General features: G+C 39.3%; 7 protein-coding genes, 1 long non-coding RNA gene and 2 other non-coding genes across 18 annotated transcripts; 7 read left to right on the top strand and 3 right to left on the bottom strand.

The window, feature by feature from the left end:
* The first annotated feature begins 5,290 nt into the window (after nt 1-5,290).
* Nucleotides 5,291-18,016, top strand: IPP (intracisternal A particle-promoted polypeptide). Of its 3 annotated transcripts, none has more exons than XM_088153392.1 (9): nt 5,291-5,551; nt 6,291-6,644; nt 7,515-7,946; nt 9,688-9,843; nt 9,937-10,104; nt 11,093-11,230; nt 11,792-11,914; nt 12,643-12,863; nt 13,334-13,836. In XM_088153392.1, the coding sequence occupies exons 2-9, from the start codon at nt 6,353-6,355 to the stop codon at nt 13,487-13,489; spliced, it is 1,686 nt and encodes a 561-aa protein (XP_088009518.1). In that variant the 5' UTR covers nt 5,291-5,551; nt 6,291-6,352; the 3' UTR covers nt 13,490-13,836. The 3 variants fall into 3 exon arrangements, with proteins under 3 accessions (XP_088009518.1, XP_007420295.1, XP_088009517.1); XM_007420233.4 differs by having other exon boundaries at nt 5,293-5,551; nt 13,701-18,016; XM_088153391.1 differs by having other exon boundaries at nt 5,293-5,551; nt 6,296-6,644; nt 13,701-18,016.
* A 14-nt stretch (nt 18,017-18,030) lies between these two features.
* On the bottom strand, nt 18,031-24,254 carry TMEM69 (transmembrane protein 69). The gene is made up of 3 exons (XM_007420232.4): nt 23,911-24,254; nt 21,997-22,051; nt 18,031-21,141 (listed from the first exon to the last, which is right to left on the bottom strand). Exons 2-3 carry the CDS (start codon nt 22,039-22,041, stop codon nt 20,431-20,433), a joined length of 756 nt encoding a protein of 251 aa, XP_007420294.1. The 5' UTR covers nt 22,042-22,051; nt 23,911-24,254; the 3' UTR covers nt 18,031-20,430.
* A 2,930-nt stretch (nt 24,255-27,184) lies between these two features.
* On the top strand, nt 27,185-60,569 carry GPBP1L1 (GC-rich promoter binding protein 1 like 1). Of its 3 annotated transcripts, XM_088128523.1 has the most exons (13): nt 27,185-27,382; nt 33,576-33,697; nt 37,343-38,170; nt 38,639-38,753; nt 43,536-43,665; nt 46,314-46,591; nt 48,344-48,416; nt 53,047-53,255; nt 55,143-55,283; nt 55,411-55,569; nt 57,760-57,881; nt 59,368-59,470; nt 59,680-60,569. In XM_088128523.1, exons 4-13 carry the CDS (start codon nt 38,694-38,696, stop codon nt 59,827-59,829), a joined length of 1,425 nt encoding a protein of 474 aa, XP_087984649.1. In that variant the 5' UTR covers nt 27,185-27,382; nt 33,576-33,697; nt 37,343-38,170; nt 38,639-38,693; the 3' UTR covers nt 59,830-60,569. The 3 variants fall into 3 exon arrangements, with proteins under 3 accessions (XP_087984649.1, XP_015742869.1, XP_007420292.1); XM_015887383.3 differs by lacking the exon at nt 33,576-33,697; XM_007420230.4 differs by lacking the exon at nt 33,576-33,697 and having other exon boundaries at nt 27,186-27,382; nt 53,047-53,240.
* A 3,280-nt stretch (nt 60,570-63,849) lies between these two features.
* RPS8 (ribosomal protein S8) lies at nt 63,850-68,896 on the top strand. The gene is made up of 6 exons (XM_007420229.4): nt 63,850-63,954; nt 64,426-64,532; nt 65,453-65,552; nt 66,720-66,895; nt 68,088-68,217; nt 68,733-68,896. The coding sequence occupies exons 1-6, from the start codon at nt 63,951-63,953 to the stop codon at nt 68,840-68,842; spliced, it is 627 nt and encodes a 208-aa protein (XP_007420291.1). The 5' UTR covers nt 63,850-63,950; the 3' UTR covers nt 68,843-68,896.
* On the top strand, nt 65,268-65,369 carry LOC112540203 (small nucleolar RNA SNORD46). The gene has a single exon (XR_003084267.1). It is a non-coding gene; the product is annotated as a small nucleolar RNA SNORD46 (small nucleolar RNA).
* On the top strand, nt 68,515-68,583 carry LOC112540202 (small nucleolar RNA SNORD38). Its single transcript, XR_003084266.1, has one exon. It is a non-coding gene; the product is annotated as a small nucleolar RNA SNORD38 (small nucleolar RNA).
* Nucleotides 68,897-71,596: 2,700 nt separating the features above from the next.
* BEST4 (bestrophin 4) lies at nt 71,597-97,069 on the bottom strand. 3 transcript variants are annotated; one of them, XM_088154417.1, is made up of 10 exons: nt 96,953-97,069; nt 82,910-83,094; nt 80,333-80,427; nt 76,814-77,047; nt 75,894-76,048; nt 75,381-75,458; nt 74,999-75,142; nt 74,372-74,452; nt 73,737-73,891; nt 71,597-72,128 (listed from the first exon to the last, which is right to left on the bottom strand). In XM_088154417.1, exons 2-10 carry the CDS (start codon nt 83,059-83,061, stop codon nt 71,753-71,755), a joined length of 1,470 nt encoding a protein of 489 aa, XP_088010543.1. In that variant the 5' UTR covers nt 83,062-83,094; nt 96,953-97,069; the 3' UTR covers nt 71,597-71,752. The 3 variants fall into 3 exon arrangements, with proteins under 3 accessions (XP_088010543.1, XP_007420288.1, XP_088010544.1); XM_007420226.4 differs by lacking the exon at nt 96,953-97,069 and adding an exon at nt 84,162-84,202; XM_088154418.1 differs by lacking the exons at nt 80,333-80,427; nt 82,910-83,094; nt 96,953-97,069 and adding an exon at nt 78,626-78,883.
* LOC112540196 (uncharacterized) lies at nt 78,939-86,351 on the top strand. Its single transcript, XR_003084258.2, has 4 exons — nt 78,939-79,218; nt 81,070-81,258; nt 82,668-82,779; nt 85,451-86,351. It is a non-coding gene; the product is annotated as an uncharacterized LOC112540196 (long non-coding RNA).
* LOC103065853 (uncharacterized) lies at nt 88,625-97,092 on the bottom strand. Of its 3 annotated transcripts, none has more exons than XM_007420228.4 (2): nt 96,953-97,092; nt 88,625-91,919 (listed from the first exon to the last, which is right to left on the bottom strand). In XM_007420228.4, exons 1-2 carry the CDS (start codon nt 96,978-96,980, stop codon nt 90,682-90,684), a joined length of 1,266 nt encoding a protein of 421 aa, XP_007420290.1. In that variant the 5' UTR covers nt 96,981-97,092; the 3' UTR covers nt 88,625-90,681. The 3 variants fall into 3 exon arrangements, with proteins under 3 accessions (XP_007420290.1, XP_088010545.1, XP_088010546.1); XM_088154419.1 differs by having other exon boundaries at nt 96,837-96,972; XM_088154420.1 differs by lacking the exon at nt 96,953-97,092 and adding an exon at nt 96,130-96,281.
* A 26,575-nt stretch (nt 97,093-123,667) lies between these two features.
* Nucleotides 123,668-142,477, top strand: PLK3 (polo like kinase 3). Its single transcript, XM_007420225.3, has 15 exons — nt 123,668-124,449; nt 128,589-128,696; nt 128,804-128,920; nt 130,675-130,804; nt 131,170-131,257; nt 132,596-132,691; nt 134,066-134,264; nt 134,761-134,887; nt 135,222-135,331; nt 135,476-135,593; nt 137,551-137,634; nt 138,524-138,686; nt 139,272-139,401; nt 139,860-139,970; nt 140,967-142,477. The coding sequence occupies exons 1-15, from the start codon at nt 124,252-124,254 to the stop codon at nt 141,159-141,161; spliced, it is 1,974 nt and encodes a 657-aa protein (XP_007420287.1). The 5' UTR covers nt 123,668-124,251; the 3' UTR covers nt 141,162-142,477.
* The last annotated feature ends 1,126 nt before the right edge of the window (nt 142,478-143,603 follow it).

The following is a 143,603-nucleotide window of genomic DNA, read 5'->3' on the forward strand; positions in this document are numbered from 1 at the left end:
ATAATAGCTGGTTAAGAGTAATAATCCCATTTTTACCACAAGTGTCTCGCTCCAAAATATAATTAGACTTTCTAAAAACTGCTTCAGACTGTTTGTTTGCCATGAAAACAAAAATCAGATTTAAATTTTCTGCCCAAATGTTTGACTACTTTCAGTGCTGAAAAAGCAACTAAGTTCCTACTATGATTACCAACAAAAACTTGCAGGTTCTAAGGGTCCTAAGTAGGGATTTTCACATTCACCCAACAGGTAAATAATCACAAAAACATTAATAGCAAATACAATCAACTAAATGTGCAACTGTTGGAGGCAGTAGGAACTTTACTCATCCCCAAATGCCTTCCTGAAAAGCCATGCTTTTACAGCCCTTCATAAATATAGTATGGTGGGGGTGTCCAAATATTTGGGGGTAGTCTGTTCCAAAGAAGAGGGATAATCACCAAGAAGGCTCAATCATAAATTCACTGCAGATGGCCTTCCCTCAGTGGCAGAATCCTCAAAAAGTCCCTCTCTCTGACCTCATCAGGTGTATTCCAATTGTTACATTATAATTCAAAACTGAACTATATTTTACATTATAATTCTGTAAGTTTCTACTTGGGAATAAGCCACATTGAGATGAGAGTTATTAATTGGGCATATGGGTACAGGATTGTACTGCTGGATAAGTGATAAAGCTTGTATTTGCAACTTCTTTATAATAAAATAGTTGTTGTGAACCACTTCCACAATTAATTAAGCCAGCTGTTATATTAATCACTATGTTTAAAACATGCTGCAATTGTGCCACCTGTGGGAATATCAATTTATTGAAGTACTTCAAGAAATAAAGATTTCCTCCTACTGATATAATTTGCAGCCTCGATTATAAAATTGACATAACACTTTCAAGTCCTCCAAGGGACATCTCAAAGAGCTGCAGTTAGACACTACTATTATAAGTGATCAATCACAGTGCAGTGTGATCTTTTGTATTTCAAAAACAGGTAAATCCTTTGCTTTAACAATTGCTTACTCAAAAACCCAAGAGTAAAAAAAAAATTTTTTGTGAAGACAACAGTGAAAAAACATTTATTGAAATATCCATAAACCTCCTTCCTGCACTGTCCTATTTCAAGTATTGAAACCATTTTTTCCATGAAAGACCGCTACAGCTCTGTTGTTTTTCATTGATAGAATCCTTGCCTGTCCTGCACTTTGCCACCTCCTAGAAGAGATTAAGCCCAGGAAGATTAAGGCTATCATCTCTCCACTGTTTTAATGAATTCAGCACAGGAATACTGCAGCTGTAGATTGATTGATCTTTAATAGCTTTGCAGCTCCTCTGTTAAGTTCACACGTTTCAAAAGCCCAGCAAAGCAGGCAGTACTGGGGCCATTTCTCTAGTTTTCTGTGGCCAGCTGGAGCAAATACTGGTTGCCCCATGTAGTATTCTGTATTTTGAGATAGCACCAAGGACAACCAAGAGTCCATTTGAAACTGTTTCTGAGGATTTGGGCAATGAAAATAGTATGGAATAGAATGTAAGTGCCTTAAATGAGCAGCAACACATTGCTATTGGAGCAATAGCTAACACAGTTACTCGTTTCCCCACCTATCTTCATTCTACAAAATGCTGTCCATTTCAGTTCTAACTATTTCAGTAGTACAACCATTTGGTTTACCTTTTTTTCCTTCCATACATGCTTTACTCTTTCTTTGTGTAGTGCTCTTCTTTTTCTCTTCATTGTCTTCATCTGCCACACTCCTTTTGTATAATCCTTCCATGTTACCTGCTATTTCATTCCAACTATTCCTTTCCTTTTTTAAATCTACTTTCTTCGGCCCTTTTACAACACTTCCACATGGCATCTTTATACTACTCCAGAATCAGCTCAGTGTAAGATTTTATGTCAGTGTTTGGCATTTAAGTTGATTTATTACAGAATTAATTGCAGTGTATCTGAAATTGCATTAAAATATTTCTGATTGCAATACTGGAGTTCTATAGAACTTGTGGATGGGCTGTTTTTGCCATTGGTGGAAACTCTTGTCTTACCCCACCTCAGCGGTCAAGCCAGCCTCTTCCCCTCTCTGAAGAAATCCAGGACTCTAGCATCATGCCATGGTAACAGTATTTTACAAATCCTAAATGCAACAACAGTGTCTTGGTGATTTTATATCTTGTCCTCATAGCAACGTCTGATTTTTTTTTTGCAAACTAAATATCTGAATGGGGTAAGGCCTGATGGAATGCCATTCCTTACACTTTCTTAGTGGTCAGCTAGAGATTTACAGTGTAAGTTTTTTTTTTTCCCCAACAGAGTTGGAAACAGTTTACACTGTGCTTTAAATCATAACTCAGATTCCTAAGGGCTGATTTACATTGTTTAAGAATGTTATCATTTGACATCATGCCAGCAGCTTAAAATCTAGAAGCATATTCTACTCATGACTCCCATTCTTTATTATACACAAACCCTAAGCAACTCTTATCAACTGAACAGGGCTAGTAAAATGTTTCTACTTCATGATGCCCTTTCTCTTCCTTCCTCACTTTTTCCATTTCTGAGCTTATGACCCTTCTAGTACTTGGTACAAAATCCCAAATGAATATAAATTACACTTTCTGCACACTTGGGAGCATGTATCTATACTGTAACAGACTGAAGTTTTCTATTGTCACCAAATCACCAGTGCTCAAACATACTTTTTTTCTTTTTTAACAGTGACTTCTTTCACAAAGGTAAAATACAAAAAAAATGTCAGTTGTAAGAGAGGCATAGCTGGCTTCTTATACAAAAATCAGTAGTGTAAGTTGGAAACAGAGAATCCAAAGCTGAAAGATAAGGATTCACTTCAGAAACTGCTTCACTTTCTGAAACATGAACTTAATTTAAAAACTGTTTTCTACTAAAAACATTCAGAAGTTTGTATGTTCCAAAATTGCTCTCACTTTGGAAATCCTCAAACCATTTATTCTCCTTCTATCTTCTTTTTGCTTTCCACATAAAATGTTCTTACACTGTTGTCATGACATACCTAATATGGTTTTCTCAGTAATTTTTCAGAAAGACTAACTTTTACAATATTTATAGCTCTCCTTGCTTTATAGCACATTTCACTGGAAGAGGTGAATCAATTACAGTATAATGATGAGGATCCATCAGATTTTTAAGCTACTGACATCATGTCAGGGTTGCACGTTTTGTAAAATATCTCATACATTTACTGTTCAAAATAGCAGCATCCAACTAACTCTGCCAACACTTACTCAGAATTATGCTTCTCATAGTTGCTTGAATAAAGCTAAGGGCTCTACTATATCACTCACTAAATGCAGAGTAGCAGTACTTCAGGAAACAGATTTGAAGCACACTAACAGATGAGGTCACCTCCAGCTCATCTCCATCCCACTGCAAATGCAGCTTGTACTCATGCTTTCTTGCTCTGCTTCTAAGGCACACTACAGTACTTTCTAAAAATTTTGCTGGAGCAAGCAATGCCAAGAAGTCAATCTGAGGTAAATCCTAATGAAATAAGTTAGGGGTGGAGACCTGCCCTGTTTCTAGTGGTCACCTGAAGCTGCTGTGGGCATGCCTCCCCTCTGGTCTCTGACCACTAATTTTAAGGACCATAGATCTTTTGGTAGGAGGAGAATTACTGTGTGAAAAAGTCATCTCTCTTCCACTTCCTTTGTCAACCTGCAGTGACAGGAGAGGTGAGGGGAACAGATCTTTTCTCTCTCCCTCTTCTCTTGCCACGGGTGGCAGGAGAAGTGGGGTGGGGGGAGAGGCAAACAGCTCCCTTCATACCAGTTCTCCAATCCCAAAAAATCACTCTGTAAGGTTGGAGAACAGGCACCAAAAAGAGCCACTTCCCCTCCTTCTCTCCCCCCCACGGAAGGAGTAATTTATCCCACTTCTCTGCCCTATCCACAGTGGTAAAAGGGAAGACAGAAGCGGAAATGGACCTCTTTTGTCCTCCCATCTCTCTTGCTACATGGTGGGAGAACTGAAGTTGAGAAATCCACCAGCTGGTAGCCTGAAGTAGCCTATCACCAGCAGCTGGTGTAAAAAATCTTGGTTGAAGAACCATGAGTAAGCGTGTTCTATGAATATGATTTCCTGATTTATAATTTTTTTTTCTTTATTTTGTTATCATTCTCAGATATGAGTAGGTAGGAGGATAGATGAGGAAGATATAGTTGAGCAAGAATCACTTAGTTAACATTAAACAAGTGGACTTGTATCAAATCATTTAAACAAGTTCTCTTGATTCTACAGTGTACATCTAGCCAATCAATATTTGTCTACCCTGTAACTAAATATATTCTTAGACCTGTCTCCCTGCCACATGGACTTTTTACGATAAACAGCAAGAACCTTGTTTGTCTAAAGCAGGGATCTCCAAACTCTTCAGCTCATTGACCCCTTCATGAAGTTTTAGATTGTTCATTAACCCCCATGCTACTTTAACTAATAGTACTATGGATAATAATAATGATCTTGGATAGTCCCACTGACCCTTGGGGGTCAATAATGACCACTTTGAGGAACCCTGGTCTAAAGAAATGAGAAAGGATTTTAATTTTTTTTCCAGGGATTTGGTGACATCCAGTGCAAAACTATATATAACATAATATTTCAAAAACAAAGAATATATGTCTGGTACTGCTTATCAATTTAGACAATGAAGTAAAACCTCCCAACTGAAAAGCGGAAAGTCTGTTATAGATACAATGACTTACAGAACATGTTTGCTGTGTCTAGTTACTTAATTAACCTAAATATCTGGGTTCTCAGGGCACTGACTCATAAATTAATCACAAGGCTGGATTCATATTGCATACAGTACTAGGTTAGGCTGGTTGGCTAGCTCAGTGTTCCTCAACCTCAGCTGCAGTACTTTAAGATGTGTGGACTTCAACTCCCAGAATTCCATAGCTAGCAAGCTGGCTGGGGAATTCTGGGAGTTGAAGTCCACACATCTTAGAGTACCTGAGGTAGATAAACGCCGGCTAGCTTATGGCTCAGCGAATCCTGCAAACACAGACTTTCAAGAAAACAAGAGTTTTAAAGAAATGGCTTCGCTTTAACTTCTCAGCAACGTGCCATTAAAGCCACTAGTCTCTCCCCCGCCCCCCACAAACTCGATGCCCGCTCCCTTGCAGCACAACCCTGCCGTTCCCTCTCTCTTGGAGAAAACGACCTTACAGCACCTCCACCGCCTGCCGCTGGGCGGCGGACGACCGCAAAGCTGTCTCGGTATTTCATCCCGTGTCCCGTCACGTGCGCGCTCTTCCCCACGGAACTCGGCCGGCCGGCTCCGCCTTTCCTTCGGCCGCCTTTTCCGCCCTCTGTCTGCAGGCGCGCCTCCAGCGGCGGGTGCAAATTTTCGGAGGCGGCTGGTTTGCAATTTGCCGCTGAGGACTTTTTTTTTTTTTTTGCCCTCCATTCGTTTTCGGCGCCGCTGCTGCGGGAACCGAGGCTCTCACCGTAGTATCTCTTTTGGTTGTTTTTAAAGGCAGGGAAATAAAATGAAATGTAAGCACCATTCGGCCGCCTCAGAAGTGAGTACCACAGCACCATCAACCCGTGAGCAGGCTCTCAAATGTGGGGTGGGCTGGAGGCATACCCGGGGCCTCCGGTGGCCGTGCCTGGGAGGGGGAGCTGAACCCCAGCGATGATTAAAGAGAGAAATACTTTGAAAGTGGAACAAATCCAGGGAGAAACTTTTGAAATGATCTATAATACAACATATAATGTGAAGCAAAACCTTCTTAAAAGATGCTAAGTAGCATTCCTGAAAGTATGTCAATCCGTGTTTTCTGTATAGTATTCAGGACTAGCCTGCTGTATTGCTTCTCTGCTGTACTATTGATTTACTTGAAGAAATATGCCACAGAATGAGTAAAAAACGGGGCCAAGTGTGCTGGTAACAGATAATGCATGATTTGATGAGGTAACTAAGGAGTGGGGACAGATAAGGCAGTAAACTGAGAGCTGGACAGTAGATAGAAAAAAACAAAATAAATATAATTTGCCACCATTTAATCATAACCACTTTTTTATTTATTACACAAATATATATGCCATCTGATTCACTGGTTTTATATAGTAGATCACTTTATAATTTATGAAATGAGAGTGGGAATTGCTCCCAAACTCAAATTTGTGTTGAAGATCTTTCAGAGTGTTCTTAGTTTAATTAAAGGGGGAGGAATTGAGTTGTGGTGATTAATCTTACTCATGCTCAACAGTAACTCCATAATTAGGTCTATCATTTTCATGTGTTCTTGTTTCTCCTAGGGCAGCACTGGGAGATGATGAACATCAGTCAGTCAGTTTCTCTGTGATCTTGTCAGGCCGTCATGGCTTGTGTGTCTTGTCCCAGCACAAGCGAGTTCCCCTTCTTGGCAGACAGGCATGCTCGTCTTTTATTAGCCCAGATCAACAAGATGAGATGTGGGCAACATTTCTGTGATGTACAGCTCCAGGTTGGCGAAGGAGCATATAAAGTCCACCGGCTTGTTTTGGCTGCAAGCAGCTCTTATTTTGCTGCTTTGTTTGCTGGAGGGATGAAAGAGTCGTCAAAGGATGTTGTGCAGATCCTGGGTGTGGATGCTAATATTTTCCAGATCCTCCTGGAGTTTATTTATACAGGTAGAAGAATTTCTAATTTCTTCCTTATCGTGCTTTGGGTAATGTCTTGGTTTACCTAGTACCCTGCAAATCGAATATTTTGATTCAGTTAGTACTTGCTGAGATAAACATACTATTTTGCAAACATCCAAACTATCTCAGATTAGTTTAAAAAGAGAACAAGTTACATAGCATCACATTGAGCAGACATCTATGTTTTATTCACGTACTGTAGCTTGTGTGTTACTACTGTCTTTATATAAACACAACATCTGAAAATAAACCCCACTAAATTAAGTGGCAGTTTGGCAAAGCAAATCTGTTTAAGCATGAGTTACAAGTCTGTTTTGTCCTTTTCCTCAACATAAGGGAAAAGAGCCTACTGTAGTTGCTGAGTACAGAATTCCTCCTCCTGTACAGCACACTTACTTTCATAAATACGTAAATGAGGTCAATCTGGACTGGTATGCACCATTTAAATTCAAGTGAGAGACTGCCATATAAAGCCAATTATTTGTACATTAAAATCAGTATTTCAAGGATAAAGCTTCCTCTCTGAAATAGTTCTAGGAAAGATAAGGAAAAGCATTACATTAAGTCTTTCAAATTCCTATGTATAGTCTGAAGAAGATGTTTTGAAACAGATTTAATATCTCATCTACAGCTTTTCTGGTAGAAATCTTTGTTCTGTGCCATTACATCAATGATGTAGACACATAAAAGTCTGTTTACTATGTCTTCATTATTTTAATTGCTGTGGAATCCCATCTATCATATTAGCAATGTATATCAATATCTTTCAAAGGATGGTTACAGTTATTGCAGACAAGCCATATACTTACAGTGTTGGTAAGATTTCATACCAGCTGAAAATTATTCTCCGTTTTTCAGGTATAGCCAGCATTGATGAGAATAACGTCCAGGAGTTGATTGTGGCAGCAGACATGTTTCAGCTATCAGAGGTGGTGGACCTTTGCTGTGAATTTCTAAAGGGACAGATTGATCCTATGAACTGCATTGGACTCTTTCAGTTTGCTGAGCAAATTGCCTGTCATGACCTGCTAGAATTCTCAGAGAATTACATCCATGCCCACTTCCTGGAGATTCAGAATGGAGATGAATTCTTGGCATTGACAAAAGACCAGCTTATTAAGATATTGCGAAGTGAAGACCTAAGCATAGAAGATGAGTACCAGGTTTTCATGGCTGCAATGCAATGGATTTTGAAAGACCCAGGGAAAAGAAAGAAATATGTTGTGGAGATATTGGATGCAGTGAGATTTCCTTTATTACCTCCACAAAGACTTTTGAAGTACATAGAAGGTAACTTCTTGAGAGCCAGTTTGGTGTAGTGGTTAAGGTTCTGGATTAGAAAACAGGAGATTGTCAGTTCTAGTCCTCCTTTAGGCACCAAAGCTGGCTGGGATATCTCTGGGCCAGTCACTCTCTCTCAGCCCAAATCACCTCACAGGGTTGTTGTTGTGGGGAAAATATGCTGACTTGAGTTGCACAAAATAAGGGCAGGACATACAGGATATAAATCTAATAATAAGCTGATTGTAGAATAATGATAGGATAATTTGTACTTACACTTTCATATAACTTCAGTTACCCAATATAAGAACTAAAAACTGGTTTTATGAAGGCTTATTAGCTATAAACAAGGGTACTCTAATTTCATGTAATAGTACCCTGTGCTATTACATGAAATTTCTGTGATATTGGAACCCCAGATAATGTATTAAGTTTTGTATGCTGTCCCTCAAAACCAGGTTTTCCTACCTTATAATACACCAGTATTACTACAAATTAAGGGGGAAAAATAATAAAACAGATTCATTAAAATACACAATAAATAAAAACAGCAACCAGAATAATTAGTTCTTATGCACCATACACTTATTTGAAGGTTTCCAATTGTGTTTAATACTCACAAATTGAATATCACAGCAAATAACCTGTGACATGATACAGAACATAGCGGGACTTCTTTTTTACAGGAAGATCTTGGATGTTTTTAGATCTGAAGGAAAATAAGACATCATGGTAAGTCAGGGTGAAGTAGGGCAGAAGAGGATGGATTGGTCATCAGTGTCTTATTTCCTCTTATGTGACTATTGATAGGCAAGAAAATGTGGCATGTACTAAAAAGTGAAGATCCAGATTCTGGTTAAGTTTATAGCTTCTATTTTGTAATCTAGCTTAATTTTGTGAGAGGGGACTGCTGTCCTGCTGAAGATGTGGTGGGAGAACAGTGTGTGATATGAGATCATGAATTTAATCAGGCATCCAAATTTAACAGACTTGACTAGACTAATAGCTAGATTTCTCAATGCCAGTTTCCCTGCCTCAAAGCATCCATTGTGGATTACCCATCTCTCTACTTTTTAGGGTGATAAGAGGATCAAAAAGGGACACATCTTGTTCTTTCTCCCTAACAGGGGAGAGCACAGGAACAGACTAATAGTGGCATAATCCCCTAGTCACTTTTCTTTGTTTAGATCTTGTCTAGCTATGTATGGATCAGTGCTTCCCCCACCCCACCCCCTGAGGAATTACTCAGGTTTTCAAAGGGGGTCAGTCTGCAGTATATGTATAGATAATATGTAAGTACCAAAAAGTATTAAGAAACTAACACTGCCAGTGACTAAAAAAAACTACATCAAAACACATTTTGCCTTATTCTGCTATTGTCAGCCTCGTGAGATAATCCAGACAAGAAGCACACCCAGAAATACTAGCTCTAACTTTATTGTAGGGTTACATTAACAGAGTCTTGCAAGTCTGAAAGTGCATCTCTCCCCCCTCTCCCTTACAGTCCAAGAAACTAAGGAGAATCCCTTCTGTGACGTTTGCCATGCCCCCATTCCTTCTGCCAACTCAGTTGCTGCTTGTCTGACTGTTGTCTGTGGCTCTTCCTCCTGTCTCTCGAGGTCGTTTCCACATACCATTACAGATATCTACTCAGACTGGGAGTTTTTTAATTTAAAAATGTAAAACTGCACACATGCAGTCTAGTTTAGCTACAAATTAGCTACTACTGAGTGTTTTCTTTCTTTCTCAGCGGTTCCAGATTTCAGTCTTCGAGTAGCCCTTCATACTCTGTTGAAAGAATACTGTGAAGTTTGTCAGTCTCCCAAAGAAAACAAGATGAGCAGTTTTCTCCAGGCAGCTAAGACACGTCCACGGAGAAAAGCTAGGAAGTACCTTTATGCAGTAGGTGGGAATCCTTCTTAGCTTTTAAATCTTTAGAAACCCTAACTAGTCAAGAAACACCTATGGAACAGCTGATTGTTTATCCTGTCTTGTGTAGGTGGTTATACTCGCTTGCAGGGAGGTCGTTGGAGTGATAGCAGAGCTCTCAGCTGCGTGGAGCGTTTTGATACTTTCAGTCAGTACTGGACTACTGTATCTTCCTTACACCAGGCTCGCAGCGGTCTGGGTGTTACCGTAGTTGGAGGAATGGTCTATGCTATTGGAGGTAATTAAAAAATATTGGGAAAAATATAGACTATTCTTTATTGCTTGTTAGATAACTGCTAGCTCTGTGAGGTAGTCCAGACAAGAAGCACAACCAGGAGTACTAGCTCTGTCTTCATTATAAAGTTGCATTAATAGAATCTTGCAAGTCTGAAAGTATTTCTCCCCTTCTTTCCTTTTACTCCCCGGAAAACTAGGGAAGGTCCCTTCTGAAATGTTTCCCATGCCATCCCCCCTTCTGTGGGCTAAGATATACATGCCAGTTGTCCAGTCTGCAGCTCTCCCTGCTGTCTCCCAAGGTCATTCCCACATACCATTACAATAATTTACTTTATTACTTAAAGGTAAGAACTTATCTTTAAGATTGACATATACCATTCCAAAGTATATAGAAGTTTTACAATAAAGTCCAGAATTTACTATATATACAGTAAATCATAAAACAGGCCGGCAGCTTTTTTATCACTAGGTACTATGCATACCATTTTTAGGACATATTAGTGTTGTGATTATGCAAAGTGGGCAAATTTGCCTTATGCATATGGACTGTTGCTGTAGCAATTTTCTGTTACAGAGATTATTTGAATTCTGCACAACCATGGCTTTCTTCCTGCTATGATTGTTGTTACCATGTATTTTTCTTCTTCCAAATTTAACTCTTCAGTCCGTTCCATTTCTTTTAAACATTATTCAGATACAATAATTATTAATATTATAATACATATTTATTAAGGAAAGCTATAGTTGAGGGATAAAATTCTCCCCACACTGATCATAGCTTACAATTATACCCCTCCTTGTCATCTTTAGTAAAGATTTATGCCACTTGTACAACATGGTGTGGCGATCTAGCAACTTGTAACTTTTAACCTGCATTAATAGTGATTAAGCTTGATGAATTGAGCCACTATTCTGCCATGGTTGAGTAATTGTCTTCAAGAGCTGTTGTATAACATATATTTTCTTTATGTTCTTGCCTCTTTCCCAAGGTGAAAAAGACTCTATGATTTTTGACTGTACTGAACGCTATGATCCTATTACAAAGCAATGGGCAGCTGTAGCTTCCATGAACCATCCTCGTTGTGGACTAGGAGTCTGCACCTCTTATGGGACTATCTATGCTTTGGGCAAGTCTTTTGTCTGCTGAATCCATAACTGTCTAAGTTAGGAGCAATATTTTATTTGGGTCATGTACCAGCAATAAGAGACATAATATCAGAGCACATACTGTATGTTGGCAGCTTTTGAGTACAAAATAAGAAAGTCTTCCTCAAATCATGTGAGACTTCTGGCAATGCCATAATAAATATCCTGACAGCCAAACACAAATGTTTTCCTCAGAGATTCCAAAGGCAGGGATAAGTGCTAAGGTGCTAGCTGAAACAACTTCACCAGCTGGCTCATCACATTGTATCTTTTGTAAGATAACATCCAGGACATTTAAATTTTAATTATTGCTGTATGCCACCTATTATATTTTATGTTTTAAAAATGAAGCAATATAATGCTGAAACCCTTGCCACTAAAATAAATAAGTACATTTGTAAAAAGTGTTGTGAGGAAAGTTTAGATATTGTGGCTATAGACTACATTACTTTTAAATCGATTATATATATGATTGTTTCAAGGATATGACAATCTGTTTACTATGCTGTATTCTTTACTTGCATGCTTGCTTTGATTTTCAGGAGGTTGGGTTGGAGCAGAGATTGGCACCTCTGTTGAACGTTTTGATCCTGAAGAGAATACTTGGGAAGTCGTGGGCAGCATGGCTGTGCCACGTTACAATTTTGGGTGTTGTGAAATACGGGGTGAGTGATTTTGAATTTTGGGACCATTTTGCTTATTTCTAATTATGCCATAGGCAGCAGTCAGCCTACATTCATTATGGTTAATTAGTACATTCAACATAGCAATCGTAATAGCTGCAAGTGCATTTAGTGGGATAAGCACTGAAATGTACAGATTCAATATATTAGACATTGTAGGAGGAGAACTATGTTAGTCTATAGCCAAAAATCAGGCAGAATCCGGTAGCACCTTTACAGACTAACAAGTTTTATTAAAAAGCATCAGCTGTAGCTCATGAAAGCTTATGCCTTTTAATAAAACGTGTTAGTCTGAAAATGTGCTACCAGACTCCTCTTAATATATTATACTGAAGCTGAAATCCTACATATACTTGTTGGAAATAGTTGCAGTTGACTCGGTTGGGTTTAATTTTGAGTAGACATGCATAAGATTGTTTGGTTAATATGTGACCAGAAAATTTGATATCCTCATAAGATATTCTGTCCTGTTTTGAAGGATAATATCCATACACGCTTCTATTAACAGTATAAAATGGTTTAAAATAACCATTATTCTGCAGACATAAATCAATTACAATCTGTAATTTATTCAAGAGCAGTTCTACTAATGAAAGCTATTGATACTCTATAGATGGGATTGCAGTCAATTTTGCATGATTCCATGAGCCTCTTTGTCACCAGCTGTATTCGAATGGCAGTGCTCTAATAGAAAATTGTTATGTTCCTAGGTTTAATTTATGTTGTTGGAGGCATTGGCAATGAAGAAATAGAACTATGTTCCGTGGAAGTCTATGACCCAATATCTAAACGCTGGTCTGCACTTCCTGAAATGGGCACCAGAAGGGCATATTTAGGAGTGGCTGCTCTGAATGACTGCATCTATGCTGTTGGAGGGTGGAATGAAACTCAAGGCGCTCTTTCAACTGTTGAGAAATACTCATTTGAAGAGGTAGTATTTATTTTTCACATCACCTTTTTATTTATGCTGCCTTTTAGAATTTTTCCCAGTTATCTGTACTTCTCTTTGAATGTACTATCAGTATTGTATTTGTTTATTCCCTAGAATGGCACAAGCAGTTTATGCTTCTAAGTCCATGTGTAAGCATATATAACTGAAGCAATGTCTTTCTGGATCAAATATAAAACTAAACTGAACAAAGTTCAAAGATAACCAACTGATTAGAGTCAGTTTGCTGCAAATAAAAAACATGGATATACATGGGCAATTAGAATAGTAATTTCTATGGACTTCCTTGCAAGTCTGCCCTGATATTATCTATATAGTAAAGTATACATAGCTTTAAGGTATAAATACTGATTTGGCAATAGAGTTGACCCTGCACAATTAAAAGCTCTGCTGGGGCCTGTCCTCTGAAAGAAGGGGGCAGGTTAGTAATCTTCTCTAGTTTTCTCCTGCAGCTCCAAGTGTCTCATTGCATTCTGACAGAAGGAACCGCCAACCAGATAAAGCAGGTTTTCAAGGGGAATAGGCAAAATCTGAGAAAATTCCCTTCTTCTGCCTATGGAATCATCAAGAGTTCTGCTGTTAGATCCAATTCATTATACAAATGCTGATATTTTCTGTTCCATCTTGGTGTTTTTTCTGGATTCATGAATTTGAATAATTACTATCTTTGTCCTTGATTACTAATATATAGCAGTACTTTACCCTGCCAGTGCATGAAGGATCAATATAGTTGTTCTTATGTCTGCTCACTGTAGATTTGCTCTGGAAGGCAAATGTAGTATACTGCAAAGATAATTCTTTTTGTTGCTTAATTATCAGGAGAAATGGGTGGAAGTTGCTTCAATGAAGGTCCCAAGAGCTGGAGTATGTGTCATAGCTGTGAATGGCTTCCTTTATGCCACCGGAGGCAGGACTGCCAGCTATGATGCAGCTGCCCCTGTAACTTCAGATTCTGTGGAAGTGTACAACCCACATATGGATACTTGGACTGAAACTGCTAACATGATCACCAGCCGCTGTGAAGGAGGTGTAGCAGTGCTTTGAAGAATACCATGCTTTAAAAAAAAGCAAAAATTAGTGTGAATTTAAATGCTGTAAAGAAACTGATGATTTGGACACCTCTTAAGAAAGAGAGTGCAGTTAGAAGAGGAATTGACTTCTAAAATATATTCAGTAGTTTACTGGATAAGTTTACAAGCAACTTAAATTGTTACTGGAACAATTTAAATCTTTGTCTGTTGAACAGAGTTCATGGATAGTTCTGACAACAGAAACTTCTTGATTTTTAACATCTGCCCTTGACATTTGGAAAGCTTCTATGGTTTATCATGTTAGGAACCTCTATTTGAAGTGTAGAAAAGTTAAAATTGGCAAATCCATCTCAGTATTTAACAGGTATTATAATTTCTTGAAAATCCATTCTTTTATATTTTAAGAGTCCTTCATTCTAGGGCAATATGGGATTGGTTAGTGTGACTCAGTGACCTGGTTCACTGGTCAAACAGTAATTTTACCCATAAGATTTGGCAGCACACAATAATATTTATTTGCATTTCTGAAGTTGACCAACCTCAATGACTCTGGGTGATGCACTATTTCTTTAGTTTTTAATTTGTACATCAGATAACGGAGGGAAGGGGAAGAGAGAAAGGGAAGGAAGGAAGGAAGGGGGGAGAGAGAAAGAGAGATATCATTTAGTGCTTTGTAAGCGGTAACCAACATCTTGAATTGCACTCCAAAGCCGCCTAGTAACTAGTGCACTTCATGAAGCAAAGGTGTCACATGGTTGTATTATGGCATGCCCATAACTGCTGTTGCCGCTACACTCTGGACCAAATGAACCTTCCAAGTGGTCTTCAAGGGCAGCCCTATGTAAAGAACATTGCAGTAGTCCACGCATGAGATAACTAAAGTATGAATGACTCTGAGAAGGGTCTCCTGGATGCAGTTGGTGCTGAAGATGAATTTGTGTGAAGGCCTTTCTGGCTACAGCTACCATCTAATCTTTGAGCAGGAGCTGAGGGTCTGGGAAGACCCCCAAATTCTGGAGGATGCAACCCCATTTAGAATTAGACATGGAAAGTCCCTGGTTCCAGAAAGTATATGCACTCACAGCCATTTGGTCTTACTGGGGTTGGGCTTAAGTTTGTTCCTTTTCATCCATATCCTCACAGACTCCAGGGACTGGGACAAGACCTTGACAGCATCACTTGGTCAGCTAGGGGTCAAGATATATAGCTTAGTGTCATCAGTATACTGATAATACCTGACCCTGTGCCAGCAGATGACCTCATCTAGTGGCCTCATGTAGATGTTAAATAGGGGTGAGAATACTGAGCCCTGTGGCACCCTACAGGTCAGGAGCTTTGGATTTTACCTCTCCCAGCCCACCAACTGGAACTGGTATGGAGAAATGTGGAGAACCATCACAATACCATGCCTCCAATCCCAATCCTTACAGTTGGTCCACAAGGATACCATGATTGATAATATTGAAGGCTACTGATCAAAGAAAGTCAGGATGGTTGCACCATCCCCGCCCCAGCTCTGCTAGAGATCATCAACAGATGGGTCTCTGAACCTGAAACCCAACTGAAAAGGTTCCAATCATTTTCCTCCAAGGTCCCCTGAAACTGCAGCCCAAAGACTTCTCAACAACCATCTCTAGAAGGGGGAGGCTGGAGTCCAAATGAAAATTGTAGAGAACTGTTGTGTCATGGCCATGGTCTCTTGTGGAGGGGGCACACAGCTTCCTCCTTCAAGACAGGCAGAATCATATCTCTCCTCAGAGAAAGAGTCATCACTGCATGGACCCAATCATGTCATATCCTGAGAGGCTTAACCTGGAGGGACATGGATATAACCAATATGTGGCTGGGTTAACTGCCACAAAGATCCTGTTCACTTCTTTAGGAGTTACCAGATCAAACTCTTCCCAGATAACTGAACAAGTCCGTGCTTCAGTCTCAACTGCACCTGCCCTGTCAGAGTCCAACTCTAAATAGATCTGAGTCATTTTATCTGTCAGAATATTCTTCATGGCATCCCCATAGATGTTCTTGTGGCTTAGCAAGGAATGGCTGCTGACTATGTGGACATAAGAGTAGAAAAATAGACATTTTGCTGCTCCTATCACCACAGTGTACAGTAATCTGTCATATAGGCTCTTAACATATTCTTGGTCAAATTCATTCTTTGGCTTTCTCCAACAGTGCTCTAGATGTTTCTTTTGTCATGTCATCTCTTGAAGCTCCTCAGAAAACCAAGGAGCCTCCCAGGATCAATGAGCAGGAAGAAGCTGCATAGGAGCAATCTGATGCAAGGCCCTTGCCTCATGCCCATAACAGGCTGAGACTAAGGCCTAAGTTGAACTGCCTACCAGCTCCTCAGGAAAAACTCTAAGCTCTCTGAAATCTATCAGGGTCCAGGTGACTAATCACCTGGAATGGGCCAGTCTAATAGATACAACCTTCCTGAGAAAAGCAACAGTGCCAGCAAGCCAAAGCAACCAGAGTAATCTGGCCATGACAGGACTGATGGTACTTTCAGATCATGTCACAATTGCCCCCAGATAAAAAACAGAACCTATGTGACCACCTATGTGTGTCAAGATTTCAATGACCTGGGCTAGGTCCATGGTTGCCATGGTGGCTATGAACTCCTGGGCTGCTCCAGACACTGTTTCACATGAGGGCAGGTTAAAGTTTTCAAGGACTATTGGTCTTGGATACTCCATCGCTAACACAGCAATGGAGTTGAACAGCTCAGGCAGGGATGTCACTGCACAGCAGGGAGATCAGTACAACAAATCCAACTGCTCCGTAGAGTCCAACTTCAATTGCAGGGTCTCACACCCAGTTATCTACGGTGCAGAGCCTCTGAAAGCCATTAGAATTTCTCGATAACAACTGTTACCTCCCCACCCCACCCCCAGTCAGTTAGGCCAGGTCAGCTGCCTCAACCACAATCAAATCATGGATGAGGGCAGCCTTCTTATATACTAACCTGACAGTAGCAACAGCTGGAAACCAGGGCCATTGAGGATGAATATTGGGGGCTAAAGGATGGGATCAGTCTCAGCCATCAACACTGCCTTCTCTGCGGGCAGTCCACCCTCAGATTCCTGTCCTATCCCCCTCTGCTTCTCACCACCCTGTTATCACCTACCACATTCCGCTGAATGCCAAAGAAACACCCCATCATTTACAGGGAACTGAATTTGGGAAGTGGACTGTGAAACACACTGGATCTCTGTCTTCCACTTAGTACTTCCCCCCTAAAATAACTGGTTTATATAATGGACTACAAGGAACACAACCCCCTTGCCCCTTCCCACAGAGAGCAGTGTTTGGCTTGAGCAGTATAGTCTCCTGCTGTTTGCAAGGCATATCCAGTGAATGCCAAACTGTAGCAGTGATTTTTATAATTGAACATTTTGCATTTTTAGTTGCTTTACCTTGTTGGTATATTGACTTGGAGGACAGACTGCGTATAGGTCACCCATTCTGTTGACTAAGATTCTGGATTCATAAAACATGGCTGACCATGTTCAATTGCCCCAGTACTGACTGGTTTAGCATATTCCCACACCACATGGCCCCCCACAGTTGTTCTATGAACTGAGGCAATTGGGCTAATCATTAACCATGGATGGCATGTTGTACATACCCAGCCTAAGAAAAAGCACACTCTTTGGAGAAGGGCAATAAAACTAAGTTGGGGCTAAATTAAAATTTCTTTGTAGATTGATTCATGTAGATAAACATGCATGTGAAGTAGCAAGATTTAATACATAGGTTGAAAAGCTGGAGATTTCAGACCTCCCCCTGCCCCGCAACTAAGCTTTCTGGGTCTGTACATCCTGGTCTCACCGTGTGCCATTTAACTGCTTGGTAGTTACTATTGCCAGAACCTATCTTCCCATGCATGTCTCACCTGGAGTTCTCCCTAATCCTGGCCTCCTCCCACAACTTATATTGCAATTCTGGCAAATAAAAGGGGAAAAGATGTTTCAGCCTCCTGGGTTTGTAGCAAAAAAGGCATATCCTTTGGGAGGTAAATCAATCTCATAGAAGATAAACAAAATCAAACTTTATTTTGAAAAATATATCTCAAAAAGAGAGGACGTTCTATTTACAACAAAACTTGTAATGCTCTCAGCAGACCACAAGATGGTGCTGATTTGTAACGAGTTATCTCAAAAGAAAGATGTCCTTTAAGTTGTGTATCAGATCCTGAGAAATAAGTAAACTCTATCTAAAACTACACAGAATATCCTACATTTACAGAAAAATAGAAATACAATTTCTAACATGAATAAAAGAAATTAAAACATAATGTAATGTCTAACTACAGCAGTTATCTATTCCTTAGAGAGATAAGCTGAATCCAGAAGCAAAGTCCTCTGCCTCTTTGACCCTGGCATTCCTCTGGCTTGTGGTAATTCCTGCCTTGTATCAGAGCTGTTGGGAAGATGGTACACTCCTTGTTTTTCCATCTCAGGTACCGAAACTCTTTGTGTCTCCAAAGATCTCCTTTTGTTTTCTAAATGAGCAATACTTTTTCTGTATTTAGGAGGGCAGGAACTGAGGGACTCTCTCAAACATACATGCTAAAGCCTGTACTTGAGAGAAGGTGTACATTCTAACTGAAACACTGTTTGCCATTTAGACTGGCAGGGAGACTACACTATTTTGAATGTAGGGTGGTTATTCACAAAATATGCATCAATATTTATGCCGACTGATGGAAAACAAGGTTGACTCCTGCCCAACAAGGAGCAGTGACTGCTGATACATGGCAGGTGATAAGAGCAGGTAACAATGGTTCAGGCTTTAGTAACATTCTTCCTCCCCTTCTACCCACCATGAAATTTGCTGTACAATTTGGAATCAATTATTGGAAAAGCTTTATATTTAACTATTGCCTCTTTATTTGGCCTGATTCTTAATAAAACTTGAGACTTCAGAAGCTTTCTGCTGAAAACAATTTAATAGATTGATTTTTCTCTGTTAACAAAATGACACTTCTCTTTACAAAAACATTTTACATGATTGTAAGAAGAAAGAAATCTAATTTCATGATGCACTTACCCAGTTTTAAAAGACATTTTCCCTACTACAAGTCCAGCATAAAGGAAAGGCTAGATATTTTCAAGCCAAATACAGTGGAACCTCGGTTTACGAACTTAATTCGTTCTGTGACTCTGGTCATACCCCGAATTGGTCGCAACCTGAAGGAAATTTCCCCATAAGGTTCAATGTAATTACCATTAATCCGTTCTGGCGTGGACGACAGGGAGGCAGCTATTGCCTGGAGGGAGAGTCCCCCTCCCTATGACCACGTGTCAGGGGCGGAAAAATGGCCGCGGACCATGTGTCAGGGGCGGAAAAATGGCCGCGTATCCTGTTCGTACCCCGAGGCGGAGTTCACAAACCGAGGTAAATTTTTGCAGCCAGAGCTGGTCGTAACCCGAAAAGTTTGTTAACAGAGGCGTTCGTAACCCAAGGTTCCACTGTATAACAAATGTCTCCACTGTACCTTATGCCATTGTGGACTCAGCACTAGAGAACTGAGAAAAAGGTAAGAAAATTGCAGTGAAGATTTTGAGAGAGAGAAGAGTTTATTACAGTCACAGACCAGCACAAGGTTTTGACTAATAGTGTGGCACAGTTAAGTCTATGTGTTTCCCTTAAACCTCAAATGTATTCTTAAATCTTTCTGGTAACGTTTTTATTATAAAACAATGCTGGAATCGTTTTATATTAATTGCTTTTTTGTTACACAGTAAGTAGGAATCTAATGCTTAGCACAAGAAGTGAAGACTGCTAATGTAAAAGATGATACTCTTTCTTTTGGTAGTATATCTACAGTTTAAACTGCAAACAAGATTAAATGTTTAGAAGAACATTTAGAACATACTACTCAAAGTATAATAAAGGCATTCACTATGTGGAAATACCTTTGGCCCAGAATAGCATTTTTTTAAATCACTGAAATACTCTTTGTTATAAAATTACCTCAGAAGTATCTGACTGCTTTCATTATAATTTGCTGGTAATAAAACTTTAGCTGCCATCTCAGTGGAAATCTTCTGTGCATGCATACACATGTTCAGACAACATGGGAAAGCCTTCAAAACAGCTACACTGAGCCTTCAAGAGGATATGCTGCCAGGTGCTAAGTGAAGCACCACTCTAAATGCATTACATAATCCTGATACTGAAGTACCCAGAATCAACTTCAAGAATAGGTCCCACTGCTGTGAACTGGTTCATATTTGTACCAAATTTGGTAAAAAATTAAGAGAAACCAAATTCCACTGAAGCCACACAAATGAAAACCAAATAATCTGAAAAACACCTGTAAGTGTTCAGCACATCCCCTTTTTCCTAATTCATTTCTCCATGGCTACTGTTGTAAATTTAATGAATTAAATAATTAAACTATTATTTTCTGTTAAGATTTCCAAGTTCATTTTCATGCATTGTGAATACTGCTTACGTTTTGTACTCCTTTTCTCCCATAAGGCTCTGCATTTTGTGTGTGTTTACTTAGAATCTTCTGCTTCCTTCATCTTAAAACTTAGATATTTTTCTGGACAGTAATTCACAATAATTAATGTGACAAATACAGCAGATGCAGACACTATAGTTAAAATTACTCTCAAGGCTTTAAACCAGTTGGGATAGGTGGGAAGAAGGACAATGTCATAATGCAGGGCTATCATTAAACCTATGATAACCATGACTCCAGCTGTAGTGAGATCTTTAAAAAGCAAGGTAAACCAGGCTATTAATGAAGGAACTATGCTGTTAGCCAAATTAAGCCAATCAGGTTTTGCAGGACTACCTTCTGGAAGAGTAAATCCCCACCTGATCCCTCCTAGGAAAGACAGCATAGAGGCACTATATGTAATTTGAGCAAATGCCAACTCTGGATAGGAGACCTTCTGGATAGCCATTACTAATGGCACGGAAACTAATGGAATTAATCCTGCAACTGCTAAATGAATGGCAGGTTTTGGAGAGTCCTTGAGTGATGCCCAGTCAAATAGTGGGGTATCCAGCTTATCAGATGCATGTTCTGAAGGCTTTTTTCTCTTCCAGCTGCAAGTGGAGGAATGGAAGTCCTGGATCTTAGTTGGGCACAAAGATGCATGTTTAAATAGCTGTAATTTTGGTGGGAAAATCCGACGATATTCAAAAGGAGAATAGCAAAATTTATTCCTAGGCTGTTGAAATCTTTGAAGGTATATTATCTGCAATTGAAATAAAAAACACCTGTCACCAAAATGTGTGATAGCTTAAATATAGCTTAAAGACGCAACTGCTACACATTTTGTCTCAAACTTATTCTTTTACCTAAATACTTTCTAAAATCATATAAAAACTCTTATTTGGGATCTGCGATACATTCCCATTCAAGGCATAAAGCATCAGGAATTCCTATACAATTTACTAATGCTTAAAATGATTAACAGAAGAAAAATAGGGGTGAAAAAAAGATTTAAATTAAGCTATTCTCACCCCACAGGAAGTGTTCTGATGCTGTTCAGCATCAGAGTACTTCCTGTGAGATAAGACAGCCTATTTCATATTGAAAATATTTTCCATATCTCTAGTATCTTTCCAGAGAAAATATAAAGTGTATGCAATTATACTCATCTTCACTGCAATGCATGTATATGAAATGCAAGTAGAAGAAAAGTGAATTAATATTGCCAGAGCATTTCCAGGTACCTACATTTATAATGGAAAAGTGTTTTTCTCTCTATTCATGAATAATTACTACATAACACTATATATTTTAGTACTATAATTAATACATGTTGAGCATGTTGATTTTATGTCTTCATTATTCTAATCAAAATAGAATTTTTTAAGAGAACATAATTTAAAATGTTAATCTCTTTTAACATGTGAGAGAACCATCACAAGAGCTGCACACATTAAATACATGGGGAGATTTCACAAAAGCTACAAAACTATTGACATCTCTTCTGGAAAACAAATATTAGGATTATCTTTTTATTCAAGTGTGTAATGGAGGTTGTTCTCTTAAAAAAACAAAAAATTAAAATTAAATACAATTCAACTGTCTGGGAGAATTTTACCTTGGAAGGAACTTGGAAACAACATCGTTGTATAAAATGGAACATTTTCACAGACCTTAAAAGACAGAGAAAAGGTTAGATGGTTAACATTAGAATAACATGCATGAATATTGGATGACATCTTCCACATCACTAAAATATGCTACACCGAAACAATCTTGTTCAAATGTAACTTAGGTATAGGATATCTAAGATATAGCAGTTATAATTGGAAAGAGAGAGCCTAGCAGCTAAAGCTGTTGAAAGACATCACTGTAAACAGCTTTAACTATCAAATTAATACTAGGTGTAATATAGTACAGCATATGAGCAATGACTATATAATACTGTGTTATGCACTATCATGTGTCCCTGATATCCCATTGCTTATGACAGGTTTCGCTGTATACTCTGCTGTGGAATATCATTTGTGTTGTAAGAATACAAGGCAAATACTCCTTCAAATTAAGTTCAGCTCCTAATAACAAGATAGACAAAGCTGTGTAGTTTTCTTGGCAATAATAGAGAATATTTTGCCACTGCCTTCCAGGATATTTGTTCAACTTTCCAATCTAGTTGCCAATCAAGGAATTTTCTGATAGTTTCCTATCTGTGTACTAATCAGATCTGGCAGTACTTACCTTTTCCAAGATCAGCTAAGTATTATTACCCGCTGGAAATGACAGTTCCCTAAATTCATTTTAATGGCACAGAAACACCTTCTCATACTAGGAAAATTTTGAAATAAAAATATGCATTTAGGTCACATCTGTACAACACTCTAACCTGTAGTTAACCAAATCATGGTTACTGAATTAACCCAATTGTCTGGCTTCACACAAATACTAAACCAGATGCCAACCCATGCTATCAGTGTGTTTGCACAACACATTCAGCCAAAAACTAGCCTCAGGAGTCCCCAATACGGCACTCACAGACATCGATTTTGATGTTAACAACACTCTATTCTCACCTGATTTTATTCTACTTTTGAGTATTTTAAATTAAATGGTCAGTTAGCATGCTCCTAGCCTCAAGCATAATCTCTTGCTAAGAATGATTCCAGGCTCATGCATACTCTGGAGAGAAAAAGAAAAAAGAAAAAAATTGCAGCCTAATGCTCTGGAAATAGATTTACAGTATCTGCCCAGAAAAATACAGTAGACAGTATCCAGGGATGTTAGAGAAAAGCCACTTTACCAATTTGCCTTCTGGTAAATGAGTGCCTTGTGTTGGCAAAATCTACTTTCTACTAGAACATTTTCCCAAAATTCCAAATGTGCCCCTGCCCCAAATGGTTGGAAATTCCTGAACCCTTAACCACATTTTTACCAGTAGTTATATCTATTTATCACACACAATGTATATAATGTATGAAAAATCTCAATCTAGAACAAGATTGATATGTCTCAGTATTATTATAGCCCCAGTATTATTATAATGTACTAACTAGTTGTGGAACCAAACTAGTAAAACAGTTTACTCAAATCAGGATATATGCAACACATATTTCTATAAGATAAAACATAATAGTCAAGTTCAACTCTTGGTGCTTTCATGTACAGTCCATGTAGTTTTCTCGGTAACAATCTAAAAGCGATTTTTCCATTGTCTGTTTATTCAGCTTCCCAGTTATCAGCAGTCTTGGTATCTCTCAGTGGTCTCCTATGCAGGTCTGACCATGCTTAACATCTGAGATCAACTAGTGCATGTGTGTGCATTTATATGAAGGTATATACAAATTTTAAAATTTAATTTTAAAAACCTTTAAAAAATTAAATCCTTCTTGCCTTCTCCTCAGTTATTACACCAAAAGTACATTCTTCTTTCCTTTACCGACTTCGTTATCAGTATCTGAATACTTCCACCCCGATTATACTCAGCCCCACGTCTCCTCGTGTCCCTCTCCCCACTTACATGACTGGAGATACTCACCATATACCAGCAAGAAGAACTGAGAAAGCTAACAGAGAAGCTGACACTCAGAAGAGAATCCAAAGCGGGTCACCCGGTATTTGGTTTAGTTTTCGCAAAAAAAAAACCCCACGTTCCTAAATGGTTTTCCAGATTCGAAAAGGCGGCTTTCCAGAAAGCCTGAGGGAGCCTGCAGCATAAAAATTGACGAGTTTCCTATAATATTGTACGAAGTAAGAGAAACTTATTTTTGTGGGGTAAGCACGTCCCTAGAAATATCTAAGTCGACTCCAGCAACACCCGAGACATCATCCGCTAGAAAGGCCCTTCCTTTGCTCCCATTTAAGTCCGCCGGGTCCGCGTGTCACACCATTAGGCTCTCCGCCTGAAACAGAGGCTTCCCTTCAGTTCCTGCTTTCTATAAGAAACACACGTGTCTGCCCGGTTTTCTACTTTTGGACTGTTTGCTAGTGCTGCTTTCTTTTGCCTGAAGGATGGCTTTAATTCTGAAAATTGTGCGGCATTTGGTTGACTACTGTGGGGCAGTATATGCAAAAAAAACCCGAAGCCATGATTTCTGTGGTTTACTGCATGAATTGGATCAATGTAACATCAGGAACCATAAACCATGGTTTACAAATGACCGGGACTACATAACAATAACATACTGTACTAAGATGCAACGAAAAAAAGCCCATTTTGGCTTTATAGGTGCTCAATCCAGAATTAAGATCCACCAGGACTCTTTCTTATTATTCGGATGTTTTTATACATAACTTTTTACATTCATTGCATCCTTATGGTACATAAAATGCTAATTATGCCCTACGTTTATATATTTTAGAATATAACTATAGGATAACTTGAATTATAACATATCAAATAAATATTTTAATGTGTTACAATTATATCCTGCTTTTCCTCCAGGAGCAAAAAGAGGCTTACAGAACATTCTCTCCTCCAATTTTTCCCCAAAAACTCTGTGTGAGATGAAGCCCAAAGTCATTTTACTAAGCTTTCATGGCTAGCAGTAGATCTGAACCTGGGTCTCCCCAGTCCTAGTTCAACACCTTAATTATGGACAATTCTGGTTCATATTTATAGGCAGAATGATTTAACAACTTTTCTTGTGTGCTTCTGAGACAATTTTCACACTGACAAAATTGTCATTCCCATCTCACCCAGTTTTGCACTGAATAAGGAAGTGTGAAAGATCCTTTATTTGACAGAACAATAAAAAGATGCAGCTATTTCTGTCCAAAAGGACACTACTTAAAATTCTAGAAAATGGAAACGTAACATTTACTGTCTGATGCTCTGAACAGTCAGCTTTTCTAAAGATATTGTAGAAACATTTAACTAATTCGTATGAATCAACAAACACAACATACAGTATTTCACATTATGCTTCATAATAAATATCCTTTTTAATTATCCATAAAAATACTATTGCCTTCTACTATACGTTTTCGCTTTGCTGTAAGTAAAATAATTTTTGTCTTATTTGGCATACTTTAATTGGCATCAAAGAAAAATGTACAGAAAAAAATGAAAAACCAGCAGATATTGCTTGTATGGCAGAGAAAGGATATATAAACATACCATAGTTATTAATGGTTACCTAGGTGATAGTTTACCAGGTTAACCCAATTCAGCACCAAATGGTGGATCATAAACTAATTACATTGGCTGCATACGTACAACACATCAGCTGTATTTATCTGACGGATTAATCTACAATAGATTTAACTGTGTTTCCTCAAACAGGTTTTCTGAGTTTGCATAATGCTTTGAGCCATAAACAGACAATTTGCACAGGCTAGGCTAGCATATGATTGTGGCTCAGTGTGTTCTGTAAAGATAGTTTGTCAACAGTGTTGTCTTGTAAAAAAAAAAAAAAAGCTAGCTGTCCCTGTATTTTATGGTTTGGTGCACAATTTACAGTAGTGGATTCCTGTGCTGAGTAGGGAGAACTGATTTTTTTTCTTTCTTTTGAATTATTATTTTTAATAGAAATGACCCAGTTTGTATAGTGACAATAGTTCAGAAACAGAGAATTATTTAGAAGAACAGACAATCTAGAGTCTTTGCCATTGGCTGGCATGCTTTTGTAGCTATTTGAGATCATAAATTTTATTTTAGTAGCTTTTTTAAAAATTACAGATCAATGTTCTAACCTACAATCACTTGTAAATGCATAGTTTTTATGTACTGTAAGAAGAGGAATACATTAACTGATTCAGAATCTACATCTTATCTAGATCTGGCTCATTCACAGGAACGTAAAAGACCATTTACAAGGGCAAGTTGGTCTAACATTCCTTACTCAGTAAATTTTACTGGCTCATGGATGTCTTTACACAAGACAACTTATGGCTTACAACTACAGCCTCTAAGCTAAAACCAAATACTCAAAATGTTAGTTTATTGTATAAACCAGGCCACTTTAAGCCCTAATTGGTTTAACTTCCTACATGACCAGCCATCAGTTAAAAATCATGGTTTATGGTTAATAATTCAATATTAAATGTATATGATGCCTGACTCCGTGACACTGGGTTTACAAATTGTTAAAAACATTTAGAAACAAGGAAACAATGCAAAAAACACAAAAGAAACAAAGATGGCAGAGAAACAGGGACAAACACAGCCAGAAAAGTATGATTGAGGGTTTATGGAACTTACCACTTTTTATTTAACATAATAGGTACCTACAAATAAAGCTTTTTACTAGGTTTTTCTTACATAACAGACATATCCTTACTTTTGTATGGGGAAAACTAATGTTAGTTTGATTTCTTTAAAGCATGCAGAGAACTGCAGGAGAAAAGTAAAACTTTACTATGTTTCCATAGCCCACTTAGTTCCAAACTGGTCGGCACCGTTTTAGACTGTGCAAACCCTCCCAATATGGTTAGTTTATTGTCCACGAGAGCCCTGGACAATGAAGTGAGTTATCTACGGGTAACCGTAATGCGAGAACACAGACGCTACCGTGCAGTAACAGTAGGGTTGTGCCAACTGGAGAGCGGCCGAGAACAAAGCGTGAGAGATATAGTTGCATACCGAGCTGAGCATAACTTAACGCCAACAGAATGATACACGCTCACGCATGCGCAAAAGAGAACTGGCGGACGCGAGCGTTCCGAGGAGTCTTTGATAGGCGGTACGCGTGTGGGTATTTTGTATGGCTTACCGAGTGAGCGCGCGTGCGCTCCACCCTTGGCACGGGCTGGGCCAGGTGGGCGTGTTTCTTTCCCCTAACCCCCCCTCGCGTGAGTAGCCCCGCCCCACTCCGGCCCTCGGCCGGTCCGGGCAGCCATTTTGGGCAGAGCTTTGTTATGATTCGGTCTGAGGAACTGAAGCTACGGAGAGAGTGAGGGGGCGAGTTGGGGCCTGGTTCGGTGAGCACGGCCTTGCGTGGAAAAAAGAGAAGAGGAGCTGGACTTGAGGAGGGAGTTGAGTGGCTGCCAGCGTCGGGGGAGATACTGAGGTAGGGAGCCAGCCGGGGGAGTCCAAGGTAGACAAGGGGGCGGGAGTGTAAATAAGTGGTGCTTTGGGAACAGGAATTGGAAGAGAGGAAGGAAGAAGGTGGCTGAAGGCCTGCTGTATTGATCTGGTGGGTGAGGGAATAGGTGGGGGGAGTTGTTGGAGGACGGTGGCTGCGGAAGCGTTTGGAGGAGAGCGTTGGGATGAGCGGTGGACGGAGAGATGCTGGAGACGGGTTTGGGCAGGAGGCGGTGTTAGGAAGAAAGGTAGTTTCGAGACCCAGTTTCTGTGAGAAATGGAGGCGGAGGAAGAGGAGGATGGTGTTAGAAAAGCTGGAGACGGGAGGGGTGTGAGAGAGCTTCGATTGGGCCGGAGACGATTGATAGCAGGCTGCGGTAGGCCCCGAAGTGCAAACTTGAGTGGGGGCGGGGTGGGCAGGGCGGCTGGCGTGTGATTTGAAGAGTAGACGAGAGACGGTATTTGTAGAGGAAGGCGTGAGGATTTTGGTGGAAGTGCCGCTGTAGAAAGAGGGAAGAAACGACGGCAACTTCGCGGTGTCGTCGAAAAGGGGTCGCAAGCGGAATACACGCCTTAGAGTAGGAAGTGTGATAGTTCGGAAGAGTCCTTGGGTGCCGAGTGTGCAGAATAGGGTAAATCTGGCTCGCGAGGAAACAATTTGTTATGTTTCGCGCGATGAAGCAAAACTGGAAATGTTTAGAAGGTTTAGCTCAGTTTTGGTACCTGGGAAACAGTTTTTACTATTTTTCAAGCCCCAGTTATTAAGGAAGAAATATCAGTGGCAAGGATTTGATCAAGTAATATTCGCCTGTTCTGCAAAAACATAGTTTTTGTAAGATGATTTTTGTTTTTTGTTTTTGCTAAGAAGGAAGGATTGACTTGTACTAAACTAAATCATGGTTTCCTAAATGAATCCTCTTGCCTGTTATGCATAGCACTAAACCAGAAGCTAACCACATTGTCTAGATTCATAGGATGTATTTAAACCAGAAAGCAGCCAGCCACATTTTAGCCAGCATATTGTGCTAATCTAGCCACTATTGCTGAAGTTTAAATAAGATTTTTAGTTAGGTAATCCTGAAGTCTTTGGTTATAAATACCTCTGTCTTGGAAGAAACATATTTGGGGAAATTTGAAATTAATTTCCCAGAGGGGTTGGATGTACACATCTTTTTATTTTATTTTATTGAATAAATAATCATAAATGGGTTCACACAACATGCCAAGTTAGAAGTAAACTGCATTTCCAGCCAATATTTTTGGAATGCTTTCCACAAAGTGGCTTGACAGTCATTTATACTTAAGTTCCAGGGAACATATTTTATTTAGAGATTTATATGCACACTTTCAAAAGCTTCCCCAAAGTGGTCTAAATAAACAATTTAAATTCAATATTTAAGAATTTAAATCTAAAACAGCATTAAAAAACCCCTAGCACCTATGATAGTATCCTAAAGCACCTTACAATTCCCTGTAACTGCAGATTGTAGGGAGAGTTGTTATTAGGTAAAGTTTCAAGAATTTTTGTTGACTCTTTATAGAGTTTCTTTCTGAAAAATTCCTGATAAACTTTTGAGGGACCCCAATCCTGGAACATAGTTTGAACCATTGGACTAGATGTTATTTATTTGAGACTAGAATAGGGATTCTCAACCATTTCCTTCATGTAAACTACTGCTGGATTGTCAGAGTTGCTTTGGGCTACCATGAAGGCAAGCTATATTCAACATTTTTAACAGCTTGTTCTGATGGTTCAATGTGGAGCAAGCATTTATTCACATTGCTATCACACAAGTGTTTGATTTAAATCCAGGGAATGTTAAATTTACCCAAGATGCTTGAGCAGAAAATTATTGCTAATATTTTAATACTAGATATAATACATAATAGGTATATTGGATTATATTATTACTTTATTTCTTGTGGATCACAAATTGAGAAAAAATTGGCTAGAACATTTTTTTCAAGTTGAATTGGCCACTAACTTAAAGCTACTCACTTTCCCCACTAGTAAGGGATATTAATTAAAATATTTTATGATCCTGGAAAAAATGAAAACCTAATAAAATTGTACATTTGGACACTTACCAAATCTCTGTATATAACTTAGTGGCTCTATCTTCCTCATCTAACCATATCCCTAAATTATGTGTATACATATTATATATTATTTGGCCGGGATTAAAGTAGTAAGATATCTGTTAATAATTTGGATGTGGCAAATTGGGCCTTGTTTCTATTGGAGGCTTTACTTTTAATGATATCCCTATATATTATGTAATAACTTACTTACGGTAACACTATATTTCCACTGTATTTGAATTGCTTAGTTAAAAAACTGGTCTAGAAGCACTCTGCAGATTATATGGATATCTGTGGAACCGATCTAAATAAACAGACTACAGTCTGATACAGTATCACCCAACATTGGAGCAGGAAGAAGGCTCCCCAGCAATCATGTTTTATCATATAAGCCTATGATACTGTAGATAAGAATCTTTCCACTTTTTGTACACTAAAATTCTAGAAATAATTGTGAAGTATGTCATTATTTCTATTCATTAAGCAATAGAAATAAGTTATTAGCTCATCCAACATTTTGGTTGATGAAACCACATTAATTTATGACTGAAAAATAATAGGGATGAACATTATAGTGGGCGTATATAGCCATAGAAAACAAGCTAGTAGACAACTGAATATATTCTTGTTTAAATAGCATATAGTTGCTGTTATGATCTATTCTTAATATTCCAACGCTTGTACTATATATATTGTTGGGGAGAACAAAACTAGATATTCATTTACTTTGAATTTTCCTTTCTTTTTTTAAAAAAACCCAGAGCATTAAACTTCTGAAGTAAATTAAGTAATGCATGTTTCTCCAGTGTAATCTTGTTCTTATCTGTTTGAGCAAAAAGTAATAGTTTACACAGTTGAGCATTTTTTATAATTTGGCTACATACAAACATGAACTGCTCCTTTTCTGTTTACAATACACAGTTGTAAGGTATTAATATCAGTATAATCCAAAAAGGAAGCTACAGAAAATTGTGTTTTAAATTCCCTGTGATACCTATTAAGCAGGTAGTACTGTAAGTAAAGCTTCTGTTCAGTTTGATTAAATTCATACTTCATATTTGTTGAATTGATTATACTTCATACAGTTTCTCTTAATTATGTAGTAACCTGCTTCTCTCTTCACAAATTATAAATTAAGTAGGCCATATATTTTTGTAATTAAGGTGTCAGAATTACATACATCTGGATACTCATAATGGAGTTCAGATGTTAAATTAATCTTTACTTTAAGTGGACAGAAATGTGACCTATAAATGTCATATGCTACCATTCATGTCCTTGCTTCCCTGTATGCATGAACATCTAGCTCCTTTTTAACAATTATAGTTTTTATCATTTATAATTGTTAGACATAATTGAGTTTTTAATTATTTCCCCAAGTATAATAATTGATTTAAATCTGAATTATTTTTTAGAATTACATAGCTCAAGACTGCTTACATTAAAAACTCAATAGAAACAAACAGAAAACAAAATGTATAAAAATGAAATGACACTATGGGGAAGTACATAAAACACTTCGGCCCATGGCCTGTTTGAAAAGTCAGGTTTTCTTTGCCTTCCTAAAGTAGGGTAGAGATGGTGCAAAATGGACCTCTGGGCAAATGTTCCAGAGGGTAGGAGCTGTAACAGGGAAGGCATGCCTCCAGGATCCAATAAGATAGCATTGTTTAACAGAAGGGACCTAGAGTTTGCCCACTCTGGCACCTCTTATAGGAGGGGTAAAGACAATTGAGAAGAGCAGTTGCATAGATATTCCAGACTTGTAGGCTATTTGTAGGCTACTAATTGTCAAAAGCATTTTCTCTGGACAGTTTTAATAGTGCCTGGAGGCAATAACTTATTTTGATGTGACAATACCTAGAAAGATACATATCAGGTAGTGAAACCAAATATGGATATATTACTACAGTAGTAGAAATGAAATATATTTTGAGATACTGTACAGATAATACTTTAAAAAGGCATATCTTGCCATGGGTAATTTCTACTCTTTGTAGTATTCTTCTGCATGTTCCTAAAAGGTATTTTTCAGCAATTTAATGCACTGTTTCAAAGTCTTAATGAGATAAATTCTTTCTCTTGAATTTCTTTAAAGGAAATTCAGTCTTCAGTGAAGGTTTTACATTTTCTTAAGAATGGGATTATTTTGCTTACTGGAAACTTTCCTTCATGGGCCATCCTGGAATTGGCATATTTTATACTTGTTATAAATTAGATATGTTCAGCTGCTTGAAAAATATGGAGTTCGCTCTTTTCAGCTGCAAAAGAGATAGCATGCAATAGAACAACTCTTTCATTTTATGAATATGCTAAAATAATAATATGGGGGAATCCAAACTTCAAATTAGTAAGACAGTTATTTTGTTGGAAGACCTGCATAGTGTCCAATGTATATTTTAACCTATTAATAAGAATATATTATAATTTCTTGTTATCTAAAGGATTAGAATATATAAGTACTGAGAAAAATGGCAGTATGTTTAGTTAAACAATAGATTGTGATGTCAAGACATTGATCAACTGCTGTAAATATTTCAGAATACTTCTCTAATACTGGAGAATTTAATAGTTTATGGAATAATAAGATTGTAATAACTATATATGAACAGTTTTTAGAACGTGTAATGTATATATTCAGAAGCAGAGGGAGGCATAGAATTAGGAATTAGAATGTTCAGTACAAGGTCAACAGAAGACCACTTTACCATATAGATGTCATGTGCCTGTAGATATAAAATAACAATTAAAACAAATATTATTTTGTATGTATTGGACACATGTGTCTTTTTAAGAACCTGGGATGAATGTGGAGTATTCATCTTAATAGGATTATGAATTGTCTGAAGAATTGTATTATCAGTACAGATAGTCCCCAGTTTAAGAACTAGTTCTGTTCCCAAGGTCTGTCCTTAAGTCGAATTTAATTGTAAGCTGGAATGGTACAGTATAATACCGTAGAAGTAGTATTGTGTAATTAACTCGAACCACTGTGTATTTAACTCGAATCATTGTGTATTCAACTTGAATTTTGCTACAGTAGGCTCTGTTCTTAACTGTGGGTCATCTGTAACCCAGGCGTTCTTAATCCAGGAACTACCTGTATCATAAATGAAGGTTGGCATTATTTTAGTTAAGATACCTTCTAGCATTTAGATATGGACTGGCAGCACTAAGTGCTTCAGAATCTCTACAGTATTAGAGGACTTAATGTTTTCTTTTTGAAATAATGTTATTCTTTAAATACTGTACAAATTTATAACAGCAAACTTGTAAGAATTATAAAATAATGTTTTCAGAATACATTACAGGAATTGCTGGAGAAAGTTTTGCTGGAAAGCTATATGAGGGTGCAGTGGAGGCAACAAGGCAAACTCTGGTGCCTTCACTACCATGCAGTAGGTGCGATTATGTCATGTAACCTGGTTAGCTATATGAATTCTCTGATACTATACCCATAATGGTTGTTTCAGATACAGTAATTCAAAGAGAACCAAATGGAGTATTGTAGAAATAGCACCTTTTTTTTTTTTTGGTGCCTTTGAATCAATGTTGATTCCTGGCTACTGCCTGGACTGGCCCATTGCAGTTTTCTTGGCAACATTTTGGAAGTGGTTTGCCATTGCCTACTTCCTAGGGCTGAGAGAGAGTGACTGGCCCAAGGTCACCCAGCTGGCTTTATGTCTAAGGCAGGGCTAGAACTCACAGCCTCCTGGTTTCTAGCCTGGTGCCTTAACCGCTGTACCAAACTGGGTCTCTGGAGGTAGCACTGGATAGAAGTAGCACTTATCTACTCCAACACCGGAATCCGGATTAAAGTATCTATGATATACCAATGTCCGCTAATTTTAACACATTCAGCAAAGGGGAGTATTTAATTTTTATTGGTAATACTGTAGATTCCATTCTTGAATGGTTCTTACATATAGAAAAAGCTTTCTAAATTGAATTCCTGTAAATTAAACCCACTGTTCTGTACCTTGGAGCCTTGTGTAATATGGTAACAGGTTATGTATTATATCCTTTCATGTATTTGAAGAGAGTTGTCATATGCCTCTCAGTTTTGTTATAAGTCTAAACATTTCCCATTCCTTCAGTCTTTCTTTATAGGTTTAATTTCTACTCCCTTGATGATCTTCATTGCCCTTCTCTGAACCTGCTCCAGAGTGTCTGAATTCTTTTTAAAGTGTGATATACAGAATGGGATATAATACTTGAGGTGGGAGTCTGATCAATACAAAATTAAATTGAAGTGTTACTTATACTTTATTGTCCAGTTTATCGAACCATTAGTCATTTTCTTTTTATAACTTAGGATATTTTTAAAAGTTCCTCATATTCCAAGCAGACTAGATAAATTGTTCTTACACATTCTTTTTGAATTCTTTTAATAATTGACTGTTATAAAAATGCTATAGTGTTCAAACTTTCAGAAGCCAGGGCACTTTGAAACTTGATGCCAGTTTGCAAGTTTTACTTTGTACATTTGTATGGATACATTAAGATACAACAACCAGAATTTTGTGCAAAATGCTTGGAATTCTGAGCTCAGGATTTTGTTTGGAATACTAGAGTTGAATGGAGTTCATTGATTTTTAACAGGGAACTTGACTCTTGGTATCTCTAAGCTACATTGATTTTGTTGGTATAATTTAGAGGCAATTTTTGCTTTTGGATAGGGATCATTTTGTAAACTATTGATAAACCAGAAATGCTTGCTGAACTAGTGTATCTCTAGAGATCTTCTAATGGGTCATATTTACCTTTGCCTACCCCTGTTTGAGAGCTGATGGTTAAAGCATCAGGCTAGAAACTAGGAGACCGTGAATTCTAGTCCTGCCTAGGCACAAAGCCAGCTGGTGACCTTGGGCCAGTCACTTTCTCTCAGCCCTAGGAAGAAGGCAATGGCAAACCACTTCTGAAAAAACCTTGCCAAGAAAACTGCAGGGACTTCTCCAGGCAGTCTCCGAGAATCGGACACAATTGAATAGATTAAAAAAAAAAACCTGTTTTAGATAACTAAAGCTGTAGTTTAATAATTCATAATTTCTTCTCTGGCTGTGTCACCAGCAGACTATTAAGGACAACTGACAAAATAGAGCTACTGAGTGTAAAAACTGAAGTGTATGTCTAAGGTTTTATAAACACTTCACTGTACTCTTATGCATACTAATTTAATGTAATATATGAAGCTGCTTTGAAAGGGTTGCATTATTTCAGATGATAGTATATTATATTTAATTAAAAGTGAAGCTTTTGATTCATAGTACTGTAGTTAAGAATATAGTGCTAAAGCTAGTTCTGAGCTTTTAGCGTGTTTCTGCTGTACAGTACAGTTAAAGTTGCTTATTTTTTACCTTTCTCACTGTCAGAGAGGGTAACAATCTGCAGGTACAGAACAGAGGGAAGAGGGAATGTGCTCCAAAGCTGTAAGTGCTGCAAGTGGTACACAAGATTAGGGGCATCTGAGTAAGGAGTTGTGGAGAGATGCATGTAGACCATGGATTGTTTAACTTCTATTATAATCCACCAGCTTTCTTTTTTTCAGCTTTAGACATACATTAAGTTACATCTGCAGTAAAATTGTTAAGGCCAGATTTTAGATTGATATAAATTGGGTTACAGTTCAGACTTAATTTAGTTTTTATAAGAAATATATTTGCTCTGTTTTCTTGGATCTAAGGTAGCTATCAGCCTGCATACACACATAAACTGACAATATGATGAAATACAATAATATTGTGAAATAGAATCTCAATTCAAGTTCTAGCAAATGCCTTTTTAAAGATCAAAACCTGTACCAGAATGCATACTGTATCTGAGTGGCATAGGCCACTCCAGGGCATCATTTTAGAATGTTGGCACCATAATGAGAAAGCTGTCTTCTTGGACACCTGCTGAATCACATTTGACTGCTTTTAAAGTAGAAAAGCAGGATAAAAATATTTAAAACAAGTAAATTTGACAGGATGATCCAAGGCAGGGCCTCTAATATTGAATGGAATATAGGAGAGAAATATATATACCCTGATTATTTAACTTTAGCAATTTCCTGAGGTGTGCTGTATGTCCAGATGCAGATTAATCAAGGCTTTAGTCAGTGTTAAGCTTCATTAATTAAGCATACTTTGATAATAAGGGTGATTTAGATAAGCAGTAAAATCTTTCTCAACCAGTCTTCTGAGCATTATCTTGCTAATACAGATTTGCCATTTGGACATCCCTAACTTTCCAAAAAAGAAAAAAAATCCAAAATAAATAGAGTTTCCTTTACGTGACTTTCAGGAAGGCACTTGTATTAATTCAATATGAGTGAATAAGCCTTGACCTAAGGCTTAGATACTATGTACTTCATTAATGAATGGAAAAGTTTTGCTTGTAGATAATTTCATGGTTCTGAATTTGTTGCTTTAAAAATGTTTTGAAAGGAAAAAAAATCCTATCAAGAAAAGTGGGAAGATCTGATGTAAGATTCAGTGTTGTGTAAGAGTTCAAGATCTATAGACTGATTCCCTTAAATTTATCGCAGGAATGAGATATTCTTGAAAACAGCTGTGTTTTTGACTGAAACAGTATTCTGTTTCTGCAGAATCACAGGTTGTGGGGGAGTAGTCAGGCAGTCAAGATCAAGAGTATCAATAAAAAAAATTGGCAAAAAAGTGATCCACTTCCAGTCCAACAGTCAAGGGCCAAAAACCATTTCTGAAAAGGGATGGGTGAAATACATGGTAAAGGTGAAAGCAAGGTTTATGAAATCTGTGTGCAAGTTTAGGGTTCTAGTCACAGACGACAAAGTGGGCTGTTAAAAGTGTTGTCTAACTTTCCATATATGTTTTTGTGTTCCTGCTGGTTGAGTTCCTCCTCCATATGCTCAGTGCTTTTCTCTGCAGTGGTTCTTGACAAGACTGTTGTTTCCAACCTCCCAGTCTAGTATATCTGCACCTCTCAGTAAACTCCTTCTCTAGTCGGTGGGGTAGGCACTGCTTAGGAGTCAGAAGTTGATGTTTCAGATCAGAATGATAAGTAATGGAATACATGCAGGTGACAAGAACATGCTCCTGTTCAGGTGCAATGCTAGAGCATTGATCAATGGGTAAGGGAAGTGTTACAGCTTCCACTTTTCACATATATCACATTCCTGTACTCCTTGGAATCCAAACTAGTAATGACCAAAAGTTTCTGGACTGATAAATCACAAACTTTTCTTCCTTTTATTTGGAGATAGCTTTGGTGTCCAGAATACTGTAATAGCTTTTATAGTTAAGATTTTTAGAACAAATGTATATACCATATTGCATATTTGCATTTATTCATACTGTACCTGAGTGTAGTAGTAAAATAAAAGTAGGAAACTGATATAAGTTTGTTTGATGGGTAATGGCTTGCTCCTAAGAAATGTAAGCAAAGATTGGCAAACACTTAAAAACACATTATTAAAATTCTGTAAGAAAGGCTGCATTCAAATAAATGTGTCAACTTGGGAGCAAGTACTTGGTTTTTGTTGGGTGCTGTTCTATGTCCAATTTTGTTTTACCATTCCCAGTTCCATCCACTGTAGGCAATACTTCCTGCTTCAAAAAGGTACGTAGTTTGGACCACGCTTCCTATATTGCAAATTGTGGTGTACACATAATGAAAATCGGTGTTATGGTGAATTTCAGGCATCATTCCTCAATAACTATATGAGGACCCTCAATTAATTTACCAAAGTGGGGGTGGCATACTAGTACTGAGCACAGATACTACACTTGTTAGCCTATACTGTTTCATTAGAAATAGAGATCTTAAATAATGTGTCTTTGATAATCCTTTTGGTCATTTTTATGTTTACTGATAGGTGGTATTATTTTTTCCCTCTTCACAGAGTACTTCGTGAACTCTACTCATTTTGATGGAAGAAGACTATTGCCCAAACGTGAACTCTTCATTAAAATACAACCATTTTTTTCTCTGTTTTTAAAAGCAACAATTCAACTACAGTAGAAGGATAGCTTGCTAGCTTGGCCCTTTACTTTTAGCTTTAATTGAATGCATAAATAGGAACAGTAGAAAGAGTAATAATTGAATCTTGTATCTTCAAGTTGCTTTTAGTTCCTTACCAAGGAAACTTAAGTGACATTATGTGAAAAGCCTTTCAAAATAGTGTTTTTAAGAAAGCTAATTTTTAGCAACTGTTAAAGATGAATCCTGCATTTTAGCACTTATAAGAACAAAGGTTTAATACACCAGAATTTGCAAGACTCCTCAGAATCTGTAACTCTCCTTTCCCCCTGCCCCTTTGTTTCAGATTCATTTGTTGCAGAAGATGAACAAAGTGGATTTGTGAAATTCACCATTAATTATGGGGCTTTTCTGAATGCTGTGCAAATTTGACAACTACTTTTGTAATGTAATAGCTGAATTATACAGCATTGTGACAACAGGGAACAGTTTAATGAGGTGAATGTAGTTGTAGCTTTCCAAAAATGCACACTGCATTTTAGGGGTTTTTTTTTCTCTCATGAGTTCAGAGAGCATTTAAGATGAGCAGCTAGAGGGGTAAGGGGTGCAGTCAGCACGAAGTGCGGCTTCTCGTGCTTCCTTTGGGACTCACCATTGCCACAGAGCTGGCATAGGTGCACCCTGGCGAAGGAAGGAACCTGGAAATCAAAGAAAGTATTAAAGTGAGAGTGGACTGCAAAGGCCAAACTGGGTAAGTCACTGTGGGACACTGTTTGCTTATAGCTCCACAGACATGTTCAATAAACTATATGAAGGAACATCTCTCAAAGTTTTTAATTTGTGCCATTGTAAACAAATTAGTGAACTACTTCTAGATAAGTAGACATCAACATAATTTGAAAAGAAAAGCCTGCTAGTGAAATACTGTTTGGGAGATGAAATGTACACTAAATTCTAAATAGTTTTATTTAGCTCCAGTAGCATCTGTAGGTGATGATGCTAAAACCTGACCTCTGATTATTTTGACTAAAGTGGCTTGAGGGAGTTGGAGTAGACAGGAGCCATAAGACTACTGGTGCTGAGTCAAATAAATTTCCATTAGCTCCTAGAAAGATGGTAAGGTGTTTTCCAAACTCTTGGGAGCATGCCCAGAAGTATCTGCTCTTTTCCATTATTTTTAGAAGGGTTGACAGTGTATGTGGTGGTTCTCTTGTCTTAGATCCTGGCCATGAGGTTTGATGCCTCACTTTATTGAAGAGAGACACTGGACCTAAATGGCGCAGCATGACTTTGTTCCTGCCTGGCTTAACTTCTCTACGCCACAGTCTGCCAAGGTAATTATTAAATCTTAGATCAACTGCTCAGGCAAATTTATGGTTAAATTGTCATTTTGATTATGAAATGCATAAATGACATTACATAATTTGAAGGGAAATTGGTCTTATAACTTTTCTTAAACTCTTAATCAAAATACTTCTTTATGGTTTAGGTATATCACTCAAAGATTTGTGCCTGTGCAGAACATCATTGCAGAACATTCTAATGCTGATCTTTTTGGTGGGACCTTATTCTGTATTGTGTATACTCCTAGTATAAGTAGTTCCATGTACTCCAGTGGCTGCATTGGGAGTAGTGTCCATTGGCTATTTCTCTTGGTCATTGCTGAGCTTTTTCTTTGGTTCAGTATTTTCCTAGATTTTGCTTTTCTTTACTACTCTTCTATTAAATCATTGTTCTTTAGTTCTTTATGGATGTATGATGTGCAAAATATTTATCTCTTGGTCTTTGGCTTTGTATATTTTCTTTTTAAAGTAAGTTAACCAAAGAATAAAGTTCTGCTACAGATAAACATTATCTGTTGTTTATGTTAAGCCATTACATAGAAACCTGTGTCTTTCCCACAGCTTTATCAAACAGGTACATTTGCAGTTGATTCTCATAGCGATCATGAGGAAATTCCATTTCAAGAGGTTCAGGTACTAAAAGAGTTGATGGTGTCAGTCCAAATAATGGGCAGCTAATGTGTCAATCAAAATAATGGGCAGAGAAAACAAAAGACTAAGAAGATAAAATGCTGAGGAGGCAATCAGAAGGATAGATTTCTCCTGTCACGTGGGCTTTTACAAGAGAGTAGAGCAGTTTCAAATTTTGTTTTGATATTTTGGTATTTGTGTTTTTCTGCTCTAAAGTTGGCTATAAGGCAGATATGGGCAAAGTCAACAGGCTGGAATCTAGTGAATTTGATCAGCAAGCTAGTATCAGTGAAGCTAGTTGCTGTATAGGTTCTGTTCTATTTTAGGGTGTAAATGAATTCACACCCTCTGTGAATTTAGTTTGAAGCATGTAAGATTCTGAATTAAGGGAGCAGATGACTCTTGAAAACAAAAATTCATTCCTTTTCTTTTTCTTTCCAACTTTTTTTCTAGGTCTGACTGCTATATATAATATTTAGAACTCTTAATAAACCAGCAATGCTCATTCTGGGAAAAATATATAGCCTTTACCATATTTCTTCCTCTCAGATCAGGTTTCTGAAGGAAGGGAGCTACCGCTTATTTAATCTCTGGTAAACCAGTGGCAGACAGGGCTTTCTTTGAAGAACAATGGCTGGTGACAGTATACCTAGTTAGCTCTCCCCAGGAATTCTAGGGAGGATGCAGTAAGATTGTGGAGGGGAGGAGGGAGAATTTACTCCCAAGCCACCACATCTTGTATACCCCACTACAGTCTTCCTGGACTCAGCTCTCAATTTCACAGTAACCATTACTAGTTATAACTCTGAACACTTTATTTGACCTTATAAAGTCTCCTTCCTTACTACAGCCAGCCATTTCTCAAAATAATACACTGGCAAAGTAAATATGGTTCCCTTCACAATGTATAGTCAGAGATTCCTCTCATCCCATTTATTTACTTAATTTATACCCCACTGTTCTAACTTTTTTTAAAAAAAGTAAAGAGTGTTTTAAGTTCACCTTTGAAGAGATACACATGTCCATGTAGTTTTCTTGGCCACAGTGTGCATGTAGTGTACTATTATATAAGCCAATCTGATCCAAGATAAGGACGTAAAATATATTGGATATTGTAATTTGTTTTTGCAACAGAATAATCTGTCTGTATTAAAAACAAATAAATTCTTAATTTTGACCTTATTTTTTTAATTAAAATGAATTAGTCATAGAGAGTGCTTATTTCATGATTATAAAGAATACTTAGTCCAACACTGAAAGATTGGCAGAAGCTTTTAGTCCTTAAGGGAGAATGTAGGTTAATTTTTAAGTTAGTACTATAGAAACAATACATAAAAGCAAATAAGATTTCTAAATACCATTTACTATGCAGTATAACAGAATCCATTATGGGTTGGTCCTAATCACAAATCAATATTTGTATTGAACTAAGTTGTATGATGATTTAATTAGGAATCTTTTGTATTATATAGACCAGTGTTTCTCACCCTTGGTGACTTGAAAATGTGTGGACTTCAACTCCCAGAATTCCCCAGCCAGTGTGCTAAAATCTAAAAAGATTCATGAAGGGATTTTAAACCCATCTGAAATTATACAAAGATTGGATTGGACTGAGGCATAGTTTCTTTAACCATATTTTATTGAATAAATCACATTTGACCAAAACCAAAAAAGCCCAGCTATAGAACAAAAGATGAACAATGAGATTGGTTTCAGTGTTTATAGATACTAAATGTTGAGAATATAAATATTAAAGAATTAATAAAAGTTCATAATTAGTATGTTAACTTAACAAGGAATATGGAAAATGTTCCATGCATGGAGCATCTAGAGTCAGGTGTTTTAATCTGGCAGGGATTGAAATGGGGCTGTTTGATTTGGACAGAAGTGGTGGTGGGGGAACAGGAAAAACTAAAGAACATTAGAGGTTCAGGGGAGGGAAGGTTTTGGAAATATATGAAGTATATAGGCTGCAGGGATATGCCACTATGGGACACGTGAAATGACAGAATGTGCTGCAGAGATAGGCCACAAGCAAGCTGGTGAGATATGCTACATTGGTACAGCAATGGCAGCAGTTTCCCCAAACTCATCTCTAATCCTTTGAGTATTTTTACTGCAGCATAACATGCAGTTACCACAATTTATTGATTTATAACTTTCATTTAGTGACATGGATTTTGGATTATTATCATTTATGTATATTACATTTTTCTCTTTCCTTCCATTCATTAATACATGTTCTTTACTATTTACATATTCTTCCTACATACCAAGTCACTATCATCCATATAGTATGGTCAGCAGCAGATGGGCCAGTACAGGTAGTCCTTGAGTTACAATGGCAATTGGGACTGGAATTGCTGTTGCTAAGTGACACAGTTGTAAAGTGGAATATCACATGCCCATGTTGGTTAGTGGCGAAAATTCTGGTAGTCCCAGTTGACCTCATTAAATAAGGACTGTCCAGGTTGTTAAGCGAGGACCTCATGTGATCATGACTTCTGACTTCCTGCCAACTTCCCCATTGACTTAGTTTGTGGGAAGCCAGCAGGGAATGTTGGAAATCATGATGATGTGGCTGAAGGGATGCTGCAACGGCAAAAACTTTGAGGACTGGTTGTAAGTCCTCCTCATTCAGCACCATTGCAAGTTTGAATGGTTGCTGAACGAGTGGTCGTAACCCAAGGACCACCTGTAATTACTGACCTTCACAACCCATCATAATTGTGGCCAATTGAGGCTTTCTGATAGTACTTCTTAGTAAGACAAAGCGTAGACTATATTACCATTGTTAGTTGTAGCCATGTCACATGTAGCATTCCCTGTTAAAGAGAGTCTCTGTTCATTTTGGCTACAAGTGCAACCAAAGCCCAAATTTACCCTAACAATGTTCATGCTGTCCCATCCAAGCTGGCATCTCTAATCTGGGGACTACCCTGGAAGCCAGTGTACTGTAGACTGCATCTCAGTACAGATAGTATTTGTAGTAGCAGTAGTTATTATTATTTTATTAAACTTGTATGCTGCCCTTGGTGGCTGACAACAATCAAATTACAATAACATCAGTAAAAGATGGCAAGCGTGACAGACCAGATGGAATGAAGCTATACAAGATCAGATAACTATCCAAAGGCCTGGGTGAAGAGCCAGGTCTTCACCACTCTTCTGGACAACAGAGTGGGGGCCATCTGGATCTTGGGGGGGAACCTAATTCTAGAGGGCAGGCACTGCTGCAGAGAAGGCATTGACATTAGATAGATGACATTGTGTAATCGAAGGAACTTGGAGTGTGCCAACCCTGCAAGATTGAAGTGGCCTACCTGGCAGACACTGTGGGAGTTATATGCAGTGTATTGATACGCTCAGGATATTTTGGTAAAACCATGTAACACATGTAGTTTAAAATGGAAACCTGATAAGAAAACATGACTTTATATTCTGACATTTAAAATAGAATGATTTTTTTCGAAATATTAGCAGAATCTGTTTCCTCTCATGAGATCTTGGCCATTTTTTTCATTTCTTGAATTTTAATTTTTTTAAAAAAATATTTATTTTGATGCCTGCTGCCTCTTGTACAGTGAAACCTACTGCTGGAAGTTGCTGATATTCCACCAGTATTATCTAACTAGATTGACTAATAGAGTGGTACAATGTTGGAAATATATGAAAAATAAATGGATTTCTGCCCTACTTTATGATAAAATAGACACATTTTACAGTAGTTTGCTTTAATTAAGATATAATTTAAAAGTTAATTTAATAAAACAAATATCTGATGGTGCATTTGTATGAAATAACTCTGTTTTTTTAAGTATAGTAATTTGTTCTGGATGATATAAGTTCAACAGCCATTCTTCTATGTAGGTCCTAAACTCTTTGAGATTGATCAGTTTAGTATGCTATAGTAACAAATACTCTTTTGCTATATTGTTAAAATTTCAGATGAATAATGAGAAATATTTTAAAGCCTGCAAAATGATATTAATAAGCTTGGTGCATAAAATTGTCCTGTGTGTCTTAAAATGTGTGACTTTCTTTACTTTTAAATTTGCTGTTGATATACTCCTGAAAGCTTGTGGTATTCATGACTGTTAATACTGTTGCAGTAGTTTTTACATGTTACCCATTTGTTCATAGGCTCCTGGAGCTACATTTGAAAAGCATGGAGAGCATCTTCCTCGGGGAGAAGGCCGCTTTGGTGTAAGCCGGAGACGCCACAACTCTTCTGATGGTTTCTTTAATAATGGCCCCCTCAGAACTGCTGGAGGTATATAACTGAGCGTTGGATTAGTAAATACCATGGGAGAAAACAATAAAAGGCTTGACACTGCAGCTAGAATGCCCCCATTTTGTGGCTCTCCACCCTCTAGTTTATTGACTATTGCAATGAGCTGTATGTACTGTCTTTGAAGATAATTCAGAAGTTATGGTTGTTGCAAAATGTAACGTACTACTTGCGACATATTAAGCCACCAGTGCCACATACTCTCATTTTGTGAACACTGCATTGGTTCTGGGTACTGTATAATATAAGTGCATCTGGGTATCTGAAGGACTACTTACTCAGGTAGAACTGACCCATCCTATATATTCAGTTAGTATGGAGTTTAGTGTGCCACCCCTAAATGAAATCTGAGAAGGAGGAGCAAGAACATGCTTCTTCTCTGCATAGGCTTCTACATTATGGAACATTGCCTCCTGAGATTCAAATGGCACCATCCCTGATAACTTCAGGAGGGGCCTTTAGAAAATGTTGCAGAGAGATTTTAATGATTGAGGAAGAGTTAGAGGACCTCCAGGTTTAGCATAGGGGATGTTTTTATGTGATACATTTATGATTTTTATTTGTTAACCACTGGGAGTCTTTGGAAGTTAGCGACACAGCAATATTTTTGATAAATAATTCTATGCATGGAGATCAGAGATCATCTTTGTTCAGATAATGCAACAACCAAGATTAATTTGGTTACAGATTCTGCCTTAGATATAATTTAGCCCATGTTATTAATTTTAACAACATACTGTGCATGACCATAAGTTGATTTGGTGTGACATGCAAATGAGGCTTTAAAATATTTGAGTGTTCACTTCTTATTGATGTACAGGTAATCCTTTCTTACTGACCACTTGTTCAGCAACCATTTGAAGTTGCAATGGTCCTGAACGAGTAGTACTTATGACCAGTTCTTGAAGTTCTGACCGTAGCAGTACCCTCATCGCATGATCACATTCTGGGAGCTTGGCAACCAGCTTGCATTTACAATGATTGCAGCATCCCATGGTCATGTGATCACCATTTGCAACCTTCCCTGCTGGCTTCCCACAAGCGAAGTCAATGGGGAAGCCAACAGGGAAGTTGCAAGTTGCTCGTGTAAGTCTCCGCCACCTGGCAGCATCCACCCTTGGGCCTGAAATTGTTGCATGCGCTGCTGCAACTGCCGATGTACCCTCCCTCATCCAACAAAAGCCAGCCCCAAGCCTGAAATTGCTCGCACGCTGCTGTGACTTCTCGCACACCCTCCCCCACCTGGCAGCAGCCATCCCTGGGCCCGAAAATGCACCTACCTCCCTGTCAGCCTGCTTGCGAGCCACCTGGGACTTTGGCTGTTGGAAACCAGCAGGAAGTTGCGAAGAGGTCCTTGCTTAATGACCTGCAATTTTTGCTTAACAGTGGCTATGTGGACTGCTGGGATTCCTATCACTAAGTGATGAGGTCACATTACATTGTGCTTTACGACCGCATTGCTTAGTGATGGAAAGCCTGGTCCCAATTACTGTCGTTAAGCAAGGACTACCTGTTCACTGTGGTTTTTCATGATGTGCTAGGATCTACCTAGCATGCAGATTTGGTTAATGGTTAAATTTACTGTATCATAGAAGTCTGTCATGTCACTGATTAGAGCCTTTATGTCAGTATTTTGAATTTAGTCTAGAGATGGATTGTAGCTGTGCAGATGGTAATGAGTGCATTCATATAATATGAATATATGGCTGCTCCCAGTTAGTTTTCTAGCTGCCTAGCAAAGACACACTTAAATATAATGCATTTGTTGTTGTTCAGTAGTTAAGTCGTGTCCGACTCTTCATGACCCCATGAACCATATTGCGCCAGGCCTTCCTGTCCTTCACTGCCTCCCTGAGTTTGCTCAGTTTCATGCTCATTGCTTCAGTGATGCTATCTAACCATCTCATCCTCTGCTGTCCTCTTCTCCTTTTGCCTTCAATCTTTCCCAGCATCAGGGTCTTTTCCAAAGAGTCCTCTCTTCGCATTAGGTGACCAAAGTATCTGAGCTTGAGCTTCATTATCAATCCTTCCAATGACCAATCAGGGTTGATTTCCTTTAAGATTGACTGGTTTGACCTCCTAGCAGTCCAAGGGACTCTTAAGAGTCTTCTCCAGCACCACAGTTCAAAGGCATCAATTCTTCAGCGCTCAGCCTTCTTTATGGTCCAGCTCTCACAGCCATACATTACTACTGGAATATAATGCATTGCAGTAATCTAAAAAAGAAGCTACCAGACATGATATCTGTTGTAAGGCTCTCTGAATTCTAGTAGGCTCACGATCAGTAAGGCTCAAATTTTTCTAAGTCGGAAAAAGGCATTTTGAGCACCAGAACTACCTAGTGTCAAATAACAGTGAAGGATTTAAGATCAAGAATATGTCCAAGCAGCATACCTTGTACTTCAGGGGGAGTACCTTCTTTACCCCAATAACATAATTTAACCAGACAAATATACCCTCTAACAATATCTGTGACTTCTCTCAACTGAAACTCAGTTTATTAGTCAGGAGGTGCTCTGTCATGATATAATACATTGTTGTATCTAATCTTTTGCAGTAGATTTTGTATACTGTGGCATTTTTCAGATGATAACTAGCTTTGTTTGTGTAATTACCTTCACCTTATCCAGACTGCTGGCATCAGCCTTCCCTGCACCGCCATGATTCTGTGGATTCTGGTGTTTCTAAAGGAACTCATGTTGGGCTTGCTGGCAGTCAGCCAGGTTGGCATGGTTCTTCACGTGGCCATGATGGCATGAGTCAGAGAGGAGGAGGAACTGGATCTCATCGCCACTGGAATGGCAATTTCCACTCCCGAAAGAGTTCAGCATTTCAGGAAAAGCCACCTGCTGAAGCTAGGGAGGAGAAGGAAGAGAAGGAGAAATTGCAGTTTGAGGAGGAAGATTTTGTAAGTATACTCTACTTTGAATGAAATTTCAAACCATCTTCTCATTAGCACTGGAAGATTTCTAGCTACATCAAGTATTACACAAGAAGACTCTCATTTCTATAATAAGATTTCCCTTAGCTTTCCCTCACACTCTCCTGTGCATGCCTCACATCTGCTCTACAAGGTTCCCATTCTAGAATGGAAGGTGGAAGGAGAGGAAAAATTCATTCTGTCACTGAATGCCTTTCTGTTACTATAATGTGTATTTTGTTGTACTGTAATATATTGAGTATTCTACTTGCACTGTAATTGATTACTGAATAGTTTTCTGTTTTGTACTCACTAAGATGTTTCTTAAATGTAGTATCTTTTTCCTGGAGACTGGTATAAATAAAACCATGACTAGCATATACATTATTAAAAATAATCACAAAACAGTAGTTATTCCATTATTCTAGTTACAAAGGATTCCTATAGATCAAATAAATCTGAAGGAAAACAACAAAGTTCTTCTGAATGTTCAACTGACTTTATAAAATATAAATCCTTCAAGCTGTATTCCATAACTAAGGAGGAGTACTGTATATATTTAATTTCCAAATGTAACTTAGCTTAAATTAAATTTTGGGAATGCATGCACACTTAAAGCATCATACTATTTCATGTGTTGATAAACCATTATTCAGTTATGTTACTCAGTATCCTCTGAAGTCTGGCACTAGAGAGCAAATGTTTCCACTTTTCTACAGTTGGAAGGTAAAAATACTGATTAAGTGATGCTCCAGTGTTGCTGGAAATGCTTACCCAGTCCCCAATTTCTCTTATTCAGTAGTGTAAAATGATCGAGGAATGGGCAATATTCTTCTTTGTTTTTATTATTGCATCCCACTAAGTCTAAATACAGTTTAAAATAATTCTGGACTTCAGGTACATTATTTATACTTACCCTGTGCAGTAGTCAGGCTGAAAAAAAGTGGTTGGCCCAAACTCACTCAGTGAGCTCTGACCATTGAGAGGGACTTAAACATAGTTGCCCCAACATCTTAATCATAATGATATGCTAGTTTTCTCCATAATGCATGAGACAACCTCAGTTATTCAGGAAAATGTAAACTGATATGAAGAAGTGACAGCTAATGGAGAAATGTGTTTATCTAGAATATTTTTATTCTTAGTTAAGTACATCAGTCATCAATACTGACATCATCCATTAGTATACTAACTTGTTGAGCAAGGAAAAGAAGGCTATAATATGCTGAAGTTATAAGATTTAAATGCTTTATACCAAGGGAGGACAACCTTCTACTATCCAGAGGTAATAGTAGGAGAGGCCAGGATTTTTTGTTTATTTTTCCAGTGGCGGGAGGAAACGTCATTTCTAAGAATGATGTTAAGCTCGTATTATAGAGTACGCTATAGTTTCCACACATTTCCTGCATTAAAGTGATAGTCAGCACTGGTAATTTTGCAGTCATAGAGGGACTTCAGGTGCCAAAGATTTTCTCTCCTAATTGTGCACCAGCATCACCAAGCTTGTAATTTCAGTACATTTATGATTGTTTCTTATCATTTTAACGTGCAACAGTTTTCTCCTGCCAAAATCCATTACAAAACAAATGTTAGATTCTATGTGGGTAAATTGCCAGAATCTTAATATATGTAGAGAGAAAAGAGTTGGATTAAACGTTTATTTCTAGCTAGGAAATTTAATGAAATTGAAACTCTATACCAAAACATGCATTTTGTGACTTTTTGGTGTGCTTGTTACAGCCATCATTGAATCCAGAAGCTGGAAAACAGAACAGCCAGGGTAAACCAGCTGGAACTCCATCTGGTGTTTGGGGTAGGTACTGAGGCATTGGCAGACAGGTTTTTTCTGTAGTAAATTATAGAAATAGTCTAATCTTGTTCTATTTAGTCAATTTATGAAAAAAACAACCAGGTAAAGTTTTTCTTCTGTTTGTGTTATATTAGAAATATAAGTAATAAGCTGTGTATCTAAGTGGCTTGTCTATTTTTAGGAATGGTAGAATACTGTGCAGAAACTTGATACAGGTACATTGCTCCATTCCCCCCAGATGTGGCATTATTATTGATTCGTAAACCTCAGACATTTATGTACACTCAAGAAATGCATGAAGAGCCTAAGCACCAGAAGTTGTAAAAAGTTGCTTTTAAACATCATGCTTATTTAGTTGACATTGGATGATGTAAATCCATCTTGCTTAGAAAGGTCCTTAGCGGTCAATGTAAAGTTTTTCATATTTAAATATATGTAATTCTGTCCATTCCAAAAATGAGATTCTTGTGACTTTCATATGGAAGATCATATATTATCATAAAGACATTTCCCTGCTGCCCAAAATATTTACATCAAAACCATCAGATACATAGCAGAAGCTAAAGCTGCTGTATTGGCATCCTTGAGTAACTGCACAGTGCTCAATTCATTCACAAGTGACAGTACCTCAAACAATGTGAATTGACACTTCATTACTACAGGTAGTCCTCAACTTAAGACCACTTGTTTAACAACTGTTCAAAGTTACAGTGGCACTGAAAAAAGTGACTTACAACCAGACCTTGCACTTACGTCCGTTGCAGCATCCCTGCAGTCACGTGATCAGAATTCAGGTGCTTGGCAACCGGCATATATTTATGACAGTTGGAGCATCCCAGGGTCACGTGATCACCATTTGCAACCTTCCCAGGGGGGCTTCCAAAAAGCAACATCAATGGGGGAAGCTGGATTCATTTAACAACCGTGTGACTCGCTTAACGACCACAGCAAAAAAGGTGGTAAAATCTGGCACGACTCACTTAACAACTTAGCAATGGACGTTCTGGTTCCAGTGGTAGTCGTAAGTTGAGAAGTACCTGTATTTTTTTTCTCGTAGTTGTATCTATAGCAGGAATCCTATGTTCTAAGAAATACTGCTTTTGCTACTCCAAAAAAATGTACACTTACCCATATTGAATTAGGTTCAGTACTATACAGGTACATATTTCCTTAACAGACTATGAAAAACTTAATCTCTTGAGCATGCTTAGCTTGCTTGGGATTCTCTTTACCAATTCCAAACTGCTTTCTTGAAGATGTATTTGATGTCTACTCCCATAATTCCCAACCTCATGAAGTCCAGTACATGAATGAAAACCTGTTAAATACGAAGAGAGAGACATTGATTATAATACAACACTCAGTGCCAGTTGAAGGGTCTACTAAGAATTAATTTTTATTAGCCAACCGAGAAATCCAGTCCAACCTATGATCAATCTATGATGTTTTATTAATTCAATTTATCAGCATGAATATTGACTGAATTTATATAATTCAAGGGTTTATTTGCTTTTTTAATTGTTTTCTGTCTTAGTCACAGAATGTGAGGTCATGTGAGATTTTCATATTTCAATATTCTAAGGACTTTTACTAAAAATGTAACATGAGAATTAAAGACTTTCCAGTAGGAATTGTACTTTTTGTGGCATCAATTATTTTTCAGCTACAGGTTTGTTCCAGACTGGATCGCTGAAACTCTGTTCCATGAACTTCAGAAAACCTATAATAGGGTTTATTTTTAATTATTTTAAAATCAGAATTCATATTAAGAGCAAATCCGGTCATAAAAGCTTTTTCAGCTAGGTTCTTCAAAGTGGTGAATTGCTTTCTCTGACAGCCTTCATAATCTAATCCAATCATTTTAGTACAAATATTCTAAACTAAATACTTTGTTTCTAAAACTAGTTGCCTTGCAGCTTCAGAGGGCCCTGGATGAAGCAGATTATCTGGACCCCTTCCAATCAGGTTTCAGGCAGGAGTATGGGACTGAAACAGCATTGATTGCACTTTTGAATGACTTCAGGAGGGAGCAGGATGGAGGTAGCACTCCATCCTTGCTCCCCTTGATCTCTCAGCAACCTTTGATAGCATCCACCATGGTATCCTTTGAGACCAGCTACAGGGGCCAGGTGTTGGGGCACAGTGTTATGCTGGTTTTCCTCCTTTCTCCAGGCTCGATTCTAGTCAGTGTTGATGGGGGAACATCTGCCCCACAGCCCCTCTTATGTGGGTGCCTCGTGGCCCTGTTTAAAGAACAGGTGGCAGCTGTGGCCAGGAGGGCCTTTGCACAGCTTTGTGTTATGTATTGATTGCATCCTTTCCTGGATCAGGAGGCAATTCACATGGGCACTTATGCTTTGGTCATATCCTAAGTAGATTACTGCAATGCACTTTATATTGGGCTGCCCTTGAAGAATATTCAGAAGCTTCAGTTGGTCCAGAATGCAGCAGCCCAGGCAATTATGGGTTTATCTTATTAATGTCCATGTTACACATTCGCTCTGCAAGCTTCTGGGTACAATTCAAAGTGCTGGTTATTACTTTAAAAAGCTCTACATGGCATGGAGCCAGGATATTTGAAAGACCATCTTAACTCCCATCATATCTACCCATTCATTAAGTTGGGCAGGAGAGGCATGCTCCAGATCCCACCTATTAGGGATGGTCATCTAGTGGGGCCCAGGAAGCAGGCCTTTTCCTTAGCTGTGCCTGCCCTCTAGAACATCGTGCTGCCCAAGGTTTGGCTAGCTCCAACTCTTTTCACCTTTCAGAAAACCTTGAAGACCTGGCTATTTTACCAGGCATGGCGGCTGGGAGTGTGGTTGAGCTGACATTATTGGTGAATGGTACTCTTGGGAGCCACTTTATATTAGTTGTCTGGGAATGGTGACCATATGTATATGTGCGCGTGTGTGTGCACAATTTTAATTCTTGTTAACTGCCCATAGTCGCATTGGTGTATGTATGTATGTATGTATTTGCACACCACACAAGACGTCCTCGCTTAACAATGGTAATTGGGACCGGAATTTCCATCACTAAGCAACCAGGTCGTAAAGCATGATGTCACGTGACCGCGCCACTTAGCATTGGCACTTCCAGTTGCGATCGTTAAGCTAATCGTGCCATTGTTAAGCACATCATGATGTGGTCGCCATTTGTGGCCTCCTGCCAGCTTCCCCATTGATGTTGCTTGTTGGAAGCCAGCAGCAAAGGTCACAAATGGTAATCATGTGACACTGGGATTCTGTGACCATTGTAAATACGAGGACTGGTCATAAATACCACTAGTTCAGTGCTGTTGTAAGTTTGAACAGTTGCTGAATGAGTGGTAGTTAAATGAGGATGGATGGATGGATGGATGGATGGATGGATGGATGGATGGATGGATGGATGGATGGATGGATGGATGGATGGATGGATGGAATTTTAATTCTTGTTATTCACCCAGAGTCCCATTGGTGGGATGGGTGGCTGTATACCACTCACTCTCTAGTTCAGAGTATTCCTGTTCATAAGCTCAGTTGGATTATTTAACAAACATTTCAGCTATTGAAATGCATTTTCAAATTTAAATTAAAAATGTAAACCATCTTAGAAAAGAACTAGTATGTAACAGGAACTCCAGGGAACATCCAAAAACTGATTATTTGTCTCATTCCTCCTTATATTTATTTCAACTCAGTCCTATAAAATCACCCAGCAGGCTTCCATGCCTAAGGAAAGATTACACTCATAGTCTCCTGGTTTCTAGTCCATTATTTTAGCCACTACATAGCTGGCTCTCTAATAAGAATATATACTAATAATGGCTGACACTTAGAGATCACTAAAATTCTATATTATATAGCATAGTAGATGGTCCTGGCTTATTGGCTAATTTTCAAGTGTCTAATTATCATGTAGTACACGAGTTAAGCACCATTGGACACTGACATATTTCCAAGTAAATATTTATATGATTGTGTTGTTCAACACAGATCAAACAAATGCCTTAAGACTTGCTTTGTTCAGATTTGGAAGATTAGGTGTGATTTCATTATATTTATTTACTTTATTTATTAAATGAATTTATATAGCTGCTCATCTCACCACAGGCAATTCTGGACAGCGTACAATAAAGCTAAAAACAGTAAAATACATTAAAATATGTAAAACAAAATAAAACAAAGAATAAAAGGAAGTTACAAATAAGGGAGCCACCTTACATTGACCAACACTTGCAACTAAAGTTTCAGCTATGACTCACATCAACATATAATGCCCATGTTTCAGGTAATTCTTAACATAAGAGCAATAATATGCATGATACCTAACAGAAAAGGAGAGGAAGGGTGAAAAACTAAAACTGAAATTAGGACTTCAGTGAAAGCCTTAAGCAGTTGCTAGGTTTTCAGTACTCAACAGCACTTCATTCAGTTGAAACTTATTCATGTAAAAATATTCTTACAGGATCTCTTTAAATAACTTAAATTGATTTGTTTAACATTTAGAATATTAATTGCTGATTCTCAGGTTCCAAATTAATCTCTGATCACTTCCTGCACTGACTTAACATGAGCAGGTATGAGATGGACTAGGGTGAACTCATTTTTTGTTGAAATACTAAGCTCCTTCCATGCTGTTTTATCAGAAAATCCTCCTAGTGCCAAGCAACCTACCAAGATGCTGGTCATCAAAAAGGTTTCAAAAGAGGATCCTGCTGCTGCCTTCTCAGCTGCATTCACATCACCAGGACCTCAGCTTTCAAATGGCAACAAGGCAACCCCCATTGTCCCAAGTGTCTACAAAAATCTGGTTCCTAAGCCTGCAGCACCCCCATCAAAGGTACACAGAATGTCAGTGAGTAGCTATTATAATAGTAATAGGGACAGTTGAAAAATTGTTAATAACTATATCAAAAATATTTGTGCTAAACACTAAAGTGCATTTTTATATGGTAATGATATTAACAGTATAGGAGGATCCGTGTGGTCCCCCCATCCTGACTGTTGGAAACTCAGCTCAGTTCTCCTTTTTTATGTTTTCAGTTAGCATTGCTTAGACATTTAAAAGAAGATGGTCTTCTTTTAAGGTGTCAAACAGCAGTTACAGAGGATCTGGGGGACAGTGTATTATCTGGATGCACCTGAGTTGGAGTTTCACACAGTATAGTATGGAGACAGCATTGGTTGCACTTATCAATGGTCTTTGGCAGACCTAGAGCAGGCTAGTGCATTGATTCTTCGGCTTCTTGATCTCTCAGATGCTTTTGATACCATCAGCAATAGTATCATTCTGGACTGGCTAGAGAGGCTGGGAGTAGGAAGCATTGCATTGTGGTGGCTTGCCTCCTTCCTCTTTGGTTGATTCCAGTCGGTGTTGATGGGAGAGGAGAGGAGAGATCACACCTGGGGTCCCTCATTTGTGAGGTGCCTCAGGGTTCAGTGCGCTCTGCCCTCCTGTTTAACATCTATGTGGAACTGCTGGGCGAGGTCATCTGCTGATTCAGAGTTTGGTGTCCTCAGTATGCTGATGATACCCAGCTTTGCATCTCAACCCCTGGCTGTGTAAATCACGTTGTTGAGGTACTGACCCAGTGTCTGAAGCCTGTTCAGGTCTGGATGGGGAGGAATACATTTCAGCTCTATCCTGACAAGACTGAGTGGCTCTAGCTATTTGGGCCCCCCTGGGTTGGGGATACTTCCATTGTTGGTCTTGGATGGGGTTACACTTTGCCATTCAGGACTGGTGTACCACCTGGGGCTCCTCCTCGATTCACAACTACTGCTCAAAGAGCAGGTGGCAGCTGTGGCCTGGAGGACTTTGACACAGGTTCAACTTGTGCACCAGTTGTGCTCCTTCCTCAACTGGGAGCCCTTTCAGTCACTCATGCCCTGCTTGCCTCACAGTTGGACTATTGCAATGGATTCTACATGGGGCTTCTCTTAAAGACTATCTGGAAGCTACAACTGGTTTAAAATGCAGTGGCATGAGCAATAATGACCACAACTCGCTATGCTCATGTGTCACCATTGCCACACAAGCTGCATTGGTTACCATTTGGTTTCTTAGTGCTATTCAAGGTTTTTAAAGCCCTTCATGGCATAGAGCCTGGTTATCTGAGGGACCACTTCTCTTCCACTGTTTCTGCCTGCCCAGTAAATTCAGGCGGATTGGAAATGAACTAGGAAGCATCCCTTCTCTGGCACAGCCCCACCCTCTGGAACAGCATCCTTCCAGAGATACGGATGACAAACTCATTCTCCTCAGGTTCCAGAAAGCCCTTAAAACGTGGCTTTGTTCCAAGGCCTGGGTGAATGTGTTGCGGGGTTAGTTGTTGTGATGTATTTTATTGTGGCTGTTTTTAATCTGGACTGTCCTGTTTCGCCTGTTTTTAATTGTTTTAACTGGTATTACATTTTGCAAGAGTGTTGGAATGAGTGTCCACAACAAATTTAATGAAATAGATTAATAAACATTTTTCTTCACCTTCATTTTCTAGCACTTTTTTTCACTTTGATCTTGGACAAAATTTGGTATCATTTGATATTTTTCCAAATCATTTGATATTCTGTGGGATTTTGTTGTTAGGATCTGGAATATAGCCATGTCAGATAAATGTATGATAGGGTTCCCAAAAGGAGTATTTTAAATAAGTATAGATTTTCAGAAGACAGCATTTTACTAAGTCAATGTTGGTTTTATGCAAATTTATTACTATTGTTACTGTGTGTTTCTTCATTATAGCCAAATCAGTGGAAAGCTAACAGAAGTGAACATAAACCAAGCTCACTAACCTCTAGCCGTGATTCAGCTTTTACCAGTCCTGTGTCTGTAACCAAACCAGCTGTATTAGCCAGTGGCTCTGTTCTCACCTCTTCCAAAGAGGTAAGCATGTATGGTGGAAATAAACATACAATGAATCAGAAGGGACTTAAAAAATTAACCAATTTCAGCTCTTTCTAGCAAATCAGTGAATTATAATAGGTTTACAATACAATTACTCTATCCCCAGAGTCCCTCCAGTACCACCCCTCCTATTGAAATAAACTCCTCTCGCTTGACAAAGCTGATGCGCCGCACCACAGATAAGAAGAGTGAGTTCTTAAAAGCTCTGAAGGATGACAGGAATGGAGAATTGCCAGAGCGCCATGAGAACAACAAACTGGAGGATGTAAGGGTTCCATTTCTTTTTTTAAAAATAATGGTGTCGAGATGTTTTTAAGTACTTTCCCAGTGTTTTAGAATAAGACTTCTAGAATGAGTTTGCATAGGTGTTTAGTAAACTTGCTACTCTCTGAGAGCTCTAGCATATATATGTTGATCTTGATTCTGTTTTTTGTTTTGTATAAAACAGAAAATAAAAATAAAAAATATTTATAGCAAGCAATAATGACAGATTTGAAAATACAAGGACCAATGCATAAGCAGAAGCTATTTGCCTTCAAGTACTGTGATTGCTATATATAATTTATACAAATGTAAACACTTTCATTCTGGAGGATAAATCAAGCTATGCTTAAACCTAGAAATACAAAGTACATAGCACAAACACTTAATTTTTACCATTGTGGTAGATAATTGGAATTTCTTTTCCCCTTTGGTAATGAAGAATAGGTACCCTTCTTTGAAGAAAAGGATCTGATCTAGATACTTTTTTTTTTTTTAAGGCTTCATGCATTTTTGCAACAGTACATACTTTCCCACGCATTAGCTCGACAGATGGGAATCCTCAGTCATTACAGTGATGCTGGAGTCTGTTACATGCACAGACTATTTTTTCTTCTTGATCCTGTGTTAAAAACTCACACAGGTGGTCCTTGCTTAGCTATGGTAATTGGGATTGGCAACTCTATCACTAAGTGACGTGGTCTTAAAGCACAATGTCACGTGACCATGCCAATTTATGATGGCAGTTGCAGTAGTTCCTGTTGCCATCATTAAGTGAATCCTGTGTGGTTGTTAAGCACAACATAACGTGATTGCCGTTTGAGACCTCCTGGAAGGACTTCACAACCCCATTGACTTTGCTTGTTGGAAGCTGGAAGTAAAGGTTGCAAATGGCGATCACATGACCATGGGATGCTGCAACCATTGTAATTGTGAGCTGGTTGCCAAGCACCCAAATCACTATCACAGGGTTGCTGCGATGGCCACAACTATGAGGACCAGTCATAAGTCTTCTCGTTCAGTACCATTATAACGTTGAATGGTCACTGAATGAGTGGTCGTTAAGCAAGGATTACTAGTACACAATCCTGATTAAAGGATATGCATCCAAGTTGAAAACAAATTTTATTTATTAATAATTCTATGATTTATATTCTCAAGTAAGTATAGAACAGTTTTAAAAATTACAATATAATTGTTTAATGCTTTTAAAAATCCCCATATTTTAAACTATAAGACAGTTTAAATACTCATAACATGACAGAGCAAACAAAATAGCAAACAGCATAACAGTACAAAATTAAACCGTAAAATGTCAGATGCAGAACAGACTTTATCTGACAAGATAGGTATGGTATCGAAGGTGGATTTACAACTGACAGGCCAAAAGAATGTTTTGGAAACGGATATTTCACTGGATCTGCAAAAGAAACTGGCTGAGGTGTTAAAATTTTAAAAGGACAAACCATTAAAAATGACAAACCAAGAGAGTGACCTGGATAACTTTTTCCTACTGGATTTTAAAAAGAGGCTTGTTAAAGCTTGAAGAACTCTGTGTGATGTGACAAAGAAGAAATGAAGAGAAATCAAATCCAATATTTAAATGAACTAAAGATGAAGACTATTAGAAGTAAAAGGATATAAACTTGGTTTGTCTGATCAAGGTTAAAATAAGATATGTTAAACCTTCTGGCTACCCTTTCTGGACTTTCTGCTGACACCAGGACTGAAAAGATGATGTTTTATGAATTTGTTTATAGATAAGTGATGGGATATGGGATGAAGAGAGAAATGTTTGTAACTTTAGAGAGGGTGAAGAGTTACTAAATTTGTTTATACTTGTGATGAAGGTTGGAAGTCACTCCTTTCTTTTCTTTCTATTATATTCATAAGTTTCTTTCTTTCTTCTGTTTTTTTTTCCTTGCACTTTTTACTCCTACTTTGTATTAGATTTAATTATAATCAAAATTCTTAATAAAAAATATATTCGAAATTAAACTATAGAACTAGCTATTATTAACACTCTTGGACAGTCAGTTGCTTCTCAGTGTTGGTTTGAGGAAGTTATTCGCCTCATCTTAAAGTCTGTACTTCCTGAGCATGTCATTTAGAGAACTTTCTGAAATGTCATTGATGAGCATTAAAAGAACTATTCTACAAGTGTGATTTTGATTTGTCTTTTGTTCCTCACTAGGTGGATGGTGGCAGTACAGCAGAACCAAAGGAAAACTGGGAGGAGAACTGCCATCAGAATGGCCTTTCTTTGCCTTTGGAAGAGGGAGAGAATCTTTCTCACTCTTTAGAAGCAGAACACAGGTGAGGATGAGGCAGTTGGCCTGGAAAATACTGTCCCACCAGAACTGTGTAGAAATTAATAGAAGTTTAACCAGCTCTAAAACAAGAACCTGTGATTTCTTGAGGTGGCACCATCACTCCATGACATTCAGTACAATGCAGGTAGTCCCTGGGTTACAGATGACCCATAGTTAAGAACGGAGCCTATTGTAGCAAAATTAGAGTTAAATACACAATGATTCAAGTTAAATACACAATGGTTTGAGTTAATTACACAATACTACTTCTACAGTATTATGCAATAATACTGTTCCGGCTTACATACAGATTTGACTTAAGGACAAATCTTGGGAATAGAACTCATTCTTAAACTGGGAACTACCTGTACAATAAAAGTTTTTGGCTTCTCATTATGAACATTCTTCTCTTCTGGTACTACATATACCCTGCAGTTGATGCATTCGATGGAAGCATTGCCTCTTTGCCATTTCTTACAGAAATGTTTCACAGGACAGGGAAAGAAGTCCTACTCTTCATTGATAACACAAGAATGATTGCATGGAAGCAGTCTTTAATCTCCTAATCATAGGTTCCTCAGTCTTGGGACTAGATTAAGGCTGCATGAGCGTCTCTGGTACAATTCAATCTAGCTAAGGAGCTGCTTCATCAGACATAGCAGAAGGATGACATTTACTGCCTTTACGCAATCCTTTTTAGTAAAGTAGAATGGGGTGAAAGTAGATCATTCTCCTGTGTTTGCTGTCAAAGAACCAAAGCAATAAAGATGTTTAAAAACTTCCTTCCTGTTCCTTCGGTCCTTCAAGCATTAAACGAGTGTACAATATATAGTATAATAATTCAAGAAGGGTGTAATTTTCCAGTTATTTGAAAATAATAGTTTTATTCTAGTTAAAGAGGACAGGAACTGGATTTTTTAAATCTTACCGCCTTAGTGCAGGGTTTCTCAAATTTTGTGGTACTGCTCTTTCCAAAATATTTGATGAATTTCTGTGACACTGGCTCACCATATATAGAACAATTGACAAGACATAAGCAACAAATAAATTTTAATATTTAGATCACAGGGTCCTGCAGCTGTCCACTTGAGCTTAGACAGACAAAATGAGGCAAAGCCCAAAATAAGTTTTGACAGTGCTCCCACTCTGTCTGTACAAGGTCGATCAATTTTAAAAGTTGTGATGACCCACACACACACCAAATAGTTCATAACCCTCAACAGGTTACCAGCACACAATTTGGGAACCTTGCCTTGGTGCTTTTTTACCCCATCCCCAACTTTTCTGTAAGTGTTTCATTTAACTCTTAGCCTAACTTGCTTTATAGAAGTATTTCTCTCCTATAGAACAATATTGTTCCTACCAAAATAGTGGTAAGCAGCAGTAAAATAGTTGTGAATTTTCTTGTGCTTAATAATTAATAAAATCTCTTTTCTTCCATAATGACATCTTAAATCCAATGTCCTTTCTGTCTATTTTATCTTTGCTAGATTACTGAAAGCAATGGGATGGCAGGAATATCCTGAAAATGATGAGAATTGCCTTCCCCTTACAGAGGATGAGCTCAAAGAGTTCCAAATAAAGTCAGAGCAGGTATGTTCAACTACCCGTCTTTTAGCATCATTTTACTTTGTAACTCAAGTTGTGTGTACAAATCTCTGATTGAGAACAATGAGTACAATAAACCATGTGGTTAAAATTAAATGATTTTGTTTTGGTGCATCTGACAACAAATGAATGTTGATTTTATTCTGAATGAAAAAGGGAAACAAATATGAAAATTTTCTTTCTTTTCTATCTAGCTAAGAAGAAATGGCTTTCGGAAGAGTGAATTTCTTCGAGGCCAGGGCAGCAGTCAACTATTCTCCCACTGGAGAAGCACTTTTAAGACAGAGTTTGAAGAGTCAGATACAGAAACAAGTAGCAGTGAAACTTCTGACGACGATGCCTGAAAATGGGCACCAAAAAATCTACAATATAAAACCAACCCAGCAAACTCAGTTTGTAGTTCAGCACATAAAATGTTTGGGGTTCGAATGAAGCAGAGTTTATTCTATCTCAAGTCTGTTCAGTTTTTTATTGTTGAAAACTTCATGCACAAGGGAAAGAATTATATCCCAAAGAAGAAAGCTATTGGCTTACTACTTTTTGGTTTTGCCCTTCTGTGCTTCGTAGAGAACAATCCATTCTGCCTTCTGGAGCAAGGCATGGGTTCAGTCTCATCAGGAGCAGGATGCAAAAGACTTAAGTTGGGCAACCACAAGCTTCTCATACTGCCGTCCACATTGCAAAATGTTGCGCGGCAATAATGTGCTAAAACAATCATTGTCAATGACAAAATGGCTACGGAAGTTCTAATTGTGTTAAATTAATGCTAATAACATGGAACTTTTTTATTTTTTGGCGGCTCGGGGAGCTTCATCACTTAACCAGGCGTGTTTGGTTTTTCTTTTTTTGGGGTACAGCTGTAAAATATTTGGATATAGGAATTGTTTGTGTTCTTGCAACCTTGATATTCAGGGTGGATTGTTAAAATATAAAATTTTTGTGGGATTTCAAAGATTAAGATTATTTTGATAACATTATTTACAGATTTAAAAAAGTGACTATCACATTGAGTCTGTATGAGGGGGAAAACTACTGCATCAAAAGATAACTAACTTGGAATAAATATTTTGCATCAGTTTGCCAATTCTGAGTCTGTCATTTCTCAAATTACTAGTTTAGATTTCTTGAATAAGACTTTCTTGTACTTCAGTCTTCACATAGCAGTAATTTTTCAAAAGCAGAGTCCTAATTTGCTTGTTTCTTGATGAATAAATGAATCACTCCAGCTCTATATGTAGGATAAGTTTATATCAAAAAAGGATATCTATAAAATAATATGAGTACCTCATCACTAATGGAAATGTTCACATTTAGTATAAAACAAGACTGAAAAATTGGGCAGTGATTATCCTGTACATCTAATGTTTAATTTCTGGTATAGTACATGAGGAGCATGGAGGTATAGCCTGTGTGTTGCTTTTGTCAAGATTCACTAATTTTTAACGTTTTAAATTTTAGTATTTGGAGGTTTCAAAAATTGGTCTTCCATCAAGTGCAGTTCGGTTTCTGGTGACTTTAGGGACACATTTGTGTAATTTTCTTGGGAACAATATAGAAGCCATCGCTTTTGCCTTCTTCCAGGATGTTTTTTCAACTTTTCAACCTAGCCTATAATCCTAGAATTTTCTGGTAATTTCCCATCCAAGTACTACCCAGGTACAACCCTACATAGTTTTCAAGATCAGTCAAGGTTGGCTGGAATTAAATTCCCACAGAAGAGACCTTTATGAGCACACATGCATACTTTGGTCTGCCAAATCTCCCAGACTGTACTGGCATATATTCATAAAGTGTAGCATAACTTTATATAACAGCTGGCACCCAAAGAACTATATTCCTAATGGTCAAGGAACAAACCACTTCCTAGAGCCCACCATTTGTTTTAGGATACCAAAAGCATTTTTGCTCAATAGGTCATCAAACTTGCTGAGCTAGAAGTCATTAGGATTAAAGCAACACAAACAACCTACATGGTATTTAGTTTGCAGAGTCAGTATGACTACATTAGTAGAAACCAATATACCTCAACTTCATGCAGCACTCTCCTTGCCAGCTAGACAAGCATCTGCTGTGATGCAAGTATTTAAAATTGCATGTTAAAATTATAGTGGGATGCTGGGTTTGGAAAGGATACATTCTTCTGTAATTGTCTTTGGACTATAGTTTTTTTTTTTTTTAATGTTGACAGTGCTGCATTAGTAAACATTTCTGTATTCTAAGATCATAATAAAAGCATTTATATTCATGTATTCTTTCAAGTGTTCATGGACTATGTCACAAAGATTGCATAGTAAACACTACACACAAAAGCTCCTCAAAGTAATTAGTCATATTCCTAGAAAGCATTCCTGTAGCTGAAATACCTTCAACAAAGCAGAATGCACAAGCTACTTCCATGCTTAAAAAGTGTAGAACATAATCTTGCTGAGGAACCTGTTTCAGCAGAATATTGAAATGCCTCTAGGTTGGAGTTAAATGCTTTTCTGTGGTTAAAAATGAGCTTTGTGTTCTAAACCAATATACAAGTTTTCATACTTAGGTTCGTATCTTCAGCTGATTCCTAATCAATTCTAGATTTTGTCTATGGATAACCTTAAATGCAGTGCTTGAACTGAGAACAGCACTGATCGGCAAAAGACATACTACAGTAGAGAACAATCCTGTTTGAATACCTGAAAGTACATGTCAGTGTAAGAGAAAAACTGACTCATGACTAGGAATATTTTAAATGACCAGGAACATTTTAAAAGGTTTTCTGCAGAAACTCTAAGCAAAAATAGTCTAAAACTTAATTATTTCACCTTTTAGAAACAATTATAAAACTGCCTTCTCTTTTAAAATAGTATCTCAAAGGCTGCTAAAGTGCTGTACTGTATGTGGTTTACAAACTGGCTCTTAATTTTGGGATACTGAGATGAAAATTACCAGGGACCGTAATTAATAAGATACTTTCTTTGCAATCTAAACATGGTAAAAAGCAGTGCTTACAAATGTGTATGTGAGAAATAAATTATACAAGGTTAATATATATCAGCATATATGGGTTAGGCTTTTGCTGATGCATAGCTATCAGACATACTAACACTGAATTATGTCCCTAGTTATGTAAATAGTTGAAGAAAAATAGTGTGTAAGAAATTTAGGGACACTTCAGAGGAATGCTGGCATCTCAGACTAGGGAAAGTGTGCATCACAACACTGTACCATGAAGGTATATCAGCTCAATTATACCAAATTACATTCTGTATGCAGTGATATGGCAGCATGGGATCTGAGATAAATTTCCATTAATTAAATCAATGGTAAATGATGAAAAAGAACAGGTTCTAAAGAACTGCTGTTTAAATATTCTGCAGCTTAAATAAATAAATAAATAAATGTTCCAGCTTCACAATATAGTCCACAGCTCCTGGTGTCTCCTACTTAGGTACTACCCAGGTCTAACCCTGCTAAGCTTTTTCAGCATCAGACAAAGGCATCTAGCCACTTGCACTTGCTGTGACTTATGCCCTAGTGATGGCTTGTTTATTATTACTTATAAATGGCCATTTTAGATTTAGGAGCTGTGGAGTCCTCGGGGTTCTCTGAGCTTGGTTGTTTTCTTGCAAACGTTTCGTTAACCCGGCTAGGTAACATCTTCAGTGATGTCACCTAGCCGGGTAACAAAACGTTTGCAAGAAAACAACCAAGCTCAGAGAACCCCAAGGACTCCACAGTTAATCTTGAGTTACACATATTCTCTTCTATTGATTTAAGGAGCTGTTTGAGGGCAAAGATAAGTCTTCCACTAATGTTGTGAAATGGCAGAAGAAAACACACACAGGTAAATTTTACCCCCAAGACAACTACTAGATAGCAGCGAAGAGTTAAGTCTCCACCGCCATCAGCGATCGCCCGAAGTCTGACAGTCCAGGTGTGATAGCCCTAACCGCAGTAAGCTACACTGGTTACTAGTTTAGCTTTACAACCATCTATATCTACGCTTCATTGTACAGGTACTATGTTTTTTAACTATTTAACGTCCCTCTTTTGCACTGGATCTTGTACATTTAACCACTGTATAAAAAACAGAGGTTATCAAACCGCTATGGGAAACCTCCCCTTCCAAGCAGCAACTGCAGCACGTTCATCACAAAAAAAAAAAACCGCCAAGTAGCTACGCTCTGAAACAAAGAATTTGCAGCCCCCTCCCCGTGTTCAGCGATAGTCTGAAAAACAAGCCGTAGTAACAGCTGAATACACCTAACTAGCTTCTTTCTACCCAAATCAGAAAGAAACCCTCCGCGCACACATTCATGTCAACGGACGTTCGAGAACCACCTCTCTCCTCGACCTTGTCCCATTTTAATGACGTAACGATGCGCGTCAACTGAGACGAGAGAGGTTTGCCGCGAGATTTCCCGTGGAACAAACCGCCCCGTGATGCTTTGCGCACTTCTCTTTGCAGTCGGCGCCTCGGAGAAGGATGGGTGAGTTCCTAGAGGAAGGGGGGCATCGTGGTTTTATCCGCTACCATCCGCCCCGGTAGACATCCCCGCGGAGCCGCCAGTCGGGTAACCGGGAGGCAGATGTTTACGCCGCTAAATGCGTGTGATATTCTGGGCGGTTTTGTGTAGCAATTGCAATTAGGCCTGCTTTGGCTTCGGACGACTATTCGGCCTCTGCTGTGTTGGCGCACTAGCCACCTCTTCCTAATGGGAGAGGGACGTCCGTGGAGCGAAAGTGTTTCCTCGCCTAAAGCCCCCTACTTGTTCCTTTGCCCGACGTTGCAATGATGAAACTTTTTCCACTGCTGCATTAGGGCCGAGAATTCCATGCGGAGACTTCTTACCTTGGAGAACTGAGTAACACTGGGCATACGGAACTCCTCCAAGCCATGGAGGGACACGTTTAATGACCCGCTTCGGTGTCTGTATCGCTTGATTTTTCTCTTTATCCAGGTATCTCCAGGGATAATTGGCACAAACGCCGCAAGACTGGGGGAAAGCGGAAGCCCTACCATAAGAAAAGGAAGTATGAGCTGGGGCGACCTCCTGCCAATACCAAAGTATGTGCACTTAATTGATTAGGGGGAAAATGTTTGGGAAGCTATGTCGGTTCAGACTATTCTCAGTAGGAGTACAGTATTTAAGAGGGTGCATGTTTCCTGGATAATGTGGATTACTGTAGGCCACCTGGGAAATCTTTCCTTGGGGCAGGGGAAACAGGTGGAAACTTTAATTCAAGAGAGCTTTATTCTTGAGTAATCCAGAATGCTGTATAAAAAGCAACAGATAATCAGAAGTTTGTTAGTTCCAAAATAATCTCTAGGTAAAGGATAAATGTGGTTTTATATAATATGTCTGTAACAAAACTGTTTCTAAGGTCTGATATAGCAATAATATTTATGCAAACATCTATTTTTAAAAACCATCTGCTACAGTTAGTGTGCCCTTGAATTTAATTGCAGTACCATTTTATGCATGTAGTCAATAATGATTGACATTTATGTGTGGAGCAGATAAGAGCTACTTTAGATATACCCAAGAGTTGGGCATGCATGGTGGAATGCTTAATGCAGTGGCAACTTGTGTCATACCACAAATTGATTTGAAATTCCTGTCATCCTTAAAAGAGGTTTGTGGTGTAGCAGAGGAAAGTAAACTTAAATCTAAAGTTATTTTGGTCATGTTGGGATTATTTATTTATCATATTTATATAGCCGCCCATCTCATACAAGGTGACTCTGGGCGGCAAATAGTTGCATAGTACTTTAGAGATTACTGTTCCCTGACATGGAGGCAACTGGAATGATGAGAAGTACACCTTAGGTGGGTGTGTAGACTGTTCTGGTCTTCATCACAGTCACCAATGCTAGGGGTGGTCATAGTTACACTGACCATGTTGCCATGTAAGGTGGATATTTGGGGGAAGATTTTAGTTCAATGAATTGCTGTGTTTGAGCAAACCTGTGGTACTTTGTTGCAGATTGGTCCCAGAAGGATTCACACAGTAAGAGTACGTGGTGGGAATAAAAAATACCGTGCGCTGCGTTTGGACGTTGGAAACTTCTCTTGGGGATCTGAATGTAAGTGTAAAGTGGATATTCTATGTAAGTGTAAAGTGGATATTAGCCCTTGGGGTTAGTGACCTAGAAGCACAAACAAGAAAACAGTGATGATAACTTTGACCTTAAGAGAGATTGGTGAATTCCTAGCTCTCAGTGATAAGAGTGTCATAGTTACCCTGAGTATGTATGCATTGTTGCTACAAGGGATGTTAAAGGGGAGATACATTGTTTGTATAAGCTTCAAAGGTATTGTTCAAGACTGGTTAAAACTGGGGTGTTAGAACAGAGATACTGAAAAATATTGGCTAATTTTAAACAAGTGGTCAGCATGGATTTAAAGGCCGTTATTCAGTGATCAAGAGACAAGAATGTTGCTGTAGATGGCCCAGATTAAAAAAAAAGACCAAAACCATATAATAAAGAAAGCAACCATATAATACATTTGAATGTTTGCTTGCATGCTTAGTTTGATACCCCATGGTATTTGGGGGGTCCTTTTCAAGTTTGCCTAAGAGTTTACCTTTGTTCCTACTCAGGTTTACTTAACTGGTCAGTTCATAATCCTGGAGTTGTTATATTTGGTTGGTTGGTGAGGTTAATACTCCACTGCAGATTCTGTATTTCCTTTATTTCATATTTTTTATTGAGCTTGGTTACAAGGACTTTTTATTGTGTCTGCTGAAAGAGATGTGGTAATATAGAATGAACAGGACTGTTTCTGTATTTTCTAATTGGAGTGCTGATTCTGGTGTTTTGCAAGCAGAAATATCTACAGGGGGAGCACTGTCGTGAGACAAGCTCTGCCCCTTTCGTATCTTCATAGTGTTGTTGCACACATATATAAAAAGGGCAAGCTTGTGTTGCAGAGTCATCATGCTCTTTAGGAAAAAAATGTCAGATTCTTCAGAAGTTTTAGTTTGTGGAATCACATACATTAATTAAATTGCTATTTATTCTTTGAACAATGTTTTCTTTCTAGATTGTAGCTTGTCAATTCTACTCTTTTTTCTTTAAATGGGGTGACTTTGGAAATGGAAGGAGTCAACTGTTGCTGCTACATTTGTAAAATAGAATTTATACAGATCCTGCACAGAGTTTGAAGGCCTATTATTTTTATGTAACCAAAAGATTCTTACACCATATCTTTTACTCTTGAAAGATAACTTAAGTTCCTTTTGTTTACAGGCTGTACACGCAAAACCAGAATAATTGATGTAGTGTACAATGCATCTAATAATGAATTGGTGCGCACAAAGACCCTGGTCAAAAACTGCATTGTCCTTATTGACAGCACACCATACCGACAGTGGTATGAAGCCCATTATGCCTTGCCCCTTGGGCGCAAAAAGGGTGCCAAGCTGGTAGGTAACATGATGCTATACCCTGCTCTAAGGTTTAAAATATTTTTGTCTTCTGATGATGACACTATTATCCAGTTCTGCTGCTGAAGGAGATTGATGTCATATTTACTGATCTGAAGGAGACATGAGACCAAGCTGTGTAGGGTCCCCATTTAGAGCATCATAGTACTGAAGCGTGGAGGCAAATGTTTTGAATAAAAAAGATTCTATGAATTCATGTTTGTGGATTCTTTTCTAGCATTGGCTCAGTGATTTATTATAGCTTTCCTGAACTTGGTTAGCCATGTGAACCAGAAATTTTGGGAGTTTTACTCTCAGCATACTTATAGGAGTCCAGGTTGGAGAATGCTTATAGGTTGTTATCCCATTAGTGCTTAGATCTCAATTTACCTGGAAGATGTTTTAAATTGGCAAAGAACTCAGTACACTGGTCATGCTGTGTAGTTTGTATTAGGAGTATGCACAAAACCCAAACAAATATGTTGCTTCAGAAGTTATGCCAAACCATTCTGGTCAGGCTGCAGTTTGGCAAAACCAAAACCCCAAACAATTTGATTTCTCTGGGTATTGGCTGAAACAAAATTTGGAGGAGTTTTGTGGGGTAAGTAGGGCAAAATCTGTGCACCTCACTTCTGTATTCCTTCCTCTAGGTGGCCTATGTATGTACATTTACTTATTTGTAAATTCTTAGCACTTTCTGTCCTTTGCCTTCCCTTAGCTGCCATCATCAATGTCTTTATTCAAGCACTGCGCATCTAATTGGTTCTCCCATCTTTCCAATTCTTTCCTTTCTTGACTGAATGGCTGTCTGCATTGGTGGCTACTGAGAGGTAGAGAAAAAATGGTACTTGGAACATGGGGGAGGCAGGCTGATTGGGTATGCTACAGTTCAAGCCATGGAGATTGGCAGTGGCAGAAGCTAATATCCAACCAGATGGGGTGGCCTCCCCCCACCTTAGTCTTCCCAGTGGCTTCTTTTCCCTACCACTTACGCACACAACACATTTCAATCCAGGCATAGAACAAGCTGTAGTTTGTTAATGTGCACAATAGTTCATGCACAGAATGCTTTGCACAATACCAGTTTTTAATTATACAACCCTAAAATGTGCTGTTTTGTTTTCCTGCATATTCCAGGTGTTTGTGGAGTTATGGGAAATAACAGCCACTTAACCTTCTGCTTTTGTTCCAGACCCCTGAGGAGGAAGAAATTTTAAACAAAAAACGTTCAAAGAAAATTCAGAAGAAGTATGATGAGCGGAAAAAGAATGCCAAGATCAGTAGCCTCCTGGAGGAGCAGTTCCAGCAAGGGAAGCTACTTGGTGAGATGCAAAAATGGAAAACTGAACTATCTAGGCACCGCAGAATGCTTATGCAGATCTGCTATTTTGATAAATTATGTGATGGGGGTGATCTATACTTACAGTTGACAGAAAGCTGCAGCTTACTACTTTCTTTATTCTAGGGCAGAATTTATTTGTGGTTTTAGCTCTTAGAACATTTAGCTTGACGATTATCAGGGCCTTTTCCTAGTCCTTACTACTTTATATGTAGAATTTCAAGTGTCAGGTGATCACCATGTTATCCTGCATGATTGCTTGACCAGGGATTTGAAGTTGACCTTGTGATGAAAACTTTGTCCAGTTCTGCTGCTGAATGTGAGTGGTGACACTTCAAGTTCTGAAGGTGACTTCATCTCTGGGATGGCCGTTAAATTTTTAATATAAACCCTACAATGTGGAGCTATTAGCAAGAAGGGTTTTGCACTTAGAGAAGCATGTTCACTAGTCTTAATTGATACTTTTTCCTTCTTTAATTTTGTGCTTTCCTTTTGCAGCTTGCATTGCCTCCAGACCTGGACAGTGTGGCCGAGCAGATGGCTATATTCTGGAAGGCAAGGAGCTAGAATTCTATCTGAGGAAGATCAAGGCCAGAAAAGGCAAATGAACACATTTACTGTATCTAACAGGCTTAATAAATATCCCAGAGTCTTGTTCTAAATGATTAATGTGATTATTTATGGGCATTGGGACAAAGTGTATCAGTGGTCAGTGCTGAATTGGAATTGATACCAGTAGTGTGGACCATAGACTTCATGTGCTGAAGTGCTGGGAAGAAAGTCTGGGCTTGCTTCAGTCTGATGCTGATATGCTGTTCTTGTAGGCCAAGTTATGACTTGCCTGTGGCCCCAAGGAAGGCAGTATGAATGAGATTTCTGTTGAAGCCTGATCCTTTTGAAAGCTGTTAGGTTTTCTAAACTTGTTACATTTTTATTTTGGAGAGTGTCTCTTGTTGCTGCCATTCCCCGGTTGAAAATGGGAGCATAATGGGATAGATTTTCAGAAATGCTTGAACCCTACATGAAATTAAACTATATAACTGCTGAAGGATAAGTTGATAGAAATCTGGACAAATGTGTAAGCTAAATTGAGCAACTGAAATGGATATGGTATTAACCAAATCTAAATGTTGCTCCTTCATTGAGAGAACTTTTATCCTTAGCTTGCAAATTAGTATTTTTCAGTGCCCTCATTTTTCTTCTTAAGTTACAATCTTAAAAAAAAAAAATCTATTAAGGAGTAAGCTTAACTTAAAGTAGTGTGATTTATTTCTGAGTAAACAAGATTATGCTGTTGAATCCTCAAATTGCATGGATTCCAATGAAATAAATTAAGAATGAATTCAAATCACATTTAAGTACACAGAAAGTATCTTCCTAGTTGAATATTCTAGCTCATCTCAGTTTTATTCTTCAGATACCTACAGTGCATTCGGAAAGTATTCAGACCCCCTTCACTTTTTTCAATTTTGTTATGTTGCAGCCTGTTACTACAATCGTTCAAATTCATTTTTTTCCTCATTAATCTACACTCAGTACCCCATAATGACAAAGTGAAAACAGAATTTTAGAAATGTCTGTAAATTTATTAAAAAGGAAAAACTGAAATATCACATTGGCATAAGTATTCAGACCCTTTACTTAGTATTTTGTTAAAGCACCTTTGGCGGCAATTACAGCCTCAAGTCTTTTTCCGTATGACACAACAAGCTTTGCACACCTGGATTGGGGGATTTTCTGCCATTCTTATTTGCAAATCCTCTCAAGCTCAATCAGGTTGGATGGGGACCATCGGACAGCAATTTTCAGGTCTTTCCAGAGATGTTCAATAGGGTTCAAGTCAGGGCTCTGGCTGGGCCACTCTAGGACATTCACAGAGTTGTCCCTAAGCCATTCCTGTGTTGTCTTGGCTGTGTGCTTAGGATCATTGTCATGTTGGAAGGTGAACCTTCGGCCCAGTCTGAGGTCCTGAGTGCTGTGGAACAGGTTTTCATTGAGGATATCTCTGTACTTTGCTCCATTCAGCTTTACCTCAACCCTGACCAGTCTCCCAGTCCCTGGTGCTGAAAAACACCCCCACAGCATGATGCTGGCATCGCCATGCTTCACTATTGAGATGGTATTGGGCAGGTGATGAGCGGTGCCTGGTTTCCTCCGGACATAACGTTTAGAATTGAGGCCAAACAGTTCAATCTTGGTTTATCAGACCAGAGGATCTTGTTTCCCACAGTCTGAGGGTCCTTCAGGTGCTTTTTTGCAAACTCCAAGCAGGCTTTCATGTCTAACCACTCTGCCATAAAGCCCAGATCAGTGGAGGGCTGCAGTGATGGTTGTCCTTCTGGAACTTTGTTCCATCTCCACACAGGATCTCTGGAGTTCAGTCAGAGTGACCATCGGGTTCTTGGTCACCTCTCTTACTGAGGCTCTTCTCCCCCGGTTGCTCAGTTTGGCCCAGCAACCAGCTCTTGGAAGAGTCTGGTTGTGCCATACTTCTTCCATTTGAGAATTATGGAGGCCACTGTGCTCTTGGGAATCTTCAGTGCAGCAGAAATTTTTTGTAGCCTTCCCCAGATCTGTGCCTTGCAATAATCCTATCTCTGAGCTCTGCAGGCAGTTCCTTTGACCTCATGGCTTTTGCTCTGGTACAGTATGCATTGTCAGCTGTGAGGCCTTCTATAGAGAGGTGTGTGCCCTTCCAAATCATGTCCAGTCAATTTAATTTACCACAGGTGGACTCAAGGTGTAGAAACAGCTCAGCAACTATCAAGAGAAATGGGAGGCACCTGAGCTAAATTTCAAGTGTTGTTGCAAAGGGTCTGAATACTTATGCCAATGTGATATTTCAGTTTTTCCTTTTTAATAAACTTAGACATTTCTAAAATTCTGTTTTCACTTTGTCATTATGGGGTACTGGGTGTAGATTAATGAGAAAAAAATGAACGATTGTAGTATCAGGTTGCAACATAACATTTTAAAAAGTGAAGGGGGTCTGAATACTTTCTGAATGCATTCTATATAATAAAAAGTTGCAGAACATATGCTTTTAAAAGGTTATTTATTAATTGTAAACACAATTTCTGTTTGGTTAGGGCATTACATGTTCACATTAAAGAAAATATACGTCTCTGTAAATACATCTGGGATCTATTTGTGCCTTCTGAGCTACGTTGAATGTTAAGTTAATTTTGGTTGATAAAGGATGTATGATCAAATGAATAGCAGTATGTTTGCCATAAAGGAGGTGACTCCTGTGGATTGTGGGCTGCTGGGGATGATTGGGAGGAGAACATAGGAGCCCAGTTTTATGTACCAGTAAGTGTTCTTTACCTTTCCAGTAGTTCAGAAATGTATCTCACTGCAACCATACTTGTCCATTTATTGGTGGAAGTGGGAGGTATCTCTGGTTCATAAAAATACAACTTTTAAAAATACCTCACAGTTGATCAACAATAATTGCAGCCAGAAATCTTGGATATCTTTTGATCTTAGCTAGCTTAGCTAAGCTAGCTTCGCTTAGCTTAGCTAGCTATCTCAGTACTGCTGATACTGTCATCTAGGGATCCTACCACTGTAACAATCGGTATGTCTACACTGTGAGGAGCCTGGGTCTCACTAATTCTGGTTTCCTCGTCTTCTGTCTCTTCCTCATCAATGCGGCCAACAGCCTCTGGATCTTCCCTGCGACAGAAGTTGGGACTGGCAGAAGGGAAGATGCCCTCAGATCTCAAGCGCAGTAACTGAGGGAGGGGAATCCGACTGCCCTTCCCAAAATTTTTGAGGCTAATTGCTGGAGAGGCAGCAGCAGCATAAAAGCGGTTGAGCAAGGGTGTCTGTGTGCGGTTCATGCTGGGTGATGCATCGACCTGCTGATTCTGCTCTGGGTCATCACTCATCCTACACAAAGGGAAAAAGACTGGATTCAGTACATGTAGGATGCACAACTGAGTGAAATGAAAAATGAAATTGTGATAATTTGTGATTTCATTCCAACTGATCAATTGCAGGGACAGTGGCTTGGTATATATACTATGCGAAGCAATACGTTGGCTGACCATATTTCACTGAGTTAAGTACAGGCTCACTGACTAAACCAAATGATACAAAGAAATGTATGGTGTGACCCCAGCTAGCAACTCCGTTAGCATACTTTTGCAGGTGCTTGAGATGATTCTCTGAGAACTAAGCAGGGACAGATCTATATTGGAGCGCCTATGCTGCAGCATACTCCACAGTGGAGTATTCCAGCCACAATTGTTCCTTGGTGGGAATGCACTGTTGAATGCAACAGAGTACCTGTGCTATACACTGGGCCAACTGGGGGAGCTTTCTGAAAGATCACATGAGAATAATTCCATGTGCTCTTACTGTTGTTCCAGTAAATGCAGAATTTGCTTTATGTGCAGGAACAAGTAACATTTATGTGAAACCTGAAAACAGTTTTACCAGTTATAGCATAAAAGGCTTAAGCAGATTGGCTCCAGGCCTGGATCTAGCAAGGATCTGTATCCGAGTAAAGTAGGTTGTTTATATCCCAATGTATATAACTTGTTTTCAGTATGAGCTGTATTTCTATGCCAGTTCAAGATTAATTGGACAGCTAGTGTTGTGGCATTCAGTTGACCTTGTGGCATTTAATTATTTGGTATAATAGTATAATGGCTAACTTAAATAAGTTAAATAAGTTAAATAACACCTTTATCATATAGTGTTATAGACTGCTCTTTTTTTTCCTTCAAACATTTTTAAATTTTGCCTGACTTTAAACTAGTTCTGATCCCTAAGCAAACCGATCTTCTTCCATGAGTGGCCCAAAAACTGCTCTTGGGTTATAGTTCCCATCACCCTGGACATCATGGACATGCTGGTTATAGCTTATGAAAGTGAGAATCCAATGATATCTTGGAGAGAAGGAGTTAATGGATATATGGGATTGTAGGAGGAGAGCTGTATTAGTCTATGGTGGCAAAAAAAATCAGGAGGAGTCTGGTGCATCAGTTAAAGAGAGCAGTAGCTCATGGAAGCTTACATCTTTTAAGAACATTTATTAGTTGGAAAAGGTGTTACCAGACTCCTGAGCTTTCTTGGATCTTTTTAGTTCCCAACTATATCATCAATAAATTACCCATTACTGTGCTTGTTGATGCTTTCATGGACGCCAGTCATGCTGTTTATTTCTCTTGAATTTCCTTAAAGTTTATTTCAACCAGAACCTTGCTTGTCCCTGAATTGCCAATTTGCAGTTCTTTAGAAAATTAGAAATTTTCCAGAATTGAAATTGGAAAGAATAAATTATCTTGCTTAGAGACATGCTCTAAACTTTTTATGAAGGCATGAATATTCCTATACTACATGATAAATTATATCTCCCAATCAAGCTAATTTACCTATTTGGATGAGGAGGTTCACAAAGCCCCAGGCTACGATGCTACTAGGTATTTGTCCTATTTTCTAGCCTCAATAGGTAGCTGTCTAAGGACCAATGCATTTGGCAGGTGAACTTACCGCATATCAAAAGTGGAGCCCATGAAGGAAGGTTTCAGGGTCTCTGCCACTGTGGCCATTGTGTAGGGTATTTGAGCTGTAGATTCATTCCAGTATTTGTCTTTCACGGTTGGAGGCAAGTTCTGGTACATGTCGTCCACGGAAAGCAAAGACACCTAACCAAACCAAAGAGAATTGTTCTGTCTTTGAAGGGTAGCCCATGAAACTCCAAATGTCTTTACTGATTACTGTACTTTAATGTTAGGTTCAAATTTTTGGTTTGCGTAATTCTCACTTTTATGTCTGCTTTCACAGAATTGGAAAAAAATGAAAAGCAGATGTTGGGGCTCAGGGCAATTTGTGGTTTGTCCTAATCCAATGACCTCCAGATTGTGAAATTATTTTCATGATAGGCTTTCAATCCCATTTTGCCATACTGTCTGAAATTAAATACATCTGACAGCATCAGGTTGAGTAAAGCTGGATTACTCAGATTTCACAGACTAATTTCATGCTCTTGTAGCCCCGTAAGGATATTTAAAGTAAAATCATCAGCAATAGCTAATATCCTTGGTGCATCAAATTCTAAGCCAGATATAATTTGTGCCACATGCAAGTGGTGTATTTCCTATCTTAAGCATTTATATAAGACTCACCTGAAAGTTTCTGTCTATCAGTTTATTAGTTTCAAAGTCATCATCATCCTCTCCAAAGGGATTAATTATTTGTTCAGCCACCTATATGGAAGAGAACACTTCAGTATTTTGAAGATAACTATGAATTTGTGTAGAATGAACTGCATTTTTGTAAAGCTTAGTCTGTAGTTACTCATCAAATTAGCAAGAACTTTAGTTTACCTGAACATTCCAAAGGCATTCTGTTAAACAGAAATGGATGAACGTTGTATAGATTTTGATGCAACTTAAAAACATTAAACAGCTGAACTTCACCAGCCATAGCTTGATGCCTGAAGAGAATAGCTGATAGGTTCAGCAGACTTTCACCAGGGAGGAATGCAAGATAGACGGTCTGACGTTTTATTCAATACCCTGACAGTGTTTTGAGCTTCTGGTTTGTTTCATGCTGGTTTATTCAACAAATGGTGTCACTAGACTTTAAGAATTGTACCGTACTAGATAAACTGTAGGACAGGTCATATATTCCACCTGGTAAAATGCAGCTGGGAAGAGCCTGGCAGGACTACTTTGAGCCATTTATTTTTATTAAATGATTACTGTAATACGAAAAAAGTCAAACCATCTGCTAGAAGCCAACATTCTCACCTTCAGCCATCCAGCGTAAAAGAAGAACTGCAGGAGTGTGGGCAAGGGAACATACATATCTAGTTCTCCACCATGAGCTGGGTCCAGGAACTGACGTCCAACCACACAAAATGCAAAGAAAGAATAGACAGCTATAGTGACCACCTGTGGAAAAGATGTCATTCGTGTCTGGTATCAGCATCACTGGACTCTGCAATTATTTTTTTTAAGCAAGCAATTTCCTCATTTTATACGAGTTTTCTAAAACCCTATTTCATACACATCCCCCACCCACTTATAAACAGTGAAACTTTCCGAAGAATGTGGCTCTTAATTATTTTTTGGCTTTGGTAGCTGTAGCAGCGGACCCAGGCAATGTTTATATGTCTTCAGTTGCACTGACCTGTGTGTACACTAGGGGGATGCTGATCCAGTCGTAGTGAAAAAGCATGCTGCATTTGGCGCGGTAGCGGTTCAGCTCCTGCACAGGGGAGAAAACAAAAGATTCAGAATATGCAGCATTGATGAGTAGCTTACTCTGTATTGCAATACCCAGCTTTTACCCAAGTGCAATTTGAAGCTTCTTGTTGAACCAGTCAGCAGTTTTAATTGAATTGTAACTTTCCATTAGGCTGATGGGTAAGAAGATGGATAAATGTCTCCAGCCAATTCAGGGAACCCTTCTTTCTTTGGCAGCACAGATGGGATGTGTGCAGTTAAAATCATTATGCAGGAGGCAACAAACTGAAGTCACTTTTATATAAATATAGGATATGTATATGGGTTCATTTTTTTTGCCAGATATTGAGCCTCAAGAAGGCAAGAATATCCCAACCTTGACAAATGGTGCAAAACAAGAAGCAGAATGGTTTAAACTTGGGTACTTGTAACTCCCTCCGTTACTCCTTGAACTTACATCCATGAGTAATCTGAGTGCCACATCATCACGGATCCTCCCCTCTCGTCGCGCCTGGGCAGCTAGATTGGTGAACCACACACAGGGGATCCAATACTTGTTGAAGTCTGAATGGAGACTCTCGTATTTCCTACGTTCATCCTGTGTCATAAAACCTGTAAGAGGGGTATGGGAAAGTTGGAGAACTTGGCTTGGAAGCAGGCTGCTATAAAATATGGGCTTGACCACACTACTACAGTAATACATACAACAGACACTTGACAGGGAAGATACAGTGGAACAAGGAAGTTTAAACTGAAAAAATGCAAGTAGGGAGAGTTTAGCCCCTTCCCAGTTCCTTGTTTTGTCTCTCCGATTTGTTCTTTCTCAAAAACCACTCTCCTGAAATATTTAAAATACGATATCCATTTCCAACCTGCCCGGGGGACTCTGAAAGGTTGAAATCTAGTACAACTATAGGGCAACAGTTTGGGGAAGTGGTTTAGAACATGATGCATCATAGACAGCTTGACCTTTCTATTTAAGGATTATTTTGCGTTCCCAAATCTCAGCTATTAGCAAAGCATTTCTAGTGATGTCCCTGAGGACAGCCTTACATTCAGGTAGTTTTATAAAAATGCTGGTTGGAAAAAAAAAAGATTAAGCATTAATATAATATTAAAAAGATGTCCCTAACCTTGTGCCCTCTAAAGGCCAGTTGCAGTCCTAATGTTCTGGAGGACACCATGTTGAAGAAGACTCCCATTGAGTAGATGGGCCAATACTAGGACTAAGAGCCTTGCAAAGATAGATCAACACTGGCTTTCCCCCAGATTCCTGCTTTTCTCTGCCCCCTGGGCCATAGTGCCAAACATGAGAAGCTTATCCACATCCACTCTCATTCCCTCAGTCTTACATCTTTCCTCCCCAGTCAGGCTTACCAGCTTCTACGATGTGGTCCATAGTGGGGAATCTCTTAAGCACTCTGGTGCTAACTGAACGCAGGATAAGGACAGAAGAGAGGTTGGCGTAACGGATGAGAGTGCGTCGCAAAATGCGACCTTTGTCATCCCTCCCATGAACGTTGCTGGAAATGACGCACATCAGCTGGTCTGGTAGGGGAATGCTGGTATATTGGGCCCACCAACGGTTCACAATCAGTGTGACGTAAAAACCTGCCAAAAGAGAAGCTCAATTGTCCTAAGAGCATGAGGGCTGGGACCTGTCCTTTGTGCAAAGATGAGGGACAATACAGGGAGCCCCCGGGTTAAGAACACCCAGGTTACAGATGACCCTTAGTTAAAAATGGAGCCTATTGTAGCAAAAGTCTACTTAAATACACAATGATTCAAGTTCATTACACAATCCTACTTCTACAGTATTATACAATAATACTGTTCTGGCTTACATACAAATTCGACTTAAGGACAGATCTTGGGAACAGAACTCATTTTTAAACTCGGGATTACCTGTAATCAGTCTTAGTGAGTGGCTGTTGTTTAAGTTCCACATATTTCAACTCCAGAGGCTAGTTGTTTAAATGTTTTAAACTATTGCTCTATGTCTGATCTGAGGCAACATACCTTTTTAGACGTGTCTTGCTCTTGTGGTTTTAAATGATGCCAAAAAGGGGGCGAAGACTCATTAATAAATCAGTTACAAAATTAAAGCTGGAGATGTACAACACTGTTAGATTATTGGTTAGTTTCAATGTGTGGTAGCAAAAATACCAAATAAAGGTATATTGTGCAATATGTAGATGGGTATATTTAGTTGATACATTAAATATACAATACAAGCATGCAAGTTAGGCCTGCCAGATCTGGGCTACAAAACTCATGACATCACTACATGGCCTCAAAGAGTTTCCTTGTACATTTGCTGCTATGTTGTCATCATCTGGGTTTTCGTAGCCCTGATAAAGCTGGCCCCAACGCAATGAAATATCCAAGACCAATCACCAAAGGTCTTCAGAGCCAGAGCACATAAGGAATGGGATCTATTCCCCAGTTTAGTTATCAGAATGCTTAGAAGGGTCTGAAACTTCAGCTGGGTGAAAAATCATAGCCATCAAAATCTCACTTTTCTAGAGGGAGCGCTCTCCTGTTTCAAGAAGAAATACAAGAAATTCAGCCTGTCTGGCTGAATCAGGACAGTAACAATCACAACCAGAATAAACAGAGAAGCCCGGTGTGTTTCAAGCCAGCCATTTTGTTGGGGACTGATGCAAAAATATTTGTTCTTCTCAATATTTGCTCAGCTTTAGGCAAACCAATCGCTGGTTTCCTGAGAAAACAATGTTTCCTGCATTCTGGAGCATAATGTAGATCCTTCAAACCTTAAAAGAAATTGCCCTGCACAAAGAGTTGTTCATATGACCTGACTCACTCTTTTTCAGAATAACAAACTAATACTCAGAGGTGTCCACGTGATGCAATCATGGTCCACAAGATGGTGGCCACTACAGTATAATCAAAGCTCCGCCCACTTTAAGGTGCATTACAGGCAGGAGTTTGGATCACACAATTGTGGGCATCATCTTGACTTTTTTTACTATACCTGCTAATATCTGAAAATTTACCCTTCATGTCCTTTTTAGAGCAAAGCTCAGAAAGGAATGTCCTTTATCAAGGGAAAACTAGATCTGTCAAGCTATCAGTTTGCCCTGAAAGGCTGGATATGTTCATTCTGCAAAATATAGGCATTAATTATCTTATATGCCAGGCTGTCACTTCCCTTTTCATTTTAGTTACCTGATTTCTCCTCCTTCACTTCCCTTTTTTCACGCCCTGGCCCTGATGACATTTGCCTAGGGTATAGCAGTGGTTATGTTCTACTTCCCCATCTCCTCCTCTTTAATCAGCCCTTACCCCAGCCCCACAGTTTAAAAAGGACATTTCATATGCAAAGACGTCACTTGTCTATGTTTCTAGAGCTGCAAGGGAAATGTCTCCTTGGGGATGGAAGGGGAGGGTCAGATGAGGGGAGAGGAGGGTCAAAGCTCCATAGGATGGAAGGGACTATCCTAGAGATGGACATTCCTTCCTAGCTTCAGAGGACAGTGAAAGAAAAAGCTTGAGAGTTACATCAGAAGGTAGGCAAGCAGCCAGAACTGCAGAGTTTCTTCCCATCTATGGAAGAGGAATGTCACTCGGAGGGCCAGAAAAACAATTGGGAAGCAAGGAGCTCAAGGTTTTGCATTCAGCTCTTGAAGGAGAACATGAAAATGAAGCAAGGGAATTTGGGCATTTCTACCCAAGTTCTGTAGTGAGCAGCATGGAATCATAAGGATATTGGACCTAAAATCCTATTCAACATTTTTCTGATTATGAAGAGGCAAGCTGAGGTAATACTATGCAGGGAAATTTCAGAGCTCTAATATTCTAACCCAGTTTTCCCCAATCTAGTGATTTCCAGATTGCAAAGGAATTCTGGGTCTTGTAATCCCAGCACATCTGGAGGGCATTGGATTAAAGAATGTAATCAATTCTATTTTCTTACTTTGACATGCCTTGTTTGTGATGATTTATTTATTTAGTGCCTTCAAGTCAGTCTTGACTCCTGGCAACTGCCTGGACAAGTCCCTGCAGTTTTCTTGGCAAGCTTTCAGAAGTGGTTTGCCATTGGCTTCTTCCTAGGGCTGAGAAAGAATGATTGGCCCAAGGTCATCCAACTACCTGGTTTCTAGCCTGATGCCTTAACCACTACACCACACTGGCTCTCTTGTGATGATTACACAGAACTAAATTCAAGATAAATTCTCAGTTTTTAGGCTGATAGTTATCCCTAAGATAAACTGCCCAGAGTCGCTGGGAGTCAGGCAGCATATAAATTCAATAAATTATTATTATTATTATTATTATTATTATTATTATTATTATTACAAAAATTAACAAATAAAATATTTTACAGATAAAATATTTACATGAGAGTTGATGGATGAGTTCAGATATGAATGAAATTAGATTTCTGTTACAAGGAAACAGATTTTCTTGGATTATACTCTTGGTAGCTATAGGGTACCTCAACCTTCAATTTATCTATCTTTGAACTAGAAATCACAGATTCAAAAGTTCTTTGTGTAATAATCTTGTAATTTTCATCTGGACTTTTAAACCCACATTTTCAGGTAGGAACATATACAGGTAGGAACGTGTAAAGTGCATTATAGGACGTTGGACTATTTCTCTGCTTAGTTCAGAATTATCTCTTAGGTCTGGCCCCAATGCTTCTATGTTCTGGGCCCATCTGTTGTTAATGGACCCATTCAGCTGAAGAAGACAGAATTGGTTGTGGCCCCTTTAAAAAGCAAAGCATGCACTCTCCCTTTGACCTACAAGAATATAGGACCCTAAACAACCCAGTTACTTTTATCTCTGCCATTTCAGTTGATCAACAAAAGCAAACAAACAAGAAGCCATGGCAAGGTGTGCAATCAAGGGTATGTAAATAAATCCTACCTAGGACGAAAGATAGAGGGATGAGGTCAGTGGAGTGATTGCAGTATTTAGCCACCTTTTCAAAGAGGAGTTTCTGATCTTCATTGAGAAGGTACCTGGGGAGAGAGGAAAAACGCATCAGGCTTGGGCTGTATCATACTAAGGATTTTCCTTTAAACTAACCAGAGATGAGGTTCTTTTGTTTGTCCCCACCAAAATCTCTCTTAATCTACTTGGGTGATGATTTTACCATAGACCTCATTCCACTGTAGTCTGTAAACTATAGTTTATGGCTTAGCATCATATGAGAGCCTGGTTCACACTATTCCACAAACCACATTACTGTACATATATTCTACTGTCAGATATATGAGATATGTCGGTCTCTGTAGACTGTGTTAGATGGATCATTTGTTGGGTTGAACAATGTTCAAGCTGAGTGTTGATATTCTTATAGCTGTGCTACCGCAGGTTGCAAATCTTGGCATGGCACATATTCAAGATCCATAAAGACAAGATATTCAGGATGTATCTTGAAGACTTTTCATGCTTTGCCTAGTAGTGGCTAACAAATGAAATTAGTTTTCACTTTCCCAAAGCAATAATTAAGCATCTATCTCTTGATGTGAGTAGAGTCTGAACTAGAGGCTCATAGCTCATTGTAGATAAACTATAGTGAAATATTAAGGGAACGGTATGCTATGGACTAAACTAGGCTTTTACTTAATAACATTTACTTTAAGTTTGCATTTACCTAGTTCAGGGTGAAGTCCCTTCAGCTGCTAGTAAAGTAAAGGTACAATATAGACATCTCCGAGGGAAAGCAGTTCTGCTATTACCATATGGCACATTGAGATTGTTGGTGCAGGAGGAGGAGAATAAGCCTGGAACTGCTGCTGCCACACCCATTTAGACCAGAACACATCCCCTTCAGCAACCAATACCAGGTAAGCAGGGATTAACATCAGACAAACAATCAAGCAGAAAACAATACCCTAATCAAGGAACTATCAAGGAGAAAACCATACCCCCACCAACATTGTATATAAACAGGGAGCAAATCCCACACTCACTCGCACTGATGATGTTACGGAGTTGGGTAATGAAATGTCTGCAAGCAAACAACCAAGCTCAGAGAGCACTAAGGACTCCACACCCATTTACTTCCTTGGTTTTATATTTTATTTTGAGAAATTACTTTGCGTTCTTGGTTTGGACTGCTGAGACTCCAAAGAGTCTGCTTTTGATGACAACCCCTGACCCTGAATGCTTAGGGGCCAGGGACAATAAACTACAGCAGGTTTTCTACATCTTTGGAGAGTCCAGTGCTTGTTTTCAGATACTTGTCAGCTCCCCACCTCTCTGTCTACAAGGGTCTCTGCCACACGTGCTTTCCGTGCAGCATTAAGGCAAGAGAGTGGTGCAAAATCTTTCCTCAACTGGATGCTTCTCTGTTTTAGATGCTCCATTTTGCCCTTTCAAATATATCTTCTCCTAGACAGATGCCATAGCCAAATGTAACTCTTGATTGTGGTAAGTGATCTCAAGATGAGTGAAGTCTTTGCCTTCCTGTAAAGGCCCCCATTCACTATCCCCCACCAATCATGGGAATTCATACTGTAGTTCTGCCATGAGGGCAAAGAGCCTGAGGTGGAGATTTTAGGAATAAGCCTTATCCAGTAATCTGGATGCAGAATGTAGAGTTTTCCAAAAGGACTAGAAAATGAATTCTCTTTCACTTGGTTTTCATGAGCATCATCCTTTGAATGGCTGTGTGAGGAAACAAAACAAAATTGGAGTCTTGTCATTCATTGGAATGAGATGATGAATAGGATACTGGACTGTTATTATGGTATAACTTCATACTCATATTATATTGTTTTTTGAGGATGTGGTTTTATTAGTATACACATATTACATTAATATGTGTGTATGTGTATGTATGCATGTATTGTTGTACACCATTTAGGGTCACATGACTAAAGCATGACGTATGACTAAAGCATATGACTAAAATTGATATTGCTGTACACTGCTTAGGGCCATATGATTAAAGCAGGTTACACTCTAAACCAGTGTTCCTCAACCTCGGCAACTTTAAGTTATGTGGACCTCAACTCCCAGAATTCTCAAACCAGCCAGCCCTACTGGCTGGGGAATTCTGGGAGTTGAAGTCCAGATATTTTAAAGTTGCTGAGGTTGCGAAACACTACCCTAAACAAACAAATAAAACAATTTTATGGGTGCATGGGAGGCTTGGAGGAAAAGTGGGGCATATTTCTGTGCTTTAAGATCCCAACATAAACCATTCCCAGACCACTGGAAATTTATTCTGTGTTCCCCACTCTGTTTTCAGTTCTCATGAACATTATCCACTTCTTTTCAAACCGTGCTTCACAACCTTAATGGCCAAAAAGTTATTTCACAAAACCTGTGAGAAGACATTACATGCTGCATTTCTCAGGAAGGTAAGGGGAATTACAGACTTCTGTTTATGATAGGGCTCATTTGCAGAAGGATGCTTACAGAGGTGCAATAATCTGTTCTGCAAACTTCTAAGTTTTAATATCCGACTAACCATTGTAATTGCCAACCTACCGGTAAATGACACTCAGTCCTGCATACAGCACAATGAAGCCCACGAACTCCTTGTACAGCAGCTTGTAGATGCTCCCTTTCCAGCGGAACAGCAGCTTAGAGAAGCCCCCAAAGCGAGCATTGGCCACTTTCAAGGTATATGAGACAGTCATGGCTGCTCTGTCTACCTCCCATGCAGACACAGACTAAGACACAAAAAGAGAGAATGCTCAGGGTGAAGAAAAAAAGCCATGCCTTCTTTTTCCTTGCCAGTTTGATGATGGCATAGAGCTGAACATAAAGGAAGCTGGTGCATAGCAAAGAAATACTGTATTGTCGCCATCACAGAAGTTGTGTTACAACCCAAACATAAACTCATGCTGAAAGAATTAAGAGAGGCTCAAATTGCTATCTTAAACCTATGGTCACTGGGAAGCACTCAAACAAAATTGAACCTGCTGAGAAGAATTGCTCCATTAAAAGTACAAAAGCCCTTAGAAGTATCAGTCTTGCTTTGCTTCTCAACACTTCTTAAGCTAGTACTGTATTTGTGACTTATGATAAAAGAAATGGCTAGAAGAATGAGCCAAGGGAGGGGAGAGGAAGGGAAAATTTGCCACCAACAGAGGAGCCAGGAGTGAAGACACTGAAAAAACGAGACCACAACTTCCCAAAATGGCAATTCCGGGAAGGGGAGAAGGAGAACCAATCCAAGTTCCACCTTAGGTAACCTCATACTTTTAAATGGAGCAGCATTGCTCTATTTGAGTTCCAAAAGCCAGAAGACATCACACTTGTAGAGACAGATTGAAGTTTCCTTGTTTTCTTGCATTTTTAAGCAGAACTGGATGTTGAATAATGATGGTGCCCCAAGGAGGAAAAAGGACAATTGAGGCACTTGGGAGGCTTACAAAATTGAAATAAACTGCAAGATATTGTTTCCACATAGCCCACAGTGTGATGGATTGGACAAATCACTTAAAACCAAGGGGCATTACTTTTGAGTAACATATTTAAAATTGCACTGAGCTCCCCAAAACAAATGGATTATTGAACACAGGCAATCTGGAGAAAAAAGTTTCTAAGCATGCTGCTGAGTTGCTTGGGGGACTGAACAGGGTAGTGTGTAAGCCAGTAGGAGTCCTTTTATAACAGCTGCACCACAGGCATAGTTGTTATAGGGGTTACACTGTTCCTAAGCATGCAGGGTCCCTGCCAGGAAAAAAAAGACTTAATGTTTCTCCAGTGAAGAGAAATTAGAATAAGTTCTTACCTGCCATAGGATGTGGACTGCAGCTTGCTGTAATTTTCCCACTAATTTGGAGAGAGCAGAAAATCTATGACTAACTGCCTTTAAATATCTTCCTCATGGTCAATAAATTAAAATGCTTAGAATGATAGATTGGACGCTATCAGTAGTCCAGGAACAAGGAACTATAGAACTTCACACGGGACAAGTGTGATTAAAGTTACTTTTGTAAAGCCTTCATGAAAACATAACTTTAAACAACTCAAAAGTAAAAAAGACTAGAAAAAACAAAACACAAAGTTGAGTTTTGGCTCAAATTAAGCCAGGAACACATTTATTTTAATATTGATTTATATTCTGCTTTTTCTGAAAAACCTACAAGGGGATGCACACACTTCTACTATCCCTGTTCATGCTATCAATCTCATCCCCCCTCCCTGGCCATCCCAATTTTGAGTGGAACAGGCCACTCAAGGATTTCACTTATGTTAATCCAGAATTAGTATTCCTAAAGTACATGTCCTTCATTACTTCTTCCCTGATTCCTGCTAGCTCAAATGGCAGATTGGAGAAATAGCAGTATCAGGTCTGGGGGTTATAATGCCAAAGCAGGGAAATTTCCATGGATAATTGTATAAATCCCATGCAGTTGGGCACCTCATTCCCCACTACTAATAATCTCCACAATTGTAAAATACCACAATGCACACTGTGGGAAGCTGCTGCCTGCAGGTAAATTTAAGGATGTTGCACATTTCATAGGATTTGCAAATACCTATGTGTATAAAGTACAGAGCTGCATGTAACTATATGTATATAATTAATTAATGATTGTGAAATTAGCTCTATTCATTCGCATTCATGAATGATAAAATAATTTTAATGTTCCTAGATAGCCGGGAAATTATTTCCAGCTTCTGGATTATATACCTGCAAGGCTTCTGTTCTAGGCTGACTGGAAGCATAAATAGGACCAACCTTTTAGAGCCCTTTCTCCATTGCTGAGTTGAACTAGTATTCACCTATCCACCTATCCTTGGGTTAGCAGGAAGCTACACTGCATGAAATTTGCTGTCCCCATTACCAATCTCTGTCCTGATCCTGTTTCAAGTCACTGTAGCCATCTCATGTCATTCCAACCTTCTGGGTGACAGATCCTAACATATTTGATACACCTCAAAGCCACAGGACTTCACAAACTCCCAGCCTTTCATATTTGTGTTCTGATATCTGATGCAAGTAATGTGATTTGCAATGTGACATCATGATGATGTTTTGTCATTTGCCCACTCTCTCCTCCCCGCCCCCTCCAGATGTCTCTGTGTGAAGCTGCCATTGGATGATATTGAAATAAGGGAGGTAACACTACTTAAACATCAATACTGCTAAGGATTGTCTCACTCATGGGGCAACATCATGGGGACACGGCAGAAAAAAGATGTTGCTGGGACATGTTTGTGCCATCAATCTGGAAAGGCCCTGGAAGACAGGGGACATACTGCTATGCATTCCACTGTCTTTCTTGAAGGCATATGTTCTTCCTTGTTTTTTCCCCTCTGCTATCTGCTTACTCCATATTTACAGGTGTATCTAAGCCACATTGTGGTAACCCTCTCCTAGCCATATATATTCTTCTGAAGCTCTGAACAGAACATGCATAATAAACTTGGATAAATTAAAAAAAAATAAGACAAAGATAACTGTTTTTTTTCTTCTGTGCAAAGTAGGTGCAGGGATTTTCATTGCTGCAAGACCTGGGGGACCCCAGGGCATGATTTTCATTAATTGTTCTCTGCATGTCTAGTAATCATAAGTGAAGACAATTGTGGATCATCATTACCTCACATTTAGGGTAGAGAAGTGCAATGTGTTTGCCCCTCTTTTCAGGAAGCATAGTTCTTACTCTTTGCACTTACAAATTCCACACTGGGAAAGCAGAACCTTCCCAGCATTATGGATGTGATCCAGACTGATCATACTGCAAGCTGAGGAATGGAATGCAATGGAGTCTCTTCACTGTGGAAAGCAGCAGAGAAATCACCTCTCTTGGTTTCCCCTTCATCATCTCCCAGGATGCTCCAGTATTCCACAACAGTTTTTTCTGAAGGCAGAGCAGAGGAACTGCCAAGAACACATCTGCACATGGCCACTCCGTCACCTACTATGAGCATAAGTCTATTAATTGTCTTCTTGGTCCAATCTTTTAACTATATTGCCTTACACTAATGATTGTAGAAGAGCAATTCTTACCAGGTCCTTTGACTGAAAATACATGTTACATTTTCAGTGGCCCTTTTCCTCTTCTCTCAGACTTCCCCCTTGGTCTCTGAATTTAAAATGTGGTGTGTTATCTTTATCCAAGGACGCAGCCTGATTACTTGGTTGTTGCATTTAAGTTTATATAGTTTTGTTCTTCTGTTTAATTTTGGTCATCTTTTTGCTGAAAACCTGAATAAGGAAAAGGTTAAATATACATAGGACCAGGACTGTGTATGGCGAAAGAAGCTACAAAATATAATCCATTGCCACTAAACAAATTGAGAAAAAAAAGAAATGGTTGTGAACTGCACTGATATTCATATACTTTCAGTTCAGTCCCACTGGTGCTGAAAGTTGTCCCTGAAGAACAGGTCAAATATTTTCTCCCTTTGAATTCCCCTGGGAAATAGATGGGATTTTATGGAGGCAAGAATTTATAGCTCTGCTATCTCACAAGATTATAATTTATTTCACAGATGATGAGCATTTGGCCTGCAGTGGTTATTACTGCCTGTAAATCATCACTGCACTTCTTATCAAGGACCACTTACACTCCCATTTAACTGGAGGAAACTTTTAAAATATTTATCATTGCACACAATGCTTGCTGATCTGAACCCAAATATTTAAGCTGTCTAAGGCAAGTCCTGTTTTTCACAGCTGCTCTTCTTGCTCCAGACTTATCTTCATCTATCAAATGACAGCTGGGCTATTGAAATGATGCCTTTCAAAATAACAATGAGAAAAGGGCGAACAAAATTGCATCCACTATAGTTATAAAATAATTGTAGTCTGAACTGTATTAGCTTGTTTTGTAATGGTCTAGAGTTGTAGCTATATGGCTTGGTTTGTGGGAGACATTTGAAAGCATTTAATCTATTTAGAGTTTTTGCTACAGATACTGCAAGTCATCAGGGAAACATCTAGTTAACAGTCTGACTGCACATTTACTGCTTGCTGGTGTAGTATAATCCTCTGCTTTTTATGTATCTATCAAACAAAAATTAATCAGCTATGTATATAACTGAGTTGGAACCTAACAAAGGCACTTGGGTGGTGAACAAATACAGTAAAAACAAAACAAAATCACAGACCATTAGATAAAAGAAACCAAGTTGAGGCCCCTAAAAAATCTTATTGGAAACATAACAATACACCTGCACCCACATCAGAGCTCTATTAGCACCCTGGCCCCAGTGCCTGACCGAATAACCAGGTTTTCCAGAAGATCAGCAGGATCGGAGCTTTGACTGTCTGTATCTTGGGGGAAGAGGCTGTTCCACAAGACAGACACCATGAAAGAGAAGACAGGCTTTCTAGGATCCCACAAGTGACACTGCTTCACTGATGGGGCCACGTGCACGCCTACTCTGCCAGATCTGGTGGAATGGGCAGAAACCACTGGGGAGAGGCGGTCTCACAAGTAACCTGTCCCCATGCCATGTAGGGCTTTCAATGTGACAACCAACACCTTGAATTGCACCCAGAGGTCTACTGGGAGCCAACAGAGTGCAGTGGTACATGAGTGTACCGTGGAGTGCCACTGCATTTTGGACCAGCTGCAGCTTCCCAATGCTCTTCAAGGACGACCCCATGTAGAGTCTATTACAGCAATCCAAACTGGAGGTGATGAAGGCCTGACTGACCATGAGCAGTGCCTCCCAGTCTAGGAACAAATGCAACTGACATGAGTGAATTAGAGGAACGGCAACGCTGGTCTGTGCACATCTGTATAGTAAGCTTCCCTGACTTGGTCTCATATTTTTCCTCTTGCTGCACTCTATCCTGAGCTAATAGGGACAAATGAAAAATACCTTCCTTGCCCATTTTTTATATGTCCACATTCTAGGGGGATAATAAAAACAGGACTAACTGATCAAGGAACATGTATGAGATTCCAGAGTATGATAAATATGATGTGAGGCTGTAGACTGTGTGGCTTAAATGGTTTAGACCAGTGTTGTCCAAACTTGGCCACTTTAAGATGAGTGGACTTCAACTCCCAGAATTCCCCAGCCAGCTGGGGAATTCTGGGAGTTGAAGTCCACTCATCTTAAAGTGGCCAAGTTTGGACAACACTGGTTTAGACAATAAGGCAGGAGCCACTCGTTAAAATGTTCATGCTTTGAGATCATCAATTTGCCATAAATGTTTTTTTATAAACCAGGTATTTAAAAAATCCTACAGTATTTATTTAATAGCAAGGAAAAAAGAAGTACTGCTGTAATTTCTTTATAGTTTTTTAAAAGTTTATTTCACAACAATGTATTTAATTTGTTATTAAATTAACTTTTCCTTTTTAGTAATATTCTTTTGTTTGTTTTTGAGAGAGAGACAAGGTACAATAACAGATAAAACAGTTTAGTACAAACGGTAACATACACATGAATCTATATGCACACACACACACACACCATCTTCACAGTAAGTGCGTCAGAATCAAATGATTTCTTACAGTTCAGATTTAAACGATCAGACTCTCTTCATTATTTGGAGCATTACTCTACCATACTGGTGTGTGTGTGTGTGCATGTGTGTATGTCTGATTTTGTGAATATCAGATGCATTGAGAAAATTATAAAAATAGCATTCCTCTAGATTTGAACTAAATTGTTTGATTGAACCAGTTCTTAACCTTGGAACTGTTTAGTTGCAAAACTGTAGTAATACAGCAACAGTGCTTGTGTAAATGTGAGTCTTATATAATATAGTTTTGAAGCATAATTAACTATGATACAGATCCTACATTTTACTGTGCTAACAGCAGTGAAGTTCATGGCACTAAATGATTCAGACGGTGTGATGCCACAGATATTGCAACTGCTAGAGAAATAAAGGGTTTGCATGTAGGGAGTGGAAAGTTGCCCCTTTGAGTGGGATTAAAAACTAAGAAATGTCCTAGAGACCAGAGCAGAGGAAAGAGACCCAAAGCCAAGCAAACTAAGAGGGCAGGAAATCCAACAACAAGCAATGGGCTTAACAGGAGTTTAGGAAAGAAGAAATTTAGGAAGAGGAGATTAAAAAAAAACAAAAGATAAGCAATTGGGGTTACATGAGAGAGGGCTTGTTCTGGACAAGTTGTTAAGTTTAGGCCCTGACCGGGTTGTTGTATTTTGAAGAGATAAATAGAAGGGAAAGAGGGCCAGCTGCAGCACAATCTCAAGGCATCCCTGAGAGAGGCCATATGAAACAAGAAATAAGGGGTGTGTACACACATACACAAGCACATACATGAAATTTCACATGTTGATTTGGACCAACAATCTATTTCTGTTCCATTAGCCTTCATTTAACTTCTGTGTTATGGAAATCTCTCCAGTACTCAATGAATGGATCATGAAAGGTGGCCAAAAGAAGACTCCTTCAGGAATTTGTACAGGCCAAGCTATATGTGTCCAAACTGTGAAAGCAAAACAAACTGAAGGAAATTTTGTATTTTTCAGATAGGTTAGAAAATGTGTTAATTAAATGAGGATATGCTAAGAGTTTGAAATATTTTTAAAAATGGGTTTAAGAAAATGGGTTTATGCCATCCTTTCCACTAGGAGGCAGTGTCTCTACCCGCATAGGGATCTGAAATAGGAGTTCTTCAACAATAGGAGATACAATCCAGGACTGATATAGCTAAATATGCAGAGTGGTTGATTGGAGGGATTAGCACATGTGCAAGAACAAATGTCAGGATACAAGAACATCAGAATTCAGGAGGTAGACTTAGAAAAAGTCATGCAGGAAAAATAATGCAGAATTTTATTATGTATAATATATTATACATATATTATATGTGGGAGAGCTAAGAATTAATGAATGGGAAGCTGTTTTTAAAGTGAAATGAAAGCATTTTGTCCCAGATGACACCCCCTTTCTTATTCATAAGGGGTTGGCAAGCCTCAGGTTTTGACAGTTTTTATTTTGAGCCCTTCCTCTCAGGAAAAGTCTAATCATGAGAAGTATTAATTTTTATTGGAAACTATAAAGTACATAGTTAAAATGCATAGTATTAATGGGCTGGAAAGGAACTGCAGTTAGACAGCCCACATAGTCCCTGTATTCAAACTAGGGTAGATTCTACCATACCCTAATATTGCTTTTCTTCTATGCTTAATTACAGTGGATGTCCCCTTTCACAGCTACCTATTCCTGCAAAACGAAACAAAACAAAAAAAAGCCATGAAATGTCCTCATTTTTTATGTAAGTTGGGGTTGTTGGTCCTCCACCTCTAATAGATCGATTTAAGGTTATTATTTAATGCACAGTTGAGTCACATTCTTCTGACGAGCAGCCTCAGCAAAGATTAACATTCTCATTCTCCATGTGGTCTGAGTCCTCCAACTCAATCCCAGGAACAAGGTTGTAATAATCTACTGACTGGTTCATGTAGAGCTTCTCACGGTCTGCTGAATCTCTCAAAACATCTGTTACACTCAATGTCTCTGCTTCAGGCTCCCCATCTATCATCCCTTCCTCTTCAACAGCTGGTTTTGTGGTTCCCAATTTGTCTTGGTCAAGACTTCTACATGCCAAGGAATCATCAGAAGCCCCCAGTTTGATCTCCACTTCCTCGTAAAGGTCTCTGCTGCTACCCAATAGTGCAGTCGAAGGCTTAAGCAAAATTTGGTTTCTCAACAAGTTGTTTTTCTCATTCTCCGCAGCACCATGGATAGGCATGGCATGTGGGATCGAGCACTGACGATCATCTGATCTGTTGGTACCATTCTTCTCCACTGTAGCCAACTGGCATTCCTTCCTACCATGAAGAGCATAGCCTGTCTTTCTCTTCTTTTTCTTTTTGTGCTTGCAAAAGTAACAAGTGACTAAGACAAGAACAGCGACCAGAGGTAGGCAAACAAACAGAGCTGTGAGTCTATGAATCTGGCACAATTCTGTTTTGGAAATGTTTTTGATATTTATGCCATGGTAATGTTCTGGGGTGTGACAAACAATGTCAAATGAATTAAGGATATATTTTCCAAGACGTTCAAGGAAATTGCAAGTGCAGTCCCAATTGTTGTGAGAGAGACCAAGAGTGAGGAGAGAAGGTTTGAAAATCCCAGAAGGAAGGGAAGATAAGTTATTGAAGTCAAGGTAGATCTCCTGGATTTGGTTAGATGTTTCCAGAAATGACTCAGATAAATTCTGGAGTTGATTGCTCTCCAAGTGAACAACATGCAAGCTGGGTGCATATCTCAGAAAATGATCTGGGAGCCAATTTAATTGGTTATGGTCCAAGTACAGAATCTCCAGGGTAGAAGAATCAACACTTACATTCTTAATGTGTGATATACCACAGTTTGATAGGTACAGCTCTTTCAAGCCTACAGTTCCAGCAAAGATGCTCCAGTCCAAAGTATCAATTTTAGTCCTTGTGAAATTCAAACAACATATCTCAGGAACCAATTTGGTCCTAAATTTCTGGAAACTGATATCTGTGCTGCAGTTGCAGGACTTTTCCACTGCTCCTAATGTAAGTTGTATTGTTAACAGCATCCCACCAAAGAGTATGACTGTCCATCTCTTTTGATCTAAATCAAAAAGATGGCAAGTATTAGACATTTTGCACAGATTGACATTATGGATTGCAACTAGAAGTCAACACTTTCTTTAGTTAACTCACAGATTTAATGAACAATGATCTGCCAAATGCAATTATTCTAAACTGGATTGCAATAATTTACTTCACTAACAATAGATTACATCCAAATTAACTGTACTGATAATGGAAAGTCTCTTTCCATTCAGTTATATCTCCCACGGAGAAGCATTATCCAACTTGAGGTGTAGCATCATAAAACACTGTGAAGCCAGTCTGTCTATATGATTACTACCATTATGGGCTGTGACTCATAATATCTTGTAATGCCAGTGGATGACTCTCAGAGAAACTTAAAACTGACCAATCCAGGGAACTCACTGCCCTCCCTGCACAAGTCCCTTCCCCTGTTCACAGCTCTTCCTCCTGAGAAATATATTTTTTAATGCTAGTGGCTTGCTTCCTCCACTCCTTGCCCTGCTGTAGATACAAGACAAGTCCTTTCCATTAGAAGCCAAGTAACTGAGCTCTGAAGGAGGCAGGAAGGGGGAGCCGTGAATTAATGAATGGGGAGCTGTTTTCTGGGAGGGAAAGAGATACTTTAAAATGAGTGAATAAGTAAACAGAAGCCTGGCTAGGTGTTTGCAACTCTACTAGGAAAGGTGTGTCCTTATCTTTGACTGATACTGCAAATGGAGTGTTATTGTGAAGGGAAAAAAAACTTTTTTTCTTTACATTCCAGAAAAGATGTAGCAAGGCAGCCTTCTGCTTGGGGAATGCATCATGTGGACAGTGTACAAATTTGGCATCAATGAAGCGTTTCAATGCTACAGCATGCCACTTGCACAAAAAGGCCCTAAGTAGTAATATGGTTTGTTTTATTTCGGCTTAGTGTGTCAAGTTAATGTAGCCACTAAGTGTCTTATAAACCATAGCTTATAGTTTAATGTACTGCACAAATCCAGAAATAGGTAGCTTATTCACTAAATCATAGCTTAGATATGAACTCTGCCAGTTTGGACTATCCATAGCTGGCTCTGCTATTAAGCAGAGCAAAATAGCTGATTCATGCTGTATTTGCTACGAAAGCAAGAAGCCATTCCAACGATCCCCCTTATCTTCTCTGATCATCCGTCTCTCGTTGAAGGGTAGAACGGTGCCGCACAGCCTGCCTTGAACTGTTTAAATTAGCATCCTCCCTCAGATACATTGAGAGCATTCTCCTGCCTGTTGAAGGAAGATTCCACTTCCACTTCCCATCATGCAACCTGGCAGCAACCTGGCCCTTTCTGTTGCTCATCTCTCAAATGCTGAAGGGTTTTGGAGCAACCTCTTCTAATGTCAACAAATAATGACTGTATACCAAAGGAACTATGCTGTTTTGCAAACAGCAACCAGTTCTCTCTTGTTGCTAGGAAATAATCACATCATGATAAGTTGTGGTTGGTTTAGGCTGTAGCTGGTTCCACAGATAGCATTAAGCCAGAATGTGATTTCTGTGACTTTGACTTAAGATGTTATCTGAACCATAGGCAAGCAAATTTATAGGCTTTTTTCCCATGAGGTAAACTCCAGCATAGATACAACATTTAAAAGTTCCCGATTAATCAAGAGCAGATTAGCTCTTTAACCACTATATTTCTGCAATATTACTATAGAAATTATTTTAGAGCCTGCATCCAGGAACCCACAGAGTACAACAGGATGAAACATGAAAGCATTTAAAATTTTAAAATGCAGTGTATACAGAATGCACTAGCGGATGAAACAGTAGCTCAAAAACTTCAAAAGACATTGCAGGCCTATGTAAGATAAATTGCTGGAAAGTTTTGTTGCAACATGCAGGAAGGGCTAATTTGCTTTGTGTTAGCATCTCCTAATAACTTCCACCCAGTTTTAAAGGAGAGTCAGCTGCTGCTATGATTCTGTAATGTTTTCTTTCTGCCATTGTGTTGAATCGGAAGCTGTGGTACATTGGTCCCTGTGCTGGAGACACTGATTTAATCTAGGCACCACAGGAACAATTAGCAGGCCTTGAGCCGGAACAGGATCCCACCCTGGCTCTTCCTGACCAATGACATCAGCTTTTCCTTCCCAGGCATGATCCTTAAACATCCATGACACTTAAAATAGCATATTAAGATCAGTAATAGTCATCTGAAGTCAGGCAGCATCGAATTGAATGAGGGAATAAATAAGTAATAGTTTCTAGAAGAAATTACAACATAGAGGGAGAAACCAATTTCACTTTTAATGTGAAGTCACATCAGTGTTGATGTTAATGGAAATTGAAATATGTTCATGCTAGATGCTTTGGACTACACCCATTAACCCAATTAAACATGGCCAAATAAAAAAGGTGTTATGGAAGTTGTAATCCAAAACTTCTGGGTGGTATCGGTTGCCTACTTTGAAGAAAACACAGATAACCTGACATGAGATTGTATAATTCAGTACCCAATGTATTGCATCAATTTATGGTAGTCAGACAAAAATAAATAATTAATGGGAAGGTTCTTGTGGGAAAGGTATACCTCTACACTGCCTGGCTGTTAAAATCATGGATTTTAAATGGATTAAACTATCCATTCCTCAAATGGGGTTTTGCTGTACAATTTCTTTTGAAGCATCTGATTCAGGATATTCAATCTGATCGGTGATATTCGCAAGGCAGCCTGTGATCCCTTTGTTTACAGTTCTCTCATAGCCAGCACTACCATTATGTGGAGCAAGCAGGCACTGGCATTGGCAACAGTTCCTCTTGAGCTGCTATCCTAATGTTAGTGACGTTTGCTTGTTGCTGGAATGGACCATTGGTGTCATTTGGCTTCTTCTCAACATATCACTGACAGTGCTGCTGAGAAAGGACCCTGACTGAGCAAGCAGGCAGAGAGGCAGTGTGTTGCTTTTGCCGTGTAGCACATGCTGATGTCTATTGCTGCAATTGCACATTTATCTGAGCAGAGAGCATGCAGAGACGGGACAGTGATATATAAGGAGCAGCTGTTAAAGGATAGTTTTGTCTGTATTACATGCTCTTCTCCCTGTCCCTAAGATGGGCTGCTGTCCTTGGGTGCAGTAAAAGATGGTATCTCCTCACTACTGTTGATGACAGTCAACTGACAGCTAGTCTGCTTTTCTACATACAATGGGGATTTCAAACAAAGTAGAACTTGTCCCCCAGTACTAAGCCTTCTGAAATATTTGTGTATCCCAAGAAGCACAAACTGCCTTGAGGTAAGCGAATGACTCACTGATCCACTTGTTAGTTTCCTGTAAAGCAAAAAGCTACCTCAGTATGTTTTCTGGTTATATCTAGATGGGCAGGAAATGGTTGCCTTCAAAGCAGAAACAAATACTCAGAATACTCATGTCATGCTAGATTGCATTATTTTATGGGGTAGGTGAATGAATCATGGCTGAACTCCCTGATCCCTACCACTTACGTTATAGTAAAAAAATTATTCTGCTTCTGAAAAGCAAGTTAGGGTTATACCCTGAGAAACTGCACAGGTCTTGTGGATGGTCGCCAGTATCTCCAACTTTAAAGCTACAAGCACCTGCTAGCTCCTCATCTTACAAATGCCATTGAGAGGGGAGAGGCATTAGATCAGAAATACATTTTTTCTTATGTGATCAAGGAGCCAAACCCAAATAAACCGCAGAATTCACTTTCTTTTCTTCTATGATTCAAGAAGGTGGGTAAGGAGGAGGGGAGAATGAAGTTTTTAGTCTCTCAGTGCTCCTCTGAGAAGACAGGAAACTCCTAAGGCTAGGGTCCAGCTCTGAAGCCAACAGGAATGTCCTTACTAGCAACTTGTTGGAGGAAGAGTTGAGGCTGCAGACACCTAATACACATGGTACAAATTCTGTTTATTGGGGGCTCCCCTAATGTCAAATTCCATGCCACCAGCCCAGACCTTTTATCTGGGAAGAAAGTTGACACCTAAAAAAAGAGTATCTCAGCAGATGCAATTATTTTAATGCAAATGCACCCTCAATGAACTTTGTGCTGTTTCCACTGCAAACTATAAAATAGCCCCATATCTTGAATAATGAAAAATACTGCCGCCAGGGATCTGCTGCCCTCTACAGCACCGGAAGTGCAACCCACCAGAGAGAATAACAAGTCAGAGATTGTGGGAAACAGCAGACAGAAGTGACAGCGGTTGGAAAGAGATATCCTTTTTATTTGCACATACTTCATTCAGCCAAGCAGGAGCGATGACAGCCTCTTTATTTCTTCCTTCAAGACTTGAGCACCATCCTGAAAATCGGCCCGGCCCGTGGCATCTTTTTATTTTGTTTCCTCTGGTGCATTTCCGTAGTCATAAGGTGCATTTAAAGCACTTTTTTTCATCTCTCCCCCCCCCCCCCCGCCCCGTTGGGAATCAGTGAGTGGTTGGCTGGAAGGGGGAAAACGGATCCCACCCCAGGTACTCTGGAGCGGGCGGAGGAAGAACTCGAGCTGCCCTACAATTGCCTGTTCTTCGCAGGGACCACGACGCAACAATCACTCCCCTGTTTCTTGAAGAGTCGCCTGCAGAAACTCGGCGTTCTTCTTTCTCAAAATAACTGGGCCCTGATCTCCCAGGATACAAGATTATAAACAGAAGGCATCTTCTCAGCCGCGGCCTGGCAAATGTCCTCGTGCCCAGAGCGGTCCTCCCCCCGCCCCAGCCAGGCTGCAGCAGGGCCGACTCTCCCGCCCATCCCAGCTCCTTCAAACCAACTCCCCTGTCCGCGTCCGGAAAGGAGGAGTTTGGTCTCGCCCGGACTCCCAGGGCGAGAGGAAAGCTGCCCCCCAAGAAAGCAAGAGACGCCCCCCCTTTCTCAGACACCTGTCGACCTGCGCGAGGAAAGGAAGGGCTCCCTGAACAGTTCGGGGTTGCCGAGGCTCCGCGCTCACCTCCCAAGAAGAGCCAGAAGGCGCGCTCCGGCGGGCAGGGGAAGCCTGAAAGCTCCCTTGACCGTCCCGGACGGTGGGCGCCGAAGGGCCAGCCTGGAGAGTCTCCAGCCACTCACCTGCACCCGGTGGCCTGTCCCGTCCCATTCTCCGGGCGCGTCGCGGGAAGCCCGGTCAAGGCTGTTCCATGCCTGGCTCAGGAAGGGACACTCCTCGCTGAGCGAGCCTCGTCGGGCAGCGCCGGGATCTGCCTTCTTCCCCGGGGCGTGGCCCTCCCGCCGCCCGAGAAACTGTCGGAAAAGGCACCTCGGGGAGAGGAGAGGAGGGAGAAGCAAGCGGCAGTCGCCTGCACGCTCCCTCCCGCCCGCCAGCACTCGCTTCTCTGCCCGCTTTGGGGGCCTTCGTCTGCCTCGGGAGCCCATATGAATCTGCCTTCTCCGCCCGAGTTTCTGGCTTCGAATCCAGGAAGATTCGCCTTCTGGATCCCCTGAGAAAGAGCTCAGGGAGAGTCGAACGGGCGCCTTGTCCTACCCTACACCAGGAGTAACTAATCTGAAGACACATTTCTTGTCTTCTCTTCACCTTTCGCCAGTAAATAGTCCATAATTGTATTGCGCCGCATTTAAAGACTGTATGGTTAAGTCCATTTGTGTGGATGCTATTATCGTTGTTACTGTAGTAATCAGAAACAACAATCGGCTTCTAGTCTTTTCTTGCTAGTTTGAGACATTAATCCCATATGCACATTTCATCTGTACATTTCATCCTCTTTCTCTGGTGAATATTAGATAGGCAGTTACCCCCATAGATAAATATCATAATCAAATAATTAAATCATTCTCCATAAATTGCAGTGGATAAGTGAAAGCAGTTTACATTGAGGATTTGTTTCAAACTTCTGGAGGTTATACAATTCAGAATTTGGTTCCTAACTGCTGTTCTTTATTTGTAGACATACATAATACATATACATATGAACCCATCATGCTGTTTCCTTTCAGGCTAACCAACTTTATGCAAAATGCAGGAAAAAAATGAGATGTAATGAGCCAAGTAAATTAAAGTCAGGAAATAAGAAAAGGAAAACTAAATTGTTTACATTGAACCTTCCTGTAGCATTCTATCATTTGCAAACCATATTTGCTTCTGCAATATCATACACTGATTCTTATTTTTTTCGTTAAACTTCATACCTCATGTTTTTCTGAAGAGCTCACCAATTTAATACAATCTGACTTTCTCAGTCTTCCCCTCCTCTCAACCCCTTCACTCTTCATTCAAATACTTCTTTTGCAATTGAATATTCTTTCCCTCTAATCCAACCACCTCAGTGTACTTCTGTTCTTGTCAGTTACTTTTGTATTCAATCCACCTTCATTCATCAATCAGTCATTTGTGACGCTATTCTTGTTTTGCCACACACTAAACTGTGTAGAATCATGTTATTTATAGATAATAATTTTCACTTTTGACAAACATTCATATCTTGCAATAGACCACATACTGTTCACTACCTTACTCCCAGCATTTATACATCTTAATATTTGTTTTTGTCATATTTAGTACATCCATCTCCATCAAGGCACACAAATTCCTTTACTAGCTCACTTTTTAAAATTATTTATTTATTTATTAGATTTATGCTAGTCTAAGACCATAATAAAGATTGATTTGATTTGATTTGTAACTTAAAATTTTTCCTTTTTTTTTTCTTTGCCAAATACAACTTCCTTGGCTTCCAGTACATTAATTGCAGATTAATATTTCTTGTAATATCATGCAGTCTAAAATTCACTGCAGATCATTTGGGTTCTCAGCAAACAACACAGCACCATCTATATATAAACCTACACGCATTTGTGTTCCTGATCAAAATGAATCTAATTTTTACCTCCAATATTCTTTATACATTTTTCCATAATGCAACCAAAGGGGCATCATGCATCCTCTGCTCAATGGTGAACCAATTGCTCAGCATTCCACTTATTTTCATTTAAGTTCCTTACACACCCCTCTTACTGCATTCAGCAACCAGCCTTCAATTCCATATTCACACAAAATCTTCCATGATTTTATCATGTGCTTTCTGTAAATCAACAGATCTGCAGTTAACATTCTCACATTTGTACATTCTATGACTGGCTAAAGAGCAAAACTCTGCTCTGCACGTTCGCTGTCTGATATAATGCAACACAGCACTTCCCAAATGTTGCTCACTGTCACCTCTTATAGACTTTCAATCAGAGTTCTACCAATTCTTCAGGAATGCTTAATAAACAAAACCCCCTGTATTTTTCTGCATTCACTATTATCTTTCCCTCTGTGGATAAAGGAATATGAATAGCATTCATCAAGCCTTCACATGGGTTAAACAAGGTGTCCTGCACACTACCGCATTATTTTAACATTTTTCCAGTTAGACCACCTATGCCTGCAGCCTTACCATTTTTCTTTTTAATTTACTGTATTGTTTTTAATATTAGGAGGAGGAGGAGATGAAGAGAGTTGGTGTGGAGCTAGGATGGTGATGGAGTACTGTACTTCCTCTGTGTGCCTCTTCATAATTCATCTTTCCTTTTTAACTTCCTTCTATTATTTTTTTAATTTACTTTATTTTCTTCAAAATCGTTCTATTTTGGTTTTATCCCATTCAGTTTTGTTTCAGATAACTTTTATTTGTTTTATAATCTTTTGGGAAAGTGGGATCAGCATGGGCAGGAGGAAAAGCAACAAGCATCCTTGGGACCTTGGAAAGCAGCGAAACAGCTGAAAATGTTGCTGCTCTGACCACGAAAGTTATTACAGATAATGTAATCTCCAGGCTGAGTGCAAACTGATTTGAAGTTTTCAGCACAAGAGATAGAGGATTCCCCAAATAATTTTCTGTCCCACATAAAGTTGTTTGGGAGGAGAAAGCCTTCCAAGAAAACATAACTACTGGTAACTTTCCTGTTGATTTTGAAGATAATATAAAGTGCCCTAGATTTTAATGATTTGATAACAGATGGCCCAAATAATTCTCCTCCTGCCATTACAGTTGTTGATGCTTTGGCTAAACCTTGCCTTTTAACTGCTAGCAATGTATTTATTTGAACAGATAACTGCAATTTTTGTGAAAATAGATGAGTTAAAGAATTACAAAAAAAAATCTTTAAGAATGTGACAAGTTCCTTCATCCAGCATGACGTTAAATCTCTCATTGCAAAAAAATTCTGTTTACTTGCAACCAAGAGAACTTCATAAGAGACTGTGCACCTACTTCTCAACATAACCAAATTGCTTGATATGCTATTATAAGCAATTTATAAACTATATGTAACAGTTTATAACAAAACAATGTTATTTATAACAATTTATAAATAACAATGTGAATGTTAGAAAATGGCCCTCTAAAGGATCTGGTAGTTTTGCTTTAAGCTAATGCTTTCCTTGCCAGTTATAAGCAATGGATATTAATAGTGTTATCTGGCTTCCTAGCTGGAATGGCAGAAAGGATATAGCTGTCATTTACCACTCAATTAATCCATCTGTGTAGCTAAGGATGAGAGCTCATCTGGAATCTTTTGGAATCTCCCCTCTATGGCAGGGTTTCTCAACCTCAGCAACTTTAAGATATGTGGTCTTCAACTCCCAGAGTTCTCCAGGCAACATGCTGCCTAGGGAATTCCAGGAGTTGAAGTCCACACATCTTAAAGTTACTAAGGGTGAGAAACACAGCTCTATGAAGTTAGCAATAATAATGTGAGATCACTCTTGAATAAAGATATGAAATCTCCTGCTGTAATGGTATGTGGGAATGACCTTGGGAGATGGGAAGAGCCGCAGCCGGGCAACGGTCAGATAAGAGGCAGTTTAGCCGGCAGCAGGAATGTGGGGGTGGCAAACATTTCAGAAGCAACCCTCCCTAGTTTCTTCAGCTGTAAAGGTGACAGGGGAGAAATGTACTTTCAAACTTGCAAGACTGATGTCAGCCTTGCGAGATAGTCTAGACAAGAAGCACACCCAGAAGAATTAATTGTACTTTACTGTAGGGTTGCATTAACAGAATCTTATGTTTGACACACCCACATTCCTGTTGCAGGCTAAGCTGCCTTGGATCCAACTATTGTCCTGGCTGCAGCTCTTCCCTGTCTCCCAGGGTCACTCCCACATACCATTACATCCCCAGATTCATATATTCATTGGGAAGGATGCCAAGTTCCATCTATTCCTTCCTCATCTATGGCTGAAAAAGTCTTGTTTGGGCAATTTGAATATAAGTTAATTACTGAGTCAGATGCTAAAAAGTGAGTAGATAGATATACTATTTATAATTTAAAAAACACCTCAGACATGTTGGATACATTATTCCCATCCACTAAAGTGTTTCTTTATGGTGCAGAATAAAGGGGGGTCACCTGGTGTCCTACTTTCCATCTCTATTCCGCCACTGCTATGCACATAAAGAGTTAAAGTTGGAACAAACAAAAGACACACTTTCTGGGACTGTCCATGCTAATTAGCCACAGTATTATTTCCAGTAGCTCTGGAAAGTTCTGTCCTTTTGATATAGATATATAGATAATATAAAATTCTTGCATGTTGTTCAGGTCCTCCTCTCTCCCTGCTTTTGCCTGCCTTTTATCCTGGTTTTCCCAGTTAGCCATTTTTGATGTTTGCTGATACAGGTAGTCCTCACTTACCGACTGCAATTGGGTCCGGCAACTTTGTCACCAAATGATGCAGTCACAAAGTGAAAATCACGACTGTGCCCCACTTACATCAGTTCTAGCTGCAGTCATTAAGCAAATCACTGTGGGTCATTAAGCACATCACATGACCATGACTTGCGACTTATTGCTGGCTTCCCCGTTGACTTTGCTTGTTGGAAGACTGCTGTGAAGCTCGCAAATCATGTGACTGCAGGACGCTGTGACTGTTGTAAATGCACACTGGTTGCCAAGTGCCTGAATCACAATCACGTGAATATGGAGATGCTGTGATGGCTGCAACTTTGAGGATTGGTTGTAAGTCTCCTTTTTCAGTGCCTTTGTATCTTCAAACAGTTGCTGAATGAGTGATCGGTAAGTGAGGACTATCTGTATTACAAGATAAACAAATATCCAGCTATATTTTTTTGCCAGCTGAACTGAGTTGTGTCTGTGCTTGCTTTGTTTTGGATATAGGGATTGACTGGGAGTGTGCTGGGTGCAAACTAAATTGGAAATCACCCACAGTAATTTTCTAACATAAACTAGGTAGCAATCTGAGTCTATCCCAAAATAGCTTAGAAGAGGTAGAGGTCTCCAATTCTTATGAAGTCTCGCCCAACTGCTTGATCTTTGCCTGGAATGGAACAACTATGAAGCTGATGGATAAACAAGTTCAAATCACATCCTGTTTGACCTTACTGAAGACCCTCTGAGGAAAATTAATCACCCCAACCAGAGCTTACTTATCCAGATGCCTGCTTTAAAACCCTGAATTTAAATACCAGGTTTTGAGCAGAAACCCTGGATGCAACCATGTTTGATGAAACAAGTTCCTATGTGCTGATACAGGGTCTTCTCCTACAATTAGGAAGTGTCTTAATTAGTTCACCTGTCTAGCCCTTAGTGAAATCTCTGCAGACAGTACAGGTTGATGAGACAACCCCACCTAGTGCAGTCTAATGTGATGTCTTCTAAAGAACACCCAGCCAGAGTCAATTGGTTAAGGGGAATGGAACTTGAAGACTGACTTCAAACATGAAAGCAGGTATAGATGCAGGCCTGTGTATACAATACTGGGAGTATTGGAGACCCAGTTACACACAAGAGGATACTCAAAGTAATACTTGGGGAAAATCCTACTACCACTTTTTTACAGGAAACCCAGGGCTGGGGCATAAATAAAAAGGGTAATTTTAGGCATCCCTCAATTGGTCAACAATTTATAACTAGGAGATCTTCCAGGGCTAGAGGAGTTATACCAATTTTAAATAACACCTTCAATTTGCTGTGAACATGAAGAGAGACCCCAAGAGTTGCTTCAAGCATAACAGCAACTAGTAGAGTCCTTGGGGTTCTCTGAGCTTGGTTGTTTGCTTGCAGACATTTCATTACCCAATTTGGTAACATGTTACTGAGTTGGGTAATGAAACGTCTGCAAGCAAATAACCAAGCTCAGAGAGCGACAGGGACTCCACAGTTCAACCGTGAACTACACATACTCTCTTCTATTGGAATTTTGTTTATACATTTGCATCCATTTATTGTTCCAGCCACAAGCTATATAAATTTCTGTGTATGTTTTACAAACTCTCAGAATTTAGTGATGGCCAAATCACCATAAGTGGAGATTATAACTGTGCTGCAGATATTCTGTCAGATTAAAACTCAGCTCAAAGTCCATTGGGCAGACAAAAATGTAAACTGTTAAGAAAGCTTTTTATCCAATTCCATTTTATTGCTGTCTGGAAGGAAGCTAATCTAAAGAGACATCATACATACTATTCTCCAAGGTTTAAAACACATTCTAGAATTGATTATATATTAATTACTGAGAATCTAAAACCTTCAATAATTTCAGCCAATATTGGGGCTATTGGTCCTTCTGACTGTGCTCCAATATCTGCATCCTTCCAAACTTTAGTTGAGTGGACTAATTCTCAAATTTGATGATTGAATCCATCTATTTTAAATAAACCTGACATAGTTAAGAGATTTAATGCTGTTTCACAATATTATCTGGGACATCTATTTGGGAAGCCATGAAAGCCACTTTAATGAGTGAATGTATTAAAGCATACATACTCCTAAACTTTCCCATAGAAAAATGGAATTATTTACAAAAAATCTGAGAATGAAAGCCATATACAAAAAAACTTACAAGTAGTCCTTGGGTTATGACCACTCGTTCAGCAACCATTCAAAGTTATGACGAGGGGACTTACAAAGTTGTGGCTGTTGCAGCTTGGCAACCAGCTCGCAATTATGATGGTTGCAGTGTCCTGCAGTCACATGATCACCATTTGCAACCTTCCCTGCCAGCTTCCCACAAGCAAAGTCAATGGAGAAGCTGGCAGGAGGTCGCAAGTCGCTCCTGCTTCCACCGCTTTTTCACACTCGCTCGTGCTCCATAATGCCTGCCCATGGCACCTGCCTGCCCATGCTCTATAGTGCTTGCCCACATGTAATGATATGTGGGAAAGATCTTGGGAGACAGGGTGAAGAGATACTGCCTAAAGAATGGTCAGGTACGTGACAGCATAGCTTGCAGCTGCATAGTCGGCAGAGCAAGAGGCTCAGAAGGGATCCTCCCTAAGTTCTCGGGCTGTAAAGATGATGGTGGGAGAACTGTACATTCAGACTTGCAAGATTGATGTCAGCCTTACCAGGTAAACTAGATAGGAAACACAACCAGATAAACTAATTCTACTTTATTGTAAAGCTACATTAATAGAATCTTGCAGTTCTCCTGCCGTCACCTTTACAGCCTGAGAACTTAGGGAGGGTCCCTTCTGAGCCTCTTGCTCCACCCACTATGCCGCTGCGGGCTATGCTGTCTCTTATCTGACCATTCCCTTTGCAGCATTTCTTCGCCCTGTCTTCCAAGGTCTTTCCCCCATACCATTATACCACAGCACCCACCTACCACCTACACTCCGTAGTGCCTGCCTGCAGCACCCACCCACTGCCCACAGTCCATAACGCCTGCCTGCGGCACCTGTCCACCCACCCTTAGCTCTCACCTGCAGCTCTTGCCTGCTGGTCTGCTGGCCTGGGACTCCTGGCTCTTCCCACATTGTGGTCACATGAGGTCCTCGGTTAACAAACCATGCAGTCCTGGGATTATGACAGCTGCCAAGATTGCTGTCACTAAGCAATGTGGCCATGTGACATGGCACTTTACGACTGCATCACTCAGTGATGGAAATTTCAGTCCCAATTGCTGTTGTAACCTGAGGAATACCTGTATAGAAAAAGAAAGGGATCAGAAGCCCTTGAATATCAGAAGATAGCCACTGCTATTGCTGAACTCACATGCATCAAAGGGCTTCAGGCAATCTCAGAAAGTCTCAATGGGTTTTCAAAATATGACAACTGTTAATTGATAAGGTACTTGTAATCTGTCTTACATGTAACTTGCATCTGCAAAACCAACCTGTCTTCTCCTCCATTCCCCACCCCCACCCCAATTTAAATCCTACCTCAGTCTAGCCACTCTATGCCCTGGATGAAATGAGCTACAGCTCACAAAAGTATAAGCCTTTTAAGAAAATGTGTTAGTTGGAAAAGGTGCTTCCAGACTCCTCCTGATTTTTTGTCACTATAGAATAATATGGCTCTCCTCCTACAATGTCTACAACTTAGGTAACTGTGGTATCCCCCATTATGAGGCCACCATAGGCAGAAGTTAAGTTTGCCCTTTACAAAAGAAGAGGTACAAGAAATAATCTCAAACTTTAGAAAGTCACAAATTGCCAGGCCCATATGATTTTATAGCCTTGTTCTATAAGAAACTGGGAGTACTTTAATTCAAAGATTAATAACTCATTTTAACTTGATTTTGGTAGGGAATTCAATTCCATAATCACAGATTTATTATAGACTGATTACACTTCTTAAGACCAGTAAGGATAAATAATTGTAGGAAACCTATTGTCCTACAGCTTTGCTTAACCAACATTTATATATCTTTATAGCAGGCAAAGGTTAACCTGGCAAGGTTAAACATATTTATAATGCACTATATAAATCCAGATCAAATAGGTGCTATTAAAGCCAGACAGATTGCAGATCCTATATACTATATTTTGAATTGTGTGCATCATAGTGTGATTAAGTGGCATCAAATCAGTGTTAGTTTCTCCAGGATGATCTGTCCTCAGACTAGCCCTTTAGGTCTCCCAATGATGCATTCAATGCCTTTTAGGTCTCTCAATGATGCATTCAATGCTGCTATAATTGAATCCATCCACTTTACTGCTGGTCATCCTCCTCTTCTCTTTCCTTCCACTTTTCCCAGCATTATGCTGCTGTTTCTAAGATGGTTTTTTTCCCCTAAACTTTTATTTCAGATTGTACCAATTGATTTACCTTTGTTGATCCTTTAAAGATGGCACGAATTATTTCTTAACTTTAAACACACTGAGGAAAAATCATAGATCTATAACAACAACAACAACAACATCTGCCTATCCCAGGTCCTTGGGAAGGATTCAATTGGATAAAAATGCCAAATCCAGTCTAAACATCTGGCTGACTGTGCGACCAACCACAATAATAATGATAATGCAATGTATCTAAAAACATCTCAATGTGGTTTTGGAATACCAGATTTATTCTTGTACTATGAGGCTTTCCACCTTTGAAATATTTAAATATTGTATGGAAATTAGCAGAAGTGGAAGACAAAATTTGGGTTGAGATGTAGAAGAATATGACTTCCTTTTTACCATTTTTTTCTTGGACACCAACAGTGTCCCATAGTTGGTTCAATTCCACTCTTCAACATAGCACTATCATGCCATACAAATCTTTAACATACTCCTTCCAGCATTTTCTCACTTTAGTTTTATTCCAAATCATCGTTTTATCTTTTTTATTTTTAATTCCATTCATTTTGCTGGGAGTGAAGCTCCTTGTTTTAGCCTTTTTCACCCGGGTGACTGCAGTGACTTGAAACAGAAGCAATAGATACACGATAAGGTTTGGCAATGGAGATAAATTTCAGGCTGGTATTCTGCAACTGATAGTGAAAGTGGGTAGCACTTCAATTCAGTAGTGGAGAAAGGCCATAAATCATTGAGAAATAGGATCCTCAACATCCCACTCAGATTTCCGTCTTTGATGAACCACTGATTACTACTGTCAATATGGTTGTCCAGGAATCTGTACATCTACCTGATAGTATTATCATCAAATCTATATATTTATTAGTCAAATGTCATGGCATTTTGTCAAGTATTTTGCTGAAATCAAGACAAATTATATTTACAATGTTCCCATAATCCATGAAACGAATGACCCCATTAAAAATTAGATTAGTTTGCCAGAATGTATTCTTAACATATCTATGCTGGTTTCATTCATTGCTTTGAAGAGGTTTCTATATTAATTTCTTTCTCCTGTATTCTAATATCACACCTACTGTAACATAATACAAATAAATGTTTCTTTGGGCAGGAGGGGAAATCCCAAAGAGTTTAGGCTGAACCTCCTTGAACACCTTAATACTGGGCAACATGTTCTATTCAGGGAGCAACCTATGTAAATCGTTTTTGGAAAGCAATCTGGTACCAAAGGAATCTGTAGCTAAGGACTGAATAATTGGCCACTTGGGCTTCCCAGAAACGTATGCATATGTCTCTGAGAAGGTATATATCAGTCTTCCTCAAATTCCATCTCTGGATATTTGGGGACTGGGCCCTACATTCTCAGTGCACCCTATGTCAATATAATTTGTTTCTCCGGATTTTGTCTCCATTGTAGTCAGTAGGCTACTAAATGAGGTTGTGTTTGGAAACCCAGAATACTAATATAACATTTTAGATTATATTTTATTTGTTTTAGTGTCCCTAATGAAAATGTTCAGCCCATCTGATTGTTTCAAATACTAAAACGTATTTCAGATGGGCCCACTTCATGAATGGAGTCACAACAATTGACCCAATAACCTTCCCTATAAAAAAGGTCTGCTTGTCACTGCCATGCTACTTGGACATTCTGGAAGTTGTAGTCTAATAACTCTCAAGGTCACCAGATTGGGAAAGGTTAGTCTCTATGGATACCTCTACACTGTGGCCATATCTTAACTATGGTATGCCTGTACAGGAGCAGTGATCCAGATAACTACCACCAAACATTAAACTGAACAAACTTATAATGCTAAGAACATTGTGATTCTTTAAAAAAGGAGATCTTGCTCAAATCAACCAAGAAATGATATGGAGTAAACCATATTTATCATTACTTACTGCAACCTTTGAAAGTAGGCTAAGTTGGTTTAACACTCTAATTGCTACACAACACTGTTTCTTTATTACTGCATTTGTCTGCCTGTTTGCAAAAGAAAAGAAAAAAAGGGAAAGCAATTAATATGGGGGGCCACCCTGCAGCAAAGATGCCATTCCTTCTGTTTTTATTTAAGAACTTCTCCCAGCAGTGTTACGGAATCATTTGTGACCTGTGCACTTTTCAAATAAAGTCCGACTAGGATTGTAGGTTGCTCTGTACAGCCTCTATAAAAGGTGGGAAAAAAAGTAATGGTTTACTTGAGCTCAGAGGTTGAAAGTTGAGAGAGACAAGAGTTTAGTGTCCACTGCCTATATTAGCAGGGAAAATCAAATCATGTACAAAGACTGTGCAACTGAGTAGAAGGATTGCAACATGTTCTTAAGTAAGATTGTCTGTATTTGTCCCCTAGTAAAGCTAGCACAGAGAATGCCAATCAGGACATGCTTATGCCTAGGAGGAAAGAGATGTGGTGAAACGCCAACAGAAAAACAAACCACCCACAAGCTCAAGCATCCACCCAAAAGTCCAGTTTCACTCCAGTTTCAGATAAGCCACTGTGTGTGGAGCCAGGAAAGCCTTAATTCAGCCATCAAAACAAGCCACCATCACAGAGTGACCAGGTCCTGAGCTGCTCTAGGAAAGATGCAGTGCATGTATGTCAGCATGTATGCAATGCATGTTTGCCAGAGATGCAGTACATCTCATCTCAGCTAACAGAGATGACTAGTGATGGCTGGTGTGGGTCTTCCGGGCTGTGTGGGCATGTTCTGGAAGTTTTGTTTCCTAATGTTTTGCCAGCATCTGTGACCAGGATCTTCAGAGGACAGGAGCAGTTCTCTCTGTGCCCAGGATGATGTGACCCTGTTGTGGGTATTTATAGAGATCAGCGAGGATGCCTGAAGGGGGGGTGGGGGGTGGGTTTGGGTTAACGAGTGGCTGCTTGTTTTGGTGTCAGAATCTGTGTGTATCTTCCTGGGGGTTAGGCAGGGTTTTTTCTATTGAGTTGTTAACAAGTGGCTGCTGAGGGTGATTAGCAAGTTCATTGTGTGAACTGTTCACATGTCCTGGTGGTTGAGCTGAGTTCGTTGACCTTTTGCAGGCTGTATTTTTCAGGATTGGTAGCCAGGTTTTGTTGATTTTTAGACTCTCCTCTTTTTTATTGAAACTGTGCTGGTGTTTGTGAATCTCAATGGCTTCCCGGTATAGCCTGGTATAGTGGCTGTTGGTGTTGTCCAGTATCTCTGTGTTTTCAAATAGGATTTTGTGTCCAGTGTGCTTGAGAGCACACTGCGTACACACTGCGAGAGATGCTGCGTACATTGGGACCACAAACGCAGCATCCATACCAGAATAAAAGAACACAAAAGACATTGCAGACTACAGCAACCAGAAAAATCTGCAGTAGCTGAACATGCTCTCAAGCACACTGGACACAAAATCCTATTTGAAAACCCAGAGATACTGGACAACACCAACAGCCACTATACCAGGCTATACCGGGAAGCCATTGAGATTCACAAACACCAGCACAGTTTCAATAAAAAAGAGGAGAGTCTAAAAATCAACAAAACCTGGCTACCAATCCTGAAAAATACAGCCTGCAAAAGGTCAACGAACTCAGCTCAACCACCAGGATGCGTGAACAATTCACACAATGAACATGCTAATCACCCTCAGCAGCCACTTGTTAACAACTCAATAGAAAAAACCCTGCCTAACCCCCAGGAAGATACACACAGATTCTGACACCAAAACAAGCAGCCACTCGTTAACCCAAACCTACCCCCCCCCCCTTCAGGCATCCTCGCTGATCTCTATAAATACCCACAACAGGGTCACATCATCCTGGGCACAGAGAGAACTGCTCCTGTCCTCTGAAGATCCTGGTCACAGATGCTGGCGAAACGTTAGGAAACAAAACTTCCAGAACACGGCCACACAGCCCGGAAGACCCATACCAGCCATCGTATTCTGGCCGTGAAAGCCTTCGACAATACATTGGAGATGACTAGATTCCTCATCAGAGCTATTCTGAGCCCTCCATAGATGAGCTAGTAGAAAAGACCACAGGTCAAACAGGGAGGGTCCATCCTTTTTATAGGGAGAACTTTGAAGACCTCTGCAGATGTTAGTGTGTGCCCATAATGAGGGTTGTAGACATATGTGAAATAACTCAGTTCTACAGTTATGAATCAGGATAGAGAGGCAATAAATCTCTTTCCTCTGTACAACAAACAAAACAAACCTCATAGCAACTAACAGAACAACCTTCCTTGATCCCCAAGGGATCTTCCAGTCAAAATCAGACCGGCAAAAAAGGAAGCAGCAGAATACTGGGATATTGGAAGCATTCTTGGGAGATTAAAAGTGTCAGAGGCAAGTCAGAACCTGATGGCATTCTGGGTTTCTTCCTCCAGGTGAATCACTGACCTGGGGTCTTGCCAGATGGGTAATGCCCAGTGCTCCAATTAAAAGTACAACTATTCTAAAGTTTGTTCTTACTAAATGTTCCATGGGTAGAAAAAAGAAAATATGAAAGGGTTACAAAAGGAAGATGTTTTCTGGCTGTCCCATAGCATTTTATGAATGAGGTAGTACAGTTTCACACACAGGTTTGCCTGGACTAGAAGCAGTCTTGGAGATACAGAACTCTTTGCAAGGCATCCAGGTGCGATGTAGTAAGCAGCATCTCTGTCTTTATGTTGTAATGCCAGTAGTTTTATATGGCGCCCAGTGTAAAAGTGAAACATTTGCCCCTCTGATATGCATTTCTTTGAATTATTTCCCTTCTAGCCTGAATCAAGATCAAGTGTCTCTGAACATTTAAACTTAGACATTAGTAGTATTACAGACTAGGATTTCTCTCATTTTAAGTATGTTAACTCACCCCTGGTGAAACTTTGGTCTTCCCATTTTTCATTTCTCCTTCTTTCCCACTGTAGCAGGGGAGGGTAATCTGGATTCTCCAAATATTGCTGAACTAGCATTTCCAGAGTCCCAGTCAACAGGGCCAAAAATGAGGGATGCTGAGAATTGTAGTTTAGCATTATATGGATGTCCACATAATCTCCATCTCTGCAATACAGCCCAACTAATGTTCCAGGATATTGGTTGTGGCACCTATGATTCCTTCACAACAGATTACAAGATTGAAGATCTCTCTTTGGAAGGCTAGAAGAAAGGTGATGGTCTGATTCACACAACACATTAACCCATGATTTGCTTAACCATGGTTTGTTCAATACATCAGAATTAGTAAGTCATAAAGCAAATTTTACATATTACAATGGCCGGATTCACACAACACATTAAGCCACAAAGAAGCAAACTACCTTTTAATGCAGCTTTATTGTGTTATGTAAACCCAGACTATGTAGCAATAAGAGGGAAATAAGAATTTTCTGGAGCCCTATCCAGTATTGCCAATGGTGAGGGATGCCAAGAATTGTAATTCAGCAACATCTGGAGGGACACCCCCAATGTATGATTATCAGTCATCACCAAAGACTTTGAGGAGATGTGTGGAGAAGTATTATTTAGAAATAAAGAGATGCAAGGATTGCACAAGTAGATTATGAAAATGTCCTTCCAGGGAAGCATACTAAGGTTTAAATCCTGACCTTAGCCTGTCTCCCACAAAGAAGTTGCTTGCAGATTGCTGGGATTCTTACAATGAACTACTGTATGTATTCCATCCCTTTGGTAACATCATAATGCCATGTCCTGTCCTTAGAAGCTCTTAACAAGCAAATGAAATGAAATGAAAGGCAACCTGCAGCTGTAAAAAGGTTGGCTTTCCCTGCCTTAATGCAACACTGGGGCCACTGTGCAAGAGATGGCAAAAAGAAGCAGGAAGTTGAACAATGAATCTTCTTTTTGGGTTCTTGTTGGAATGAGCAAATTGCTTAGGAACAAGCAGGTCTCTGAATCTTGTGGGCAGGCAATTCAAAAGGGAATCAAAGATGTGCATAAGTTTGATGAACAGATAGAAATTTGGGTATACTAGATTCAAAATACAGCTAATTGGACTGGGATAGGAATCATCAATCTATCCTACCTTTATTTATCTGTAAAATGAGATTAGTATTTATACAATCATGATTATAACATGTATTACTAAATTACATGAAGTAATTTATTGCCAAATTTCAGGACACAGAATTGGTTTAACAGTCCACTGCTGATACAGATTAAGAACTGATTTGTAACAGACTGCCACAAACTAGTTTTAACTTACTTTTGACAGAGAAACTATGCACAAAAGTATTGCTTTTAGAAATAATTAACTTATGAAATTTCTGGCCACAGGACAGTGAGATGACCTCTGGCTTAGATGGCTTTACAAACTAAAACTGGAAACACTGCATTTAGGGGCAGTGTATCTTGGATTATTAGATGATAGATGCAAGCAACAAGGACTAGACAGCAATATTAAACCTCATTTAGCAGCTTCCCAGATAATCTGGCTGGTTGCTATAGTTTGATTGTTGGCCAGGCTTAACAAAGAGAAAGAAAACAAAATAGGCAAATGGTCTTTCAAAATAAAACCTAGATTGCATGGAGAAAACTTCATGATAAATAATGCTTTCTTTATGGACAGCCATTGTTAGCAATTGGTACAGCAGGACCATTATCAACATAGCAAATATAGCACACCCACAATGCTATGCCAAGAATAGAAATAAAAAGTATTTTGTCTAGAGGTAGTTCCCACCTTAACTACAAGATATGGCAAACAGAACTCAAACACAGAAGATGGGTTGGCCAATGAAGAACATGAATACTTGGCAAGTCGGAGGAGAGATTTTGAGGAGAGATTTCCAAACGATGGAAGAAGCATTCTTTGGGGCATAACTGGATACTCTGCCAAAACCTGAGTTGCTACTGCAACAGGCATGCTGGTGGAAAATGCTTGTTTAATCATTAAATGGCCCTCAACTAGGACCTCCACGGCACTCCTTGAAATACACCTAGGACAGAAGCCCAATATGGCAGGTAAAAGAAGGCAGAGAAAGAGTAGTGAAAATGGTGAGTGTGAGTAGTCAGAGCTTTTCATTTGAGTGAAGGAGGCAGTGTCAGGCTGTGCTGTGTTCCCCAAGAAAAGCAGAAATGGAAGGGAGGCAAAATAATATCTCTGTCAGAACAGGAATCACAGCACTAACTTATAGAGAAGGGGGAAAGCTGAATAAACTCCACTCCCTTGGAAAAAATGGCAAGGAGCCACTGCAGGGAGTTTTATCCCCAATCAGATATTATTTGTAGCTATGAAATGAAGAAATACAGTAGATTTCTAGGAATGCATTTTCACAAATAGTGCAAGGGTGCTATACTTGCCCTGCCGAAAAGTGCAGTTCCAGGGTTGACTGTCTTTCATCAGATATGGTAGGGAAAAGGGACTCACATGTGGGATGATCTCTAGGAAAACAGGACTAAAAAGTACTGCTTCGGAGTGTTGATTTATATCATGGATAGGAAAAAGAGCAGGAACCACAGAAGGCAGGTTCAATACAAAAGCTAAAATTACACAACAGTGAAGTGACAGGCAAATAACTCCCTCAACTTTTAAACTTGGGGAAATTGGCATCTGCATCCTAGAATGATTGGGTTATAGAAACCACAGATTAACATGCAGCACAATCTAAATACTGGGATAACATCAGTCAAAGTAGTCTCCCTCTCTCTGACATATACTATATAAGTGGACCAGGAAAAAACTGCACTCCTTTCTGTGAGGCAGATAGACCACAGCCTAAGTTCAGAAGCCATACACGTAGAAGCCGAGGCATTTCTAGCAGAAGGGCTTGAATCTTGTCTTTGTCCACATGCTTCAAACGTTCCACAAACACACATTTTTTTCAGTTCCTATGTTAGAAGAAATGCCTTTCATAAGACAATCTTATGGAAGAATGCATTCATCATCATCATCACCACCACCACCACCACCACCACCACCAGAGTCTTATGACCTGACTGAAATCTCAATGGGAAAAAAACAGGGCAATGAAAAAATGCAAGTATGAATTAGACTCTTACCTTAGAATCACCCCCGAGGTTGAGGTTACAAACTATGCTAAAACAAAATCATAGCTGGTTTTGTTCAGTATTTTTGCATGGATGCAGCCTCTGTGGATTATAAAACATGATTTATGGCTTAGCATGTTGTGCAAACCCAGCTATTTAAGTAAATAGGTAAACAAACCACATCTTAGCATGACATATGACCTTAAGATACCTTTTGAAGTTTACTTATTCACTTATTTATACATCACATTTATATAGCCACCCATCTACAAAGTGACTCTGGGCGGTGTACAGCAATTAAAATAACAAGTGAATAAAAACAGGCATTATAAAAAGATAAAAAGCTATTATTAGAATAAAAACATGATCACAAGTTTTAAAAACGATTAAAAAAAAGATTTTAAAACGTACAAACCCCATAGAGGGAGTAGAATATCAATTACAGTAGAGCCATCTAAGAATGTCTCCGGTTCCCAAAGGCACCCAGGCCTGATGACACAGCCAGGTCTTGAGGGATTTCCTAAACGACAGCAGGGAAGGGACGAGCCTAACTTCAGGAGGGAGAATGTTCCACAAGGAGGGAGCCACAGCAGAGAAGGCCCGCCTCCTGGGATCCACCAAATGCGAGTCCCTAGCCGATGGAACACGTAGCATACCTTCCCTGCTGGATCTAATGGGACAGGCTGAGGTGACTGGGAAGAGGCAGTCCCTCAGATAACCTGGCCCCATGCCGTGAAAGGTTTTAAAGTCAAAACCAGCACCTTGAATTGGACCTGTAAGCAAACTGGCAGCTAATGCAACTTGCAAAGCATTCTGCATCAGTTGAAGCTTCTGGATATTCTTCAATGGCAGCCCCATGTAGAGCACATTATAGTAGTCCAATCTGGAGGTGACTAGGGCATGAGTGACTGCTGAGAACAGAAACAGAATGGAGCAGAGTATACCACCTAAATCACACAGGCACACGAACAAAGACAAACCAACCCATGATCATGCCTTCACAACCTCCCAGGGGCCCAGTCCATCTGCATGCTGGCTTCTCTTCACTCTCAGCTTGGTGCATGGAGGCCTAGGACTTATGTGGATTTACATATGTTAAAATGTTGTCAAACAACACAACAACAATCCATTGCTGCAAATCAGGTATAGATTTCTCCTTTCAGTGTGGCACACTAATTCTTTTAGTAAGCCCCCTGTTGAAAAAAATCCATAAATCTTGATTCCAAATCTTGGAGAAATAGCTACGAAGAACATATGCAATTTTAACACAAGTGATCAATCTAGAATCTTATCAATAATTCTGCTGATTTCAGCCCCCCAAGTGGCAGTAATATGAAATTCAACACCAAATGAATTAATGTTTTAACTCCTGTGTTTCATCCCCAATAATGAAGTGGTTGCAACCAACTCATTAAACCTGCTGAAATATCTTAGAGGAAGAAAATAAAGCATGTTTGTTGTTCCAGTAACCCAATGTTACAATCATAGTAAAATAATTTACATTGTTTCACAGTGACCATTTATTGGTTTACATTCAAACTCATTATTGCAGAGATTGTGTAAGCCATATAGATTTCCTTCAGCTGTGAAAAGGAGCTCCAGTTAATTCAACCAAAACCTCCAATCATTGTGAAACTTCAGAAGTAGCAATAGCATCTGGTCAAAATAGACTGAATAACAAATGTGTGAATCAAATAAACTGCCAAGAACCCGTCAGGTAAATTAATTGAGCAAAAGTTTTAAAATCAGAATTGAATCAATCCAAAATAATATTATTATTAGAGGGCCAGTTTACACTAAAATGGATTTACCTATTTTTTTAAAGCTAAATTTATTCCATGTCAGCTTTTTATGGGTCTAAATTATATCTGCACCCAATAGTTCCAGATATATCTTATGGATTTAAAGGCACACATTGAAATTGATTCCCAGACAAATAGGGATCTATTGCTTTCCAGTTGTCTGTGAGGTCCAATAATTACCTTGAAACTGAGCCCAACATGAATTTACATTCTAGTCAGTGAGCAAAGCTAGGATAAATGTCCAGGAATGAGCCCCAAGGTATGAAAAACCACCCACCTTTGCCAACAGGTAGATGTTCTTGCCAAAAAAGTGCATCTGATGTCCTATTAAAGTTGCTTAAAACAATGTGATAAAATACAATAAATCAAGGAAGCCCTCTCAAAATATAAATCACCTTAGTAATAATGATTCCAATGCAATAGGTCTCATCCAAATTTACGAAGTACCCTTGAAAAAGCTGTATATCCTAAACACATCAGGCCTAATAAATTTCATTTCTTCTTTAGTACTTGAGACTCCATTCCCTACCTCCCTTTTTTCTTTTTGGCTCCTTGTATATTATTATATACGGCTAGGCCCTGTTTATTCTAAGTTAGCCCTAAAACACTGATTAAAAATCTGAAGTTTTCAGAAGTTTAATGGCCCTATAGAAATCCAGTCTGAGCTGGTGCACAATAGTCAGGAGAACAAACTGGGTCAAAGCAGCTGTCAAAATTTTAGTATTCATGTTTAGCAAGAAAAGATATATCATTAGAACACCCAGTAGAATCCTTTAGAGGTAAGGCTTCTCTTTTGAGTTCGATAGCTAAGAACTAAGGATATATTTTTAGCCGCAGTTTCGTAAGGAAGCAGGATAATGACAAAATGCTTTTGGCTTTGTATATATGTCTGCCAACTTAGGGTTGCTCTTCGCATATCTAGTCCATGAAAGTTATTATGGTTTAAAATGTGTATGTCATTATTGTATCCTGGCCCCACAACTATTTCACAATATATATAATGGTTATGGTCCAGCTTATATACATCAAACCACTCTTAAAGGAATCATTAGAGGCCCATTGAAAATTTGGGCAACCCCCCAAAACCTGAAGAAAATTGTAACCCCCAACCAGGCTTTGTTTGCCTTGTAAACAGAGACTGCAATTGTTCTATCCATTCCCAAGATATCAAAGGACAGGAAAAGCCATTAAACTCCGTTAGGCTTCTGTAGCTCACCACCTTCCCACAGTGTCATTTGTCTGATTAGTGAGGAAGAAATCTCACGGAAGTGCAACTTTTGCTAGCCTTGCTTGAACTAGATCTTCTCTAGATGGCATTGTCAAGAAATGTTGAGAATAAAGTGCACAATTCTCTTAATTATCAGTAGATGGCAGTACCTTATCATGACTGTAATACCATTAATTCTTGGGATGAAACTAGATTTCCTTGCTTGCAGTAGCTGCCAGTAGAAATAGTCTGTAAACAAAAAAGGACGTGGAAATGTTTTAAGGAGAAAATCTTCTCCACTATTGGAAACTCAGTGATCAAGCTAACTAAACAGAACTTGCACTGGCCATCAATTAGCTTCCAGGTGCAATTTCCATATTCCATGGGGTTTTTTTAATCCTTCCGTGGTGGCAAATATACATGATACTCCTGCCTCCTATTTTATTTATTTATATCTATAAGGCCCTTTATGGCTTGGCACCTCGATACCTACAGGACTGCCTGCTCCAACCTGAATTGGGCTGGCCTATTAGATCATCTAGGGAAGAGCTGCTCCTAGTGCCCCATCATTGAGAAATAAAGGGAGTCCTCTGGAACAATCTTCCTGTAGAGATCAGGCTGCCACCCTTCCTGAATGTCTTTAGGAAAAAGTTGTAGATGAGTTCTGGAGAATATTAAGAATGTTGGTGGCTTAATTCTCCAACTTGGTGCCCTCTAGTTTTGCTGACTGCAACCCCCATTATCCCGTCACAATGGTTGAGGGTGAAGAGGACCTCTTGGGGGCATCAAGTTGGGAAAGACTAGCTTTTATAGTAAGTTACCTTCTGAAAGGTCCTTGGCTTCTCCCTCTAGTCAAACCGTGTTCATACATAATGCTAAGCCATAATGTGCTTCATTCGGTTTAGCTTGGTGTGCAAATCTAGGCAATCATGACTTATTTAACAAACAATGACAAAGTGTGATGCATGAACCTATATATGTATTTAAAAAGTAGCCAACATGTGAGCATGGCTTCATCATTTACATGAGACATGCTTGCTTTTTATTATTATGTTAATTCCTCAGTTGAAAGCAGGGAGGTGACCTCACATGACATAGCCATTACTATCTTGCACAACTAGATTCTTCCCTGCTCAGATTAAAAAACACTGTAAATACGCAGAAGTAGTTTTCAGAGCCAGTGGAGGAGAGAGGAACATGTACTGGTAAATAGGACACACTGGTCCAATTTACTGAAAGAGACAGGACAGTGAGCTGGGATTAGTGCAAGTCTACAGACTTGGGGCTGGTATTGGTTTGCTAGTCAGATTGATATACAAGATAGATGTTAGTCTGTCTCCCCCATCTTGCAAATACTTTGCTGACTGGGAAAGGGACTTGCACCATAGTGGCTGTGTTCACAAAATATTGATCTCCAGACTAGCCAATTACACTGTAGCCTACACAGTTGTGTGAATGAAGTATGTGTAGTTAGTTGTGATTTATTATAACCTTTGATGCCAGAAAATTGGATTGAATTAACTATGAGCAAGCATGTTCCAACACAGCTATGTTTAACCCCATTTTTCCCAGGGGTCTACAGAATTCAGTTGGTGAAGGCTGACCTTGGCTGAGAACTTCTCTCTGACTTACTGTAGGGATTAGCAGAAACTAGACAGTTGGTGGCCCACTGGCCAATTTCTGATAATTTACATTACTTGGGAATGTTGCAATAGAAATATCATTGGAGTTAGAGGAAGGGGAACTGGTAAATCGGTCCCAATGGACTAACTTACTGACCTGGATCACACAAGATAGTTTAAGTCACATGTAGCTAGACTTAGAATTTATTTGATGCATTCTATGTCTCACATTCACAGAAAGGTGGCCTGCACTGCTTTACCACAAATATAAATAACAAGCAAGTAAAAAATGATATCACCTCCACCACCATTATATGTAGGATAGTAATAATACAGTATGTTTTTATCCTATTCAGCCATAATTATAATAAAAATAACCATATAAATATACTGCATCCATATTAAATGGTCAAAACAGCAAATTAAAACCAGACTCTATGTGGAGGGATGCTAAAATATAGAAACAAGTTATCATATTTTTCTTAAATTATGCTTCTTAGGGGAAAGGAATTCCAGTTTGGTGCCACCACCAAATATCATCCAAACCTGGACATTTTTGCAGACAGCGGTTAAAGTACAAAGACCATCACAATCTGAAATCATGGCTTCTTTTTGGCTTATCTAGTCTTGTAGATTTGCATGTCTGAACCCAGACTGACGGTTATAGTTAAGTAAGCTCTTATAAAATAGCAGCATATAAAATCATTATGAAGACACAGTGGCTGGGTTCATACATTATATTAAAACTTAATGTGGGAGGGTGCTTAGCATGTTGTATGAACCTATCCATTGTGATTTATTGAATAAATCATGGTCAGCCTTGATTTATGCATCCAGATACCATAAAAGAATAAAAAATGGATTGAAAATAACATATTCAGATTCTTCTAAAAGTTTTAATTGGAAGGAGAAGTGGGTGTCCTCTATGGCAGTATGGAAGGGACTCACTGTCACATATCACTCTGAATCTAGTGAACATCACCTTCAGACAGTCCCAAAAACAAATTATTTCAATTCTTAGTGGGTTTTTTAAAAATCTAAATATTATGCCTAGAACACTAAGTTATTCACACAGGTATGTATCACCTTGCAGTGTTTCACTTGCAAATTTTGTGATATGAAAATTATTTATTTGGGAGTACCTGTAGCTTTAAAAACTTTCCCTTAGAAGGAGGAACCACTTCCCCTTATCTCAGTTCCATGGTACTGTTGCTATAGTAATTTGTGTTGGTTCTGTGTTGCACTGATACAAGAATCAGTTGGAAAAAAATGGAGAAATGACATAACTAAAACTTACCTACTAAAAACTACCCCTGAATTCTTCTATTATCTGTTACCCTTGAGACAGTTACAATTAAAGAAAACAATCATCAGCTATATTTTTTTTTCAAAAGAGGAACTTAGAAACCCATATTAAAATTCTAAATCATGCCCACAGTAAACTATGGTGAGACCTTTCAGACAAAAAACTATTTATTTTGCATTCAACTCCAACTGCTTGGTCTTCTTCCTTTACAAGCAAAATTGTCATCTGATCAGGAGGGAAAAAAGTATTCTCACTTGTAGTTTGTCTTTTAGGATAACAGTTTCCCCAAGGAACCGATAAACATTAAATGGTAGTTGGCAGCATGCCAGTTAAATAAGTAATTTGAAAAAAAAGGGGGGGAAGATTATCATTCTTCCCACACATTGGTTAGTGGTAATGGCTGGTAGGAGTTGAAGAAGAAATCCAGCTTGTCTCCCATTTTCTCCAGGAATCTTCCTGTAAGCTAGTTGTGGCAGAGGTATCCACAGCTTATGGTCAAAAAAGTCAAGATTAAACATTGTGACTGAAGCTCTGCCTGTTTGGTATGTGCATTGATCACACCACTGTGTCTACCATCTTGACTTTTTTGACCACACCCAGGTGGGTTATAATAACAATTAACAACCCATCGAACTCTTTTTGACAGAAGTCTTTCTCACTGGCATACATCTTTTAAAATCTTCTCACAATATCATAACTATTTACAAAAGCCAGGTTCCTCCTAATGTATCCTGTTTGTTACCAGTATATAAATCAGCACTAATTCAAAATATATTTAAAAACATATCCTTCAAAAAACACAAGCCCTGTTAGCACATTTTAACCCATGGTTAAGTAAACTATGATTTGCTTAATCAACCTAGTTTTCTGGGTTTCTACCACACCTAGATTCAAAAGTTGGTTTTCCACAACATTCTAGGTTCCAAATGTGATTGGCTTGTGGTTCAGTTTGTCATGTGAAGACAGCCAATGAGTGGTTGGCAGGGGATGAGTGACTTATTTCTTGTTAAGGGCCATCATTGCCTAGAATAAGCTGTAAGGGGCCATCATGTGGAAGTGGGTGCAGCCTAAGCAATAGGCAGTGGGATCAGAGCCCAAAGTGGAATAGGCCTCCTGTTCTTCCTTTAACCACTGTATCTCTCTCCCTGCCTATCACAATACTCTTTAAAAAGTAGTTCAGGGTGTTATGCAAACCCAGATGGTTAGGTTGAATCAATCAACCACAGTTGATCAACCATAAGCAGGGTCAGTCAAGATAAGCAAGAGAGCCACTCTTCCAGTGCCATAAATTTGGGGGGCTCAAAAAGAGGGTACTGTACTTTATTAACTTTTTAAAAAATATTCAATAATGTCTTTTGCATTTTTATGATGGCTAGGCACTCCAAAGTTGGAAGGGACCTGGGGCTTCCTCAGTCAGGCCTGATCATGGGCCAACAGGTTGTACAAAGTTGACCTTATTTAAATTAGTCAACTGAATGTACCAAACAAATAATTAATGTTAACCTTAAGATAACATTGACATGCAAAGCAAATGAAAAAATATATACTGTAGTGATTTTCCTTGTCTAAAGCTGCAGAGTAAGATAAACTGAAAAGCAATGAAATGTAAAGCAACAGAGGTACACATCACGTAATTAGGCTCCAGTTCTTCTTGTTGTGATGATTAAAAGATTGGGCGATCATCCATACCCTAAAGCAGAATGGTTGTGTTTGCATCTCTAACTAAATCCAAGGGGGCTCATTGGGCTTGGAGTTCATGCCAGTAAAGAGGGAGGTGAGGTTTGTCTACCCAGCTTCTATTCTCTTCCCCCCCTCCAACATTCAGGAGAGAGACTACTCAAAAGACAATGGTTAAAGTGGCTTAAAGAGCCCCTTTCTTGTGGAACAGCTCATCTTTATGATAGAAGTCAGAAGGGAGACCTAATCTTAAATTCTTTTCTACTCCAACAATGTGTGAATCCTAAAGGACAGGAAGTAACAATTAACTCTGTGTACAGAATGTCTGCATTTTGGGTTCAAACAATAAACTGGGTTACAGATGACCCAGTTAAGTAGGTCATGAAACCAAGGCTAATTGTCTGTGCCCCAAACTAGCCAACTGCATTTTAGTTTAACATGTTGTGCAAACATAGCCCATGCAATTCATCTGCAACTCACTGTGTGGTGTGAACTGAGAAAGTTGGGCCAATTGAGTAGACCTTGGTTAAATTAACCATAGTTAAGTACACTATGCCAATCCAGCCACTAAGACAATTGCTTCAGGCAGCTAATCACTGAATTAATGACAGGGTAACTAATTGTAATTATTGATAGGGAAGGATAATGATACTTGTGGGATTTTCTGATTCAGTTGGCAAAGAACCCAGCATGGTTCAGGTACTACACGCTTCAAATTGCATAGTAACTGAATCACTATTTTTTGTTCTGCTTCCATCTGCAAAAAATCTTGCAGGTTTTTGAGGAACAGTAGGATATACATGCAAGCACCCTGTAGCCAATGGGAGATATTTCCAAGTAGCAAAACTAGGTTGATTATGACTATTAATCTTTTAAACAGGCTACAATTCTAATCTCATGGCATCTCTCCTTCCCTGGCTGATGTCTTCCAATGCTAGTACTGTAAATCATTGCTGTTTTCCCCTTATAAGCAGAATTTCTATGGATCTTCACACTGCTAGGAGAGACTGTGCTTTTGCTGCACGGACATCTTCTATTTGGTCTTTACTACAACCATTATGCTAATTTTCTGAGTTTTTCAGAAATGCATTTTGAAATGGATACTGATTTGTCAAGCAGCTGAATCCACCACTGCTCAGGACACATTCATTCAATCTTTTGTACTTGTCACTGGTTTTATTACTCTTTACAGTTAATTATTTAGGTAGTATTAAAATATTGTGGCTATATTTAAAAAATCAGTGAATTTCAAAATAGCTAAAATGGCAGTAACTCAGAAGGAACTTTTGCCCTTCTAGTGTTTTTAAACACACACAAACATGCACACACCCCACATAGCATTCCAGGAGTACTGTGTTAAGTTGCATTTCAAACATACATAGAGGAAAAAAAGAATCCTAGTAATAGCTACATGATTAAAATGGTATTAAAAATACTTACTGCTATATTTAAATTGAAGGTTATGTGCTGATTTTTTAAAAATATATACATTTACTCCTTACAGCAAACCCACAAACATAAGCATAGTGCTAAGATGCACTGAGATGATGTTGGTGTTCCGTGCTTTCTCCAAAGTCAGGCCTTTTCTGTTGAGTAAAAGAGTTAAATATAGAACTGAAGAAATATAGTGGATTACAAATAAATGCCATCATATGGACTCTGTAAAATATGACTGAATGAGCAATAGAAATTCCACTATAAACAGTTGGAAACAGTTGCACATCCAATATGTTCTTTTGTTACATGATATCCAAACTAATTATTGCATTATGATTCTAATCTGTATCTAATGCAGTTACCTTCTGGTTTTAAAAACTAGCCTCAGTTGGTTAGGAGTACAGCCATTCATGACTTAATGGGAATCAGGCTCACATATTGTGTTAAGCCATGATTCTTTAACCATGCTTACCTGAATAAACCATAATTAAATTGCAGCAGTTAACCCAAAACTATGGTTGAATGTTTACAAACCACAATAGATGGGTTCCTGGAATACACAAAGCTAAAATCAAACAAACTACATTGGCTTAGTGTGATGTGAGAATCCAGTATGCCCATGTGACAGGTTATATTCTAAGTCTGATTGCTAAATACATGCACATGATTATGTTAAAGGTGTTTGCATCTTGCAGGATCAAATCAGCAGCCATCTTGGATATGCAGAAACTGGATTTGTAGCCTAGGTCTGCTTACAACTTACAAAGTCTGTTTTTCAGACCTCGAAGATGGCAGCTGCTTTTCAACATAAAAATAACGCTCCGAGATGGAAAGACCTACAATTTCTGGGCAGCAAAACTCCGGATGGCCACTAGAGGGCAACAAAGAGACGCCGGAAAACGAAGGGTTCGTGGCCTCCTAGTCCTCGTCACATTTTGCAGCCATACATCTATATATTCGAGCAGAAGCCACAGATGTTAGTCTAGCAACCTTTCCCCGGCGACTGTGAGCGCCACGTCTAGTTTTACTTCTAGTTTCCGTTGACGCATCTTTCCGAATTTCTTTTTGTTCTTCCAGAGAACGAACATAATCGATGGAATATTTCGTATTTCACTTTTGTTCAGGAGAGGCGGCGGGTTCTTTAAGGACTAATTCCCGCCCTCTAGTTAGCGGGAGGGGTTTCCTATCCGATGACGTCAGACGCACTCATTGATAAAAGTACCGGGATTCCCTGACTGTAGGCGCAGAAAGAGTGGATAAAACTTCCTTTGCCGGCGCGGCACGTGTCTTTGCGAGAGCTTGGGGGAACGCGCCGGGACGAAGGCCGACCAGTTCCCGCTCGAAGGGAGCGAAGAAGCCGGGCTAGCATGGAGCCCGCTTGTTTCCCCCCCTATCATCCTTTCAGTGACCACGTTATGGCCTCGGATCTGTACAAACCTTCGCTGCCTGCGATCGCGCCGCCTAAATCCACCTGTATGGAGCAGCCCAGACCGGCCGAACCCACCCGAATCATTAGCGACCCAGTCACGGGCAGATCCTACAGCAAAGGCCGCCTGCTCGGCAAGGTACGTGCGGTGTTTTTGCGACGGGTAGGAAGGGTATGGAGCGATCGCGATTCCTCCGCCGCTCCGCAGTCCGTGACCGAGGGATGATCCGAGACTGCCTCTGTTCGTGCGCGCTCAGGGCTGAAACGAGCCGCGTTCGTGAGTGGGAGAATGGATTTAAGGAGCAGTTTATTCTGATTTATGCTGGGAATGATTGTACGTGGTGATACTTGTGGCACTTGAGGATTGCTATTGCGATAGGGAGCAAAACGCTTCTTGTCTTCGCGGGCTTCCTCCGAACGGCGCTTCTCTTCTCCCGGCCTGTGTTTTTCTCCCGTCCTGATCGAGGCTCTTTTCTTCCCTCCCCGAGAGCTTCGATTGATCCGAGACAGGCCTGTCTGGGCACGACTCCTGCTGTGCTCTCCCCGTTGGGTGGCATGGGATCTAATGTGATCTGGTTCCTCTTCCCTCCCTGCCAGGCGTGAGCCTATGCTGCTTCTCTCTAATTCTCCTTCCCTTAAAGCTTGAGAGATTCCCCATTACTAGAAACCGATTCACTTGTTCTCTTATAAGAGGGTTCTTTTGAAGAAGCCTGGGCAGGACATTCAGCCGGGATCTGTGCGGGTCTCCAGACTGAGGGGCTGAGTTGATTTGCTAGTCATATTGTTATACACAGTAGGTGATCGTTTGTCTCCATCCTGCAAATACTTTGCTGACTGGGAAAAGGACTTGTATCACAGTGGCTGCATTCACAAGGCACTGAGCTTCAACCCCACTTTAGCCTATAGATTTGTGTGAATCAAGTCTGAGCGGGTAGCCTGTGGTTTATTATCTGATGCTGGAAGATTGGATTGAATTAGCTGTGAGCAAGCAATTATGTTTCCCAGGGGTCTAAGACATTCAGTTTGTGAAGACTGACCTTGGCAGAGAATTTTTCTTTTGACCTACTGTAGGAATGAGCAGAAACTAGACAGTTGGTGACTCAGTGGCCAACTTCTGATAGTTTACATGAGTTATGGTTTAGTGTGTTGTGTGAATTAACTAACTGTGGTTTATTTAGCAAATCATGGTTAAGCAAGCAATGCAGTTACCTAAATGATCACAACAATTAAAGAATAAAACCAGACATCAGTTTGGGGGTATTTAAAACTAATGTGATCTAATGCAGTGTAGTTAGAAGGTGGGTGGGTGACAAGGAATGGATTTCTGTGTAATGAAGATTGACAACTCTGTACAGATTTGGTGGCTAAAATAAAATTCTGGGGTTAGGGTTCTTCAGTTCAAAATATGTTTCCTACACCAGGCCTCCAATTAATGGGTTGTGAGTTCTCCTAAAAAACAAAATAGATAGCTGTCAGAGAAACTGGACCTGGAACTGGGTGGCCTTGATTTGAATTGTGCTTGTATGTGGTTTTTTGAATTATTATGAGCTCAGCCTAACCCTCATTATAGAGTTCTGAGGGTTATCTCATTATATGCTATCCTGAGCACCCCAGAGCAAAGGTGGGGCATAAATGCCAAAAGCACTTAGGGGCTGTATCCTGACATGACTCTCTCATGTTCAGACAGGTATATCAAGTTACTCAATAGAAATGGCTTGAATTTAAAGGCAGTCCATTATGTTTATTCTCCAGTTGCATTGGACTTCAAGCTTTATGGCCTGTAGGGAGTATATGGCTGAAAACTCTGCTGGATGGGAATGTGAGGAACTAGTTTCCAATGCATTTAGTGGCATTACGTTGAGCAAGGCTGTGCTGCCTGCTGGTGGAATCTATACTGCGCCAAGTCATGGCTTTTTAAATAAATCACTGATTTAGCACTGTGTGTGAATCTTTCTATATTTGGAGGCTTCAGCAGAGTAATTCACAAGTGTTTTCTTCCTTTAGAAAGCAGATATCTAGCTCTTAATGGCTGTGATGCAATAAAGAAGCCACATGACCTTGTGAAAATAGAACTAAGCATGAACCCCAAGATTAAGCAAACAGCCTTCTGTATGTTGCTCTCTTAATCTGGCCTTGTACAACAGCAGAGTTATTGGCAAAACTTGTGGAAACATGCATTTATTTAATTTTTAAAGGATGTACCTAAAACTGGATTTAACAGGAGTGGATGAGCAGTACAGATATGTCTGTGTCACATTCAACAACTGTTTTGATAATGGCCTTACTATATTTTCCTCCTTCTAACAGAGTCAGAGTACATATAATACTCTACTTTTGGGACAATAGTTCATGCATCTCATGAAGCATACTGTGATCCATGGGAGCTTATGCAATAAAAATGCATTTGTTGGATTTAAGATGTCACGAAGTTATTTAACTACAGTATATGCTGTTGAGTTATATATTAATTGATATACACAAAGTTTATTTTCCCACAATATGTATAAAAACCGAGAGCTTTTTGATTAAAGTACATTTTCTTTTCGGTCCTACAAAATTGGCATACTCATTGAGCAATATACATAACTAGCTTTCTGAATGGGTTGGAGAAAGCATTTATGCTGGAAATTTATTTATATTTATTGTAAATATATATTATATTTATATTATATAAATAATATCAAGGGAAACAATCTTTTCCGTTGAATCTCGCAGTGTGTGAACTCCATGTTTTCTTACTGCTGTCTATTGGGAAATCTTTTTAATGATCCTACCCTAAGCTGCTTCTGTAAAGATGATACCCAAAACCAAGATTCCCCAGTGCAGAGAAACTGGTTTGTCTTGGCCAAAATGTTTAGGTGTGAAGCTATTTCAAACAAAGGTGCATGGTGCAGCCAAGCTTGTACTTTCTATGCTGCTTGAAAAACCTGTCTAGAGAGTAATTTTGTACTGGGTGTCATATGAATAGGGCTTAGCTATTCTCTGTTGAAAAAAAACATGCTAGTGGGTAAAGTGAAACCTAAAGGAGTGAATATAAACTCCAGACCAATGAGCAAAACTGCATCCTAAACGTTATATAATAGAGGAAGAATAGTATATTTTAAATTGTTAGATCAAATTTGTACCTGCACACTCCTGACAAACCTTATAAGAAGCAATTAAATATTGAACTGCATAATCAACACATGAGCATGTTGTTTTAAAATTTGGAACAAGAGCGTGAAGATTTTGGGTTAGGTTATGTAGTGTAAGAATCTGCAACTGCAGCTTCCCAAACCACCCACCTCTGTTGAATTCCTTCCAACAAGCATGTTATCTTCCGAAACGTACTATTTTATTGTCAGCAAGCTGGCACCAATTTCTAAATTCTAAAATTCAACTTAAATTTGCTTTTTTGCCATTTCTATCCATTCTTTCCAGCTACATGAAAGTCCTTTGGATACAATATTTCAAAAAGGCTGTCTTTCTCTAAGCCAAGTATTCCCAATTATTTTAGCTGTTTTTCATAGGATTTGATTTCTAGGTTTCTTACCATTATGTTTGCTGTTTATAAATAATTGTGTTTGTGGTTAAAATTGGAATAACCATGAGCTAGAATGTGAGTACTGAACTCTCCTTGTCTCCAACTGTTTTAAATTTGCAATGCATTTGAGTCATAGGTACAGTGAAGGGACAAATATGGGCAAAAGTTTTGGACATATTTTCAGATCTTTCTAACACAAAGGATCAGAGTTGACATAAAACATGGGATAGATATGTCTAGGTGACCTCATCCTACTTATGACTTTATCCAGTTCTGTACTCATACCATTTGTGCTATACTCTTGATAAGGCATTTAGCTTGGAGCTTTATCTATTTATTAGTGCTCAGTGCTGTCACAAAGAGCAGAAAGTCTAAGAAAATGTGTTATTTTATAAATAAGCTATTATGGACATTAGTCTACTTGGCAAAGAATACTCCTGTCTGTTATTTCTTTCTAAATCTTTTAACTGGAGATCAGACCTGTAGATGCTATGTCTGTCTGTCTGTCTATTTAACAATGCCCATTGGCTAATTTCACAAATTAACATAGGACATGGAGAAAGGGGGGAAATTTAACAAATATAAGAATGGCCAAGGATCTTGACTATAGTCTTATGTCCAGAATATTATGAACATTATGTTCAGAATAACGTGTGTGTCTGGAAAAAGTGCCTTCCAATCATTTACTTGTGTATCAAGAGAAAATGGGAAGTTTCTACAGCACAGACATGTAATTTCTACTTTTTGATTGGCAGGGGGGATTTGCAAGATGCTATGAAGCGATGGACCTCTCAAGCAACACAACCTATGCAGTGAAAGTTATTCCTCACAGCAGAGTGGCTAAACCACACCAACGTGAGAAGGTATGTAACTGAAGCCTGAGCAGGCTGAGAATAGGTGGGGGTGATCAACTTGTGCTACATGTTGGCTCTGAACTTGCTGGTTGTAATTCTTGTGGTGGCTCTTACAGATCATCAATGAAATTGAACTACATCGAGACCTGCACCACAAACACATTGTGAAATTCTCACATCATTTTGAAGATTCTGACAACATTTATATTTTCCTCGAGCATTGCAGTAGGAAAGTGAGTACTAAGTTACATTCTGTCTGTGAACCCCGTGTGTTCCCTGAAGCATGTCTTACTATATTATAGCCGTCTCCTCCTTTTGAAAGTACATAAGTTCTATGATGTCCCAACAGTCTCTCACCATCATTGCTTCATCAAAGCCATAGGGTTAGAAGCTCTCTTCTGGGCAGTCAAACCAGGGCTGACACATGACCACTTGGAGCAAAAATATTTTGTAGCATTGTGAACACAGACTAACAGAAATGGACCTTGCAAGACGATAGTACTGAACCATTGTTCCAGACAGGGCATAACTTATAAGCTGTAACTATGTGATCTGTAGGAGAATGCAGATGTGATTTTTCTCTTATGGGTTAGAAATCATAGGATACTGTATGCTTTATGATAGGAACAAAGCAAAGGGGACAATGCTAGGTTTTAACAAATAGAGGAAAGAAGAGGGGTGGTAATATTGTCGGCAGCAGATGTCTTAAGAGAGTTGAGAACCAGAGAGATTCAATGCACCCTTGAAAATGAGTAAATATGTTCATTTTCAGGTTGCTTACCAGTACTGGAGGCGCGCATTGTAGGATGCCAGTTTGATACTTCCTGCTTGTCTTCCTCAATTCCTTTCTCCTTGAGAGTATACTTAGAGTGATAAAAATGCTCTGTGCAAGAATCTGTCATAGAAGTATTCTCAGTATAGACATTGGGGCTGCCATGAGTAGCACTTGTGCTATTTTAGTTACTTGTTCTTTATTTGCAATTCAATTCCTTATAAACAGTATGTCAACTTCTGGCATTTTAATGGCTTCAGTTGCTCTGGGGTAGATCAAAGTGAGTATTAAACTGTCCAGCAAGGATTACTTGTTGGAATAGTGTTTCTAGGGGTTACATCAGAATTCATGCCAGTACTTAACACAAGAATGACCTGTGCTAGAATTGGCTATTAGGATTTAAAATTTCCTTGATGAACCTTCTTAATGTTTAATACCAAATTTCCTTCATGTAGTTCACATACATTGTAGCATATTTCACCGTACCTACAAAATAAAATTTCTAGTCACTTGACTATCTTGTATTATGGAAAGTGGGCAGTTTGGAAATACTGCTTGGGCTTTATTTGGAGTCTGGAAAAACAGCAGAACGTGCAGATACCATCATAACTTCATTGAGAAGGTTAGAAGATGGGACTGTACAGGAGGGATTAGGATCAAATGGAAACATACTTGGATTAGAACAATTTTGGACTGCCTTTGAATGGAAGCATGTAAAAGCATGGATGAGCAACATATGGACATCCAGACATTAGTGTAAACAATTCCCATCATCCCTAGCTAGTGTGACCAATGATGTGAATGAGGTGTTACAGTGTAACAAAGTCTGTTGTACCCCAGCTTGTCCATGCCTGATATGTAAAGGATTGAGGAGAAACCTGTTTTACCCCCTTTGTCAGTCATGAGGTACATGGATAACTGGGACAGTCATGTCTCTCTCTCTCTCTCTCTCTCTCTCTCTCTCTCTCTCTCTCTCTCATTCATTCTATTTATAGTTCTTTTTCTGCCACCAAGGATTTCAAGATGGCTTACAGTTCTCCATCTCATCAAATTAAAGAATTGTGGGGCAGATTAGATGTGGGTGGGATAATGACTGGCCAACATTTACTCATGAATTTCATGGAGGTGTAGGGATTTGAACTTGAGTTATGCATGCAATGCACCAAACAGCAGTCTGCTTGTAGCCTCTTTATGGTTAAATGTGTCTCATTCTAGTCTTTGGCACATATCTGGAAGTCCCGCCATACCCTCCTGGAGCCAGAGGTTCGGTATTACCTGAAGCAAATAATCTCTGCTTTGAAGTACCTCCATCTTAAGGGCATTTTGCACAGAGACCTCAAGTTGGGTATGTACAGCACAGCTGCTCTCTTCTCAAGAGTAAAATAAGTTGTGCCCAAAATATACCTAGCATATTAACATACTTGTTTTGAGACTAAGGTTGCATTAACAAGGCACAGTCTAATCTTTCTGAATTTGCACACTAACACCTTCTACTCTTAACAAAAATAAAGCAAAAACTGGGATTCTAGATGCTAAAATGTGTTCAGTTTAAGTTTTTTTTTTAATTTACATGGCATTTAGATAGGATTATGAATTTCTTGGCCTAGGAGGGAGGTGAGATCTCTGGAAATATTTTTGTAATGTCAGATTTTGAGGCAGAAAGGCACAAAATAGGTAATAAAAATTAAACAAAAAAATATTCTGCTGCAGGTAACTTTTTCATCAATGAAAATATGGAACTGAAAGTTGGTGACTTCGGTTTGGCTGCCCGCCAGGAGCCTGCAGACCAGAGGAAAAAGTAGGTGGCTCAACTTCTTTGTGTTTGGCATCAGCAACTTTTAAGAACTTTGCTGTATTGTATAACATCTCACAGTTGCCCAACTCCTCTCTGCCCCCTGCAAGGCTGAAACATCAGATGGATGTTCTAAATTCTGTTTTTTCACAAGGAGACTATGGATGCCTCTTGGAGGGGGTGGGTTGATGCAAACAGTGTTTGCAGGCCCATGTTGCCAGCCCCTGCCGTATTCCTCCAGGACTATGTTCTTGTGCTGCCATCTCTAATGTGGTCTTTATTCTGGAATAAGGATGAAGGATCTTCTTTTACAGAGCTTTATTGTCCCGGTGCTCCATTCTTTGCAGCTGTGTGTTGGGGGAGGGAGGAATCTGAATGCAATGGGGACCAAGGGACTTGAAATAGACTCCTTTGCATCAGCCTGGAACTTGGTCACCAAAAAAACAATGTGGTGTCTGTAGTTATGTCTAAGGCTGAGGCCTGATGTTTGCTCAGTAGAGAGAAACAATGGGCAAGCTTATCTTGTGTTACACTTCATGCAAATGTTGGCAGTTGGAATGGGCAGTTGTACTGGCCAGAAAAGAATATTAGAGGGGAAGCAGTGTCAGTCTACCAGCACAGGTTGCTAGGTTGGAGAAGGCTCAAACTTCCTCGTTTGGGGAGTTGTGAAAGAAGCTTCTGGCATGCCCTGTTCTTCGAACAACACAATGTGTTGGTATGACTTGTGAAGTGGCTAGAAGAAGGGAGGTTCTGAATCCTAGCTGAAGAGTAAAAGAAATGGCAGAATAAAAATGTCAAATCATGTTCTGTTTTCTTGACACCCTTGATGAATGATTTAATTTCTCCTAGGAGCTAACAGTGAATGGATCAGGTTATATTATAGCTAAAAAGAAGTCATCCCTAGCAAAAGTGGAAGTTCAATATAAGAAATAGTGTTGGTTATAGATTTTTTTCTTAAAGGGCCAGTTTTTTATTTACTGGAACTGTGCTTCTTCCTGGTATTGACAACATAGGTTTAGCAAGTACCTGGCTAATTTGGGAGGATATTTTGTGGTTGGGCCTTTTTTTTTTGACACTTCAGTCCTATTTATGTGGCCTTCTATGTGGTGGCGGTGGCAGCAGCAGCAGCATTCTCTTTAGTTACTTTTACCCTTAGGACTTATACCCTTAAAAAGTACTGGCTGAAAGTTCTAGGTATCCTGACCACTTGAAGGATACCAAGTTGGGAAAAGCTGTCCCATAGCATAATAAGTATTTTGTCAAGATGAGTAAAAGGAAGAAAAGGGAGTTGGAAAAATGTCAGGTTTGGTTCATTGTCTCATACTGTGTATTTCTGTTCCCTAGGACTATCTGTGGTACTCCAAATTATCTTGCTCCAGAAGTGTTAGTGCGACAAGGGCATGGGCCAGAGTCAGATGTATGGTCTTTGGGCTGTGTCATGTAAGTCTAGAGCTTAAACTTAACAATCGATTATTTGCTTCTGCAGCATGGCTTTTGTAGAGACCTGCTCTTCCATATGGGTAAAGAAAAGAAAGTAGTAAGGCATTAATGGGTACATGCACATGTACGCATAACACCATTTAAAAATCTGCTTAAGTTTTGTCATTTAAAAGTATTGAAGTTAGATCAAAGTTGATAACCAGTCCAAGAACTTGAATAGAAGCTCTAGTGAAATGGATGGAATATAGCAAAAGGCCAAATTCTAGCCACTAAAACCAGTTTCAGCAGAGTATTATGGGGAAGTTGCAAAGTGACCACAGAATAGCATTATATGAGCCTTCCCCAAAACTCTAACAAATATATGGTAATGGGATGTATAAGTCAGTTACTTCCTTGAATACTATAAGCTCAAGTTAAAATGGGCTTCATGGAGGCAGTAGCTTGTATGAGGCCTATTTTTAGTTCTCTATTGGTTTCTGCAAATCTTAATGTTCCTTCCGTAAGTGCATAACATAGAATATTCTGATGAAGGTTCCAAAAATGTTTCCTTGAGGGCATTAAAAGGAGTTGATGACAAAGTGCATCAGCTTTCCTTAGTTGATGCAAAATATACCAGGCCTCCGTAAAAGTCTAGTTTCATTGTACCTGCAGTCAATAAAAATTAGCCTCAAGGAATAGTTTAGGTGATTAGCTAGATTGTGTGTAGATCAGATAGTTTAAACTGTAATTCAAGTACTTTAAGCATAAATTTGTATAACTGCTTGAACTCATAACATTAGTAATCTTGCTAAACTTTAATGATCTGTTTTCAATTTCTTCAAAACAAATGGAAAAAAAGTGGCTTGCCTGCGGTGCACAGGGTAACTGTTTAACTCAGGTGGTATTCAGCAGTTTTCCGGAGCATCTTGAAAAATAGTCTGAGTTTTTAGATTTCTTTGCTTTGGTTACCCACAGTTTCCTGTTTTCATAGCACATATGGAAAATGTGCTTCTAAATGCTGAGAAAGGGGAGAGTGGTCTTCAATGAGAAGCTGCTTAAGGGAAGAACTCCCTATTCTTCAGCTCAGCCCAGAATCATTCCAGAAAAGTTTAATTCCTAAGAGTTCTTAGCTCTGATCACATGGAGAAGTGCTGTCATCTGCCATCCGGATGTGCCTCCGGTCTGCAGGCACTTGGAGCAATAGCAATGTCTCATGAGCTTGATTACAGAGAAAACTTAAAGCTGGGTGTTGTCTAACATCAACTTCCTCTATGGTTGCTGCTGAGTCAGGTACTAATAGAAAGCCTGTCAGTGCTGACTGCAGAGAAGCGGTATCCTTCAATCTCCTTGGCATTCATCATTTGCCCTCTTCTTTCTCTCCCTCCTGCACCTTAGGTACACTTTGCTATGTGGAAACCCGCCTTTTGAGACTTCAGATCTCAAGGAAACCTATCGCTGCATCAAACATGTCATATATACGCTTCCACCTTTCCTTTCTGTATCAGCCAAGAACCTTCTCACTGGCATCTTGAAACGCAATCCACAGGAGCGCTTCACACTGGAGGAGATCTTGGATCATGAGTTTTTCACTAAAGTGAGTGGCAGTCCCTGCAAAAATGCACTGTTTTAGCTTTGGCAGAATAATGCCAGACCGCAAACTGGGCTCTACAAAGCATAACCCATTGGTAGTTGTTTCTCTAGCTTTAGCTTGAACACTGCCCTCCTAGAGGCAAAGTCTTCAGGTGAAGCCATCATTGGGGCCCCAGCAGTATAGGAACATCACTGTCCCTATTACTAAGGGTGTGAGCTCCTGGATTGTAATTTAGATAATTACATCCTGCTTCTAATTAACAGTCATGTTCACATGACTCTGCTCTTTGCTCTGGCTTTTGTTTTCTAGACAACCTGATTGTTACATTCTTGCCTCTTAAATCAGAACATTCTGCAGAATTTTAAAACTGTGGAAGATTTGATGAAAATGGCCAAAGCTCATATATGCATAAGAGAGCTCTGAAAAAGCTGGAAAACTCTGATATAATGAATGCTTTCTGATGTTTAGTTTAATCTTACTAATAGCTTTAACTTTCTAGGCTTACACACCTGATAAGCTCCCACCCAGCAGCTGTATGATGGCACCTGAACTGAACCCTCCCAACCCTGCTAAGAGCCTATTGGTAAAGGTCACAAAGACACTTTTTGGAAGAAGAAAGAGCAAAGGTGAGTTGTGCAGTATGTCCTAATACATGACTGAAATTCCTAAAAATGTATTGGACAAAAAGTAATAGCATGCCTATCCTATCTAGTTAGTCTGTGGTCTTTTGGTTGCAGCCCCTTGAACCAAGCACCAGAGAATATATATTTAATTTTAACTGGTTTGGGTGTTGCCTCTGCATGTTTGGGAAATCTGAAAGTATTAGAATTGGCAATGGGCTAGTTACTCTTACAATTTACTATATGATAATCTCATATATGTATTCTCACTCTTAAACCTATTCTGTCACTCATTATAGAATTGCTTGTTACATAACCACTCTGGATTTTTTTCCAACAGTTAAGAAGGCTTCTTCTGAAGAGAGAGATGACATCTCTAAGCTAGTATCGGGCCTTGTAAAGACTTCTATCTGTAGGCAACTAAGTCACAAAACTGTGGAAGGAAATGAAGTAAGTTAACTTCAGGAAATTGGCTAATCAGATGGCCTTTTTAGAAAGGGAAGATGGATCTTTAATTGTGGATGCTGAAATTAACAGGAAGTAAAAGATGGGATCCATAGAAGGAAATGGGCTGAAATGCCTTTGTTTTTTTAGGTTATTCCTCAGAATGGTCAGAGTCCTAGCTCTAGCCCTGCAGAAACTGTAGCAGAAGAGGGTTCACAGAAGTCCATCTCCAGATCCATTCGTGGGACAACAGCTAGTACCTGTGAAGGTGAGAATTGATGTCTCCAGTAGGATATGCTGATGTGAACAGAGTACATTCATCTGAAGAAGTGGCTATCTGTTAAAACTTGCTCAAAGTTGGTTAAGTGGATTAAACCCAGTGAGAAGGAGTTCACTGGTAGCAGTAGGGTTTGCAAATAATTGAGGTCACAATTGTAACTTGAACAGATGGCCTCATAACATTGGAGATTCTGTTTCAAGATACTATTAGTCAAACAGCAGGACCAAAACTTATTTCTGGCCTTTTCTAGATATGGAATAATAATAATAATAATAATAATAATAATAATAATAATAATAATTCATTAGATACACAGTTGGAATAGTGGACTGTCTTTAGATACATAGTCATTAGATACACAGCTGAAATAGTGGACTGGACTCAAGCAGAACTAGAAGCCCTGGATAGGAAGACCAGAAAAATAATGACAATGAATCATGCCCTTCATCCATGCAATGATGTTGACAGACTCTACTTACTAAGGAGCATAGGTGGGCATGGAATGTTCCAAGTACACCAGACAGTTGAAGAAGAAAAAGGGCATTGGAAGAATATCTGAAGGACAGTGAAGAAGATGTACTGAAGTTAGTACACCATGAAGGTTTACTGAATACTGAAGAGACCAAACTGGCCTACAAGAAAGACCAAACGAAGAACAGAAAAGAGACATGGCAAGGCAAAGTATTACATAGCCAGTACACAAAAAACTGGCAGACAAAGCAGATAGCAACAAGACTTGGCAATGGCTAAAAGCAGGAGAGTTGAGGAAAGAGACAGGGGGACTAATTCTGGCTGCACAAGACCAAACCTTAATGCATACAAAGCCAGAATCGAGAAGATAGCAACAGATGGCAAATGCAGCCTCTGCAAAGAAGCTGAAGAAACAGTGGACCACCTAGTTAGCTGCTGCAAAAAGATCACACAGACTACAAACAATGGCATGACAAAGTAGCAACAATGGTGCATTGGAATATCTGCAAGAAATGCTATTTGCCCACAAGCAAGAACTGGTGGGACCACAAAACAGACAAAGTAATAGAAAATTAAGAAGCTAAAGTGCTCTGGGACTTTAGAATTCAAACAGACAACCATCTGCCACATAATACCTGGAGACAGCAGAATAGAAGAGAAAGAACTGGAGAAAATCACAAAAAATCCTGCAAATAGAAGTAGAACAACTGTGGCAAAAGAAGGCAAAGATAGTACTGATAGTAACAGGCGCCTTGGGTGCAATCCCAAAACATCTGGAGCACCACTTGAACATCATCGGCATTGACAAAGTCACCATCAGTCAGTTGCAAAAGGCAGCTTTACTTGGAACAGCTTGCATCCTGCGACAATACCTTTAACACCATGAAACAACAACATCTGCCTATCCCAGGTCCTTGGGAAGGACTCAATAGGTGGATAAAGATGCCAAATTCAGTCTAAACATCTGGCTGGCTGTGCAACCAACTATAATAATATAATAATTTATTAAACTTGTATGCCACCCAACTTCGAGGACTCTGGGCTGCTTACAACAATCAAATAAATTACAATAAAATCACTAAAACATAAAAGATAAAGATAAAAGATGGCAAGTGCAACAGACCAATGGAATTAAGTGAGGGGTCTCATTCTCCCTCGCCAAAGGCCTGGATGAAGAGCCAGGTCTTTATGGCTCTTCTAAACAACAGCAGAGTGGGGGCCACCTTGGCCAGATGGACTTCTGGCTTGATCTGGCTGGGAATAGCAAAAGATCTTAGTATAGCTTTAAGACGCTCAACCTAATTAATTTTACTAGCTTGGTAAACCAGAGATTTCACTTCTACATCATCTTCTAATAAAAGTGAATTTCCCTATCACATCTATTCAGATTTTTAGGCTGGCAAGCGAGAAGCTCCTTAAGCTTGCTCCATAGAAGCTGGAGTAATCCTGTGTCATTATTTTTCTTCTTGTCTAGTATTTGAAGACTGTGTCACAGCATCAGCTATTATTGAATCTGCTATTGGGCTCCTGAAGAACTGTCTCTCTCTTATGCCCCCAGGTAAGTAAGGGATGCTGTATCAGAAACCCTGAATGGGATGGTTGGCACCGTGTGGAAGAGTGTCAGTATCAAATAGGACTGGAAGAAAGAGCACAGGGATGTGCAAAACTCTATATTGTAGTCTCAGAACATTGTTCCCTCTCCCAATCCTTTCTAACATTAATTTCCAAGTGATGTATATTTCCATGGTCTAAACTCTGATCACTAGGAAGGGGAATGGAGACCAGCATACTTCAATCATCCATACCACCCACTCCATGTATAGTGGCTTGGGTACTAGGAAATTATCTTTACCTTTGGGGCTCTCACTGATTTAGAACCCTGGAAAATTGTAACCCTATTCAAGATTAGAATTGATCATGTAAGCAGCTAAGATGAACCCTGGTTTTCCAAAGTTACGTTTGTGACATCTAAACTGGAAAGATATCTAATATTCCTGCACCAAGGATGCCTTCTTGTGCATGCAAAGTCTTCCATGTGAGTGGAAACACTTTTTGCAGAGGATTTGAACTTGTATGGAAACTAAACCATTTAATGCTCTCAATGTAAGATTTCCCTGCTGAATGTGCAAATGGCTTTTCACACTTCATCATGACTTGCAAGTAGGGGGCTCATTCCCACTGCTTACATGATGAATTCTAACCATTTTTCTGCTGCCTGAACAGGTTGGCATCCCAGAGTGGTTCTTCATAAATAAAGAACATTTCTTGGTTCACATATTCATCCTCCTTACGTAGAGGTTGATGATAGGAAAGATGAAGAAGAGCCATCTTAGTGTGCTCCTTCCTATATTTTCTCTCTTTTTTAAGTACATTCCTTTAAAGAGGATTATTTCATCTAATACTAACAGTTTCTCCTAAATTAACTGGTATCATTGTTCATTGTCCAGCTGAGACGAATCCTGCTTCCCTGGCTTGCCATGAACATTTTGTTTGGGTGAGCAAGTGGGTGGATTATTCCAACAAGTATGGATTTGGTTACCAGCTCTCCAACCACAGCATTGGTGTCCTCTTCAATGATGGAACTCACATGTCTCTCTCTGCTGACTGGAAGTGAGTGGAAGAAACTGATTATTTGAGGAGTTGGGGAGGGGATATGGGTGGTTGTTGAGGCTGGTAGTGCAGTTGGGTCAGCTCTTCACTGCAGCTGAAGACCTACCTTATGTGCCGAAAGATAATAACCAGATATGACATTTATTGCGTATGACATGCAATAAAATATTGGGTGACTGAAGGCATGGGCAAGGAGATTATTTTAACAAAGAGAAAGCCTGTAGTAGTTGCATCTATATGATTTTGGCAGTGAAATTTTCTGCTTGAGGTAGCTCAACAATTTGTGCTTGCCTTTTTATTTTCCTTGGGATGCTCAAGAAGACCTGATATGCATTTTTAAAACACCTTTTAACATTTATGGGTGTATTAGAAACCCTCTTTGACAGCTATGAACTTCTACTCCTGTGTGATAGGGCAGGATTGCTTGAAGTTACCAATACTGAATTGTTGAATGGCAATAAAATTACAAAACAAGAAGGGCACAACTTTCCATTTCATTCTGCCATATGTAAATCAGTTTGTACATTATAATAGATCCAAAGTACTTCTGGTTACTACAGCTAACTACATTCTCTTGCCTTTTAGGAAAGTACATTACAATCTGACAAATAGTAAACATTTCTCCTTCCCGACTTCAACAGTTCCTGAACAGCTGCAGGAACAGATGGGGATTCTGCAGTACTTTGCTTCATACATGGAGCAGCATCTCATGAAGGTGAGATGGCTACTAGCCTGGAGTCATGTATGTTCATGCTTAGGCTGTATTGGTTTCTGGATGCAGACTGAACTGCCAACCTTCTAACAACTTAATCCAGACATTGTTAGGCATCTTTCACAAGACTTTCAAAGAGAATAGTTAGATGCTCCCTCCCTCCCACTTTGATTAGCAGATCCCATTGTTTGATCTGTTCTCAGATGCTATGCCTTATCCTTTTGACTGTGCCTATTCCGCGTACATAAGGAAGCTTTAGCTAAAATTGTGCAGGATGCAGTGAAATCTTGCTAATCCCTCTTTTCTTGAATATGACTTCTACTATTGATGTACCTGAGCAGTAGAAGCTGAGGTATTATTTATTCTCATCTAGGTAGAATGCTGAGAATAGGTTGGGGAGGAATGTTAGGAATTGGTCATTCTGTTGTCCATTCTTCTAACTTTTCTGTCCTCCTTCAAAGGGTGGAGACTTGCCCAGCATAGAAGAGACTGGACAGCTGCCTCTGGTGCTCCTGCAGTGGGTGAAGACTAATCAGGCCTTACTGATGCTCTTCAGCAATGGAACTTTACAGGTGGGTAATGCATTAAGTTCCTTATGTAAAAGTGTCTATGACTTGTGACCTCTTCTATTTAAGAGAGTTCTAGGCTCTCTTATAAGCTCACAAGCTGGCTTCTCATGCCAAACACCTCCAAAGCTACTTCATCAAGGAGAACTCTGTTAATTGTCATGAGAAATATTTTGATTTACAAGAAGATGTTATGCCAAGGGTAGGTTATCAAGTTGGTGGGCTTTCATGAAAATATGTCCATGTCTTTAGTACTCCCTTAAAAAGTTATTTGCAATAGAAAGGGGTTGTCTATGAGGTGGCTTGTGTGGACCTCTCAGTCTTACATATCATTTTAAGGATAGAATCAGTATGTACAATAAACCCACATTCACTGCCTTATTGTACTTGGAGAAAAGACAGGCTGTAAATACATATGTGTTTGTTATAGAAGTTTAACATGTTGGATACCTGTAGACCCATTTCTGTATATCCGGTTTTCTAGCCCTTCAATTGTTCAACTTCTCCATTTTGTTTCCTTCCAGTGTTTAAACTGAAGGGAATAGAGGAAGAAAACTATAACCAAAGTCTCACAGTGTCCTAGCCAATATGTAGACCAGGGGTGTGGCATGCATTTTCTTTACAGTCTCCAGAACCACAAAGATCATACAGCCAGAATTTAGTAGCAAACCACTAAATAGTAGCTGTTCGATTTCCTGCCAGTTTTCAGCAGGAAGTGAAATATAACAAGTCTAGCAACACCTAATATGCTTAATACCCATATAAAATATAAAAGGTATCCATCAAAAAGCAGATCTAAAATTTCAGGCCTGTTTCTGCTGAAGTCATAAAATCATTGCTCTGCCTACTGCGGTCCACAACTATAGAAAAGTTCTTTGTGCTTAATTTAGACGCATGCAGTATGAAAACCAGTGGAGATTCCAAAAGGGCAAGAAATGCTAGACATTTAAATAGACATCAGTGATGAGCATTAAGAAGGGATTGTGCTGTCCTTTTTTGTAGGTGAACTTCTACAATGATCATACCAAGGTGATCTTCAGCAAACCTGACCACTCCTGCCTCCTTACCTACATAAACCGTGACAGGAATTCCTATACTTACAAGTTGAGCAGCATTGCAGAACTGGGCTGTTCACCAGAACTTCAGCGTCGGCTCAAATATATTCTCAAACTACTGCAACAGCGAGCAGATGCTTAAGGCTGCAAGTGGAGTGGTCTCACTGAAACACCCCATTACTCCAAGGATGGATATATTAATAGCATAAAAGACAGCAACTCTGTGAAAGCATTCCGATGTCTAATTTTCTAGAAGGGAAAACTTCAAACCTGCACACATAGCTCCAAGCCACTCCTCTGGACTCAATAACTTCTGGATCCCTCGCATCATTGTGTTTCTTGTTTTAAAAAATCAGCTTGATGTGAATGCTTCAGTTCACAGGAGAAAGGTGTAGGGATAGATGCCTTAAGTTTTACTTCTGTGCAATTATTGCACAGTTGGTTATGCACATGGTGTCACTGGGTAGAAAGGGAGGAGAGCTGGTGCTCCATACACTATACACAGGGATCAATACAGGGTAAGGAAAGTACAAATATTTTTTATGGTGGTTTCTAGGCTTTTGGTCCAATGCCTAATGCCAGATATTTGGCGTGGAACGTGTACCAGAGCCTAATGGAAAGAGGGGTAGAAATGTAGAAATTAGTGGCTTTACTTATGTGTTGTCTCAAGTCCTTGCAACACTACCATCATCTGCTCAGGAAACTGGCGTTGCACTGCTGGGAGTTGTGTTACTGCCCAAGCTTCACTTGGCTCTGACTCATGGACCAAAGCTGTGAATTGGGTGTGGCTACCAAGAGAAGAAAAGGCCTGTGCAAAGGAGCAGTTGTGGCATGGCTGACTTCTCTACTGTGGAAGAAGCAGATAAATAGCTTCTTGTTCCAGCTATAATATAATTCTAAACAAAAATGCTTGAGCCACTGCAGTTGGCTAGCGTGCCAATTGCCTGTCCTCTAAAACTGGTAGAGAGGAACTCCTCCAAATTGGGGAGGACTAGTTAATGGTGAGAGTTGAATGTTCAGCCTTAAAATCAGGATCAATTCAGGCTTCTGGTGCTACTGCGAAGCACTTGAAGCTATGAAGGGACGTGTTGGGTAATAGAACTGTTACACTAATTAAGCAAATGGGACTCCTTTTTGCTGAGACTGTGAATGCCCTGTTTGCCTTGATTTCGTGGCTGCTTTTCAGTCCAGGGTGCAGCAGGGGATCCCACAAATTGGTACAGACTTGAACAGCTTATATAGAAGCTGCCCACTTGAAGTTTTGAACCTGACAGACTGTTCAGCAATGGGGCCTAAATGGTGTGAACATCGAAGAACTTTATTTATGTATTTATGCCAACTATTTATTTTGCACCCGTGTCCTATCAATCATGCACACCATATTTCCCAAAATGCAGCAGTTTGATTATAATAAACACGTTTTTAATAAAAGCAGAGAGAAATGGTTATTTTGTATCAAAACAGTATCTTGTAAGTAACCATTTAGCTCTATAGGGCTTGGAGTAAGGTAGATAACCACAGAGATTTCTTCAGAGTTGTCATTTCAGTACTCTGACATGCTTAGTTGTTTCACGTCAGTATCTTGATACAGGCAACTGACAAAACATACATTTGAGTGGTGGACAGGTTGAGTGCTTCCAAAGAGTTTCCAGGCAAATGTAAGCATGGCTGCAACAGGAGATTGAAATGTTGCTTAATTTTGAAGATGCTGATATATAAAACAGAAAAAACCTTACATGCTATGATGAAGCTGGGAAGTACTCATGCTTCTGGCATTCTGCCTGTTATCCAGAGGGGCTCACACAGACATTTAATGTTTATTGACTACAATATATTCATGTATAAACTCTACATCCTCCAAGGTTCTAGGCAGTTTACAGGCAATTCCCACAAAAACTATAACACAGAAATATCTGCATTATCAAAGGCAACAAGATAAAATCCCAGATGAAAAGAACAGCCCAATATTAGCATTAAAATTCAAAAGCTCACCTGAGCAAGATCACTTTAACCATTTTGTGGAAGGCTGGTGGTGAAGAGGACAGATGCACCCCAGGGGCCAAGATTTCTAAAGCTTGTGGCCAACCTGGAGAAGTCCTAGCCAGCCGAACGTTGAGTTTTCCTCTGCCTGGGAAGGGGTCATCAAGTTAGAGGAACTTAAGTGATCCGTTACTTTGATCAGACTCTCACCCTCTCATGTAAATTGCTCCCTGGAGATTCTTGCCCCCTTTCCTGATATTTTTTTTTCTTTTTATTTAACATTCTTCACATACCCAATTAACAAAACAATCTTTAAACTTAAAGAAAAAACAAAAGAATAGTAAAGAAACAACCCCAAAGAAAGAATACAAACTAAGGAAAAGGAGGGGGGAATCTACCTTGTATTTTATACTTCTCAATAGTCACTGGTTTACTAATACACTAACATGATCAGTACAATGTTATTGTAAAATCTCATAATCTCTGCCCTAGTAACACATTCAGCTGCATCCTTTGATTAGTAGAAAATTCTATCTTTTCTAAAACATCACACATTTCTGATGACCACTCCTTAACATCTGGAATAATATTACATCTCCAATTT

This window comes from Python bivittatus, unplaced genomic scaffold, assembly GCF_059951505.1.
Source record: "Python bivittatus isolate LINGU-HERP-01145 unplaced genomic scaffold, Pbiv_v1 ctg000700_np1212, whole genome shotgun sequence".
Classification (NCBI taxonomy): Eukaryota; Metazoa; Chordata; class Lepidosauria; order Squamata; family Pythonidae; genus Python; species Python bivittatus.

Excerpts from the sequence above, each read along its gene's own strand:
- IPP (XM_007420233.4), top strand. The coding sequence starts at position 6,353 with ATGGCTTGTGTGTCTTGTCCCAGCACAAGCGAGTTCCCCTTCTTGGCA. Across the intron at positions 9,844-9,936 it reads GAAGTACCTTTATGCAGTAG|GTGGTTATACTCGCTTGCAG; the intron begins GTGGGAATCCTT and ends TGTCTTGTGTAG. Across the intron at positions 11,915-12,642 it reads TGGGTGTTGTGAAATACGGG|GTTTAATTTATGTTGTTGGA; the intron begins GTGAGTGATTTT and ends TTATGTTCCTAG.
- TMEM69 (XM_007420232.4), bottom strand. The coding sequence starts at position 22,041 with ATGTTCCATTTTATACAACGATGTTGTTTCCAAGTTCCTTCCAAG. Across the intron at positions 21,142-21,996 it reads GTTTCCAAGTTCCTTCCAAG|ATAATATACCTTCAAAGATT; the intron begins GTAAAATTCTCC and ends TTTCAATTGCAG.
- GPBP1L1 (XM_088128523.1), top strand. The coding sequence starts at position 38,694 with ATGGCGCAGCATGACTTTGTTCCTGCCTGGCTTAACTTCTCTACGCCA. Across the intron at positions 55,284-55,410 it reads TTCTCACCTCTTCCAAAGAG|AGTCCCTCCAGTACCACCCC; the intron begins GTAAGCATGTAT and ends CTCTATCCCCAG. Across the intron at positions 55,570-57,759 it reads AGAACAACAAACTGGAGGAT|GTGGATGGTGGCAGTACAGC; the intron begins GTAAGGGTTCCA and ends GTTCCTCACTAG.
- RPS8 (XM_007420229.4), top strand. Across the intron at positions 64,533-65,452 it reads GACCTCCTGCCAATACCAAA|ATTGGTCCCAGAAGGATTCA; the intron begins GTATGTGCACTT and ends ACTTTGTTGCAG. Across the intron at positions 65,553-66,719 it reads CTTCTCTTGGGGATCTGAAT|GCTGTACACGCAAAACCAGA; the intron begins GTAAGTGTAAAG and ends TTTTGTTTACAG.
- BEST4 (XM_088154417.1), bottom strand. The coding sequence starts at position 83,061 with ATGACTGTCTCATATACCTTGAAAGTGGCCAATGCTCGCTTTGGGGGC. Across the intron at positions 75,459-75,893 it reads CACTCAGATTACTCATGGAT|GAGCTGAACCGCTACCGCGC; the intron begins GTAAGTTCAAGG and ends TCCCCTGTGCAG. Across the intron at positions 74,453-74,998 it reads TTTACGCTGGATGGCTGAAG|GTGGCTGAACAAATAATTAA; the intron begins GTGAGAATGTTG and ends TCTTCCATATAG.
- LOC103065853 (XM_007420228.4), bottom strand. The coding sequence starts at position 96,980 with ATGGGACGGGACAGGCCACCGGGTGCAG. Across the intron at positions 91,920-96,952 it reads GGACAGGCCACCGGGTGCAG|ATCAAAAGAGATGGACAGTC; the intron begins GTGAGTGGCTGG and ends TTTTTGATTTAG.
- PLK3 (XM_007420225.3), top strand. The coding sequence starts at position 124,252 with ATGGAGCCCGCTTGTTTCCCCCCCTATCATCCTTTCAGTGACCACGTT. Across the intron at positions 131,258-132,595 it reads CCTGCAGACCAGAGGAAAAA|GACTATCTGTGGTACTCCAA; the intron begins GTAGGTGGCTCA and ends TCTGTTCCCTAG. Across the intron at positions 139,971-140,966 it reads TCAGCAATGGAACTTTACAG|GTGAACTTCTACAATGATCA; the intron begins GTGGGTAATGCA and ends CCTTTTTTGTAG.